The 143,780-nt window shown below is 42.8% G+C and overlaps 10 protein-coding genes across 18 annotated transcripts; 4 read left to right on the forward strand and 6 right to left on the reverse strand.

The window, feature by feature from the left end:
• Positions 1 to 4,019: 4,019 nt before the first annotated feature.
• Positions 4,020 to 15,930, reverse strand: ddx49 (DEAD (Asp-Glu-Ala-Asp) box polypeptide 49). Its single transcript, XM_080769757.1, has 13 exons — positions 15,685 to 15,930; positions 14,629 to 14,752; positions 14,046 to 14,131; positions 13,680 to 13,801; positions 12,271 to 12,458; positions 10,672 to 10,812; positions 10,364 to 10,439; positions 9,405 to 9,481; positions 7,992 to 8,089; positions 6,290 to 6,364; positions 5,157 to 5,245; positions 4,742 to 4,813; positions 4,020 to 4,307 (listed from the first exon to the last, which is right to left on the reverse strand). The coding sequence occupies exons 1-13, from the start codon at positions 15,797 to 15,799 to the stop codon at positions 4,041 to 4,043; spliced, it is 1,530 nt and encodes a 509-aa protein (XP_080625883.1). The 5' UTR covers positions 15,800 to 15,930; the 3' UTR covers positions 4,020 to 4,040.
• Positions 15,931 to 17,928: 1,998 nt separating this feature from the next.
• On the reverse strand, positions 17,929 to 40,904 carry LOC308319344 (mitochondrial import receptor subunit TOM70-like). Its single transcript, XM_080769375.1, has 12 exons — positions 40,571 to 40,904; positions 34,144 to 34,317; positions 32,468 to 32,594; positions 31,392 to 31,501; positions 30,226 to 30,380; positions 28,250 to 28,457; positions 27,004 to 27,138; positions 25,757 to 25,864; positions 23,277 to 23,393; positions 22,665 to 22,762; positions 21,549 to 21,671; positions 17,929 to 21,223 (listed from the first exon to the last, which is right to left on the reverse strand). The coding sequence occupies exons 1-12, from the start codon at positions 40,826 to 40,828 to the stop codon at positions 21,070 to 21,072; spliced, it is 1,767 nt and encodes a 588-aa protein (XP_080625501.1). The 5' UTR covers positions 40,829 to 40,904; the 3' UTR covers positions 17,929 to 21,069.
• Positions 40,905 to 47,590: 6,686 nt separating this feature from the next.
• On the forward strand, positions 47,591 to 49,252 carry LOC308319586 (glutamyl-tRNA(Gln) amidotransferase subunit B, mitochondrial-like; the record flags this gene model as incomplete). Its single annotated transcript, XM_080769688.1, has 1 exon — positions 47,591 to 49,252. The coding sequence occupies one exon, from the start codon at positions 47,591 to 47,593 to the stop codon at positions 49,250 to 49,252; it is 1,662 nt and encodes a 553-aa protein (XP_080625814.1).
• A 989-nt stretch (positions 49,253 to 50,241) lies between these two features.
• On the forward strand, positions 50,242 to 51,318 carry LOC308319587 (GMP reductase 1-like; the record flags this gene model as incomplete). The annotated part of the gene is made up of 1 exon (XM_080769689.1): positions 50,242 to 51,318. One exon carries the CDS (start codon positions 50,242 to 50,244, stop codon positions 51,316 to 51,318), a length of 1,077 nt encoding a protein of 358 aa, XP_080625815.1.
• A 3,958-nt stretch (positions 51,319 to 55,276) lies between these two features.
• Positions 55,277 to 60,242, reverse strand: LOC308319901 (chymotrypsinogen 2-like). The gene is made up of 7 exons (XM_080770131.1): positions 60,094 to 60,242; positions 59,756 to 59,859; positions 58,609 to 58,688; positions 58,137 to 58,215; positions 56,405 to 56,585; positions 56,167 to 56,300; positions 55,277 to 55,452 (listed from the first exon to the last, which is right to left on the reverse strand). The coding sequence occupies exons 1-7, from the start codon at positions 60,143 to 60,145 to the stop codon at positions 55,291 to 55,293; spliced, it is 792 nt and encodes a 263-aa protein (XP_080626257.1). The 5' UTR covers positions 60,146 to 60,242; the 3' UTR covers positions 55,277 to 55,290.
• A 6,296-nt stretch (positions 60,243 to 66,538) lies between these two features.
• Positions 66,539 to 103,428, reverse strand: LOC308320034 (nucleotide sugar transporter SLC35D2-like). 2 transcript variants are annotated; one of them, XR_013964514.1, is made up of 13 exons: positions 103,178 to 103,428; positions 102,703 to 102,736; positions 102,421 to 102,507; positions 102,223 to 102,290; positions 101,394 to 101,465; positions 100,847 to 100,915; positions 99,652 to 99,754; positions 95,618 to 95,710; positions 78,519 to 78,586; positions 76,704 to 76,782; positions 73,600 to 73,682; positions 69,753 to 70,063; positions 66,539 to 69,720 (listed from the first exon to the last, which is right to left on the reverse strand). XR_013964514.1 is itself a non-coding variant. In XM_080770334.1 (12 exons), the coding sequence occupies exons 1-12, from the start codon at positions 103,279 to 103,281 to the stop codon at positions 69,958 to 69,960; spliced, it is 966 nt and encodes a 321-aa protein (XP_080626460.1). In that variant the 5' UTR covers positions 103,282 to 103,428; the 3' UTR covers positions 66,539 to 69,957. The 2 variants fall into 2 exon arrangements, 1 of the variants encoding a protein (XP_080626460.1); XM_080770334.1 differs by having other exon boundaries at positions 66,539 to 70,063.
• A 6,376-nt stretch (positions 103,429 to 109,804) lies between these two features.
• aqp12 (aquaporin 12) lies at positions 109,805 to 116,904 on the forward strand. 8 transcript variants are annotated; one of them, XM_080769884.1, is made up of 9 exons: positions 109,805 to 109,930; positions 111,281 to 111,313; positions 111,347 to 111,610; positions 111,975 to 112,114; positions 113,201 to 113,268; positions 113,625 to 113,811; positions 114,888 to 114,946; positions 115,887 to 116,003; positions 116,474 to 116,904. In XM_080769884.1, the coding sequence occupies exons 1-9, from the start codon at positions 109,844 to 109,846 to the stop codon at positions 116,599 to 116,601; spliced, it is 1,083 nt and encodes a 360-aa protein (XP_080626010.1). In that variant the 5' UTR covers positions 109,805 to 109,843; the 3' UTR covers positions 116,602 to 116,904. The 8 variants fall into 8 exon arrangements, with proteins under 8 accessions (XP_080626010.1, XP_080626006.1, XP_080626007.1 ...); XM_080769881.1 differs by lacking the exon at positions 111,281 to 111,313 and adding an exon at positions 111,248 to 111,280 and having other exon boundaries at positions 109,818 to 109,930; positions 111,314 to 111,610; XM_080769883.1 differs by lacking the exon at positions 111,281 to 111,313 and adding an exon at positions 111,248 to 111,280 and having other exon boundaries at positions 109,818 to 109,930.
• A 242-nt stretch (positions 116,905 to 117,146) lies between these two features.
• On the reverse strand, positions 117,147 to 121,311 carry rpp21 (ribonuclease P subunit p21). The gene is made up of 5 exons (XM_080769888.1): positions 121,193 to 121,311; positions 120,376 to 120,476; positions 119,537 to 119,619; positions 118,434 to 118,691; positions 117,147 to 118,185 (listed from the first exon to the last, which is right to left on the reverse strand). The coding sequence occupies exons 1-5, from the start codon at positions 121,247 to 121,249 to the stop codon at positions 118,109 to 118,111; spliced, it is 576 nt and encodes a 191-aa protein (XP_080626014.1). The 5' UTR covers positions 121,250 to 121,311; the 3' UTR covers positions 117,147 to 118,108.
• A 2,861-nt stretch (positions 121,312 to 124,172) lies between these two features.
• On the reverse strand, positions 124,173 to 133,043 carry LOC308320605 (transmembrane protein 205). Its single transcript, XM_080771152.1, has 4 exons — positions 132,931 to 133,043; positions 127,634 to 127,898; positions 127,138 to 127,301; positions 124,173 to 126,789 (listed from the first exon to the last, which is right to left on the reverse strand). Exons 2-4 carry the CDS (start codon positions 127,731 to 127,733, stop codon positions 126,487 to 126,489), a joined length of 567 nt encoding a protein of 188 aa, XP_080627278.1. The 5' UTR covers positions 127,734 to 127,898; positions 132,931 to 133,043; the 3' UTR covers positions 124,173 to 126,486.
• A 1,162-nt stretch (positions 133,044 to 134,205) lies between these two features.
• LOC308319441 (nuclear factor 7, ovary-like) lies at positions 134,206 to 135,852 on the forward strand (the record flags this gene model as incomplete). Its single annotated transcript, XM_080769533.1, has 1 exon — positions 134,206 to 135,852. The coding sequence occupies one exon, from the start codon at positions 134,206 to 134,208 to the stop codon at positions 135,850 to 135,852; it is 1,647 nt and encodes a 548-aa protein (XP_080625659.1).
• Positions 135,853 to 143,780: the final 7,928 nt, after the last annotated feature.

Raw genomic sequence — 143,780 nt, forward strand, 5'->3', positions numbered from 1 at the left:
TATAATCTGCCTTGTGCAACCATTTATTTTATGAAGACAGCCCTAGTTTCTACTACAGCCACATGTAATCCAGGTACATACCATGTGGGGCCTTCCGTCGCTCGGTTGAAGATGGCCGGTATTAATAGAGCCGCGTAGGTTGTATGGCACAATACGTCCCGAGCACCGTACGCCTCGTAATCTCAGGGAGCGTTCGTTGACACCGTTATTCGTTTCAGCCCAGCCGAGTAGACACTCTATTACCAATACCAGCCATCTCCTGATGACTGCAGCCAAGGTCACCGCATGACACCAAGGTCACATGATCAACCTGTAAGACACAAACATACACCAACATTACTCTTTATCCAGATTTTATACATTGTAGAAAATATGTCTTTAGGAAATTCTTGCATTTTTCTTTTGCAACGAGATCTTATTTTAATGATGTTTGGGAGACAAAAAACACTTTCCTGGGGTTTTTATGCGTTTAGATATTTTAGTATTTCAAAGAGTCCATGATGTCATGGACACTGGGCTCACTTCCTTCCTGGACTGTTGTCTCAGCAAGACAGCCCTCCCCTATCCACAAGGAGGAGCAGTGGACCAAAGCATTGTGGGAATTGTAGTTCAGGAAGGAAGTGAGCCCGGTGTCCATGACATCATGGAGTCCATAGACACTTTGAAATACTAAAATAACTAAAAACACATAAAAACCCCAGGAAAGTGTTTGTCTCAAAAATCATTCAAATAAGATCTGGCTGCAAAAGGGGTGAAGTGGCCCTTTAAAGTTGCTCTGTATGGTAGAAATTGGCATGTAGATCTGCTACTTTTGTATGCATGTGTACGTTTGTAGGCCTACATTTGAGTTTTCCATCCAGCAGAGACATTTAGTTTAATCTTATGAATGTGTCTGAGCCAGTTACAACTTGTGTTACCATGATGTACTAAAGTAAAAGGGTATGGCATCAAAATGCACTAACAAAATGCCAAATGTAGCTCATTATGCAGATATGTCCCATTTCAAATGTTTGAAAGAAAACAAATCTGAAAATAGCAGATCTACAATCTCACAATGCATTGCATCACAATGCATTGTGAGCTTGTAGATAAGCTACTTTCAAATTTCAAAATGTGGTTGTAGCCATAGTGGTAAATAACTGCAATGTAGCTAGGCTGTTTATTTTAATAATCCAAATCGACAAAGTAACTAGCAGTTAAAAGTTTCCAAATAATTGTAGTGTAGTATAAAAGTAGCCTACAACATATTTTCCACAGTAGCCCAACTTCAATAAAATGTAGTGATTAACTTCCCACTGGTTTAGTTTAGCTTGTTTGCTTCTCAAAAAGGACCAACTAATTCCTCATAATGTTGTCCATTTAGTGTCACAATAAACAACCAACAGTCCTTCTAACAACTCTAATGTTTACACAATAGAGTTAATGCCATGGTGGCTAAAAACCTTACCTTGCCGCAGCTACGCCCCAAACACACTGCCACTGCACCGCATGCGTCCATTTTAAACCTAGAGTATCCGGATCTGTTGAAACACGTCATTGGAAAGTCCATCGGTCATTGGTTGGTTGGTTCCGTCAGAGTGAATGGATCTCATCCGCTGCAGCTGTGTGTGGATTTACAAGCAGCACGCACACACACACACACACACACACACACACACACACACCGGCGAGTGGAAGTAGGCAGCCTGCATGCACTCACAAACGTGTTATATTAAATTAAATTAACATCATGAATGTTGTGTTCTTATATCCTTACTGAATTGAATCATATACATAAGATTGTCTTTCTGGTTTCTTTATTATCATGACCGCTCCTGTCGACTTGCCGGTCTCAATCATAACATCCTGTTACATCACCTTTGGTGTCCCTATACATTTATGTTACCTGTCGTTACCTGCTTGCTTCCTAGTCATGTGACTTCAGTAACCAATACACGACAATGAATATAAATTATAAACGGTTTATTGATTAAAGAACCCTGAAAGAAGAGATATATAAACATAGCCTACTCTGTTGTAAAGTATAGGAAGTAAAACAAGTATAGGAAGTATACATGAATAGATAAATAGACAGACAGACAGACAGACAGATCTAGAATGGTTTGGACATACAGCAAATTAATGATACATGTGATTGTTCTTTATAGCAATTTTATGTTTAATGCATTTTTATTTTATTTATTCATTCATAATTATTTGAATAAATTGTCACCTTTTACTTTGAAATGATTTGTAGTTTTTGAGCATTTTAACTTAAACGCCCAATGCATATATTTTGCCAATGGCAATAGCACAAACTTCGTCACGCTACTAGTCCTATACATACTTACACCTATAGAAATATGTTCATCTTACGGTGGACTGCATGTTTGCCTGAAAACGAATCTCTGAAATGTTCCATAGATTTAGAAATATTGTAGTGCTTTAACATTTGAGGATTTACAATGGGGGTCATCCCAGTCATGCTTGCAAAATATATGTAAATAATTCAAATAAAATATACACAATATACAAAACATGGGGTCAGTTTCCTTCAGCCCATGAAGGCCTCGGAGTGATTTTCGTCTTTTTTTTTCAAATCCTCAAAAATGATAAAAAAAACGTCATGCATAGTATGCCGTCTGAGGCCATGGGCTGTTTATCTCTAGACGTTTGAATGCTTATGAACCACAATGGAAACAAGTCTCTGGCTCTTCATCATTATTTATTTTGCTTTCCTTTCCGTATACACAGCGAGCACAGTGGCTCACTCATAGTGTCCCAAAATCATGAAAAAATGACATGACCTGCTTTAATTACTTCAGTCTAAATTAGTAGCTCAATGCTCAACACACGTATAATTAAAGGCATTTGAAATGAAATAAAATTTTAATTTTCAGGATTCCAATTCGGATATAGCAAATTCGTGTCGCGCTGCGACACGTTTTGAGCTTGTAGATCGGCTATTTTTGCTACGACAGTAATATATGGCCCTAGGGAGTGAGTGTGGAATTGTCAAAGTTGCTCACCCCTGCTATAGTATGCCGTCCGAAACCATGGACCAATATATTATGTAGTTTTTTCGTGATTTTCATCTCTCTTTCAAATCCTCAAAAATCAAAAAAGACGAAAATCACCATATTGAAAATCACTTATCGTCTGAGTGATTTTTGTATTTTTTTCAAATCCTCAGAAATGATGGAAAAACGGCGTGCTATAGTATGCCGTCCGATGTGCTATAGCCCAAATAAAAAATAAAAAAATAATTATTATTATTGTGACAAAGGGAACTTTCTGCAAAAGGGCAGGTGCTCAAGAACCAGATGAAGGTAGGATATGCACATCTGCTGGACCCAACGATAATCAAGTGAAGAAAAAAAGCCAGCACAAACGGCTTAAAGAAATAGCAGATGTACAAGCTCACATCTTGTACATCTATATTTGAAATTTGAAAAAAGTTTGAGAACTGATTTAGAAGGCATTTGTAGATAGAATCAGCATCAGGTCTGAATGGGTTAAAAATAAAAAGACAGGAGAGCAGTCGTGTGACGAGTCTGACGACATTCATTTTAGAACCAGAAAGGGGAGTCATGTTGGAAGTATACGTTCCGAGTTTGTTTAACCTCCTGAGCAGCACCGAGGCAGTGGATCAGGGGTAGCGTGGCCTGTAGATCGGACGGATGGGAACCGTGAGGTTCCCAGTTCGATTTCGAGTCCATCCCCCAAAGTTGGTGTCCTCGAGCAAGATGCTGAACCTTTAATTGCTCCCGATGTGCAGGTTGGTGACTTGCATGAGAGTGTTTTTCTTTGTGGGTTTTTTTTTATTCTTTTATAAATAAATGCCCTGCCTATCATACTACAGTGTCATGCAAAAGCATAAAAAGTAGCAGATCCACAAGGTCGAAACGCAGTGTGAAGCGATGCATTTTGAACTTGTGTATCTGCTACTTTTAGAGTTTGAATCCTGAAAAGTAACAGTGTTGGAAATCATGAGGTTTCCACCGACGGACAATGTTACACAGCACGGCTTGCAAAGTTCCTGTATTAGAAAAGGATTTATTTTAGATTTTTTCTGCAGAGGTTTCTGGTTGCTTTCGTCTGGCTGTTTCTGCCGATGTTGTTGGTTCTACTTGTTTCTTGGGTGCAGTTCTCTTCTTGTTGGATTCGTCATGTTTTTCGTTCCCGTCTGTCTTGTCAGGGTGTTTCCCACAGTGCTGTTCCTGCTCCTGCTGCCTCTTCATGTCCTCCCGGATCTTGTTCTTGAACCGTTTCTTGTGTCTCCTGATCTTGTCCATCTCTGCTTTCCTCTTTGCCTCCAGGTCAGGATCCTGGAAAGAGAGCAGACCAGACCAACCCACCATCAATGCCCCTGCACTGTATACGTAGCAGAACAAAGATCGATCACTTAAAGAAGCACTATGAAACTTTTAACTATATAGTAGTGCTACACAAAGAATCGAAAAAAGATCAAGATCTAGATTCAGACACCTATGCAATCTCATGTTGTGACGAATCGTGCAGCACTAGTTGGCTGTCCAATTAATTTTAGTTTGGGTTTTTTTTTATAAATATTTTCATGGAAAAAATGAGAATCAGGATCTCAATTCTTGTGGAGGAAAATCGAGATACACATTTGAGCAAGAATCTTAAAACCCTTTTTTTCTCAGAATTGAGGAAAAAAAAGGGTTTTAAGAACGTCGATGTTAGGGCTGATTCTATTATCAATTATTTGATATTCATTGCAATACATAATTAGTTTTACCTTGCCCTCCATGATCATCTGTTTCCTCTTGTTAGTCTCCTTCTTCTCGTCAAAGTCTGTCGACTCCAGTTTCTGTCAAACCGTTCACACAGTGGAACATAGAAAAGCATTACGATACGATCATGAATGAACATCTAACTATCGGTACCTACTAGGAAATGGAATACAGACTATTTGTGTTGTGCGATGCGATGCAGGGCAGATTTAAGATGTTACAGTCAAACCCACAAAAGGCCTTTTAGATGAAGAACAGCAGCATATAGGTTTAGAATGATAACACCTAAACAACATTACATTTTCAGTCATAAGATTATATTTGAGCTTTATTCCATGTAAACTTTAAAGGTGTGTGTGTGTGTGTGTGTGTGTGTGTGTGTACAGAACGTATGAACAGAAAGACAGAAGCTTTGCGTACAATCTCACAGCGTCTCCTGGTGATGTTGACCTGGGTCAGGATGCTGAGTACTTCCTTCTCCTCCATAGGGAACTCCTTCAGCTTGGTCTCTGCACAAAGCATGAGCATATTGCTGTTGAAACCGCTTATCGCCATATTTTGTTTTACTTTTTCCATAAATCACTACTACTTGATCACGCGTCTCACACAAAAGCATCAAAAGTAGTGGATGCACAAGCTCAAAAAGGTGTCTCACATAGGTTGGTGGACCAATAGGACGCTAGTTTGAATCACTATGGGTGTAAGCACACCTAGGGTTCCATGCGCGGACAAAAGTGGCTCGTAGCCGACGTCTCTTCCAGGTTTTTAGACCGCTGGTGGGTGGAAACGGAGCTCCACCAACGCGGCAAAATGCTGCGTCGGTTAAATTCCCAGAAAAGTTCGCCCCCTGTGGCATTCTGCCACGTGGGTGGAGCTTCATTTCCATCCACCAGCGCTCTAAAAACCAGGAAGAGACACCGGCCACGAGCGGCTTTTGGCCACGCATGGAAGCTCAGGTGTGCCTGTGCTGGCTGCCTTGAAAAGCTTGAGTACTGTCAGCCTAGGCCGGGACTAACAAAGTCCCAAGTCAGTCTGAATGTGCTCTGAGCCATTCCAATGAATGGTAAACAGCACCACCTTTTGGACAATTAATGCCATTTACCCTCAGCCATCAGCTTAAAACATACTCAAACTGTATGACCTAATTACACATCCCAGATTCCCAGTAGCAGTTTACATTCTAAGCTATAAAGCAAATAATGGTACTAATGATGACCACCTCATCTACTGAAATAGTCATTCCTATTGTTCAGTAACATTGAAGACATCATCATACACTTAAAAAAATAAATACCAGCCACAATAAATGGGAAGAGCGTTTGGAAATTTAATTACTTTTGCAATATCAGTCTTTGTAACATAACAATCCTTACAATATTGAGAAGACCATCTGTGAGATATTTTTGGCAAGATTAGGTGCACTGTAGATCGAAAAATAACGCAACGTACAGTGCAACCCTGGTGCATTTTACGAAGTATGAAGTGATATTGATCAATTCCAAAGATCATATCAAAGTATGCCCCCACTTTGACAAACCCTGGTTTGGACTTACGGGTCTGCTCCTCAATGGACTGGACCAGGTGGATGTCATACTGAGTCACCAAGGTGATGGACACTCCATTCCTTCCTAGACAACAAGCACAGCACATGCTAAGACTTGTGATATATCCTTGCAGTCTTCACAAATCACACCAGTGTTAACCCATTTTGACCTGAGATCAGATTCAAAAAATGTCTTCTGACAGTTTTCTGAAAAAGCTATGTTTTATGTCGTTCTTCGATTTTGCAAAAATATCAGACCTACAGGCTATGAGCTCGTGGATCTGCTATTTTTCCTTAAATATATTTTTTATCCCACGATTTTGTAACCCATTTTTCACCCCCGTGTCAATTATCTAATGTGATCCTGGGCTCTACCCACCCTCCGCCAACCTAGTCCCCATATATGGGGCCGGGGACAAGGGGAGAGCAACGGACTTGAACTCATGCTTCCTTCATGCTTGAGTGTCCAAGTTGCTCCTTTGCACCTGACAGGGGGGAGTTTCCCTGGTTGGATGTAGCGAGTGGAAGGAACACGTTATTCCAACCAGTTCCTTTCCCCTCCATCAGGCGCCCCGGCTGGCCAGGGGGAGGCAGTTTAGTGACCAGGATTACTGCATGTTTTTGTGAGGGTACCTACCCTAGGGGACACTATTTTTCAATAGCTAAAGCATAACATAATGCTAACACCAAAAGGGGTTCCCGACCAAAATGGGTTTTAAAGTGCATCATACGTCTTCATTCCATCTTCCACCAAATCTCATGACCAGCAATTGTTTTTGTTAGACAATCTGTGATTTGTGAAACTGAGTGTTTCCAAAAACAATTAGCACAACATGTAGAATTATGATGTTTTGTTCAGATTCTTCGGAACCTAAATGATATTCTTCATTCCCAGTTGAAGAAATCGCAGATCGAGGCTTTAACCTTTGATTTGATTAAATATCCGAAGAGGCTTCTGATCATTCTATAGCCATGTTGACCAATTCGAACACTCTTAAATGGAATCTATTGCTCGTTTGAACACTTCGATAACTCTTTAACCCATTCTGACCGAGAACCCATTTTGGTGTTAGCATCATGTTATGCTTTAGCTATTGAAAAATAGCAGATCTACAAGCTCATAGCGCGCCACCGAGTGGCGCGCTATGAGCTTGTAGGTCTGCTATTTTTGAAAAATCCAAGAACGACTGACATTTTTTTAATCTGATCTCAGGTCAGAATGGGTTCATCAGACCAGTGTGTGTCCAGTGGAAACCTCGTATGAATCTGATCTCAGGTCAGAATGGGTTAAAAAATAGCCTATCTACAAGCTCACGCGTTGTGAGCTTGTACATAACCTATTGTGAGCTTGTAGATAGGCTATTTTTGGGGTGACTTGAATGGAACACTTCTGTAATATCCAAATAACTGAAATTATTTGTGGTGACTGAGAACATTAATTCATGCAATGGGGTCTTGCAGGGATCGAACAAAGGACACTGTGTGTGTGGTGTGGTGTGGTGTGGTGTGGTGTGTGTGTGTGTGTGTGTGTGTGTGTGTGTGTGTGTGTGTTGTGGTGTGGTGTGGTGTGGTGTGGTGTGGTGTGGTGTGGTGTGGTGTGGTGTGGTGTGTGTGTGTGTGTGTGTGTGTGTGTGGTGTGGTGTGGTGTGGTGTGTGTGTGTGTGTGTGTGTGTGTGTGGTGTGGTGTGGTGTGCGTGTGGAGCTGATGTTACCAGCTCTGGCCGTTCGCCCCACTCTGTGGATGTAGTTCTTGGGCAGTCCCGGGGTGTTGTGGTTGATGACCACCTGGACAGTAGGGATGTCCAGACCCCTGGGGATGTGAACACACAACAACCACAGTCAGAGAACACCTTTAACCCATTTAGGCCTGACCTCGAAATTAAAAAATATATATATTTTCACGATTAAAAAAAAAATAGCAGACTTACAAGCTCGTAGCGCGCAGCTTGTAGATCTGCTATTTTCCAATAGCTAAATTATAACATAATGTTGTGTGGTTTGGTGTTTAAAACACCAAAAGGGGTTCCCGCCCCAAAATGGGTCAACCCCTTAAAAGGGCATCATGAAACCCTGAGCAGGATTTGTACTTTGTTTTCATGTTTGGGTGAGATACTTTTTTTTTTTATCGCTACTAGTATAGATCAGTGGTTCCCAAACTTTTCCATGTCAAGGACCCCCCATATTGACACTCATTATCCCACGGAGAGTAGAAAATATATGCCAAGGAAGCCCCACAAGTTAGGATCTTTACGGCTCCGGCAGTGATTTTGACAGATTTTCATTTCAAGGACCCCCAGGTTGGACCTGAAGGAGTCTACGGATCTCTGGGACCCCAATGTATATTCAATCAATTAAGCAATAAGCCACGAGAGGTCTCAGGTTACCGGGTATTTTACACTGGCTGGGGGCGTAGGCAGTCCCGAGGCGCAGCCGAGGGGCTTCTACCCCGCAGCCAGTGTAAAATACCCGGTAAGCTGGGGCCTCGAGTGGCTTATTGCTTTTCTAAAACGGTTACAAACATTATAGCAATATTAACCTAATAAAACTATTACATTCACAAAAGTATCTACGCTTTGCGCCACCAGAGCGAGCAAGCCAGAGCCACAACACTTCCTTGTTTTGCTCCGCAAGTAGCTATATGTGACGGGAGAATAGCGCTTGATGTATTTACGGGGCTGCCTGGAGCCACACATTCACAGTCATATGAGCCGGGCGGTGCTTAGACGCCCGCACGGCATGTGTTTGTAAGGCAATGAAGCGCTCCCCTTCCCCAGTTCAGCTACAAGGCTGCAGTTTGATACAAAGTGATTGAAGGAGTGGGTTATCGGTGAAATTTACACCGGTCACGTGACGGTAACCAGCCAATCAGAATGAAGTATTGGGACTACCCGTTTTAGAAAGTTAATTTAACTCCGAGTGTAGATATTATTGTATGTCTTTATGAATTGAATACACAGGCCCACAATGGAAGCAACGCCTCATGGCTTTCTGTGTTATCTTTTAAGCACCATTTGTATAATTGTACCACTGTGTCTCTTTGCAAACTGTTAAAAGTATTCAATCAATCAATTAATCTCATGTCTGTATCATACGAAGTGCAGCTCGCAGACGAGGAACACGATTACCTCGCCGCCACGTCCGTGGCAACCAGGATCTTGTAGACGCTGGACTTGAACATGGAGAGGTTGGCGAAGCGTTGTTTCTGTGAAGAAAAGGCGACGAATGAGGCAAGCTGTGATTTACTGTGCAGAGTAGACCCTATCATCACCTGACTTAATCCTCTTTAGTGCAGATAGGGGGGTTATTGTTTTGTGCCACCGCACACATTTAAATCACACTCTTTATCTTTAGTGCAGATAGGGGGGTTATTGTTTTGTGCCACCGCACACATTTAAATCACACTCTTTTCAGAAAGCAAATGGGATTTCTCTCTCTCAAGAGAGTTGTTATTGGCTCAGAGGGTTTTTATATTATATTATATTATATTATATTATATTATATTTCCTTATTCTTATCCTGCTCCATTCATAAGATTGAGTAATCCTGGTCTCTAAACTGCCTCCCTGATGGAGGGGTAAGGAACTGGTTGGAATAACGCCTTCCTTCCACGCGCTACGTCCAACCAGGGAAACTCCCCCCTGTCAGGTGCAAAGGAGCAACTTGGACACTCGGGCATGAAGGAAGCATGAGTTCAAGTCCGTTGCTCTCCCCATGTCCCCCATATATGGGGACTAGGTTGGTGGAGGGTGTGTAGAGCCCAGGATCAGATAATTAAATATAAATAGATAAATAATAAATTAGATAATTGACAAAGGGGTGAGAAATGGGTTACAAAATCGTGGGATAAAAATTAATATACGGTGGATAAGATTGAGTGCAGAAAGATCAGGGTTCAGTGCGTTGCTGAAGTACACAGGGACCTTTCATGACATTTCAGTTAAGAATGTCTATAAACGAAGCACAGCTTGATTGTTACTCTCATTTTTGGGGCTGCCACTATAATTTTTTTGCCGATTATTCTATCGATGGCAGACCGTTTCAAATGGGTCAGTTTGATGAAGTGTTTGAGTCCCACATCAATCACCTGTTTCATCATGGAGTGTAAGGAGATGGTAGGGAAGTTGAATTCGCGCAGCATCATGGTGAGGATCTGGCAATTTCTGGAAGAAGAAGTGAGGGGCACCTGGTTATGTTTGTTTAAAGTGCTCTAAACAAACATTTAAAAAGTCCATAGACTTTGGATGCCACATGACATAATTCCAAAAGACAGACGTTGAGAGCGGCTAGCCCCCCTCAAAAAAAGCGTATTATTATTATTTAAAGCCATATTAAGCCATATTATGATATTTAAATATCACAGCAAACATAAGTGCTGTGCGACTGTTGTCTTACTTGCAGGTGTTGGTGAAGATGAGGATGGACCAGTCGTAGTGCTGGTCAGTGAAGTTCTGGACGAGGTGGACCAGGTAGGCGTCCTTCACCCTCTCCGGGGTCAGCAGGTAGCGCTGGTCCAGTTCCTCCACCGTACGGGTCCTGACGTCGCAACAGAAAATATGTTTATTCCTCGTGGTGGCATGACGTGACGAATCATTGGCCACGTTTACATGGGCAGTTAAATCCCCTTTTCATTCCCAATAGAAGTTCAATCCTATTACACGTTGTCATGTAAACACCTACAAAAACTTAAATCCGAATGAAAATGCTCGATGCGATGATTGCGATCTAAAAACCATTCCGATGTCACTGGCTGGATTATTCCAATGTTCAATGCGATTGAAAGAAAATTGGACTCATGTATACACTGCTTCGGATGTAAGTTCATTCTGGTCTTTCTGAGCATGCTCCAAGGCGCTCATATCCAAGGCGCGCCAAGGAGTTTGCACATAGAGCGCGTTATTTCGTGCATTTTGCAGATCCGAAATCCACAAAAAAACGTGGAGCAGCAGCAGATGATGATACCCCTGATCTGTGTGTTTGTGTGTGTCAGTGTGTGTGTGTTCAATGGTGTCTCTCTCTCTCAAAAATAACGAGCGACACGATACAATAATAATCAGTGTGTTGCGTGCCCTGGCCGTGCTGTAGATAATAAAGTACAAATAAAAACGAGATGATCACCTTCCCAGCGTAGAAGGGGAGCCGCAGCGGGTGGGGAAAAAAAGACGGTAAACATACTGTATATGCCCGCCCCTATCCAACCAGCAGCCTCAAAGCTACTGCGGACTGAAATGATGGGATTTCAAAGTATCGTCTTTCGTCTGTAATGTTTGTATTGTTGAGACAGTCACAATGAATGAACTGCCTATATTTTATGTGTCCAACACGTGAATTAACATGTATCATGTCTTATATCACTTCTCCATATAAACACTCATTCGGAATGCCCATTTCCCATGGAAACTCGCAGCAAAAAACATTACTTCCGAAGTATTTTATTCAGAAGTATTTATTCGTAATGATCACCCTTCATATAAACGCGGCCATTCATTCATAGATGTTCAGTTCAGACCATTGGTTCTCATACTCCTATTTTAGAGCCGATTCAGTTCGAGTCGGTTCTGTAGAGCCTACAATGTGACGTCATTTGAGGTTCAGGGGGGCGGGTACTAGGGCATTAAGCAACTAGTCAACTAATTTACTAGTTGACTAGTAAATCCACTAGTCGACCTTGTTGGTACTAGTTGACTAGTTGATAAGAAAAAAAAGAAGTACATTTTCTTCCCGATTTTGTAGGCCACACGATCAGGTAGATTATAGTTATGTAAAAAATAGGAAATAAATATGTGTACATTGGCGACTATAATAGGTAGTTAAACAACTAGTCGACTAGTAAACTAGGCAACTAGTCAACTAGTAAAAATGACTAGAAGTGAATGCCCTAGAGGGAACCGACCTAAAGTCGGCTCTTCAGTGCTACTGAAAGTATGAATGAGTATGAATCGGCCCTTAGGGGGGAGCCTCCCTTTGAGAGCGGGGGCTCAGACTCAGACTCACTCAGACTTGGCCTCATAGAAGAAGGGCTGGTTGAGGGCGACGCTCTGCAGCTCCTGCAGCGTGTCGTTGAGCGTGGCGCTGAACAGCAGCGTCTGGCGCTTCTTGGGCACGAAGCTGATGATGGTCTCCAGGTCTTTAGTGAAGTCCTCACAGCCCTGCTCTAACAGCCGGTCAGCCTCGTCCAGGATCTGACACACACACACACACACACACACACACACACACGTATTACTAATATACTTATAATTAAATATTTTATCATTTTTACCATTTAGGCCTGAAAAAATATATTCTAAATCCATTTTTCTGAAATAAATATTTTCATGATTTTTCAAAAATAGCTAAATTATAAATTAATGTTTAAAACACCAAAAGGGGTTCCCGCCCAGAATGGGTTAACACTAACCCTGAAGCCCGAGTTATACGTTGGGTGCCAGTAGTAACGCACACCAAAAATCAAGCTTGCATGTCACCATCACAAGTTTAAATCAGTCCTAACTCTAATTCCTACCCCTAAATAAGTAAATATATGGTCTCCTTGAGCCAGGTAACCCGTTGATGCCTGAGGCCGAATCTGGGAAGGCCTTCTAGGGCCTGACCTAAGGTTTCTGAAAACCTTCAAATTCATTTTTTTAATAGTTATGTTGCTACTGTACATGTATAGCATGTATACATGTATAGCATGTATACATGCAGAGATTAAAATAGGCTGCATTTTGCATCCCAAAACGCAGTTTATAGTTAAGGGACGCAATAAAACAACGACCTCTGCATCCACGGGATGCACTACTGTACTGTTTTTTATTCTAGTTTATTTTGCTAGCTTTAGTTATAATAATCATTTTTTTTCTTCTGTTTTCTACATGCATATAACCACATTATAACCAAAATGAAATGAGAGTTAAATGTTGCAATTTGTAAAAATGGCAAAATATGACTCCTAACGTCGTTGAAGTGGGACTCATAAAATGTCCCTGGGACTTCATCTAAAAGACCATCCCTGCATCCCGGGACTCATTACATTGAAAACCTATTTACATCACTGTACATGTATAGCATGTATATACATGTATAGCCCGAAACAGGAACAGCAGGTTGAAACGAAGTGGTTGATGAATAAACCAAGTTGTAGATTAACCCATTCTGAACGGGAACCCATTTTGGCGTTAGCATCATGTTATGCTTTAGCTATTGAAAAATAGCAGATCTACAAGCTCATAGCGCGCCACCGAGTGGCGCGCTACGAGCTTGTAGGTCTGCTATTTTTTGAAAAATCGAAGAACGACTGACATTTTTTAGAATCTGATCTCAGGTCAGAATGGGTTAATCAGACCAGTGTGTGTCCAGTGGAAACCTCGTATGAATCTGATCTCAGGTCAGAGTGGGTTAAGAAGGAGAAGAAGACAGACCAGGAACTGCAGTCTGCTCATGCTGAAGGTGTTGGAGCTGCGGATGTGATCGGCCAGCCTCCCTGGAGTCGCCACCACCACATGAGGCTTCTTTGACAGCTCCAAGGCCTGCGTGATGATGTCTGTTTGGAGACACAGTGGACTTAAGAGCACAGAAGGGAATACAAACATTTGTCATACATAAAAATACAGTACTCACACAAAGATAGATATAATGGGCGTGTCAAAACATTGTGTTTAATCACAAACAAACAAAAAGTGTTTTACAGGAAAATTCAATGTATTTGAATTACCCATTTTGCCTGCTCCCAGTGGCAGAATACAAACAGAATGTGCATAATATATATGATATGATTGAAACGTTACCCATTCCACCGACCACGATGCAGTCTCGCAGACCCAGAGGTTTCCCCAGGACTCGGAACTGTTCAGCGATCTGGTACGCCAGTTCCCTGTCAAACAAACGCCATGTTTACAAGCGTCGACAATGTGTAAGATTAATACACGTAAACATCTCATCGTTTATAACACAGCCATGTTGCCTACATAGGCTTTACATTTCAGAAATATGTTTTTTGTACCACTACATACTACAGTGGTGAAATGTATGTATACATTCTATTGAATACAGATCAGCATACTGTATGTCAGACATAGGACTTAATATCTTCATTATCAGTAACAGTAACAAGACATTGAGCACTGTTCTGTCTCATTATACCCAATTCTCATAATAAAAATAAGACAAAATAGCAGATATACAAGCTCATAGTGCGGCACAAAGTGACACTCTGTGAGCTTATAGATGTGCTACTTTTTGTTTTAATCGTGAGCCTATCATAATCTACAAGCTTATATTGTGGCCCCAAAGTGACGCGCTGTGAGCTTGTAGATCTGCTACTCCCCACATTGAGATCCAATGCTGTAGAGATGAACAGACACCACCAACCTGGTAGGCGTCAGCACCAGACAGTAGATACCGTACGGGTCTTCAGATAGTTTCTGTAGAACCGGCAGGACAAAAGCTGCCGTCTTTCCACTGCCTGTCTTAGCACAGCCCAGACAGTCCCGACCTGCACAAGACAAACACAACACAACTGTGATGAACTATACTGTCACTAGCAGAACTATGTTATTAAATGGAACAATATCAATCAACTTAATTTGTCTTCTAGACTCAGGGTCCATTAAAACATACAATATAGAACACTATACATAGTACAAAAAGCAAAGATCGGAACAAGCGGGTAAACTAAGCGCAGCATCAACTCTAGTCTAACAAATAATAACAATGCAGTCGCAGTGCCTCAAAGAAACTAGCATCTGTCAAAGTACAGCATCTTGCAATGGGTCTGGTCCACAGGTTTTGATACACCAGGCACCTGACCAAGATACCCATGTACCTAAATACTTCCTTGTTATCCTTAATGTCAATGAAATCCACACCACCAGCGGGAGTTCAACAAACCATGTGCAACCCAGATTCGGCACAAACAAGGGACTAAATTAATTTCGCTCCTATGCCACAAAAATGTGGAACGCCCTACCAACTGTCATTAAGACATGTGAATCCCTTGACTCCTTGTTTTTCCCCTCGCTGTATGTTGTTTCCCCCTTTTTACCTCCTTTATGATGATTTCCTGTTTTTGTATATTGTACGTGTATAATAGTGTACGTCTCTAAATGGTGTCCACTCACAGTTAACAGTTTTTGTATTTGAGTTGTGCTTGAAATGTAGGCCCTACTGTAATTCTGCAAACTGTTAATAAATACTTCAATCAATGTCTAAACTGTAAACATCTAAAATGTGCTGTAGCCCTGAAACATGACTGTCACGATCGTACGAACGTCATGCGAACCAAGAACCATGGAATTGTATACATTATACATAAATATCAATGTAATTTAAACACTTACCTAGTGTAAGTGTCATAACGTTTAAAGAAATTTACATTAGGTAGTCAGTCAGTCATTCAGTAAGTTAGTATATTTAAATGTAATTTACCTTGGAGGATGGGAGGCAGACAGTTCTCCTGCACAGGAGATGGCTTAGAGATCCCCAGTTGTTTACATTGTTGGATGAGCCAATCGGAGAGGCCCAGGGACTTGAAATCGCCCATTCTGTTATCTTCTGGATCCGCTAGTTATTAAATAACCTTATAATGTTTGTTTCATATGCAAGAGAAAACTAATAAACATAGAAATACGCTGCTATCTCAAGTTGTAAGAAGTACACATCCTTCCTCGTGTCGAATGCTTCGTCGCTGAGTTATGACGTCGGGGGGGGGGGGGGGGGGGGCTATCCGAGGTTGAGCCGTCTGTGATTGGTCCATTTTCCAGTTTGGGGGCAGTCGTCCTTAAAGGCCAAGGCTACAATGTTAGTAAAAAAAAAGTAAACTTTAGTCAATAAACTTTAGTTAATAAAGTTTATATTTATTATAGGCTACTTACGGTGGGCGTACTAAAATCGTTTTATTTTATTTTTCAAAACTGATGTTTCTCACTTACCGGTAATTCTAACTCAAGAGGATTTAGATGAGATCATGCCTTTGGTGCCTTTTAATTTCTCATAATTTATGGAAAATGTATATTGGGAATATTACGTCCCGTTTAGCCCTTGCCCAATCCTAGTGTATCGTTGCCAAAAACTTCACTAGTTATATTGTATTAAAGTTAAAGGACGACTTCCACCATCTTCATATACTTGGTCCTCACTGATGCTCATAACATGGTACCATTTTTGTCTACTCAGTCCGTCTCTCAGATGGCTGTGGACATGTTCAGAAAACTGCCTACCAGGGACATCAATGCTAATAGAAACAGGTTTTCTATTCCTGAAAGTTGTCATGCTATAATGGAAGCCATTGTTCTTAATACAAAAAATAACTCTTGTAAAATAAAGAAATCTGTCTAACGATGATGAAAATGGTACCATTATATTAGTGAGGACCAATTATATGAAGATAGGTTGAAAATGGGTGAAATCGATATACTCTACCATCCATTTATATTAACATACTCTACCATTACCTTACAGATAGTTACATTTTAACATACTTCCATACAGATGTAATAGTTATATTGCATTAACATACTCTACCATGCAGATTGGTTAAAACATCACTTTATTCATTAAAATAAGTTTTGTATGTCAGCTTAAGTGCAGCAAAGTACAGTCAGTTTGGAGACTTCAAATTAAAATGAATTGAGATACATTCCTTATCCTTTGTCACCTCCCAGTGGACATTTATAGCAAGTGGCAGCACGGTTCCTCAAAATTATGAAGACCTTCAAAAGGTGTGAAGAGGTAGCCACAGTTTCACGTTGTGTGCATATACAGTAGCTCAACAAGGGAAGAGTTTTTTTCCCCAGGAACTATAACTTTATTACGATTTTTGTTTGGTCATGATACATCTCTCGGGATAAAGAATGTTAGCGTTTCTGGACATAGTATAGTAAAAGAAATATAAATATTTGTTGTTCAGATGTTGTCTAATGAACGAGTGGTGGAAATGGTTTAGATTCACAGAGTCAGCTGGAAAACTGCCAGGGCCGATGACTGAAGCATAATTTTTATGCCGCTGCGTGATGGCATCGCTTTACAAAAACAACTGATCTACAAGCCACGGGTTATCTTGCTGGTCGTTTTTTTTGCAAGTGGATGAAGCTGCGCATTCCAGTTGCACCCAATTTCTTAAGACTCATTCTTAGACAAAAATGGCATGGGAATCATAACTTAAGGAATTTTATATCAATTACACACCCTATGCAGCCTTGAATTCACGGAGATCTTTTAGTTTTTGTCGCATTCCTCAGCCAATAATCTGATGACCGGCTTTCATGTCCATCTTTTTAGATGGTCAACTTCTTGAGATGACAGACCTGAAATTGTTATAGACGACCGACCCCTGGTCATACTCGTCGTATGCTAGGTCAGGCAGCTCTGTGTGGCATCAGCTTGTTCCACGAGTGTTGTTCCATGCATAAACATAGCGTTTTCTTTCCACAAAACACAGCTATACTGAAAATGCCAATCTGAGAAGACAAGACTAAAAGTCCCTCCATGACAATAATGGTCACAATCTATTTTTCATTCACCGTGGTGGGTGGGGTTCAATAAGGTTAGCGAAAGACAAAGCCAAGAGAAAGACTCATACGTGATAACGTGCATTATAACAAAAAAAAATACAAAAGAAAAACAACCGATTATTGACTTAGAAACACAACAAAAATTCAATGAATTCAAGGCTTCGTGGTGTTTGTAATATTCCTTTAAGGATGGTGCCAAGTTACCAACAATAAGGCATTTGCTGCAAGAAAAAAATAAACCAAAAGGGTCCCAAAGGTTTGTATTTAACTAGCTTCCAGGACGACTACCGTGTATAAAGAGATGCATCTGAACACTGTGTGAAACAACAAAAGAAAATATTAAAATAGAAAAACTATGGAATTTTCCTTGAATTGAGTGTGCTAGAAAATAATAAGTGCTAAATGACCAAACGTTGACACTAGAGGCAAGTGGATAAAGGGAAAACCAACCAATCCAACTAAAAACACTGAAATGTGAAAGGTTATGTCAATTGTTTGTCATGGAAAAGTTTGCATTTATAGGTAGGGGGGGGGGTTCTAATGTTCAGAATTTGACGTTGGTACAAGCATTGCATTACCATTATTAATTTAAAGAGAAATATCACATGCTGTACAGAATATATAAAAACAAAAAACAAACAGGCAATCCCCAAATAAAAAAGACAACACTTACAGAACCTTATCTCCGTGTGTACCCTTATCCCATCATCCCATGTGATCGATTCCAGCATTACACCAAACACTGACAATTATACACAATTTTAGATCATTTCAATCTTGCGATTTCCACCCTTGCAACCCCACATGACACGCCATTTCTACTTAGCTGCGCGCCAGTATCTTGTAAAGAAAGTAGCCGATCTACAAGCTTAAAGCTGTGTTTGAGTTTGCATTATGGTCCATTTGGTTTTTTTACACAACACCAGCACGCAACTACGTTTGAACAGGGGTGGGACAGTGGTTCTCAAAGTGGGGTCCAGGGACCCTCAGGGTTCCCCGAGGGGGTTCCAAATGAAACCCCCTCATTTTGGATAAAAACACTTGAGTGTACAAGTGGAACCAAATGGAGACCAAGTGAACGATCGAACGAACGAAAGAGCCTGAGGAACAAGAACAAGCCACAATGTCATGCCAGCCAAAAAGGGGGAAAAACTCCCCATCCATAGATAGACCCGCTCACAAGACCAGCCCACAGAAAGACCCAGTCCGTCAGGTTGTACGGTCGCGTTCGTCCACTGATTTTAACAAGCTCAAGTACGCTGCGTTGAAGCAACACCACCATCGTTAAAAGATACACAGTGGGCCCTTTTCCGCCCGGGTTGAACTTGTTCAACCCAATGTTTTTGAAAATCCACCTACATTTTTATCCATTATGAATTGGTTCAGATCCCTAAAAGTTGGTTTGGAACTGGAACCAAAAACCAATACAACTTCTTGCCCTAAGTCGGCGTGTCACTATTCAGGTTGGAAGATGCAGATTACAGATTACATAAACAAATAAAGAATGGAACCAGTTGTAGAACCAAAGTTCTTTTGGTGGAAAAAAGAGACTGTAGTATTCTTTCAAAGGGTTCGGAGGTTGGCCAGTGGTTCCATTTGTACACTCGTTATACTTTCAGAGTCATGATGAGGGTCCGGGAAATCTTCACGTTTTGAGAACCGCTGCTTTTAGAACCAAGGACTGTCTAAAGAGGACGAGACGCGAAGACCGTACGGGCGACGCCATGTTGCTCCATGGAAGGAAAGAAACATGCGCAGTTGAGACCAGGAAGTTGTACACGCACAAATTTGGGCATGTACAACTTCCTGGGTCTCAACTGCGCATGTTTCTTTCCTTCCATGGAAACATGGCGTCGCCCGTACGGTCTTCGCGTCTCGTCCTCTTTAGACGGTCCTCGTTTAGAACAAGGAAGTGGGCTGAAGGACAAAAGCACTTGTTGAGAACAAAATCAACATAAATTAAACAAGTGAACAGTCCATTAGAACTATAGGGCGCTCTCACAGCATGTACTGGAGACAGACAAAATGTCAAAAAAGCATCAGTAGCCAACAACGGGCCGACCAGACCGAGCACATTCTCAGCTCTCTTCGTAGTTATGCATATTATTCATTTGAAAATCACTAGTGAACAGATGGCTATAATATTATATGACCATTCATGTATATATACGTTTTCCTTTCTAAATTATATACACGGGACAGACTGGATTCTTTTGACAGACACTGATCCGGGGCTACATGAGAGTCAAAGGTGTTGCAAGTGATACGTTTCTGGTTAAAACAAAGATTTGTTCTTTTTTTCCCCCGCCTCCATGTTAAATCTGTATATTATATCATTTACTCTAGTCTACATAATTGCCCTAGTGTTTGTTCAGTAACACAGCGGTGTTACTGAACAAACAGTAATTCCAGCTCTTTAATAAACAGAAAATACTTTTTCATTTACAATATCATACTTGAAGTTAACTAGAAAAAAAAAGGGGGCACACAAGATTGGAGTTGAAACACTGAAATGAAATGCTCTCACCCGATTGAATCAAGTTTGTATCCTGATCTGAAAAATGTATTTTCGGTTTCCGAAAGAGCTGGAGAGACAGGGAGACCCCCTTGTTGATGTACAGGGAGACCCCCTTGTTGATGTACAGGGAGACCCCCTTGTTGATGTACAGGGAGACCCCCTTGTTGATGTACAGGGAGACCCCCTTGTTGATGTACAAACACTCAAAAGCAATGATGTGGACATTTTTGTCTACTACCAGAATATAGAGCCATTTTAACACGCTTTTCAACAAGAAAATATATCACTTATACCACCTTTAAAAACGTAAAGGGGCGGTGGGGGTCAAATTAAACGCCAGCGGGGGCCAGTTGGGTAAAACCGTATCGTCCCCTGAGGGATCCACCAACCAGAGGCTTGGACCGTGGCCTTTGGTGGCTCCTCCCCCTCTCCGGTGGCCAACCAACCACTGCACTGTGACGTAAACACGGCTCATACTCGGCGAGCACGTTTTCTTCACATACATTATTATTTTATTTTTTTTTGCTTTTCTTATCCGGTTCTCGTTTTCATACAAAAACAACACAATAACGGTTTAAGTTGCAGTTTCAACACAACTCAGGCTCAGCAGTGGGGAGGAGAAGTTAAACCTAGATTTATACTCGGCTGGGCGCCGGCGACATGGGGTGGGAAAAATAAGCCGATCTACAAGCTCCCGCCACGTTGCATCGCAAAGCTCTGCGAGTTTGTAGATCGCCTTATTTTTTCCCCCTGTTCGACACCGGTGCGCTACCCAGTACACATTTACAGTGTTGGTGGCTTGAGGCCGTACTTCTTGGCTACTTCTGTTTGGGCGTAGGCAGCGTCGCACAGCGAGTATAAGTGGGCCATTTCCATCTCCGATTTGGCAAGGTTGATGGCCTTGTTGAACATGTCTATAGCCTTGTCCAGGTTTCCCCTGGAAGGGAGGAGAAGAAAAAAGACCGTCACAGGTCACACAGTCATGGGACGATGCGTTTGATGAGCAAAAAGGCTTTGCTCAGATTTCTCTTCAGTAACCGACTGTACCACCAGTGTTATTTTGCAAGTGATCTAGATCTGATGTGTGTGTGTTCATTATCGATAAAATATGAAAATCTTAAGTCTTTTAGGGTTAGTGTTATTGCCACTACTTGTATTTGCCTGTATCTCCTTCTCTCACTCCTTCTTGCTTGGCTACTTACCATGTATGTGATTTCTTGCCCTTATGTTTTTGCGGTGAAGAGTGTTAGTGTTCAACTCACCTCTGAACCTCAATGGTTCCCATTGTTTCGTAGGCAAAGTCACATTTGTTATCGATCTCGATAGCCTTGCTGATCAGCTCCAGACCAAGGTCAAGGTCCTGCTTCCACTGAAGCTGCAACAAACTGAACACACAGAGTACTGATCAATCTCAATCAAACTGAACACAAACAGTACTGATCACTGATCAATCACATCTTATCTTGGATTAGATCAGTGGTGGTCAACTTAACGATGGAGAGGGCCACTATAGTTCCACACTCACTCCAGAGGGCCACTATAGTTCCACACTCACTACAGAGGGCCACTATAGTTCCACACTCACTCCAGAGGGCCACTATAGTTCCACACTCACTCCAGAGGGCCACTATAGTTCCACACTCACTCCAGAGGGCCACTATAGTTCCACACTCACTCCAGAGGGCCACTATAGTTCCACACTCACTCCAGAGGGCCACTATAGTTCCACACTCACTCCAGAGGGCCACTATAGTTCCACACTCACTCCAGATTGAGAAGGCAACATTGTATATTAGCGTCGTAGCAAAAATAGCCGATCTAAAAGCTCAGCTTGCAGATCTGATATTTGTCATTATTTGAATTGAAATCTTGAATGATTGATGATCTTCAAATGCCTTTAATTAAGTAATTAAAGCGGGTCATGTTTGGAACTGTAACAGCTGAAATCAATAATATATTGATTCAACGTCTGATACTAATCTGAGGGCCACATTAACCCATTTTGGGCAGGAATCCCATTTGGTGTTTTAAGCATTATGTTATACTTTAGCTATTGAATTTTTTTTTATCGTGAAAATGTGGTACAAATCTTTGAATATATATTCCCTGGAACAACATATTTTCAGATGGGGGTCGGAGGCCAATTACATATAATCTTTGGGGGTCCTCGACATGAAAATGTTTGAGAACGACGTTGCGAGTACTTTGCTTAATGCTTTTGTACCAATACTTTTGTACTTTTGTACTCAAATAAATTAATAATTCGAAAGGTGTGAGTGAGGCCTTAGCATTTCTATATAGCAGTATAGTACCTTTACTTAAGTAACAAAATGCGAGTATTTTTTCCCCCACCAGTCTGTCACGCAACATTCTCCTACCCCTTGTGGACGTATGTGGTAGCGTTGTCTGGCTCCAGGTCGATGCACTTGTCGTACATCTCATCTGCTTTTCCAAACTGTTGCTGATCAGTCAGGGCCTGGAACACAAGGAGGCACGCTGAACATGCTGCCACGAGGCCAGTGCCTTTCAACAGCCACAGCTACTCAAAAAGCAAGCTACTTCGATCCAAGTTGCAATAATGTCCCCTCAGCTTTTCTCAGCCCATTCATGAAACAAAAAAAGTCTAATCTGATTGTATTAAATTAAATGACGATAAACTCAAATGCTTCTCGAAACATTCCAGGAAATAGAGAAAGGATATAACATTCTGAACGGGAACCCATTTTGGTGTTAAGCATCATGTTATGCTTTAGCTATTGAAAAATAGCAGATCTACAAGCTCATAGCGCGCCACCGAGTGGCGCGCTACAAGCTTGCAGGTCTGCTATTTTTGAAAAATCGAAGAACGACTGACATTTTTTAGAATCTGATCTCAGGTCAGAATGGGTTAATCAGACCAGTGTGTGTCCTATAGTGGAAACCTCGTATGAATCTGATCTCAGGTCAGAATGGGTTAAGGTTGCAACAACGTAGCGGTCGGCGAGGTGTACCTGAGCGTACAGCGCGTATCCCTCTGCACACTTGGGAAACCTTCGGATGACGTCCTCAAAGGCGTCCATGGCCGTCTGTACTTGGTTCGGGTTGTTTCCAGTGTACGCCTGTCTGTACTGGAACACACAAAGAGCAACACACGTACGCAAGATTTTACAGACCGTTGACAGTTGATTTTATCGACAGGAATGTATTTTGGGGGCGGGCCTTGATGGCGTCGTGATCTGAAAATAGCAGATCTACAACCTCACAACAACACTACTTTCAGACTTCAACGAAACATAAAATGACTTGTCTTTTAGTTCTACTGGATATCTTATACTAGTCGCTCCATAACATTTTAGTCTAGTTTTTAGTTGACAAAATTGTTAATATATGTAATGTTAGTTTTAGTCACCATAGCTTATTTTTAATTTAATTTTCATCAGTGAAGAAAGGTAGTAAACAATCATCCCCAATACCGTTATTAGGGATGATTGTTTTGTATGTGTAACACCACCCTGTGAGGGTTGGCAGTTATTCGTGCTTAAACGTTGTGTGACGTAGTATGTGTTATATGTATCTGCTCATTCGGGCAGAGCATCAATCATGTAGATTAGAACAAATATTAAACAAAGAACAGTCCATTACAGAGCAATGGTGGCATGAAACTCTTTTCTTTAGCTATGTTTTGTTTATGAGGATAACTATATGAGTTTTAACCCATTCTGAACGGTAACCCATTTTGGTGTTGGCATCATGTCGTGCTTTAGCTATTGAAAAATAGCAGATCTACAAGCTCATAGCGCGCCACCGAGTGGCGCGCTACGAGCTTGTAGGTCTGCTATTTTTGAAAAAAATCGAAGAACGACTGACATTTTTAGAATCTGATCTCAGGTCAGAATGGGTTGATCAGACCAGTGGGTGTCCAGTGGAAACCTCGTATGAATCTGATCTCAGGTCAGAATGGGTTAAGAAGAAGCTGAAGTGGTTTTTGTTCACTCAAGAGATGTGAAGGAGATGAATATGAGCTATATATCCCATTATAATGTATATTTACTTTATTATCAATGTTGAAGATTGATTGTACTGTGGAGCTAGCTATCAAATGTAGTAGACGGATCATGAGTTGTGTTGTATTGGATGAATGTTGTATGTAAATGTATGTAATAATAGTATGGAAGAAATGATGATTATTGATGATGTTGTTTAAGACCCCAGGAAGAATAGCTGCTGTGACTCAAAGTAAGCTAATGGGGATCTAATAAATCAATCTAAATCAATCGGAGGCAGGGCTCCAGACTAACTTTTTCACAGGTAGCACTGGTGCCACCTACCTTTTCAGTTGGTAGCGCCACCACAAATTAGGTAGCACCAACTTTCTTTGTATTAATACATGACCTTATCACCAAGGCTAGCAAAGGTTTTCTTGGCTGAAGCATAAATGCCTTATATTAAGCACATATATGGAATATTTCTCACTCACACTTTCTATAGGACATTATTATAATTAATGAACCTATAGTGCATCTTTCCATATCGTTATTATCATTTGGGCTATATGAAACAGAAATGAGACACACCCCTTAACTTCTGCATGGGCATGTTCAACCTAATGGCCAATAAGGATATTTAACACTGAGTGAGGCCCACTCTTCCTGCACCCTTTTGCAATGTGAAATGCCACTGAATTCATAATCCTTGCCCACTTTGCTCCTGTCTTTTCTTTTTATGGAATGAACATGTGAAAGCTGATGTGCTTTTATTGTGAAGGGGAAAGTTTCTAAACGTCTCAGGCTGCATATCTCCATGTGCTGAAACTCACGTGTGGTGGACACAACGCGTTGTGAGCTTGTAAATCTGCTATTTTCAGCATGCAACACCACGTCGTACGACGAAGAATATACAGTACCAGGTTTCACGTGGGAGATGTATTTTGTTCGAGGCGATCATGTATGTAGCCTGCACACAGCGCTACTCGACGCAAAATAACAAGCTATTGGAAGCTATTTTTCAACAACAAGTTTACCGTGTTTGGGGTCGGGGACGAGGTGCAGTCCCTCATATGTTCTGTGTCTGCTGTCTCCGTGGATTCAGCGACAGCAATGCACAGCATCATCATCCCAGTTGTAAAATGTGTGCTAAGTGTGCGCTCCAGGGAAACTTATGTACAGAATACCGATGATGCTAAAATCTTTGTTTCGTTTTTTTTCGGGGTTGAGAGAGAGGTAGCGAGAAAGAGAGAGAGGAGGCGAGACTCAACGGGATGAGGGAGAATATAGTAATATTCTATTATCGCGCTAACTCCCGTGCTTCATGGTTGAGGCTGGGAGTGAAAGCAATAAGTAGCACCGGTGCGACCTCGTTCAAATTTAACTCGCACATTAAGAAATTAAGTAGCATATGCGACTTAATAGGTCGCACGCTGGAGCCCTGATCGGAGGACATGACCACGTTAAGCAACAGATCATAACAAATGAACGTTCAGTCGCTGACTTACGAGGGCGAAGCACTTCTGAGCCTGGGCCAGAGCCGAGTCGGGTCTGAGAAGGATGCACTCGTCAAAGTCTCCCACCGCCTCGTCCACCTGGTCCAGAAGGATCTTCAGCTGAGGAACCGAGGAGGAGCACATGCAGCGTCAAGAGTCGGATTCTTGCACTACAGGAACAATATTTCACAAACAATCTTTGGGTTGTGCGCCCTTTTTTATTTTTTCTGTTTCCTATTTTTTTTTTCCCCCCCAAAAAAATATGATTTCTAAACATTTCCAAAAATGTAACTAAACTTGTGTTTTGTTTTTCTTCTCAGGACTTTTCAAACATTTTACAAAAGAAAAAGATAAAACATTCCAAAAGTTCACAGACAGAACAACTTTTCTAAGAAATAGTGACAATAGAGCCGATCTACAACGCTTTTTGTTGCCAAGCATTGTTAGCATTGTTAGCTTGTAGAGCTGCTATTTTCACTACAAAAATAAGGCCTAGGTGATTCATTCATAATTGTTTTCTTTGGGTCCCGGGGAGACACCGAATGTACCTTTTGGATCTCAAGCTCAAACAGTTTGACACACACACGCTTTCAGACATCTGAACCACCTAAGCCCGGCCTATACACTTCTCAAAAATAGCCAATCTACAAGATCACAATGTGTGGCGATGGATTAAGAAACCAGAGAAAGGGTATTGTATCTTTTCTGTAGAGTTTGGTATTGTAGTGTTAGTCTTGTTTAGTTTCATTTGTTGTCTAATTGTATGATTCTTGTATTTACATTTTCATGCATGTCACTTTGGGTTATCTGAAAAAAAGCAATAAACTTTAAAAAAAAAGATATAATCACACCATCACACCCGTGTGAAGTGAGGGGCGTTCTTATCATCATAACGTCATCTCATTCTGGCCAATCACAATTTGCGTCCTCACTTTTGTCTTCAATGTTTGTGTTTACACAGACCCTCAAAGCTGGACATAGGAGGGCCTAACACCCCTCAAAAAAAAGAAAAAGAAAATAAATCAGGGAAAAGGGGACTTTGGGAACCACTGAACTAGACTAGTCCATCCCCTTCCAGTGAGGTCAGAATCTACTGTACCCGTCCCCGGTGATGGTCAGAATCTACTGTACCCGTCCCCGGTGATGGTCAGAATCTACTGTACCCGTCCCCGGTGATGGTCAGAATCTACTGTACCCGTCCCCGGTGATGGTCAGAATCTACTGTACCCGTCCCCGGTGATGGTCAGAATCTACTGTACCTGTCCCCGGTGATGGTAGACGTCTGCGTTACGCGTGTCGATCTCCGCCGCCATGTTGAAGTCCTGCGTGGAGTGCATGGGCTGCTGCTGCTGCATGTACATGCTGCCTCGCTTGATCAGCGCGTTGGCGCGGAGCTGCCCGGGCACAGGAGAGGAACCGTTAAGACCCGTCACACAGGGCACAGGAGAGGAACCGTTAAGACCCGTCACACAGGGCACAGGAGAGGAACCGTTAAGACCCGTCACACAGGGCACAGGAGAGGAACCATTAAGACCCGTCACACAGGGCACAGGAGAGGAACCATTAAGACCCGTCACACCAGTGTTGTTTTCGTCGACTAAAACTAAGACAAAAAATGTTCGTCGACTACCTATTTTCACTGACAAAAACAAATGGAAACTAAATAAAAACTAAGCTACGATGACTAAAACTAAGACTACATTTACTGACAATTTCGTCGACAAATAAAAACTAGACAAAAATGTTAGGAAGGGACTAGTGGACAAGAGATCCAGTAAAAAGTTTTCAGACTAAACTAAAATAGAAATTTGCTGCCAAAAACAACACTGCGTCACACGGGGCACAGGAGAGGAACCGTTAAGACCCGTCACAATTACTACATGATCCAGCCGTTGATGCCAATTATTTGAGATAAATAATCTGCACTTTGGCTATCAGTGTGTGATCTTTTGTCTTTCTAAGACTTAACTCTTTAGATGTCTCTGCCGTGAGCTTGCACCACTACTAAGACTGGTGTGCGTTTAGCATCCTCCTGCACAGGATTATTTGAGATAGTCACAATTTCTTTCTGCATAATCGTCAGAATTGTTTCCGTTCCTCCGTTGAAAAAGTGTAAAGAAATGAAAGCCATTAAGACCCGGTTCTAAAAATGCCGTCTAAATCCTAACCGTTTTCTGAAAGATCTTTTTCATGTCAAGAAAACAATCGAATTGCATTTGGCCGCTGACCTCCATCTCAAAAATACTGAGTTGTTAAAAATGTTAATTGTTTTTTCAAAAGTAGCTTTGCTTCATTCACCGTAAAAGGAATGTTATACAAACAATAATTCTCCTTGCATTCGAGACATTCAATCACAGGCTGAATAAACTGTAGAAATAACACTTTCTTGGGTGGGGGGGCAGGACCTTGATGCTGGCTATTGGCTAATAACTGGGGCCAGTACCTTGACGTTGGCTAATAACTGGGTCCAGTACCTTGACGTTGGCTAATAACTGGGTCCAGTACCTTGACGTTGGCGTCCTGCATGTTGATGACTCGGTCCAGGTCAGGCTGGGCGCCCAAGGCGTTTCCGATCAGCAGGTAGAAGGTGGCTCTGAGCAGCAGGGCCTCAGCAGTGTATCTGCCTTCGGACTCCACCTCCTTGGTGCATTCACTGATGATCTTATCGTAGTTCTCCTCCTCCATGTACTGCTTGGCCTTTAGGTAGCCCGAGCTGCACACAAGCACCGTACAAAAGAAACAAAAACTGATTTAACCCATTTTGGCCAGACCTCAAAATTAAAAAGAAATCTTCTAAATTTTTCCAGTTTTCTGAAATAAATATTTTCACAATTTTTCCAAAATAGCAGACCTACAAGCTCGTAGCACGCCACTCGGTGGCGTGATATGAGCTTGTAGATCTGCTATTTTTCAATAGCTAAATTATAACAATGTTTAAAACACCAAAATGGATTAAGACTGTTTGATGAAGAGCTGCATGATGAATGTATACTTTATAGCACTGAGCTAAAGACACAAGCACCATCCAAGAGAAACAATACTCATCAAGACAGTTGATGGAAAGCTGCATTTATGATGCGTTTATATTGAAAATAGCATATGGAGTTAACCCATTCTGACCTGAGATCAGATTCATGCGAGGTTTTCACTGGACACACACTGGTCTGATTAACCCATTCTGACCTGGGATCAGATTCTAAAAATGTCAGTCGTTCTTCGGTTTTTCAAAAATAGCAGACCTACAAGCTCGTAGCGCGCCACTCGGTGGCGCGCTATGAGCTTGTAGATCTGCTATTTTTCAATAGCTAAAGCATAACATGATGCGAACACCAAAACGGGTTCCCGGTCAGAATGGGTTAAAGTAATAGCTGCATTTATAGCATAAGCTCCCAATCATTATTGATGTCCGAATGAATGGCCATTTTATGAATATTCTCAGCACTGTTCGTGCACCAGTCCTCTACAATTGTAAGGGGAAACGGTGAGGAATGCTCACAGAGATACAGTATATACGTCAGAGCTAAACCAGGCTTTTGAAAGCGTGTGTGTGTGCATATACAGTACACACAAATGCACACATGCACTTTTCAAATTGCGAATTACGCACACGTGCTTGGTGTTGTAGCTCGACCGGTATGGTATAATGAAACGCTCACAGCGTTATTAAATTATATTAAATTACAATAAACTTGAAGTGAACTCGTGCTGACAAGCTGCGGTTTCGATCCCCAGCAACGTCAAAAGCAATGTCATCATAAATGTGCAAATGATGTGGCAATTCATAATATCTCTGCCAGAGTGATAGCACACAAAATGTGTTGCATAAGCACATATAGGCAACTCGATTGTATTGTATACTTAAGGGAAAGGGAGATTTTGATGTGCTTTGATGAGCACACAGGGGAGCTCTTAGGAAGGGGATAAGTGTCTTGCTCAGACACACAGACTGGGTGAACCAGCTACCTTGTTTAAATGTTTGTGGCTTTTGCCTTTATTTTTATATATTTTATGGAGGGACAGACAAGACTCTTACTACGACTGAGAGTGCGGACTTTATTCTCTTTCTATATGTTCTCTTTGAATCTGCACCCAGCTCACACCTGACCCTTTAAAATACTGTCTTTTCCCCTCGAAGCCACCTGAAGAGGACTCAGTTTAAAAGACGCTACAACAACTTAGATACGTCAACATATTGATGCCATCGTCATTCAATCCCTGCCAACTCAGAATATTTCACCAAAATAGCTCCCACTGTCTTTTTCAGTGCATACTCATAGGCGAAAGATTCTTCTTTCAAACTGAACTTCGTCCGTTATCAACTCTACACCAAACCTCTTTGATGAAAATAGCAGATCTGTCTAAAGTTCTCCACAGAACACGGACGCTATGGTTCAAGTGGATGATGTCAAAACATGCATCCTATGACAGAGATCCGAGGACCCCCTGTTGAAGACCCCTAGAGGCGCTGGAGGTTTCCTGACCTTGCGGTGACCTCCTCCTCCGCCGCCTCCCCTTCGTTGTCCTTATCCTCGTCTTTCTTCTCTCCTTCCTGCAGCGGCTGACTGATGATGTCATCGGTGAAGGAGCTGAAGTAGGACTTGATGAACTGAGGGGAGGGCATCAGCGGCTCGCGGTTCTGGAGAGGATATGAGAGAAAAAGAAGTAAGCTGGCGAGAACTTTCAACAACATGACAATTAACACACCGATCAGACGGTGGCCTTGTGGTTAGAGTGTCCGCCTAGAAATTGCGAGGTCAGGGTTCGATCTCCGACCGGGTCATACCAAAGACTGTAAAAATGGGACCCAATGCCTCCCTGCTTTATTGGCACTCAGCATCAATGGGTTGGATTGGGGGGGTCACGGGCTAGGCACGGCTGCATTTCATCGCTCCTTGGCTGCGGCTCACCGCTCCAAGAGATGGGTCAAATGCGGAGCACAAATTTCACTGCGTTTAACGTGTGTGACAAATCGTACAACTTTGACTGCCGTCTTTTGAGGTTTTATATTGATTCAGTTTGAGATCGCTCGATACTACCGTCTCCGTATACTAGCGTCTCCGTGTCTAGGAGTTAAATCAGAAGTGGTTGGTCTGTCTCAGATTCTATTCCCAGATTCAGATTCTAATAAAAACAAGCTTTATTTATGGCCGATTCCGGTCGTGTCGCTGATCGCGGTAAAAATATTAAATAAATCACGCCTCTGGTGGTCCGCAATCCTCCCGCGATAGGATTGCTTATACGTGAACTTCCAGTTAAGGCCAGGGGTTATTTTTGCTCCTTGAATAAGGCACCTCACTTTAAAATACAGCTGAGACTGAAACAATCGTGGCAGGCAATTACCTGAGGCTGATTCTACAACTGCCTTCTAAGTCAGTCGTCGTTCTTTAATTCAGAGTAGCCAATTACCCTTGCTCTCCTTTTCTCTCCAATTTAGTCGTTAGGCCAATTAATTCCACGCCCACACAAATGTCGGTAACCGGCCTACTCACTCCCTTGCCAGATTAGATTGTCTGAGGGGGCTCGGCCTCAAACAATCAATGTTGAGGTTAGGCTCTAAACGTCACATCCGTATGGTGGTAAATACATTTTTACAAATTGCATGATCCAGTGTACGGACTCCGTTTTTACTTGGACGTTTACGTCGTACCTTGTATTTGTCTTTGGCCTTCTCCTTCCCCAGCAGCTTGAGCACTTTGTCTGCTAGCAGCATGCTCTGCTGGTTCTGAAAGGCCTCCAGAATGCACACGGCTGTGACGTCTGCAGCAGGGACACAACAAGACAAGCATTCCTTATATTCTGGTACGAAAGATCGCCACTCCCCCCCCGGACCCTCGCCCCCTTGGGGCTGAGGCCTCGTCTGCTGGGAGGTAGAAAGATCCCCACTCCCCCCCGGACCCTCGCCCCCTTGGGGCTGAGGCCTCGTCTGCTGGGAGGTAGTTCAACAGTTTTAACTTTTTACACAACTTGTTTTCATCCACTTTCAAGTTTCAATCCAGCATGCCAAATTTGGGCATTATCATCATTTTGTAAAAAATAGTTAAAATGCTCTCAGAAATATCTACAAGCTTGAATATTTTTGCTTTTCGGCTAACGATATATATACATTATGTCATGTGTGTGTCTCATCTGTGATCCGTCGACAGATTTCACTGGATTTCTTTTCTTTGAAGTGCCCATGGGTCTGTTCCAAGTGATGCAGCAGCTTTGATGGTGTCATAGATTTGTTTAGATCCGCAGACAGTTTGTAGCTCAGAATAATTATTTACCGTGCAAAAAGTGTCATTTCAGTTCATGGGTGCAGACGTTTGATTTTTCTCATTACTTTGTTCTGCACCAGCGACTACGGGGTGTGCACTGTGCACAACTTTTCTCTTTGAAAGTCATAGATTTGTTTGACAGCCCCTATCTGCGATATGTAAATTACCGGTAAATGTTCTACATATCTACGAATCTAATAAAAATTTTGGCCCTGGTACCCTTTGGAGGGGAGACATTTTCCTCGTCCTCACAACACCGATAAGCATATACTTACAACCTAAAATTTTGATTCCATTGGAAATATTTACATTTTCTTTACTTTTCAATCAATAGTCATATAAACGGTAAACAATACTTTGTTCAGGGGGGGGGGGCACACAGAAACGCCGAACTGCCAAGTTTTGGAGCCATGGGGGTCCCGGGACCCCCTCATGAAGAGCCAAAATGTAGATTTTTAAAAACTACCTTCCAGACATTCCTTCTTGTTGTCCAGCCTCTCCAGGGCCTTGGCTCTCCTGAACAGAGCCTTGACGTAGCGAGGGTTCAGCCCCACGGCCTGGGAGCAGTCCTGCACAACCTCCGCCCACTTCATCTGAAATCACACAATATTGCACAACGTCAGCACACATTAAACACACACGTCTGTGAGTGTGCTGAATTTAGGTATGCACAGTGCACACATCCCTACATGGATATATGATCCGACTGTATACATTTCATCCATAATACATTACATGTATGTTGCATTCTAAATTGGACACTTTCTACAAAATCTGGGATCCTTATTTAGATCATATTGGACCCAAGTTGTGTGCCTGCCTATGACAACTGTGTTGTACTATTTTATATGCATTCTATTCCTTCCTTAATGAGTCTATCGATAGTCCTTTGTTGTCATTATTGCTCATTGTTCTTGCCATGTCTTATAGACGAATCCAGGAACGGGTCTCATGGTCGCTTACGTATTTCCTGTAGGCGGACTCCACGTAGCTGCGGGGTTTAAACCCTCACCAGGCGCATCTCTTCCACTACAGTGAACGGCAGAGTGAGTGATGTTAGTCTGCCTCAAACGTTACTCTTTTACCTGCTTTTTTACTAACACTAACATTACAAAGATGCCCAGAACATCGAGATGAACCTGTGTAGTTTATGGCTGCTCCAACAGTAGTGGCAACATAAAAAATAAAAAAACGGAACATCAAAATATCCACTGCGGTGGCTGAGACCAGAACCATTGAGTAATGGTTGAGACAAAGCAGTGAAAGGTGCTGAAAGATACATAACGCCAGGCTGCTGTACTTATACCTCATACTTTAAATGTTTAGTATGAGGTATAAAAAACCATTACTCAATGGTTCTGATCTCAGCCACCGCGGTGGATATTTTGACATTCCGTTTTTTTTGCCACTACTGTTGGAGCAGCCATAAACTACACAGGTTCATCTCGATGTTCTGGGCATCTTTTTGTTTGTTGTTAGTGTTAGTAAAAAAGCAGGTAAAAGAGTAACGTTTGAGGCAGACTAACATCAGTCACTCTGCCGTTCACTGTAGTGGAAGAGATGCGCCTGGTGAGGGTTTAAACGCCACAGCTACGTGGAGTCCACCTACAGGAAATACGTAAGTTGCGACCATGAGACCCGTTCCTGGATTCGTCTATACAATAGTGTTGTGCCTGAGCTGTTTTTCTTTTCTTGTCCGTTATGTTCTTGTTGTGTTTGTGTTTATTAATTTAGTTAAAAACTAATAAATATACTAATAGGGTTAGGGAAAATAATAATTTTAATAATAATAATTGTATTAATATTTCATATTATTTTCCAAAGTTCACAATTATTTGGGAGACAATTAATAGTCATCTTAACCCATTCTGACCGGGAACCCACTTTGGTGCTTAGCATCACGTTATGCTTTAGCTATTGAAAAACAGCAGATCTACAAGCTCATAGCGCGCCACCGAGTGGCGCGCTACGAGCTTGTAGGTCTGCTATTTTTGAAAAATCGAAGGACGACTTGACATTTTTAGAATCTGATCTCAGGTCAGAATGGGTTCATCAGACCAGTGTGTGTCCAGTGGAAACCTCGTATGAATCTGATCTCAGGTCAGGATGGGTTAAACTCGTGTCAGCTCTAACTGTACTTACCAGCTGTTCATAGGCAGCGGCTCTGTTCTGGTAGAAGGTAGACAGGTCAGACTTCTGCTCTGTGGGGCAGAGGGCGATGGCCTCCGTGTAGCACTGGATGGCCTGCTCGTACTTGCCGGCCTTGAAGTACTTGTTGCCCTTGTTCTTCGCCGCCTGGGCCCGGTCCAATGGACTCTGAAGAAGAAATGGTAACGTTTTTTTAGATTAAATGGCATTGTTCCATCCTGCAAGAGAGCTCAGTTGTTCTCAAACACGTTCATGTGTCAAGGACCCCAAATTGTATGTATTTGACTAACCCCCCCCCCTTCCCGTCTGAAAGGATTTGGTTGCAGAAGAGATGATTTTTGTGTTACATTTATTCAAATTCTCCCAATTGCTTTAAAAAATAGTCAAGATAAATTAGGGTCAAACTGGTGGTTAAACTGACTGTGATGTATATATTAAAGGAGGACTGACACGCCCCTCGGGAGCTAATAACTGCTATCAAACAATGCTATCATGATTCTGACGTCAGAGTGGCGAGGGGCTTTCCCCAACGACTTCTATGCGGGCTCGCCGGGCTTGGTGGCCGTGGTAGCATAGCAACTTATGCTACTATTTTGGTGTCACATTTAGCTTGAATACTGGGTGAAAGTCTCGTTCAAAAAATTATTTTTTCGCAACATTGTTCAGGTGAACTGTGTGTTTATGCTTGTTCATTGTAATAATCAATATCGCTATGATTATTTTATTTATCGCCGCGTCGCTCCGCATGACAACATACAGTCTAGCCCGTCTCAGATGCAGGCTGCACACACACGGGGGGACGGACGGACGGACGTATAGTCTCTGGTCAGGTCCCCGCATTGAACTGGGCATGTGTGTACGCACACACACACACACACACAACTTTTAGCCGTGGCTATAGTGAAAGAGGCCCGAGGCAGATTCCGTGCCATTGCATGTGTGTGTACATGTGTGTGTGTGTGTGTGTGTGTGTGTGTGTGTGTGTGTGTGTGTGTGTGTGTGTGTACACACACATGCCCAGTCCCCCGTAGAGGCTCATGATCTCGTCCGCAAGACTATGCCTCGGCATAGCGATATTTATTATTACAATGAATACAAACATAAACACACTATAGTTCACTTGAACAATGTTGTGGTAACTAACTACGGTATTACAGAGTGAGAACGAGGGTGTACATGTCAGCCTGCGGCTGAGAGGGGAAAAGAACAGTAGTCGCGCTGCGGGGCTGCTCTCACAGCACAACAGCAGACCGTCCGTAGTCGCGACTGTCGCGCTGCGGGGCTGAGAGGTCTCAGAGCGGGCAGACAGGGGTGTTGGCGACCGGGGGAACATGGGACTCGCGTCCAAAATGTGCGCTTGTGCTGCAGTTCCCCTAAAAAACCCCACGCCAACCTCAATTGCATTCAAACTAAGCATTTCTGGCGAAAAAATAATTTTTTTCAATTACATTTATAGCCAATATGACGCTAAATGTACCGTCAAAAACGCTAGCCTGACCTATAGCCACTTGTTGCTAGCGCCGTAGCCCCGTTTCAAACTGTTTCAAACTGTTTTCAGTCAGACCACGTGATGTGCTGTACCACCCATATTAATTTCGGGGCGTGTCAGCGGACCTTTAAATTAATACATTTAGCTGGGGACCCCCTTCAACGATCGCTGCAGGGGGGGTCCACGAAACCCACTTTTGAGAACCACTGTTTTAATGGCCTGAGAAGCAAAGCAGGTTAGCCACATCTCTGCTAAACTGTGGAGCATTTGGCTAGACAACAAATAGGCTTAACGAACACACAGGATTTAAGGCCACTAAGTCAGAAAGCCCAAGTCCTTATGTCCACATACAATACTGATACTACTACTAAACATAATTCCTGTATCAGCGTTAAACAACAACACTCGTCGACTTGACACCTTTAGCTCTCTAGTACAAGGAAAACGGTTATTTCAGCCAGGGCACATGCCTGAGCCAAGATAGACAAGTTAGACAACACATGATATCATTCATTATGTCAGTAGCACTCTCCTCAAAAGCAGATTCATGGTTCTTAAAGTGAGAACCAGGGGGTTACTGAAGCCCAACACACACCGGCTCCGTCCGACGCGGCGCGTTGCCACGCGGCGCCGCCTGGAAAATAGAACTGGTTCTATCGGCGCGTCAGGCGAGGCGTCAGCGCGCGTCGGACGCCGCCGGTGTGCGATAGGTTAATTGAAAATAATGGAGGCGGCTGTTTTGACGCGCGGCGGTCGCAGACGGTGTGTGATGGGCTGTTGTTACTTGAGGGGTAACTTCCAAATGGACCGCACGGATTTGTAACTCTGAGAGTGTACAACAAATGGAACCTTGTATGTAATTAAAGTAAGCTTTACTGAGCAATGTGTCCCATAGGGGCAGGAGCCTATCTCCCGTTTCTGTAGCGTGAGGCGGCTTGTACAAGTACACCCCCCTGGACATGATGTACATTACAAGAACATCCCTGGACATGATGTACAAGTACAGTACACCGCCTGGACATTGCGGACGCCAGTAATGTTACCCCAATCCAAACCTTGATAATGATGCCGAGTGCCAAGGGGGTCCCCTTGTTTATAGCCTTAACCCATTTAGGCCTGAGATCACATTCTAAAAATGTCTGTTTGAAAATGACCGTTTTCTGAAAAAGCTATGTTTCTATGTCAGTCGTTCTTCGATTTCTGAAAAATAGCAGATCTACAAGTAGCGCGGCACTCAGCTATGAGCTTGTAGATCTGCTATTTTTCAATAGCTAAAGCATAACATGATGCCAACACCAAAAGGGGTTCCCGCCCAGAATGGGTTAAGGTATGACCCGGGCGGGGAATAGAACCTCACAAACTCAGAGCGGACACTAACCACAAAGCCACTGAACTGATTACATCCGTTTTTTAGCTCAGGCTAAAAAGCTAAGCAAATAGAAATCGGTAGAATTCCTAATTCCCACAGTGTGTGCCGTCTAATTGATGCGTTTAGTGTCCTCAGGGGGGAAAGACGGCTGGGTGGAAAGGCATGAGAAACGCTGCTACTTCCAACTGGCAAGGTTTTAGGGGTAAAACAGTTGATCTATAATTTTATAACAATTAATAATCTTATCTCTCTTTCGGGCATGTCAGTATAGGGTAATAAATAATAGCCTACTAGTACCTACATGCTGACAATGCGTATGTGATCTTGTAGATAAGGCTGTATTCACTTATTTAAAATTACTGTAAGAAAACAATAGTAGTGTCAGCCTATTCACCTGAACTTGAGCTGTACAAAAAGAAGGAAAAAAAGAATCTCCGGACTCTGGACTCTCGCAGACAAACCGTTATAAATGTAATAATTAGACAGCTGCCCGCCCAGCTTTCAGCATGGTGACAGTTTCACCCCCCCTTCGGTTAAACACCTGGCTACTCTTCAAGAATGTGATCAAATGGCACAGTGGCCAACAACTATGTGAGAGGTAATCTTATAAACCTGTTCAAAAAGTAGTTGGAACTAGTTAGAATGAGCCTAAACGGTACACAAGCTGCCCTCACCACCGACATCCATCCACACAGACAGTATAGAATATCATTAAATATCATAAATTACACAGAGCCACTTCCCTGACAGAATTGACAGACTCATGTTGTTTGTTTGTTTGTGTTTTACTTTTTATTGAAGGAGGAAAAACACTCTCTTGGCGTGAGCCAGGGATGATTGGTTTTATGTCCCGACTTCTGTACTCTTATTATTATCATAAATTCACAAAACCTTCAAAAAAGGTACAATCTAGAATTCAACACAACAATTCATGTGCATGTTAGACGTAGCAGGCTAGCAGCACAGAAATATACCAAACGATTCACAGGACAGGTCTGGTCAACTCGAGAACAGTCAAAGTAATTGATTTAAAAAATATATATTGATACTTTTTATAAAATAAGTACTATATTTCCCTATGTTTTTAGGGGAAGATTGGATTAATGTAAAAAAATATTATCCATTAGCGCCGCGTCCTAAATTAGTCATTACATTAACCGGAAGCAAAGTTCAACTCTCGGCTGAGTCATACTAAAGACTACAAGAATTGTCACCCTGTTCGGCACTCAGGGACAAGGGGACGCCCTTGTACGGGACTATCTTTCCAGGGTGTTTCGCCCAGGGATCGGATCGGACCCTACTAATACTAATATGCCTATCTCTAGTCTAACCCCCCCCCCCTCAAAACACGACCATCCGGAGCGAAACGTAAGCCCCTGAAAAGAGTGAATCAGGTGGGTCCTTGGCTTGTACAGCACATTAAGCTGCATCACACTGGCTACAGGAAACAGGAGATAGCCTCCTGACCCATTGACCCCACGGCTCAGGAACATGGTTCTCTCAAGGCTACTGAACTTTAACCAGTGGCTGCTGGCTGGTTGAAAATGACTGTGGCCTTGGCCTTCACAGCTGAAGGATGGAACATTTAACCCATCTCTGTCTCTCTGTTGCCATTTCAGTGGTTTTCATGTCAAGGACCCCCAACATGATATGTATAATTTGGACAAGACAAGATGTCTCTCGTCTTCACTGAAATAGGCCACATCCTACAAAATCCAGTTGCTTTATACATTTGTAACTATCTGTGACCCTTGGGGGTCCATTTGGTTACATTTCACTGTCTTATTTAAATGTACCATTCAGGATTATGCTGTGTGTGTGATCCTCAGTTAATAAATATGACCAGCAACAATCATATTTGGAGTTTTGGACACTCATCTTACAGCACATTCATTCATTGTGACAATTTGTGACGAGATCTAGTCCGCTATCCCTCATGACATGTCACTTATGTCATGTCTGTAATTTTATCAAATGGAGGTCCCTACTCCCTAGCCTAGTACCCTACCTTGTGGACTACTGGTCTATATGACCATAGGCTGCCTAAAAATGCATATCAAGTTGGGTGTCCATGAAATGAAAGAGCTTGAGAATTAATCACTTTACTAAGCTATAAGCTATACTGGAAGCCCGAACTACACTTTAAAATCAGTGTTTAGAGCACATTTGGTTCCATGTGTATGGTTTCAGTTACAGACCCATCATGGTGTAATGCTTAATTGGGTCGTCCACTCACAGTTAACAGTCTCTGTATTGAGTTTGTGCTTGAAATGTACTGTAATTCTACAAACTGTTAATAAATATTTCAATCAATCAATGGTCCATTTGGACCCATGGTACTAGTCTCCAAGTCCAAACCTGACGTTGGGACCCTGCAGTGATCATCTACATTCAGAATCATCATGATATAGTCCATAGTATTGTATTTGTAATGTATGTCCAGTATATTACTCAACACCACTCAGTTCACTTCTTACAAATATTCCACCATCCACGCCCCCCTCTAGCTTTAGCTCAGCTAACACTGATTAGCAGAACCATTCATAGCCCCACATAAGGCTAAGGCATGGCTAAAGCAAAGAAAAACATGTTTCACTTTGACACGTTCTCCAAAACGTCAAGAGTGAAACGCGTGGTTACAATTCAACCAAACTCCGTCCAAACACGGCATTTAGACCAACAATTAAACAAACTGTGCTTTGCTTCGTTGGAAAAGGTCGACATCTTGAACATACGCCTATACAGCTAACTGGCTAGCGTTAGCTACAGTGCTGCTAATCCACCACCACACTGACCACAGACAGTGACCATTAGCCTCGCTAGCCTAGCCTAGCATATCCGCAGCCAGCTAGCAACACACACAGCGGTGTGACAGCTGATGGTGCCCTTGAGCTTTTTACTTTTCATGTGCGACACAAGAAATCACACATTAAAAAAAACATACGTCACTTTCGCAAAATGTTTTAATATGCCAAATTAATCATTTTGACACCCCCCCCCTCCCCCCCTGACGGAGTCCATTTGGTTACATTTTGTACCCTGGCTGGCTGTCAAGAGTTAATTTAAAAATGTGCAGTAGTAATAATGATGATTATTTTGTGTGTCTCAAGTGTGTCTCAATCAATTAATTCATTCCGATTCGATCATTGCTTAGTGTAGTGTTTTTACAGTAACAGGGGTCTCCACTCTCCAGCTCTTTAGTGAACTGAAAATACATGTTCAAATCATCTCGGGATACCATTCTTTTTAAATCCACGATCAGAATATAGAGCTTCAACCTTTTGAATAAAAAAATAAACAATAATATTAATAACAATAATATTATCACTTTTACAGTACATTTAACATAGCAAATAAACAACAAAAAGTGATGTATTGTACATCGTGCAGCATGTCACATGTGGTGGTGGTGTGTTGTTGTTCTCCTTGAAGGAGTTCCAAAGAATAATGGACACATAACTCAATGTGTCAAAGTGACTGTACATAATGTAACCAAATGGACTTCCATGGTGTTGTCCACTCTCTGTCAGCGCTATGGTTATGGGAACTCGTTCCTAACTTACCATGTTGTCCTCTCTGGCCCCCGCGGTTCCATCCTGGCCCTGCACGGGGCTGGCGCTGCCCTCGGGAGTCTTCCTCTCGGCGGCGGCGGTCCCCTTGCCCCCCTCGGACGGCTCCTTGGCCCGGCTGCGGTTCCACAGGTACACGGCGCCGACCCCCAGCACCAGCGGGGCGCCCACCAGCAGCGCTAGCTGCCACCGCGGCAGGCCGCTATCGGCGGACTGCGGTTCCACCGTGACCACCGGCTTGGAAGCAGCCATGATCTGGATCCTGCTGCTTCTCTGACTTCCACAGAATCCACACCGTCTGCTCAGCTGATAGCCTAGCCTCCGTAGCCTCAGCGAGTCAGCCTGCTTCTTCTTCTTCTGGTCTGACGTAGGTCTGACGCTATCCGCCAGTGTTCGTGTTGCCAGGTTTTGTGGAAAAACAAGCAACCAGGTCTATGAAAACAAGCCCAAAACAGAGTCCCCCTACTATTGGAACATGACTGTCAATCTGTCATGAACGAGCGTCATGTGCATGATTTTAGGGTGTGTGAATTGCAGTTAACATATTACATTAAAAATAAGATATCAAGATATAAAAATAAAAACAAATATACATTACATTCCAGACTATGGTCGCCATCTAGTGGTCAATTAAAAAAGTACAAGACATTCTATGCAGCTCTGTCATACATACACTCATCTGTTACAGAATATTTATAGTGTGAATTTGGCGGTGAAGACACAAAGGATTAAAGTATATAAAAGTAAACATTCTATTGTTTTGGTTCCTCACACAAAACAACTGAAATAATAATGATTTAATAGAACAGTTTATTAACAGTTTGCATGGACAAGCACAGGGAAGTACAGTGCTGTGCAATACATGGTCTGTTGTTTCCATATAGATAAGGTGACCACCGCAAATTACAACATGATGTCACGCCACGGTAGTAATTACGCGACTCACCTCTCACCCAAACACATCTCTCTGTTTTTGGTCACCTTATCACCTAAAACTGGAGTATGAATAGGCTTCAGATTACAAAGATAAATTGGGAGTGAGCAGTTCTACCTACAATGGCGTTTGTTCCACATTTTGGGAGCCAGAAGGGAGAAGAGTCTGGGACGTGAAAACATGACGAAAAACTAAAGCTTTGTTTATGAAAGAATGAATGAACAACAACAACAACAACAGTATTCCTCTTTGTACATCTTCATTTATTTACAACCTTTTTATATCTGTGTTTAGCTGCTCTCGAACAGCCATATCTTACACACCTCTGCTGTATCTCCACACATGCCGATACTTATCCCTGCATAGAGAGGCTGTGTGAAGGTGGCGTTTGCCGTTTACTGTATGGCGGAGGGTCGTCGTGTTGTTGGAAACACTGTAAAACGACACGGTACCTGCTCTGTGATCCACGTCCACCCCCACTATCCCCCTACGCCCCAATGTGGAGGAACAATTGTACGCCCAGGACTTGTTGTTTTCTCCAAAGCCTGATAGATCTCCTTCCGCCTTCCTGTTGATGTCTTTATAACTGACCGCTACGCTGACCCATCCACTCCATTGCACTTCGAAGTAACCACGTTGTGTGTGTGTGTGTGTGTGTGTGTGTGTGTGTGTGTGTGTGTGTGTGTGTGTGTGTGTGTGTGTGTGCCGTATGTAGGTGAGGGTGATTCAGCTGGGCCATGGGGTGTGTGTGTGTGTGTGTGTGTGTGTGTGTGTGTGTGTGTGTCTTTCATATCATAGCATCTTTGGGCAGATTGCTATAGTTACAGAATACTTGATAGCTAGTCGTCATGGATACCACTGTGAGTCAGATCACGTTACAGAATGCATGGAACTCCATATAAGGAGCTACCTGACATCATGATAGACTCCATCTTTGGGCATGACCGAAAAACATTATGACATTATGGGCTGTATTTTGCGTGTCTTAAGTACCAGGTCTTGCAGGTACTCAAGTTAGGTAATAAGACCTGGTACTTAAGACACGTAAAATACAGCCCTATGACTCATATAAATTTATCTTACTAAACCTACACCACTAATGAAAATGCACTCACATTTCAAAAAGTCCCATATGTTTCCCGGACGCTCTGGTGGACTTGAAACATGGGTGGTGGACACGGCAGACCCTGGAGAAACTGGAGACGGTCAAAATAGAAAGAAATCAAACCGGTAAAGTCATGACCCGCCGTTGAAGAATCACACAAACAGGCAAGTATATTCAATGGTGAAACATGTTAAAATGAAAACCAATCAGCAGCCTGGATTAATTCCAGCCCAGACCTCTCTCCAGCCCCAAAAGCGATGGTCCAAAGGATGGGTTCGGTATAGCTTTGGTGCATAGCTCTGCAAAGACAGCAAAGGGCATTAGGGCTATGGACCAGAGCTAGGTTCGGTAGGGCCTTAGCGAAGGGCTAATTACATGTTCTGACCGAGATCACCCCACGTGAGACTTGGATTACCCCGGATGATTAGCCTGCATGGGTTCCAGCCTGATTCGCTGCGTTCCACGGATCTGAAAATGTCACTGCAGATCCGCGGAAAGCAGCGAATCAGACTGGAACCCAAATACCATAACACTGCTGCCCTCTCTGGTTCCTATCACCGCACCATGAGACTTGGATTACCACAGAGAACACTGCCACCCCCCAGCTACCCTCTCTGGTTCCTATCACCTCACCATGAGACTTGGATTACCACAGAGAACACTGCCACCCCCCAGCTACCCTCTCTGGTTCCTATCACCTCACCATGAGACTTGGATTACCACAGAGAACACTGCCACCCCCCAGCTACCCTCTCTGGTTCCTATCACCTCACCATGAGACTTGGATTACCACAGAGAACACTGCCACCCTCCAGCTACCCTCTGTGGTTCCTATAACTTCACCCACAACCCCCAGCCCTCTCTCCTGTCTCTCCTAAAACTGGTGACATCCATTGGACCCAAAAACCTGGACCTAGACCAAATTCCTTCTACAATTCTTCTTCTAGCCGCAGACTACAGTCAGACCATATTTTCCCCATAATCTACTGTCTTTCATTACAATCATCATCAATACATCTGATCAACTGTCCGTCTGTCCTTCATTTACCATTATCATTAATGCCTAATCTAAAAGTTGTCTCTCCCACCTTTGATCGAAGTTAGACATATTGTTAGACACCTACAGAATGGATGCCGCCATCTACAGACTAAATGTTTTGTTCCAACGTCAGCTAATCATCCTTACACACACTCATTACAATCTACAAGGGTGTTTTAATATAATATTAACTTATAAACTTAAAATCGCTATCCTCTCTTCACCTACCTGTTGGTGTGGTTTTAAACCCCTCCACTAGATCAATCCTGTCTATCTTCAGAACATTCAGCATGATCTGAGTTTCTCTACCAGGGTAGCTCTGCACGATCAGGTCCACTATGTCTGTCCTCTTGGCGTTCTCCAGTGAGCGGCTTGAGACCTTCAACATTTTTAGGCTCTTGTAGATGCCACTTGAACCTGTCAAACTCATCGTGAAGCAGCTGATCCAGAGTGTCCAACATGCGCTGCTTAAGTGTCCCCCATGGTGGATTCTGTTATACAAACACATGATGTTAACATGTCAGCTTCATTATTTGAATACTTTTGATGTGAAGTGAACCCAATAAGCTGCATGCATCAGGAAACACTTCTCATACCCAATTTCAGATAAAGTTTGTACTCCCACACCCACGTGCAGCTGTCATGTCGCTGTGTCATTTATGCACACAAACCTAAGGTGTACTGTGTGTGTGTGTGTGTGTGTGTGTGTGTGTGTGTGTGTGTGTGTGTGTGTGTGTGTGTGTACTGTAGGGGTGCGTTTGGATAGCGCACTGAGCACACTGCAATAAAAACTCATACGTGAGTGCGCTCCCGGTGCGCATATCCGAACTCACCCATATTTGTTACTGTTAGTCTTTTTGCAGGGCGTTGCAAATAAGCATTGTGCTCAGCTACTACTAAAGGTCACACCACTGCCACGCGCACAAACCTGTGGTACTGACGTGCTGTCCCGTAAATGACCTGCAGGTAACGATTACTAGAAAAAAGTGTGCGCATACACACACACACACACACACAGTTGAAGCTATATTTTAAACACATAAAACACATAAAAGTAGCCTAATTGTTGAGTTTTCCCACAAACCGCACTTTGAGAAGCACTGCAATAGTGCACACGGGTCTTACCTATCAGTTACTCACTGTGGCGATGGTTTCAACCAATCAGTGGTATGCCCTCTCTCTTTGGTTTCAATGGTTGTTCAAACCAATCATGATGCAGAACACTGGGGGATCAGAGAAGATAACAACTGCATCATAATCTTTTCCCACCAATTAGATGTACAGTATACAAGCAAAAGTTGGCCTCCATGGCACTATAACAGGCAAATGTGAAAAAACGGGGGAAGAGGTTAATTCAGCTCTGGCATCCAGGGAGTGTGTGTGTGTTTGGCTGTGATCAAGCCAACAGTGCTGGAGATTAGTTTATCACAGACGGACACACGCGGACGGACGGACGGACGGACAGACAGACAGACAGGGTGCAAAACAATTAACTTCAATGTTCCGAATACATGTTTAAATTGATAGTAAATGTCACTGCTCACTAAAATAGTTCATACCTAGGAAATTCCATTTCGTTGCTGTCGGACAGAACCCTTTCCGACTTTTTCATAATTTAACCCATTCTGAACGGGAACCCATTTTGGTGTTAGCACTATGTTATGCTTTAGCTATTGAAAAATAGCAGACCTACAAGCTCATAGCGCGCCACCGAGTGGCGCGCTATGAGCTTGTAGGTCTGCTATTTTTGAAAAATCGAAGAACGACGGACATTTTTTTAATCTGATCTCAGGTCAGAATGGGTTTAAATCAGACCAGTGTGTGTCCAGTGGAAACCTCGTATGAATCTGATCTCAGGTCAGAATGGGTTAACGCCCTGTCATGCCAAAAGTATCACACAAAAGCATCAAAATGAACAGATCCACGAGCTTGTACTACAGTACTACTACTACTTTTGTTATTTTTGAACCCGACAGAGACAATTACAATAATGGACAAACTACTGTAGAGCCACGCTGTAAACATGGAAACCAGGCCTATAGGCTGATAGCAATGACAGCATGTTGCCGGTTCGAATGCAGATCCCCTGCGTGTCACCCCCCCTCTTTCTCTCCCCAGTCCCCATTCCCTGTCAGACAGATTGATTGCATACAGTAGCCCCCCCATACCTGTCTGACCTTGTCCACATCAACATCCCCACCCGGTCTCTCAGGTCTGCCTCCTCCCTCACCCTGAAAGTCCTCCCAGCCCGTCTGTCCACCATGGGGTCAAGAGCCTTCAGCCGCTTTGCCCCTCACCTCTGGAACTCCCTCCCCCCTGACATCAGAAACATGGACATCACCACTTTCCAAACCCACCTCAAAACCCATCTGTTTAGGCAGGCCTATGACCCTGCATGACCTGTCTGCTGCAAGCTGTGTTTTTGTTCTGCTTTTAACTGTTCTGCTTTTAACTTGTACTGTTTTAACCTGTACGGCGACCTTGAGTGCCTTGAAAGGCGCCTTATAAATAAAATGTATTATTATTATTATTAGTAGGGCCTAAATGGAAACAAGATCGCAAGGACTTTTCTTTTTTGGTGCTGTCCCTTTTGAACTGAGTGTTTGACTGCACTCTGATGCTGTTTTTACATTTATGTTCAATAAACTATTCAATCAATCAAAAGGCTACTGTATCATTCAATAAAGGCAAAAAAATCCCCCCAAAAGTATCTTAAAATAAATAAATAAATGGCAAATGTCAGAGAAAATACGAAATTATACGAAACATATGAAATATGACTCACCATGTCTTCAACCAATGCACGCACGCAGTATAGGCATATACTGTGTGAGGAAATGAGGCAAACTGTAAACATGCATGCAGAACAGATGCAGGCGGCCTCCCATCTCTCTCTCTCTCTCTCTCTCTCACTCCTCTGCAAGTCAGTCAGGCCATTTCCCAGAAATGGGTCCCTGCAAGAAAAAAGCTGTATGTGTGTCAACATCATCGTACCTGGCAGTTATGCGGGAACGCCTACAGAGTAGGCAGCCCATACACCAAACAGAAAGGTCATGCTATCTAATTGTATTAAACAACATTAAACTCAACAACATTGCAGTTGTACAGAAAGCTTGAATTATCCTCTGCAAAGTTTCTGTTTCATGATAAAAATACAGGTATACACAGGACCGTTAAGTGATTTCCATGAACGAGCCATGAACTCCATCATGCTGCTCAGTGTTTTGCCACTCTGTCTAGAATAGATGAAGGGTGCAATAGAATTTTGGCAAATAATTTTTGGCAAATAATTTTGGCAAATAATTTTGGCAAATAATTTTGGCAAATAATTTTGGCAAATTATTTTGGCAAATTATTTTGGCAAATTATTTTGGCATGGTTGAATTGTACAGTATATGTTTAAATGTTCAGATAAATCTATAGTTATTTGTTTATTTTTGGAACACAGTTCTTATATGACTCAATAAGATTTCCCTATGGATGCGTCATATAAGAACTGTGTTCCAAAAATAAACAAATCAGTTACTTATTTTCTTATTTCTCTTTTGTATTTCACAAAGTCTGAGGTCATTATTCACTGACGGGACATGGGACATGTCTCCTTCATTGGACAGAACAGAGAAGAGAGACACATATTTTACATTTGAACGTGGTATAGGAGTCTTAACCCACTGACCAAGCTAAAATTCAACTGTTCAGTCCAAATATCACACGTTTACAAACTAAGAGATATTATTGGTATGTGGCCTATATGGCAAACATGCTATCCCCTTTTCCCCTATTCCATATATCTTTGAGGACTTCAGCACTGATGTCATAGCACTGCTGTAATAGCTGACTGACATCATCACCGGTGTCGAACCACCAACCTGGGCCACACTGGGGTTACAACTATCATAGTGCTGATACAGCTACCATAGTACTGAGTACTGCCACATGGCAGCCTCTTCTCGCATCCTGCTGCTGTGTAACGTCAACAAACAAATAGTGTTTTATCCCAGAACTACGCATAATAAATTACACAGTATTTGTGTCTTCCGGCTGATTGGCACGTCCGTTTCACGATGCAAAAGTCAGCCACAGGTGCAAAGAACAAGTGCTCTCCAGGAGTTGGTTGGTGTGGTGGGGCTGGAGATCCATGCACAGATCCTCTCCAACACAAAACTCTTCTCCGGCTCTCCGGTCCGTTTCATGGCGCCACCAAATTCCATGGTGTCCTTCTTCGATGCGTCGTTGCCCGGCACATTGCCGGTGCTGAACAGGAGATCTGTCGAGGCAGCGGTCATGACGGGACTGGCTCTCAACTGCACCATCAACAGGAAGTCACTGTTCGACAGGAAGCATTACTTCTACGCTGACCTCCCAGCCGGCTACCAGATCACCCAAAGGTGCCGACCCATCGCCGTGGACGGTTTGCTGACCTACAGCCGCCTGGGAGGCGAGAAGAGAAGCCAGGTCGTCACCAAGACCGTACACATCAAGCAAATCCAACTGGAACAGGACAGCGGCAAGAGTCTGCACGACAACCGCCGCTGCCAGACTCTCGTGGACCTCAACAGAGCAGGAGTTGGACTGATGGAGCTGGTGATGGAGCCGGATATGAGCTGCGGCGAGGAGGCTGCAGCCGCCGTCAGAGAGCTGCAGCTCATCCTGCAGGCTCTGGGCACCTGTCAGGGCAACATGTCCGAGGGCCAGCTCCGGGTGGACACCAACGTGTCGGTTCATAGGCCGGGAGAACCTCTGGGTGTCCGGACGGAGGTGAAGAACATCAACAGCGCCCGCTTCCTAGCCAGAGCTATAGACTATGAGATCCGGAGACAGACGGGGATCCTGCTGAGTGGCGGTACTGTTCTGAATGAGACCCAAGCCTTCGACTCCAGATGTGGAAAGACCTTCCCGCTGAGAGACAAGGATGGGCTTCAGGACTACAGGTTCATGCCGGAGCCCAACCTCCCTCCGCTGACGGTGTACGACGACGAGGCGTCCCTGCCCAGCGGAGCGGACCCCAGCCAGGCAGTGCTGGTGGAGTGGCTCCGTGACAGTCTGCCCGAGCTGCCCAGTGTCCAGAGAGACAGGCTGCTGCAGACCTACGGCATCCTGCCCGAACATGGTTTCACCCTGCTAAACGAGGAAGGGCTCGTAGACTACTTCGAGGCGGTTGTCGAGGAGACCAGTAGGGCGCCGAGGAAGGTGGTCGGCTGGGTGACCAAGGAGCTGCTCGGTCTGCTCAAACAGCACCATCTAAAGGTCAGCCAGAGCCGCGTATCTCCCTCCGCGCTGGCGGAGCTTCTGCAACTCCAGGAAACAGGACTCGTCTCTGCCTCTGCTGCCAAGCGCGTTCTTCAGGAGATGTGGAGGTGTCCGGGGAAGACGGCCCACCAGGTGGTGCAGGAGCAGGACCTGGGGATGGTCAGTGACTTTACACGGCTCCACAGCGTCTGTCAGAGGGTGGTGGACTCACACCCCGAGGAGGTCCTGCTCATCAGGAAGGGGAACAAGAAGGTTCTGAACAAGCTGATGGGTCTGGTCCAAAGGGAGACCAAAGGCCTGTTCGACCCGCTTCTGCTGCGCTCCATTCTTGAGGAGAAGACTTCCTGAAGGAGACCACACTGGATCACAGTCGTCAACAAGAGAGAGTTTGGACTGGGTGGACTTTTGTAGAACATTACACTGTAGAATCTCCAGCACTGATTCTCAACCTTTTTAATTACAAGGGACACCCTGTTTGATTAACAAAAACAAAACTGACCTAAAGGAATTCCTGTACATCGGTAGTACACTAGAACTGACCCTTCCTTTCTACAATCACCGTTGTCTGTTAACGCTGTAGTCCCGTAACCAGTCAGACTCCATTCACACTTTTGACGTGGCAAAGAAAAGGCCAAATCATAACAATATAGTCATCGGAAAATCTAAAGGTCAGAGGTCTGTTGACGAATGACTGTGAGCTTCAGTTCCTGAGGGATCCTCACGGCCTTCTACCATATTGCCATGAAGAATGCCAAACTGCAAATATGGCGGAATTTCACGGAAGGGGGTCTATGCCCTTTGGGCTTGACCCCTAAATAGAAAGTACTGTTCCTTAAGAAACAGCGTGGGCTCTAGTAGCTCTATACTACATGGAACCCTCCCTCTGTCTTCCGATTGGTTGGCCCACATGACGTCACAGCCCAGAGGACGAAAGGCCCGGGAATATTATGATGATAATAGTAGCCTAGCTACTCAAGCCCACAATAAGCCCTTGAGGCTTTTTGTCCTTTTAGCTCAAATGTTTGACTGTACCTGTTTACGGTTCCGTCTAATACAATATTCAATCAATCAATACATTATCCCAATAGCATGAGTTAGCATGTGTTATCCTTCTAGCCTAACCTGTGACTGTACTACCTGTACTGCAGTACTGTAATAAAGTATTCAATCAATCATTCAATCAATCAGAACTGATGTCATAATCATGACATCACCTGCTGTCCACCTGTGCCTTTATATCTTAAAGAGCATGTGCAAAATGTTTCTATTAAGTATATAGCGACGGTCAGTCGGTTCAGCCGTTGCTCAGATTGAGTGTCATTTATGTGTTTGTGACAATGCCTCGCATTGAAACGGACATCAAACTGGACTTCAAGGACGTGCTCCTTCGGCCCAAGCGGAGCACGCTAAAGTCTCGCAGCGAGGTGGACCTGGCAAGGAGCTACACCTTCAGGAACTCAAAGGGCAGCTACAGAGGCATCCCCATCATCGCCGCCAACATGGACACCGTGGGAAGCTTCGAGATGGCTCTGGCGCTGCACAGGTTCACCCTCTTCACCGCCGTCCACAAGCACTACTCCGTTGACGACTGGAGGGCGTTCGCAGCGAAACACCCAGAGTGCATACAGACCAGCATAGCGGTCAGCACGGGAACCAGCGACGGGGACTTTGAGAAGCTCTCGGCCATCGTGGCGGCCGTGCCCCAGCTGCAGTACATCTGCGTGGACGTGGCCAACGGCTACTCCGAGCACTTCGTGCAGTTCGTCAAGGACGTCCGTCAAAGGTTCCCGACACACACCATCATGGCGGGGAACGTGGTGACGGGAGAGATGGTGGAGGAGCTGATCCTGTCCGGCGCCGACATCATCAAAGTGGGCATCGGGTCGGGCTCGGTGTGCACCACGCGCAAGAAGACGGGGGTGGGCTACCCGCAGCTCAGCGCCGTGATGGAGTGCGCGGACGCGGCCCACGGCCTGGGCGGCCACATCATCTCCGACGGAGGGTGCACCTGCCCCGGGGACGTGTCTAAGGCTTTCGGCGCCGGGGCCGACTTCGTGATGCTGGGCGGCATGCTGGCCGGCCACCAGGAGTGCGGCGGCGAGGTCGTTGAGAAGGAGAACAGCAGCGGCATGTACAAGCGCTTCTACGGCATGAGCTCCGACACGGCCATGAAGAAGCACGCCGGCGGCGTGGCCGAGTACCGGGCGTCCGAGGGCAAGACGGTGGAGGTGGCGTACAAGGGCCCCGTGGAGGCCACGGTGCGCGACGTGCTGGGCGGCGTGCGCTCCACCTGCACCTACGTGGGCGCAGCCAAGCTGAAGGAGCTGAGCCGCAGGACCACCTTCATCAGGGTCACGCAGCAGCTCAACACCGTGTTCGGTGACGACAACTGGACATATTTGAGGCACATATGACCTTCCTTATAGATCATTATGAATCCTTTCATTGTCAATGGCAAATATGAGACATGTGGGGACAAAAGCTGTGTATATAAGATCTACAAGCTCATAGCGCCACGCTACGTGCTTTTTTTGTTTTTAACTCAAATCTTTGCTTCTGGGTCCCTGGAACAACATAATTTCAGATTGGGTCGGCGGCCAAATACAGATATTTTGGGGGGTCCTTGACATGAAAATGTTTGAGAACGACTGACATGATTCAGGAGCCATTTTTTTCAGGTATAAATCGGTTAGACTCGGTAACGTGTGTCATTTTAGATTTTACGTACATTTTAGATTTTACGTACTTAGATTTTACGTTTCTTAAAAAGAGCATATTTACCAGCTCACAGCAAGCTTGTGTGTCTCCAATATTTTAGGGGCTATACAGCTTTTGTCCCCACATGTCTCAATATTTGCCATTGACAATGAAAGGAGAAATTAGGTCAAATGTCTGCCAAATATGACGTAGATTTGTGGCAACACAAAGCGCCCCTCACCTCACATAGGTGATTTCTTTTAACCATTTTTTAGTCTTTTGCATTTTGTTTGGTCTTCAATATTTTAGAATTTACCTCTGATTTAGAAGGCATTTGTAGAACCGGCCTCAGGTCGGAGCCCACCAGAACCCGTAGTAACCGTAGGATTAAACTAGAACTGCACTCTGTCGAGTGCCTACTTGCGTGTAGAGCAGAGTGCGCAAGTCTGTCAACTGCTATGAACTCTCAAATCTACGCCTCTCTGTCCCTGTAAAACATTGAACTTATATGTACCAATGCCAGGGTATAACTGGCTCTCGATGGTGACGTAATGAAGATATGTTTCAGATTATACATGTATACATGGAGGAATTACCTTTAATCCACCCGACACTGAAGGCCTATATATGAATGCCTATGTATATGTAATTTGCAAGTTGATGAGTAGTATACTGTGGTTACTTAATTGGGTTGTTTTATGCGTATGCCGTAGCTGCATGGGTATAACTGGCTCTCGATGGTGACGTAATGAAGATATGTTTCAGATTATACATGTATACATGGAGGAATTACCTTTAATCCACCCGACACTGAAGGCCTATATATGAATGCCTATGTATATGTAATTTGCAAGTTGATGAGTAGTATACTGTGGTTACTTAATTGGGTTGTTTTATGCGTATGCCGTAGCTGCATGATTTGCTTTACAGAGCAATGGAGAAAACTCAGATTTTTTTTACATCCCAGTTTATAGGCATTTTAGCTCATTTTAGCCACCGTGGACACCATCTTGAAAACGATGCCTTTCTGGTTGTTCGTTTTTCTTAACATTTTAGTATGTTATTTAGCACACCCAATAGTAACAGCATCCATTGAAAATCTATTTGATCAATTATTTTGGTTTACAACCATAGCTATAGGTATTGGTAGGCTATCTAATATTTGAGTCAGCTTTTTGAAAACCTTATACCCATACAACACCACGCCAAAATTAAAAAACTAGTCACCAAAAGCCAAATTGTGGTGATTCTTTACTAGTCCAGTTACAGTATAAAGGAGGCTGCTAGGGCTGTGAATCTTTGGGTGTCCCACAATTCGATTCCGATTCTTGGGGTCACGATTCGATCCAAAAACGATTTTTCAATTCAAACGCATTTGTTTTCCCAGATTCAAAATGATTTTCTATTCAAAATGATTCTCGATTCAATACATATAGGATTTCATCACAATCTACTCCAGTCTTGAACTGAAGTGACTACAGTAACTTGAAAATGACTGAAGACCTGATGTTTACTGTGATTAGGGTAAGCTTACATTTCATATCACATAGGCCTACACCATGTAGTGAAAACTCCTGTAACTTAAAGAAATCTAAAAAAGAATTGATTTTTGGAAATTATGAATCGATTTTGAATCGTTCATAACGGAATCACGATTCTAATTCGAATCTATTTTTTGACACCCCTAGAGGCTGCAGTCAGCCTGCTAGAGTCAAGTTGTATGTATATGTTTTATCTCGTGAATGGCACAAAAATTACCCTGTGGGATTAATAAAGGTATTAAATACACCTGTCCAAAATGTATTTGTCCATAACAAAACGTGACATTGTAATTGGCTAACAATATTAGTGGGAGGGGCTCAGGGGCCTATGTAAGCTACTGCGGCAACCACACTTTGCAATTTTTCATTTTTTCATCAATTGCGACCTTTCTAGTTATTATTATTATTATATTGATGAGATCAGGAATCTCCATATATGGGCAAAAATGGACATGTACAGATACATTATGATATAAATGGACACTGACAGATACATACATATTTGCGGATGTCTAGGGAGTGCTGGAACCTATCCCTCTGACTCCTGGATTCCCCCCTCAGGTCCTCCTCAGTGATTTGCACTCTGGGTCAACCAGCTAATTGTCAACGTAGGGCGTTCTGGTGGAGTGTGATCCCGCCGTCAAGCAGTTCCTCCTGCACCTGGACCGTGGACGAGAAGTGTGTCCTCCTGGGGAAGACGTTCATCATCCAGGAGTCAGGACCAGCTGGACCACACGCACGTCTTCATACTGGCAGAGGTGGTCCCGCTGCTGCAGGACAGAGTTGGACAATAAAATGGATCAGAATTTGTAATGAGCTGAACACTCAGGAGTCAGGACTAGTCAACAATGAATGAATGTTTATTCTGCGTTCTCCCTCCAAATACCCAGCAGTGTATTCGCACAGACAACAGTGCCACCTAGTGGCCTGGAATACCTAAGCATATCATTACAGAATTCATTCCCCATCACTCAAAAATAACAAGCATGACGTTCCAACAGAAGAAATAAATGTTTTAAAGTTTGAGGTCAGACATGCTCATATGAGGGCAGGCAGAAACGCACGCGGCACGCAAGCAAATTGGTTTCGTTCCATTCATACCGCCATGATCTTTCCCATTCACTCACATTTCTAGAATGTGAGAATGTGAATTTCTAGAAATACAGACCATGGATGGGCAAGTGCAATAGTACATACAGTAGTAGTATAATCGCCCATGGTCCCCCCCCCCCCATATTGATGATGAATTTGCACATGAACTTAGAACTCTGTTCCAGCTATTTCATCTTGTGATTGTGTGGTCCCCCTTATTTTATCTACTTATAATTTTATTGGGTATTTTACTATTTTTAATGGTGCATTATAGTGCTCTTACTAATGGATTGAGATGACTTGACTGGACTGGACTATGACGGACTAACAGTTTTATGCCATGAAGCTGCCCCATCAGTGGGTTTTTTTGTGGTCCTTTTTCCCCCTCTCTCTGTTGATACTATGTGTTATGGTTGCACTAAACTAAATTTCATTGTACATGTACAGTATGTCTCATACAGTGACAATGAAGATCTTATCATCTTATCTTCATTAGTTCATTTGACGCCCAATCTAACCGATTGATGCCGAGTGCCAAGCAGGGAGGCATTGGGGGTCGCCCCAATCACAGAAGAAAATGAATGTACTCCACTGTTACTAGTACCTGAAATGACCCATTTCCAGGGTGGGACGTTTGCATACAGATATTTATCCATCCATTCCTCCTCGCGGCATATTTGTCATGCATTGGTTACCATGGTGCTGTGACATCAATGTTGGTTTCATATATTATAATCTTGTTATTTAGATTGTATTATTCTACTGCACATTAAACTTCTGTACATATGTTTATTCTAACATAAAGAAGACCCAAGAACCACAAATCAACCATGAATCCAAGAGTTATTCATTCAAGCAATAAGCGATATGCATTTTATCAAGTTTTCACAATTTGACAAGTACACTCAGGCAACATGTTTGAATTGGTTGTAGTTTTTTTTTTTTATTGTGAATCTGTCTAAAACTGTTACTCTTTTCAGGGATTCACATTCAAAAGCATCAAAAGTATAGCAGATCTACAAGTTTGAGCTTGTAGATGGACAACGCTGACAGGGTTTAGTTGGAGGCGACGGTCTGGTCAATCCAGGAACGCAGCACGGTGACGCGGGCGTACACTCCAGGCGAGTCCACGCTGCAGTATCCACTGCCCCAGGAGACCACACCGACCAGGGTCCAGGCGCCATCCTTCTGGCAGACCAGGGGCCCACCAGAGTCCCCCTGAAACAACAAGCAGTCCAGTCAGATGACTCACCAATACATAGACTGAGACTAATAATAAATTGCTAATAAAGTGTGAATGTTATATTTGATATATACCTGGCGTTCAGGCTCTGCTTATACATTACTCTCGTCTCTGCACAGCACATTAGCAGATGGCATTTTGGGGCGGGAACCCCTTTTGGTGTTGGCATTGTTATGCTTTAGCTATTGAAAAATAGCAGACCTACAAGCTCATAGCGTGCCACCGAGTGGCGCGCTACGAGCTTGTAGGTCTGCTATTTTTGAAAAATCGAACAACGACTGACAATAGAAACATAGCTTTTTCAGAAAACTGTCAGGATGTAGAAGACATTTTTAGAATCTGATCTCAGGTCAAAATGGGTTAAGAGCAGGGACATATACATCTATAACCCCCCCGGGGGGGGGGGGGGGGGGGACAAACAGAATCCTTAATGCCAGCCCACACTATAGGAATCCAATTCAAGTGAGATTCCGTTTTATTAGGGTGATTTGCTGGAAAACGAACGTCCGCGCGGATTGCCGTGTCGTGGCCGTATAAAGGCCCAGGGTGGCGGGGCCACAAAAAGCTGCACATGAGTGTTAACCTCTGGAGATGAGTGTAATCTGCCTGAACTAGCTCGCAGCCAGGCTACGCAGCATTTGTGAATTGTATGTGTTTCGTGTCAAAAGTGTCCTCTTGATGTCACTCACCATGCAGGAAGAGGCCCCCTGGGCTCCGGCGCAGATCATTGAATCAGTGATCTTGCTGCCCCAGTGTCTCTTGCACTCGTCCTTGGAGAGAAGGGGGAGGGCAGCCTGCTGCAGCAGGGCAGGCGTGCCATAGGCTGAGGGAAGAAATGAAGAAATCTCAAAGTGTTAAATGGACAGAACGTCTGTTGTTGGGTCCGTCCGTGTCTGAATGGGTGAATGTGTTGTGCCGGTCCCTTACCCCAGGGGTCGGTCAGGCCCCATCCGGAGGTCACGCACATCATGCCGCCGGGGAAGTCGTCGCGGGCCTCGGCCATGCACACGGGGGACACGTGCGCGCCCATCTTGGCGGGGCTTCTCAGCTTGATCAGCTGGATGTCGTAGCTGTTGCCGTTGGACCCGTAGCGCGAGTGCTTGATGTACTGTCAGAGAAGATTAAGTTACACACAACAGTCAACTGTAGCTGTTAGGAGAGATGTGTGAAAAGAAGTCTTCTTTGTTGAGTAAATGCACGTACGGCTTCAACAATATATTCCAATATGTGAAAAATGGAGGCAAAAAAATTGCCGTAGACATACAAAATGAGTGGACAATAATATTACCAGAAACACATAAAGTGATAGCTCTGAATGACCATAAAAGTCCTGTAACAGAGGTTACGAATGTAATCAAATGGACATGCAGGGTCCTTTTGGTTCCATTTGTGCACAGACTAGTTATGGGGGTCCATTTTGTCTCCCAAGGGAGAAATTTGTCTTGGACCCCAAGGACCCTCCCTGCAGCATACAATACAATACAATACAATACAATACACAATACAAGACAACAAAGGCACACAGTGACGCGTACAACATTAAAGACATTAAAGAACATCACCTCATAACCTTCGACCTCTACCCTGTCTGCCCTCTGCAAGGACTCTGTTAAGGAGTGTGATTGACAGGGGGACAAAGGAATGCTTGTACCTATTATATTTGCACGCATGGACCTCGTACCTCCTATCTGATGGCATTAGCCGATACTCAGGGTATAGTACATGGGAGGGGTCAGACACAATTTTCTTAACCTGTCCAATGGTGGCCTGCTCAAAGATGACCTGGGGGGTGATCGGAGGACATACCCATGATCTTCCATGCCATATGGATGTCTCATGCCATTAGCAGTGGTGGAAATTAACTAACTATTTACTTAAGTACTGTACAATTTTGAGGCATTTGTACTTTACTTGAGTGCTTTTCAACTTACAATACTTTTACTTGTACTCCATTACATCTCAGAGGCAAATATTGTACTTTTACTCCACTACATTTATTTTAAAACTTTAGTTACTAGTTAGTTTGTAGATTTTGATTATTATTAAAACACAGGCATTAACCTCCCCCTAGCTCACAATACGTCACATTGTGAGCTTGTAGATCTGCTATTTTCAAAATATTTTCATAATTGAAAACGTGCAATGGGACATTCTGCATAATGTGTAGTTTTTGTACTACATTTTTATGTCAATACTTTTGTACTATTACTCAAGTATGTTTTGAATTCCTGGCTTTTTGCACACAGTACTTCTATATTGCCGTATTGACACTTTTAATTATAGGCCTAAATAAAAAAATGTACATGTTGTAAGTGTTGTTTTAAAAATATATATAACTTTTATACCGCGATTTTGCAACCTTTTTTTCACCCAGTATCAATTATCTAATGTAATCCTGGACGTTACACTTCCTCTGACAACCTGGGGGGGGGGGCAGCGGACTGACCTCATGCCTCCTTATATGCATGAGGAGTGCAAGCTGCTTCTTTTCACCTGACAGGGGGGGAATTTCCCCGGCCGGACATAGCACGTGGAAGGAACACGTTATTGATTTTTTTTTGATGATTTTAAATTTCTTAACAAAAACGTTATAGGAAAACGATTGAGAACTACTGATTTAGAAGAATCTGCCTCAGTTCTTAATGTGTTAAAAACATACCGTTGACCATTTGATCTTCTGGATGTCCTCAGCGTTGGAGTTGCGGTCGTGTTCGCCCAGGACTATAACGGTATTAGTTCTGACACACACACAAAAAAAGGTTTAAAATGAATTAATGGTCAATTTAAAATTAATTAAAAGGTCAATAACTATCCAATGCCTAATAATACCTAATGATCTTCAGTCAGACTTCTTAGCAGTCACAATGAAAATACTGCAATTGTAATTATATTTCCAACTGGATAGGCTATTAGGCAGCTATTATTACAGACTGTGATTTGGTGAGCCTTGTATGTACCTCTTGAACATTTTAAAATACTATAATTTTCTTAGGTCTCACTTTTGGAAATGCATGGGTATGGTTCTGTAGTACTGTGTGTAGAGTGTAGACAATACTGGTATAATGTACAGAACCCAAACGTGCTGTCAGTATCATCAGTGAACAGCAGAGGGCGCTGTTGGACTACTGTACCTGACAGTGCAGTGGGCAGCAGTCACCACCCAGTTTTCGTTGATCAGGGAACCGCCGCAGGAGTGGAAGCCGGTGTCATCCTGCATTCACATTGTATTTATTAGCAACCAACAACCGTAGGAGTTAATTTACATACCGTCACCTTAATGCTAATATAATGGCCTCTGTGTCATTTATTTTCTTTTCGGAAAACGAATGAATGAACCAAAACAATATTTCTTAATCATTTCACCTAAACAGTTTATAACAAATTACAATATATGACTATTGACATACAAATAGTCTGTCAGTTATGTAACAGAAGAGGATTAAATGACTTAGGCCAATTTGTGTTTTAAGGCCAAACTATTTCAGGCCAATTCTTTTTTGCCTAATTACATTGTCCTGAATGATATGACAGACAGACAGACAGACAGACAGACAGACATTTAAATCCTGAATATCTTTTCTATTTATTTTTTCACTATTTTTAAATTGGAATCCTGAAAAGTATTCTTTATTTAATTTCAAATGCATTTAGTTAGTAGTAATATTCTGAATTTAAATGCAAATACAGTGGACATAAAAAAGGACTTCTATAGTCATTCAGCTACTAATATAGACTGAAGTAATTGAAGCAGGTTATGTTATGTTTGCATATTTGGAATTGGAAAACAGCTGAATAAATAAATAAATAAATACTATATCAATATTCATGAGGGCCACATTAAGTGAAGGTGGGGGCCGCATGCATGTGGCCCCCGGGCTGCCACTTGCCCATGTATTTCTGAGGGAAACTTCACTTTTACTTGACGGTATAGTAGTAGTAGTAGTTAAATTCAACATACACTGATGACAGTCACAGTGCTCTCAAACTCTCAATCTATATGTAATCTAAAAGGTTTAATCTGCAACACAATTTCATCTCTCTCTCAGCTATAAAGGGGTCCCGGCTTCATCTCTCTCTCAGCTAAGGGGTCCCGGCTTCATCTCTCTCTCAGCTATAAAGGGGTCCCGGCTTCATCTCTCTCTCAGCTAAGGGGTCCCTGCTTCATCTCTCTCTCAGCTATAAAGGGGTCTCTGCTTCATCTCTCTCTCAGCTAAGAGGTCCTTGGCCTGACAAACACTGAAGACCCCTGTCTTGTAAATGAATGTAAAGGAGGCTCACCTGCATGGAGATCTGCCAGGGCCAGGAGTGTGGCACGGCCTCCTCACCGTTCACAATACGGGAGTATCCAGAGACCACTGGACTGATGGCTGGAGAGCCACAGCCTGGTGGAGAGATAAAATTACAAGTTTAGAAACTTTATGCAGAACAACCAGTCAATCAAATAAAATAAATCAATTGAAGCGGAAGCAATCCCGGTGAAAAATGTTCTGGAGCATTCCATTTGAATTGACCGGCAGGTAAACAATCATTATAGTAATAATAATAATAATACAACATACAATTTATATATAGTCAAAGTCGCTAAACACACCAAAAAAAAGCAGTTATATATTTACCGTAGGCAGCGCCAACAAAGGCAAGGCAGGAGAGAATCCACAAGAAGGCCATGGTTGGTTTATAGCTTGACTCTAGCAGGCTGACTGCAGCCTCCTTTATACTGGATCATATCATTCCATCTTATCTTCCTGGTGGGAGTTTGAACAGCTTGCCTTGCATGTCCTTAGTTGATCCTGCAGAGTGCACAAACTCTGTCCTTCATCGCACGTGAATAAAATATTTCGGCATATGAACACAACATATTAGATGCTATGAAGCAATTCAATTGTAATGTGACATCAATTGCAATTCAACCCATTTATAGAACTGAATTTCTACATTTCCGAAATTTCTGAAAAACGTATGTTGCTATATCAGTTGCGCTCAAAACCTTTTCATGTCATATGTATATGTTGTAACTTGTTCCATGGACCCCCGGAAGCAAAGCATTAAGTAAAAAATGTTCAGTTTAAAAGCGGTTATTACAATTCAAAGATTTGCGCACATTTTCAAGATTTCTTAAAAATTGTAGATCTACAAGCTCATAGCGTATATCATCATCATGCTATAATTCAGCGAATGTCTGAATGTCTGTCTGAATGTCACTGACAGCGCGTTATCTCATCATTGACTGCACGAATCACTCCCACTTTTCACACAGGCATTGACCATATGAATATGGAGGTCTTAACAGAGCCCTTTTTTCGATTTGACACATTAATGATTAATAATGAATTTATTAGTGAATAAAAACAGCCGTTTACCCCCGTTTATCCGTCTGTGGTCTATCTCCGACCGAGCCACACTATTAGCACACATCTCTCCATGCCAAAAAAAACCTGCACGCTCCCAGAAACCAGCTAGGCTACTTTTTACAGACGCAACTGTCATATTTACTGTACAAATATTGTTTTTACATCACCACACGATGGGCAATGCGCCCGGGCACAGTACCCCCCACGGCCACAAGAGGGGGGCAAATATCTCACAACGGGTAAGGAAGGGCTAGTAAGTATAAAGAACCAATGTGCTGTATAGCTATAACATCTAAAATGACAGATTATTTCCTGGTTTTAATGGACATAGCCTATAAGGTTTTCTTCATTGCCTGAAAAATATATATTGAAGTGACGAACACACACACACACACACACACACACGGTGTGGAAATGTGAGGAAAGTCAAAAGTGTCAGTCATAGTCATGTCCTGCATGTACAGTACTGTATGTGCATGTACAGTACTGTATGTCAATAAGTTCACTGGGTTGAGTGGGTTCAGTTAGTTGACTCCAGGGCCTCCATTTTCGTCACCGCTAAACCCCTTCACCCTAAACTTCTTTGCCTTTTTTATTTTTTTACAATTTAGCAAAACATTTTGGAATACCGGTAGTTAAAATGGCCAGTCTACAAGCTCACAATGTGTAGATTGGCTAGTTGAACTATAAAAAAATGTTTTTCAAAATAGTAAAAAAAAAAAAGCAAAGAAGTTTAGGGATAAGGGGTTTAGTGGTGACGAAAATGGAGCCCCAGGTCTGCCTGTAACATTGGAACCTGGATTATGAGGAGGGTCTGGACTCTTACGAAAAATAGCAGATCTACAAGCTCATAGCGCGCCACCGAGTGGCGCGCTATGAGCTTGTATAGGTCTGCTATTTTTGAAAAAACGAAGGACTGACATAGAAACATATAGCTTTTTCAGAAAACTGTCAGGATGTAGAAGACATTTATAGAATCTGATCTCAGGTCAAAATGGGTTAATCATGTGGAGACCGGAGTTCATCTGTACTCTTTCACTGGCTGCACATTGGCTGCACCTTCACCAAGAAACTATGAAGAACAGGTCACAATGTTTACACCGCCCACAAAAGGCTCTGGTCAGGCTCTGCCAGTGGACCTAATTTGCCTAAGTACCCACACCTGTAAAATTCCCAGGCTCACGCGAAACATAGAACTTTCTTTGCCTGAGCCATTAGGAACAGGAAAACAATATGTCCACGTCCAGTACACACACATACATATACACACACACACACACACACACACACACACGCACACACAAACGCACAATAGGCTGTGGGGCAACACCACAGCTGTGCACAGGCTGGCGATTGTTCCCGCGTTAGTGTCGTGAGTTGACCAATCAAATGGTGCGGGCTGTGAAGACACCCTCGTGTGGAGCACATAAAAAGGACAGACAGCAACAACCCTTCTAGAACCCAAACTGTCTACGGAGGCACGGACAGTCGGACACAGAGACCACCTCGCAGAGACCACCTCACAGAGACCGCCTCACAGAGACCACCTCGCAGAGACCACCTCGCAGAGACCACCTCACATACTGCTGCTGATTGCTCAACTCCTGTGCTTGCTAGTTGCTGGGCCTCATAGGCACTATAGGCAATATAGTGTTAAACGTATTATATGGTTTTAAGGGCCCCAGTTTGACATACATTAGCCTGCAGGCCCTATTTAACTCTGATATACTCTCTGACCCAATGGTCGGACTGGAACGGACCTGTATTGGACTGAATGATTACTATGTGGAGGGCGGATGGACGTGGTCCGATGGGTCTAATGTGAGCTACACCATGTGGCATATAGTGGTGAGCCAAATGGTGGTACAAATGAAAACTGTGTGCTAACTTACAGTGAACCTCAGTGGTGCGACTATACCCGTGTTCTCATACATTTCCGTCTGTGTGTGTACTTTGTACATTAACATGTCCATGTTGAGTGGAATGTCTGATTTAACGGGAGCCTACCCTATGTTCCCCAGGTTCTATGTTCCCCAGGTTCTATGTTCCCCAGGTTCTATGTTCCCCACCATGCAAAAAAGGTTCTTTGTTCCCCACTTAGGAATAAACCTAAACCAGAAACCTGACCTCGTAATGTTAGTAATTCTAGTAAGACTAAACGTATTTTAGCAACTTAGTCTTAGCGTTACTTTTTAGGAGCAAATCAGTCTTTGAACAATCCATTGAACTTTAGGCCTTCCTAGGCTACTTAAACTATCTAGTCTTAGCCAACTAAAAATTAGCACTGGCATAAAATAAACTAAAACATAATTGCTCAGACTCTTCAACAAAGATGGCAAAAACAAAGATGCTTTGTTCTGTACTTATACATACAATTGTATGGTACAAAACACTGGAGTCCTTAAACCCTAAGGTAAGTGAGGAACATAGAACCTGGGGAACATAGGGATGACCCTGAATTAACCACTGACTTGTACCGATAGTCTCCACAATAAAAGTAATCCATGCCGTTTACTGGTGCCATCATTTCAGAGTGTTTCCATTCTCATGAATCACATTCAGAGACATTCATTACAATAAACTATAATAGCTACGTGGACATGAAGTATAATTAGTTAATTAATTATTGTTGGAGCCAAATTGCCTAACCTTTTCATTTCCTTTTGTTTATTTAAATTAATGCTGTGAAATTGCTAATTAATGACGTCATGTCAATCATGTGTCTGTCAGAGGGTGGGTGGTTATATGGAACCCAGGCTATAGGTACAATGGCCTGTAAATAATCATTGTAAATTGTTCATTCAAATTGTCTAGCATTCAAAACCAGCTACATTGCAAGTACTCTGAAAGCCTATGCGTGTGACATCATCATCAAACCCAGAAGTTATGCGGAGCCGGGAACGCCTACTGAGTGGCCAAAAACGACTTTCTGGCCTTGACAGCCCATACATCCAATATGATTGCATTAAATGACGTTAAACAATGTTAAACTCACTTTGCCACTCGATTTGACATTCACTTTATGCATGTGCATACCATCTATTGTAAGATCTTAAGTTATATACATGTATATTGATGATATAACTTGTATCCCTGTATATTTGGGAGTTTAGGACTAGTTTACCAAGATGGACTATTTCCTCTCCTGACAAAACTGCTCAATTTTGGAAAATGTAAAGTTTGAGGCAGGGCAGATTTCAGCTGTTCAAACACCTTTAGCCAACGTAATGAAAGATATTCAGTGAGAATGGCAAATTACATCACACAGTATAAGTTCTGTTCTGCTTTTCCACTAATTTGAATATCTACTGTAGCATTTTAAAATGATTTTTCAGTCAAAGACCCAAGACATTTCCAGACATGAAGAGGCCACAAGATGGCACTGTAGGCCTACTTCACGTTTGTCTAAATATTATTAGGGCATAGCAGTAGGCGCGGTTTTCTGGTTCCACTGAAAAATCGGCCATTCATTTTCCCCATAGAGATTTACTAAACTATTTACATAAATTATTTTAAGCCTAGAATCAAGCCATCCATTATCCTGGGGAATCATGCACATAAAACCTTTGATTCTGTGAAAAGATAAAAAAAAAAAAAAAGCTAAACAAAGGGTATTTATTAAATGGAATTTATCATATAATTAAATACTCAATAATTTCTATTCACAGAGTAAAAGGTGTTATGGTCAAGATTCACTAGGATCCTGGATGGCTTGAAACTAGGCTTAAAATAATTTTTAAATCTATATGGGAAAAATGAATGGGCGATCTTTTCAGTGGAACCAGAAAATAATTGTGAACCATATAAGTTTGACATTTGTCTTTCTCAACTTTGTTGGGACGTAACAAACCACAGGAACAGGGGAGTCCTGTGGTGGTACAGTATGTGTTCCCATGATGAAATGACTACATGCTCCGACTGGATGGAATTCCTCCCCGGTGAGGAATGTGGACCTTCCCCTCCCCCCCCACCCTATGTCATCTGGCTGTAGGACACCGACTGTAAATCGTGTACAAAAGTACCAGTGGTGGAAAGTAACTAAGTACTTTTACTTAAGTACAGATTTGAGGTATTTGTACTTTTTTCCAATTTCCAATACTTTCACTCCACTACATCTCAAAGCCAAAATTTGTACTTTTACTTCACTACAATTATTTGAAAACTTTAGTTTACTAGTTACTTTGCGGGAGATTTTAATTTCGTTTAGCAAACATATACATTAACCACTTCAAACCTATACATACATTTCGGCCATTTGAAAATAACCAATCTACAAGCTCACAATGCGTTGCATTGTGAGCTTGTTGATCTGCTATTCTGTACCGAGTACTTCTTTCACCACTGAAAATGACCAAATGGACCCGTAATGGTTCCTTTTGAACACTCAAACTTTGTGTTTCTTGTCAAAAGGGGCTTTATACTCATTCATGTCAATTTTAATTTCTCTTTAATTTCACTCATTTTTGCTAGACTTTTTTTGTTTTTGTAAATAAGCCCAATAAGCTCAACGAAAAGGAAAAGTGGGGAGACCAAAACAGACCTGGAGAAGATCAGTGGAGAGTGAGGCAAAGTCGACCGGATTGTCGTGGGCCCAGCTGAAGAAAACTGCTCAAAACAGAGTCCGATGGCGGGGTGCGATTGCGGCCCTATGCTCCACGAGGAGCCTACAGGAATAAGTCAAGTAAGTCAATAAACCCAATATCTATGGGGGAAATAAAAACATAGAATATTCAACGATAGAGGACTAACGGAACAAAAAATAAACATTACGAACTAATCTAAACTAGGTTTTTCCCTGAGTGAGTTTCCTTGAAAAAGTAAAGCAGTCCGCCCTCCCGCACACTGTTCTGGAGCTCTCAGGTTGAGTTTCCTTGCTCTATGTAATGTTTTTCCTGGTGCAGTAGTAAAATAATAATAATAATAATTCTACTGGTGCAAAGAAGACAAATATGTATAGCTGTTCCTTTAGTTTAAGGCACAGTTGAGCCCTTGACAAGTGAGGAAATAAACAGGCCAGGGTCAACTGTATCCCTGGCAGATGACTGCAGACATTAAAGTTCATTACAGAAGAGTCCTGCACAGCACTGCATTCTGTACAAAAATATTATAAATATAGATAAGAATTGACAGAAGAAATATTCAGCGACATAATGCCAGCCTGAGAACCCAACAAATGTACTCAATGTGACTATTTACCTTATTGTTTGTTGACTATAATATAGCATATTATTCACTATATAGTACTTGTATAGTAGAGTACAGTATTTGTTGACTAAAATCAGAGCCCAAGTAAACACAATGTTTACTTTGCTCATTCCGACTTGGCACTGGTCGGTCAGTCTGCTAAATGTTTAAACTGTATGTAAATGTAATTGATCTTTTATTCATTCCGACACAGACAACAGAGGGTGTGGATGAAGTGATCCAGCCAAGCACCTCATCTTGTTGGGTGAAAGGAAACATTGTACCCATTATGTCCAAAACTATGTTGAGTTTCAGGAAATGGGGGAGATGTGTTCCAATGAAGTTCTTGATAATGATTTTCATTGGTTAAATATTTATAAAAAAAAACGCTTGACATTGTCGTTTGAGCTTGTACATCAGCCTTTTAGCTACTTTTGTAGGACACTGTCATATCATATGACAAAGGCAGGCATTGAGTTACACAAACGAAACGGACAAAAAACGATGATAACAGCAGTTGTTTTTTTGAGGTATCGTCTTTCTTTTAATGTAAAAAATAAAAAGTTCTGCTCAGGTCTCATGGTTACCCTGTCTCCCATGGTTCACCTTGTTAAAGACAGCTCAGCATCATCACTTCGCAAAATTCAAAACATTTTTATACAATATGAATACCAGTTTAAAAAAAAAAGAAAAACAATAAATACAAAAGATAAATGCGAACCCATCAGACAACTTGAGGGATGCACATTATAATGGCATATAAAAATTTAGAAAAATGTCAAGTCATGTCTGACTACTTAGAAGTAACGGTTTTGAAAACTGTAACACTTAAAAAATACAAAATAAAGCATTCTAAAATAGACATCTTGTGACCATTACAATAAATCCTCCAGCATCTCTATACAATGTAAGCGGAGATCAGAGGCTCAGCTTACACTAGTCGTAATACCATCACTACCGTGAAAACAGTTCAAAGTGCAACAATATTACTATATTTTAATTTTATATAAAATAAAATAAAAGAGGTCTCCCTATACCAGCGGTTCTCAACCTGTGGCCCTGGGGCCACCCGGTGGGCCCTCGAGGATATCGCAATGGGCACTCAAATAATTGCAGAAACACTACGATTTTTATGCCAATATGATATTAACATTTATATATATTAAATAAAGTAAAATCTAGTAGTTCGTAGTTTGTTCTTTAAATCCTTGTAAAGTGAATTTTTCATTGCGATACCGCGATAACTGAAAAAAGTATACAACATTTGCTCCATTGATCCAAGCCCGGAAAACACAAACGATCGACCAATCATTGAAATAAACATACACGTGGTCCACCGATACGACCTCTTAAACACTTGGACCGCCATGATGAATTAAAGAATGCTTACTATATGTATTTTCTCCTTTAACAACACCGTTTTCTCTTATCCTCTTTTCAATGGGGTGCAGATGTTTATCCGACATACCAAAAATCCAACAGTCATTAGTCCGACAACACCATCACTCCCGACATGCGTTGCCGGTTACAAATCACCCGTGCTGCGGGTTACAAATCACCCAGAGTGCGGTTAAGGTTAAGTTAGTGTTTGGGATGGGTGTCGGACTCTTGGTATGTCAGAACACATGCCTGCACCCCTTTTCAATATACAGTAGCAAATTACTGAAAACTCAAATCTCTTACAAAGATCCTGCATTCTTTTTTTGTGGCTATTTTTTGCATTGACACATTAAAAAGATGTTTAAATCAGTTTACATTGTCACCAAAATTGTTTCATGCCTAGCCTCGAACGCTTTGAGATTTACCAAGTGGGGCCCATAACCCAGAAAAGGTTGGGAACAGCTTCCTTAGATGAATAATAAAAACATAATGTTAACGTTAACACAGCCCGTGAAAGACATCCTGTTAATACTGAGGGGAACACAATGTAAACAGCTTATTATTAGATACCGTACGTACGTCATGATGTTTCACACCATCATTGCCCTCTCGATGCACAGAGTACAGACGTCTTCTGAGATGGGGGGGGGGGGGGGGTTAAAACCCCGCCTTCGACAGAATCACCAGACTCCTGAATTGCCTCAATACTATATATTTTCGAATGGCCGTGGCTAGCGATTCAGGCGCTGGAGTGCGGCTATCTGGCATATCATTATTACACAACGTATCCACACGTAGATCGGTTATTCGTCAAATGGCAAAGGATGTAGGGCTTGAGTACCGGTAGTTTGAGGGAGAGTTCGATTTTTGTTTGGCTAATGGCTACTAGTATTAAAGCTGCAATCTATAACGTTCATGTTTTAATCGGGGATTCTAACCCTCCCAGTATAGTTATTTCTGAAGTGATAACTCTTCTACCAGTAGGTCGCCTACCCGGCCACAGTATCTAAATGTCTCAGTAGCAGAGCAGGCAGACCAAGTACAACCACCACAGTTGTGTTATGTTATATTAACATACTGGTTAAAATAATGTTTAATTATTAACGGTATCTATTGCAGCTTTAAATCCTCAGCTTTGGGGAAGATCTGGTTGCTTTTGAGAGGTGCTACTTGACACTGACATCCAGGAATTGAGATGAACATGTTGTTCGACGTACCTCCAAACTGCATGCAGAGAAAGTGGGTTAGTAAATAATTATAGTCAAATTCCCCCAAAAACCGAACTATCCCGTAACCATTTTCAGCTTGGCGTTCCCTATATCGGAATATAGTGAAAACAAAAAAATAATGTACGTCAAAAATGACCGAAAAGAAAATAATGAATAGGGCTTGGTTAAAGCCACAATCCTCAATTAAAACTGGCAGCCCACAATCCCGCCTACTTTGGTTGTTTGAAGGAATACGTTATGGTATGTAAGAAGTTTTAAACGCAGAGACACAGAGGGAGTGAACAGAGTACAGACGGTAACCACTGGGGTCGGAGCGTCGTATATACCGTATATACTACTGTAAAAGGCAGTTATGATCCATGTAAACAGCAAACTGGGTAGGCAATACTGTATAGAAAAAAATGGAAGGATTGTGCCTTTAAATTATTATCAGTTCTTGACAGTTAACAATAACAATCAACATATACTCACAGCATAAAAACACTGGAGAAAAGAAGAACGGTTGACACATTCCAGCTGATAGTTCCTGATCGATGCCAGGAAGGATCTGTTCATTCCGTTAGTTCCTGATCCATGCCAGGAAGGATCTGTTCATTCCGTTAGTTCCTGATCCATGCCAGGAAGGATCTGTTCATTCCGTTAGTTCCTGATCCATGCCAGGAAGGATCTGTTCATTCTGTTAGTTCCTGATCCATGCCAGGAAGGATCTGTTCATTCCGATAGTTCCAACATTCAGTCGATCAGTTAGCTGGTTGGAGAGACAGCATTCCTCTTCACACTGCAGTAATACGGAATATGACATTTCTCCCTTCTTTCCAACTCTCTCAATCGTACAGTAACTCCAAATATAAAAAGGAAAAAAAAGAAAATCTAGAAAAAAAGACCGTAACATCTTCGTTCCAGACCGAAGACTTTTGCCTGGTTTGTACCTGCGCTTCGCGCCGCGTTTCCATTTGTGGATCTGCTACTTTTGAATTTGAATCCTGAACAGTAAGCGTTTGGACGTATGAGGTTTCCCCCGACAGACGATATACTCTGTAGCATGTCTGCGTCGCTTGTCGACAATAACCCGAGGAGTGTAGAGTAGTATTCCGTTGACCTTGAGAAGTGTAGCGTAGTTTATCCATTGACCTTGAGGAGTGTAGCGTAGTTTATCCGTTGACCTTGAGTGTACAGTAGTTTTCCGTTGACCCCTGAGAGCCCCCCCCCCAAAAAGCTCAATAAATAGAAAAAACGTACCAAAAATAGAATGCTCTCTTCGTTCCGTCAGCATTTCAAAATAAAAATCCCCATAAAAAGGTTAAAATAAACGTTTCCCCGTGTCCAGTGTCTCGTGTCATACGACGATCTTGCCCTTAATGTCCAGTTTGGCGACCTCGCTGGCTTTGATGTTCTGCTCCTCCGTGAAGGTGATGTACGAATACACCAGACTGCCCGCGATGCTGGAACCACACAACACATACAATGAGCCCTACTTGATCACACTACAAAGCATCAAAAGAAGCAGATCCACAAGCTCGCCACGCGGTGCGACGCAACGACGTTGTGAGCTTGTAGATCTGCTACTTTTTCTTTTATCCTGACAAGGAGGAACATACTAATGAGTATAACCCATTCTGACCTGAGATCAGATTCATACGAGGTTTCCACTGGACACACACTGGTCTGATTAACCCATTCTGACCTGAGATCAGATTCTAAAAATGTCAGTCGCTCTTCGATTTTTCAAAAATAGCAGACGTACAAGCTCGTAGCGCGCCACTCGGTGGCGCGCTATGAGCTTGTAGATCTGCTATTTTTCAATAGCTAAAGCATAACATGATACTAACACCAAAAGGGGTTCCCGTTCAGAATGGGATAAAGAACCACTCTGTGCAGTGGTTCCTTCTCTTCCACCTGCAGTGATGTAAATAGGTTTTCAATGTAATGAGTCCCGGGATGCAGGGATGGTCTTTTAGACGAGTCCCACTTCAACGACGTTAGGAGTCATATTTTGTCATTTTTACAAATTGCAGCATTTAACTCCCATTTCATTTTATATGGTTATAATGTGGTAGAAAACAGAAGAAGAAACGATTATTACAACTAAAGCTAGCAAAATAAACTAGAATAAAAAAACAGTACAGTTAGTGCATCCCGTGGATGCAGAGGTCGTCGTTTTATTGCGTCCCTTAACTATAAACTGCATTTTGGGATGCAAAATGCACTCTATTTTAATCTCTGCACCTGGGCCTTTATCATTTCTCAGTGTATCTGTCAGTGTTAGTTTCCCTGCCAGGTTTGTGTTGGATTCCTTAACCGGTTGGTTTCCTGTGGTGCTAAACCCTACGCTTTGCATTTAGTGTGTCTTGAACGACAAGTCAAGTCAAGCACCTAGCTGCTCTGTTGCCAACTGTTATAATAATCATGAGTTGCCCATGTCTGTGTACTTGAACTAGAGACACAGTGTACTTGATGTATTGTGTACTGCCTGAACTGTAGCATACTTTATAGATATGGTAAAGAAATGGTAAATGGTGCATTTATATAGCGCCTTTATCCAAGGCGCTTTACATAGATTGTGCATTACATTCACCCATTCACACACACACACATTCATACACCGATTGCGGTGGAAGCCATGCAAGGCACCAACCAGCACATCGGGAGCAATTTGGGGTTCAGTGTCTTGCCCAAGGACACTTTGACATGTAGACAGGAGGAGCCGGGATTCGAACCGCCGACCCATGGATCATTGGACGACCTGCTCTACCTCCTGAGCCACAGTCGTCGATATAGGCTACGAGAGACATCTCAGCGGCAGCAAGGTCAGCCTTGCTGGAGTAGGCACATATCTTGTTGTCACGTCATTATGATCCAGCACTATATATGTTCCTGTTTGTGTAATAAACTTTGTGAACCTTTAGCGTGATACTGTCTCGTGGCGCGTTATTGTTCTCCCGGGCCCGCCACCGTATACCGAAGGAATACTTAAACCGGATTATCACACTACCCGTCTGTCAGAACCACACACCACCCAGCCTGCACACACTACCCGTCTGTCAGAACCACACACCACCCAGCCTGCACACACTACCTGTCTGTCAGAACCACACACCACCCAGCCTGCACACACTACCTGTCTGTCAGAACCACACACCACCCAGCCTGCACACACTACCTGTCTGTCAGAACCACACACCACCCAGCCTGCACACACTACCTGTCTGTCAGAACCACACACCACCCAGCCTGCACACACTACCCGTCTGTCAGAACCACACACCACCCAGCCTGCACACACTACCTGTCTGTCAGAACCACACACCACCCAGCCTGCACACACTACCTGTCTGTCAGAACCACACACCACCCAGCCTGCACACACTACCTGTCTGTCAGAACCACACACCACCCAGCCTGCACACACTACCTGTCTGTCAGAACCACACACCACCCAGCCTGCACACACTACCTGTCTGTCAGAACCACACACCACCCAGCCTGCACACACTACCTGTCTGAACCACACACCACCCAGCCTGCACACACTACCTGTCTGTCAGAACCACACACCACCCAGCCTGCACACACTACCTGTCTGTCAGAACCACACACCACCCAGCCTGCACACACTACCTGTCTGTCAGAACCACACACCACCCAGCCTGCACACACTACCCGTCTGTCAGAACCACACACCACCCAGCCTGCACACACTACCCGTCTGTCAGAACCACACACCACCCAGCCTGCACACACTACCTGTCTGTCAGAACCACACACCACCCAGCCTGCACACACTACCTGTCTGTCAGAACCACACACCACCCAGCCTGCACACACTACCCGTCTGTCAGAACCACACACCACCCAGCCTGCACACACTACCTGCCTGTCAGAACCAGACGAGGGTCCAGTAATTAGATTTCACAGCACCAACTACCAGTGGTGAAAAGTAACTAAGTACATTTACTGTAAGTACTGTAAGACTTTGAGGAGCTTTTACTTTACTTGAGTTTCCAATGTTCAATTACTTCTACTCCACTGCATCTCTAAAGCATTTTTACACATTTGGAAACTTGTGAAATGGGACTTTCTGCAAAATTATGAAAGTAAAAGTTTACTTTCAGTATATTTAAGATTTTGAATGTGAATACTACACGTTAAACACCAGATTTATTATTATTATTTATTTGGAATTGGTACGCGAGTACTTCTACCACCAATGCCAACTCCATGGTTGCATTAGTCAGTTCCCAGGCATGCGTGCAGATTTGTGTGTGTGTGTGTGTGTGTGTGTGTGTGTGTGTGTGTGTGTGTGTGTGTGTGTGTGTGTGTGTGTGTGTGTGTGTGTGTGTGTGTGTGTGTGTGTGTGTGTGTGTGTGTGTGTGTGTGTGTGTGTGTCTCTCTCTCTCCCTCCCCTTTTCAAGTTACCCCAAGCTAAAACAAGGCTTCTTAGTCATCTGCTTGGTTTAGATAAGGGCAATCAAAATACTATCTTTAAAAGGACATTATCAACGTCACCATGTCATTGTCTATTGTCTATTATATAAACACATCAGGGTGAACATGTCACAACCCAGATTGCACTCATCAAACTGGCCCCGAGTTCCAAACAAGACCCAGCAAGACTGGAGCTGCTAAGTGTGATGTGTCAGAGTGAGGCCTTTTTACTTTCACCAGAGCAAACTAGATATACAACCACAATTAATGAAGCCCATAATACTGCTGGTGTTAGTACCGATGGTTTAATATCCTACCAGGAGTCAGGACCTCTAGTACTGCTGGTTTTAGCTCCTACCAGGACCTCTAGTACTGCTGGTTTTAGCTCCTACCAGGACCTCTAGTACTGCTGGTGCTAGTTAACTGTCGTCCTGGTCATCATTGGCCAAAGCGATCTAATCATAAACACTAATATAAAAACGTCTATCGAAAAAGAGCATAAAGCCAAACACCCACAATGTCACGTTATTTGCATTGCAAAGCGCTTCCATACCTGATGTTCAAACCTATGAAGTTTGTCCATGAAAAGATGTAGTCTCCACTGAACACCATCCCGATGTAGGTCACCAGGATATTCTATAGAGAAGCACAACAGAGTAAAACACCTTTCTCTACAAGAATGCATATGAACATAGCTGATAGATATTCGATAGAAACACACAACAGCATAAAACACTTTTCTTTTAGCTTAGTCATAGCTGGAGAAAAGCTTTATTGTCGCTATTATTTCACGGCTAGAAGTTATGGGCTCCATGGCCAAAAGGATATTTTTTTTATCTGGGGGTCCTTGACATTAAAATATCTGTGGACTGGTCAAAAGTAAATGCAATGTCCAGTCTAAAGAAAAGTAAAAAGCATGGGGGTCTAGGCAAAACGAGACGAACACCGTCCCCAGGATGCTAAAATATGACAGAATATTTTATATGAACAGAAATCCTCCCTGGGAACACATTTGGGACAATGGTTTTCATTCATATTTTGAGACAACTGTCATGCAATGACAAACTGTCATTGCAATGACAAGCGACAGGCTATAATAAGTCATGTTCAATGGAAGCCAGCAACAGGAAGCTACAAACGGACAGCATCATGACAGACAGATCCTACAAATCAAAAATGGAACTGGCATCAACTTTCCTCAGCGCTCCATTGTCGCAGTGAAGCTTCACTCAATTAGTATACTCAATTAGTAATATAGTATTTTTGACAGCCATTACCAGTAAATGATGGACATGGTTATAACACTAGACAGGCACTAAGCTGTCACTGTACCATACCTCTACTACCCAGAACTAATGCACTTAACCCATTACGATTCTACAAATACCTTCTAAATCAGTAGTTTAGGAACGTTAAACTTTTTGAAATGCTCAAAAAATAGCGTCTCTACAAGCTCACGCGCTGTGAGCTTGAATATCTGCTATTCTTTAATAGCCAACACACAAATCTAAAATGACAGATGCTTTCCTGGATTTAATGGATTAAGAAAACAGTATACAGAGCCATTGCATACAGGAATGTGCTCCCCCACATTCGACTGACAATATAATAACATTGGTTTAAAAAAAATAAACTTAAGTAAGCAATAATAAGAAAGGAAATTAAAATTGGATTAGGTTATTAACTTGTTAGTATTGTTATTTTCAGACGGGTTTTTTTGTATTCTTATAATACATTTTGTTCTCAAATGTTTTTTTCACTAACATTGACCATGCTGAGCTGCATTTTATGATTTCTATTGTGATGTGTTTTTGCCAGGACTCCAGTAGGAAGAATAGTCTCCACTATGGTGTGGAGTCTACACTGTAGACTAATGGGTCTAATGACTTAACAATAAAACAATCATGTTTTGTTTCTTCATCTCCAATCCCCTTCGCTCTCTCTCTCTCTCTCTCTCTCTCTCTCTCTCTCTCTCTCTCTCTCTCTCTCCCTCTCTCTCCACGCAGTTCCTTCCTGCTGGTCTGTTAACCATTTCCATGTGTCTATTTAGTATTTACCCCTTTTCATTTGGTTTGAGCAACACTTAAACGGTGACTTTGTAGCGGACTCACTATGTGACAAGATTTTATAGCTTAGTCACTGCTGTGTGTCCACTCAGCATCAGAGTGGAATAGCACCGTCACTGGCAAACTGATACACAAACGTCTGAATCTGGTCTGTGTGAAAACCAGGAAATGCCATCTCATAAAAGTTGCATTGCAGCAGTGGTGGACAAGTACTCAAATAGTTAAAGTTAAAGTAAAAGTATCAATACTGCAATGCAGGAATACTCTGTCCGGATAATTTAAATTTACTTACTAGTAAAAATACAAAAGTATTGCCATCAAAACATATTTAAAGTACAAAAAGTATTATGCACAATATCCTGTCTAAAATGTGTAAAAGTCTTTTGAAACAAGCTCACACATTGTGAGCTTGTAGATGTGTTTAATAATGTATGTTTTGTAATAATAATTCCAATCTACCAAAAAATTGTAACTAAACTAAATTGTAGTGGAGTAAAAATTACAATATTTGCCTCTGAGATGTAGTTGTATTTCCTAATGTAACATGCGAGGTAGTCATGTTCTCATTGGTGTGAAGATTATAAAGCTTTACAATTTAGGCATTTAGCAGCTTTGCAAGTTCAACCCATTTTGGGCGGGAACCCCTTTTGGTGTTAGCATTATGTTATGCTTTAGCTATTGAAAAATAGCAAGCTCATTACGAACTTGTAGATCTGCTATTTTTGAAAAATAAAAGGACGACTGACATAGAAACATAGCTTTTTCAGAAAACTGTAGAAGACATTTTTAGAATCTGATCTCGGGTCAAAATTACAATATTTGCCACTGAGATGTAGTTCCTAATGTAACATTCACATTGGTGAAGATTATAAAGCTTTGCAAGTTTAGAGACATGACGAAAACATCACATTCAGAAATGTGCCGCTTTCATCCCTCACCCCCCCCCCCCCCAGCTACAGCTGAAGAGTTGTGTAAATGCTACAAGGTCAAGAGTGGGCTCCATTTACAGAACAAATCTGGACTGAAATGAAATGGCACATGGAAGATTGCCAGTGGATTTATGGCTTTGGGTGCCAGTGGAAAAGGGCCTGTGTGTGAGAGTTACTGCTGAATCTCGTTACTGTCGGGGCAGAAACCTTGTATCTCCATGTTTCAAGTCGTTATTTTCTCTTTTAGGTAGAAGTGTCAAGGAAAAGTAATGAAATAGAAGTGGTTTAATCTGGGTTTTTAGTACTTTTTATTAATATTAACCCATTCTGACCTGAGATCAGATTAAGAAAATGTCTTCTACATCCTGACAGTTTTCTGATGTAGCTATGTTTCTATGTCAGTCGTTCTTCGATCTTCAAAAATAGCAGACCTGATCTGCTATTTTTCCAATAGCTAAAACATAACGTAATGCAAAAAGGGGTTCCCGCCCCCAAAAGGGGTTAATATTAAACCAATGAAAAGTAGTAACAAGAGCTTGCGACTAAATACCAGATCCCAGAGGAACCCATGTAAATATGTAGATATTTCGTAATTTGTTTTCCTTGTTTGATCTTCTTTTTGTTTGACAACATTGATACACACAAAACGCTGTGCGTCTTACCTTGATGCAGCCAACAATGGTGGTGGTCAGTGCCGAGTTGTACTGCGTACAGAGCACGGTGGAATACATCAACACAAATCTGGAAAAAACAAAAACAAAAATAAAACCACCACCAATTATTATTATTCTTTTGTTCTTTTTTCACCTAAACGTCATCAGTGATGTTCATTGCAATGCCATTTCAATGCCATTGGTCATGATATTTGCGATTTTGAATTTTTTTTTAACCTAAGACTTTTGACCTTTACCCTAATAAAAGTAGGTACAATAATTGTAATATATGTTTTTTTGTGATCATTAGAATGTCTAGAACATGTTTTATTCATTATTGTGAAAGATATCCCCCAAATGTAAATTATCAATTTATTATATTATTATAAAATTATTATATAATTATAAATTTCTCATCAAACTTTATTTTGTTATTTTTTTTAACATATTTTTTAGTCTTAGTCCTAGTAGTACAAAGTAGTAGTAAGGTTGAAATCTATTTTTTGCAAGTAGAAATTAATGCGGGTCTTAGAGGGTTAAAACTGTTTAGTAGCCATAAACGTCAAGACGTCTAATTGCCAATTAAGTACTGGATGCCACGGGTGTCAAAGAAGTCTTCCCTTGGGAATTCATTTTTTATATTCTTAAAAAATATATATATATATTTTCATCCATATTTTGAAAATTCCTCTAATCTGGTGTACAGGTGATGACATGCACATTACATGCATAATAGAATTACAAATTCTTTCTCTCTTTATAATGGGAGAATTGGCACTCAAAGCCTAAACTGGTGACCACCAGGTGGCGCTGAAACACAGACTGCCATGGACGGAGATGTCCGTCATCTGGTGTTTTCAGTGACCACGCTAGAGGGCGCTATTCGCCATCCTATGAATGAGTAAAAAGGATTTATAAAAAAACGCTTCCAGATTGTGTTTTTGGTGAAAACAAGTCATATTGAACTGCCCATAACTAAAGAACGGAATGTCGCGGTAACATTCCGTTACAATGTTGTTGTATTTTCGGCGGAAAGAAGAGAGACGTCATTCCAAAGTGACATGGAAATATGACTGTTCATTTCATCCAGATGTTTTCACCCAGATGACATGAACGGAAAAACAATGCTTATGCAAAAATCATCATGTCATCATTATTATTTGACAGGTCAACATTATGGCTGTGATGAAAAACGCCCCCCCCCCCCCCCCCTTCCAACATAATCCCTCAACCCATAAATCTGCATAGGATCTTAATTAGAAAGAAATACTCTGTAATGATAATGATAATTATTAGTTAAGCGTAGAAGTACACCACAGACCGTGATTTAATGCTGCGTCCGCCCCAGCAAGTCGGCCACATGCGCAGACAGTCGGCCACATGCGCAGACAGACCTATTGCTGATTACTCCAGAAATGTCTAAACAGCATGTCGTGTTTTTTTGTCGTCATACCAGAAACCAAGTCGCGATGCTGGTGATAATTTTGGTGACGTTGTTTCGTCACTGCGGTGACCGCAGATGTTTGCTAGAGTGCAGAGTGATCGTTCGTTGTGGGGCAATTCACAGAGCCCCTCCCCACCCCCCGCATATTGCAGAATTTAAACTAGGAACTGCCATAGTGAATTAATGCATGCAAACGGTCGTGAAACTGTAAACAAGGAGGCCATTTAAGCCACAGTCTCGTAGTTAGTTTGTTTCTAAACACTGAGGACTTTGATTGGGGTCCCAGAGATAAACATTTTCTCTGTGGCCTAATGCCAAATTAAACTGAGGGTCCCTTAAAAGGTTGAGATCCCTGCTCACACACACACACTGTGTCTCACCCCATGATGCAGGAGAGGATGAACTGGGTGAGGAAGATCATATCTCCCCAGCCTTCATAGTCTATCGCCTGGGGAGGAAATTCAACATACAAGGGTTAGCAACAAGGTTATAACAAGTTACTTTCAATGGATAACAAACTGACACTAAAAATTTAAAAGATTAGCTGACTTCAATGTTTTTATAATTTAGGCATTTAGTAGACCTTACTCGAGAGCGACTTAAAGGACCTATAACATAAAATTCAACTTTTTCAATTTATTTTGTGTTTTTGGGGCTCCCATGTGCGTTTTCTCTCCCCACAAATAACCAATTTTGAACAATCAGGCTTTCATATCATACAGGTGCTTTAATGGAAATTGCTCTCAGGAACAGCTCAACTGATTTTGGTCTCATCGTGATGTCATCAATGTCACCCTACTTTGTATATTTACTCCTCAGTTTCAAATTTGCATTTCCACTTTGTTTACAATGTCCACCATTGTTGATTTTCCAAGCTGGCATGGAATGGAAACCAATCTGGTTATAATGACTCAAATATTAAATATTCTGCATATCTGCACCCCCACCACCTCAGGACATTGTGGTATTGCAGCTAAAACTGCTTTCAAAGTCCAGAAAGAAATGACAAGGCCTGGTTATATCAGAGTGGTGATTGAGGCTCAAACCATTAGAAATAACTTTGATGGACATAGACAATATGATATTAAATATTAAAAGCCGTTTTAAAATGCATGTTATTTGCACTTTAAAATAAGCAAGAACAACCCAAGGTAACACAACAAATGCATAGAAATAGTCATCTACTGTAGGATATATACTATATACTATGACATCAACAGTAGAATATCTGTAAATTGACACTATAAACACTATAGAATGTTAATGGCCTGGCATATGTCTACAGATAACAACCTGCTATCTAAATGAAATATTTTAGCCTTTGCATAAGCCTGCACAGTCGTCGAGGCTAGGGCAAGTATTTTCTTTGAGTGTTCGCCGCCACCAGAACGGAAGAAGCTAAATCCACGGCACAGTGAGTGCCCTATAGGCCAGCTGTAGGCAATCAATGCTGCGCTTAACGTGACACCGCAGCTATGACTGCGCCCAGCCAGGGCAGCCTGAGTGGATCGGGCGGCTATAAGGGGAGCTGGATAGCTTGAGTGGTTTGCGAGTTAGCATCTTGACTGTAAGCTTAATGAGGCTTGCAGGCTGGGGCTGTGCTTGTGGTTATTATTTAGCTGTAAACTGCTGCTCGCAGCATAATGGCAGCTTTGTGCCTTCCACTGGCAAGCAGCCTTCCTCTCCTGGAGTCTGGAACGCTACAGGGACCCTGCCCAATCCACACACTGCTTACACACAGCTCGCACCCAGCACACACACCCAGCAAGCACACACACACACCCAGCAAGCACACACACACACACACCCCCACACACACACACACACACACACACACACACACACACCCAGCAAGCACGCACACACACAGCAAGCACGCACACACCCAGCAAGCACACACACACACCTTGTTTTTACGCATTTTAATTTAGGGAGGATGATGTTTCCAATTATTATTATCCAATATTATACTAAGTAAAGGTTTTTACGACAGCATTAATAATAATTGATGGTCATAAAATCTTTACTTGTTTTAAAGTGCAATACAATTTGGCCGATATATCGACCTTTATTTATTTTTTATATTTTTAAGATATTTTTGGGAGGGTTTTTTGCCTTCATTGACAGATGTACAGTAGGTAGACAGGAAACGGAGAGAGAGATGGGGACACACAGATGTACAGTAGGTAGACAGGAAACGGAGAGAGAGATGGGGACACACAGATGTACAGTAGGTAGACAGGAAACGGAGAGAGAGATGGGGACACACAGATGTACAGTAGGTAGACAGGAAACGGGGAGAGAGATGGGGACACGCAGCAAAGATCATCTGGATCGGGACTCCAACCGGCTACACACGGTCATGTCTTTTCAACCTGCTGACTCCGTTTTAGGCATTTCATTATCGATGAAAAGTTAAGACAAAAAGTATCAAACTTGTTTTGCTCATATAAGTTCTCAGACAAACTTTAATCAAATCAAAGGTTTGCCCTTTATATCAGTAAACCACTATTCTAAACAGGAATGCAGTGTAATTACATCATGTTATGTACCGAAGGCTAGTTCATGTCCGTGTCCGTGTCCGTGTGTGTGTGTGTGTGTGTGTGTGTGTGTGCGTGTGCGTGTGCGTGTCTGCGCACTTTGTATCTCGTCAATGTTTTCTTCTACCACATTCTATCTACCACCTGAAGCCAAAGACTATTTAGTGTGGTTGCCCTAAAGGGGCAACCAGACTCTTGTATCTCTAACACTTTATTCTCTCCACTACTGGAGTAAGACAAAGTTTGGCGCCCTACAACAACAAGAAGTTTTGACTGTACGCACTTGAGCCATATGTCAAATTGACCGGAAAAATCGGGAATCGAGCGCTTGTACTGTGCGAAGAGAAATGTTGTATATTTTATTTGATATGAATTTATTAGTGAATTAAATTTTCCCATTGACATGAATGGGGAAATGCAAAAAAACACATTCAAGTATTTTTCCCTCTGAGACTGTAAGCATTATAGTTACATAACTTTCAGGGATATTTCCTAATTATCACTAAAATTAATTAAAAATATAATTTTTTAGGTCGGCCTCATGGTGGCGCTATAACATCCCACTTTACCTTTTGGCTCATAACTCTTGAACCGTAGGTCGTAAAATCACAATTATTTTTACCCTGGATTCCTTGGGTCATGACGCATCTCCCCATATAGGCCACGCCCTTTTCCGCCATGATGGATTTTCCGCCATTTTGAATTTTGTCCAAAACACACTTTTTGCTTTTCCCACTACAGATTTTGTCCAAATGTCACAGAAATCGGCACACGTGACCTCTGGACCAACACGATTAAAAATCCAACTTCAGAATTTAGATAGTGCGTATCGTTCGGCCGTAACCGTCGTCCGAAGTCAGTAGGAGGGGCCTATATCACGAAAAACGCCATAAATCACGAACGGAACGTCCAATCCATCCGGAATTCGAATCGCATGTCCGGGGTGGTTCATTCGACCGAGTTCCGAAAGCAATTCCATTTTCATCCACAGGGGGCGCCGCAAACGCGATATATGTAACCGTCTGTCGGGAAAACATGAATTTCGGGGGTCACATCCCCTCAGAATTACTTACACGCGACCTGAGACGTGACTCGAAACCGTAGCAGGCCGGCGAGATCAGCGGGAGGGGTATACATGCAAGCCGCCGCGGCAACCACACTCTGCAATTTTTCAAAATTGCGACCTTTCTAGTTATTATTCTCTCCACTACTGGAGTAAGACAAAGTTGTAAGACAAAGTTTGGCGCCCTACAACAACAAGAAGTTTTGACTGTACGCACTTCAGCCATATGTCAAATTGACCGGAAAAATCGGGAATCGAGCGCTTGTACTGTGCGAAGAGAAATGTTGTATATTTTATTTGATATGAATTTATTAGTGAATTAAATTTCCCCATTGACATGAATGGGGAAATGCAAAAAAACACATTCAAGTATTTTTCCCTCTGAGACTGTAAGCACTATAGTTACAAAACTTTCAGGGATATTTCCTAATTATCACTAAAATTAATTAAAAATATATTTTTTTAGGTCGGCCTCATGGTGGCGCTATAACAGCCCACTTCACCTTTTGGCTCATAACTCTTGAACCGTAGGTCGTAAAATCAAAAATAATTTTACCCTGGATTCCTTGGGTCATGACGCATCTCCCCATATAGGCCACGCCCTTTTCCGCCATGATGGATTTTCCGCCATTTTGAATTTTGTCCAAAACACACTTTTTGCTTTTCCCACTACGGATTTTGTCCAAATGTCACAGAAATCGGCACACGTGACCTCTGGACCCACACGATTAAAAAACCGACTTCGGAATTTAGATAGTGTGTATCGTTCGGCCGTAACCGTCGTCCGAAGTCAGTAGGAGGGGCCTATATCACGAAAAACACCATAAATCACGAACGGAACGTCCAATCCATCCGGAATTCGAATCGCACGTCCGGGGTGGTTCGTTCGACCGAGTTCCGAAAGCAATTCCATTTTCATCCACAGGGGGCGCCGCAAACGCGATATATGTAACCGTCTGTCGGGAAAACATGAATTTCGGGGGTCACATCCCCTCAGAATTACTTACACGCGACCTGAGACGTGACTCGAAACCGTAGCAGGCCGGCGAGATCAGCGGGAGGGGTATACATGTAAGCCGCCGCGGCAACCACACTCTGCAATTTTTCAAAATTGCGACCTTTCTAGTTAGTGTGGTTGCCCTAAAGGGGCAACCAGACTCTTGTATCTCTAACACTTTATTCTCTCCACTACTGGAGTAAGACAAAGTTTGGCGCCCTACAACAACAAGAAGTTTTGACTGTACGCACTTGAGCCATATGTCAAATTGACCGGAAAAATCGGGAATCGAGCGCTTGTACTGTGCGAAGACAAATGTTGTATATTTTATTTGATATGAATTTATTAGTGAATTAAATTTCCCCATTGACATGAATGGGGAAATGCAAAAAAACACATTCAAGTATTTTTCCCTCTGAGACTGTAAGCACTATAGTTACAAAACTTTCAGGGATATTTCCTAATTATCACTAAAATTAATTAAAAATATATTTTTTTAGGTCGGCCTCATGGTGGCGCTATAACATCCCACTTTACCTTTTGGCTCATAACTCTTGAACCGTAGGTCGTAAAATCAAAATTATTTTTCCCCTGGATTCCTTGGGTCATGACGCATCTCCCTATATAGGCCACGCCCTTTTCCGCCATGATGGATTTTCCGCCATTTTGAATTTTGTCCAAAACACACTTTTTGCTTTTCCCACTACAGATTTTGTCCAAATGTCACAGAAATCGGCACACGTGACCTCTGGACCCACACGATTAAAAAAACAACTTCAGAATTTAGATAATGCGTATCGTTCGGCCGTAACCGTCGTCCGAAGTCAGTAGGAGGGGCCTATATCACGAAAAACGCCATAAATCACGAACGGGACGTCCAATCCATCCGGAATTCGAATCGCACGTCCGGGGTGGTTCGTTCGACCGAGTTCCGAAAGCAATTCCATTTTCATCCACAGGGGGCGCCGCAAACGCGATATATGTAACCGTCTGTCGGGAAAACATGAATTTCGGGGGTCACATCCCCTCAGAATTACTTACACGCGACCTGAGACGTGACTCGAAACCGTAGCAGGCCGGCGAGATCAGCGGGAGGGGTATATATGTAAGCCGCCGCGGCAACCACACTCTGCAATTTTTCAAAATTGCGACCTTTCTAGTTAGTGTGGTTGCCCTAAAGGGGCAACCAGACTCTTGTATCTCTAACACTTTATTATTCACGGTTATTCTCTCCACTACTGGAGTAAGACAAAGTTTGGCGCCCTACAACAACAAGAAGTTTTGACTGTACGCACTTGAGCCAGATGTCAAATTGACCGGAAAAATCGGGAATCGACCGCTTGTACTTTGCTAAGAGAAATGTTGGATATTTTATTTGATATGAATTTATTAGTGATTTAAATTTCCCCATTGACATGAATGGGGAAATGCACAAAAACACATTCAAGTATTTTTCCCTCTGAGACTGTAAGCACTATAGTTACAAATCTTTCAGGGATATTTCCTAATTATCACTAAAATTAATTAAAAATATTAATTTTTAGGTCGGCCTCATGGTGGCGCTATAACATCCCACTTTACCTTTTGGCTCATAACTCTTGAACCGTAGGTCGTCAAATCAAAATTATTTTTACCCTGGATTCCTTGGGTCATGACGCATCTCCCCATATAGGCCACGCCCTTTTCCGCCATGATGGATTTTCCGCCATTTTGAATTTTGTCCAAAACACACTTTTCGCTTTTCCCACTACAGATTTTGTCCAAATGTCACAGAAATCGGCACACGTGATCTCTGGACCCACCCGATTAAAAAACCGACTTCGGAATTTCGGTAGTGCGTGTCGTTCGGCCGTAACCGTCGACCGAAGTTAGTAGGAGGGGCCTATATCACGAAAAATGCCATAAATCACGAACGGAACGTCCAATCCATCCAAATTTTGAATCGCATGTCCGGGGTTGTTCGTTCGACCAAGTTCCAAAAGCAATTCCATTTTCATCCATAGGGGGCGCCGCAAACGCGATAAATGTAACCAGGAGGGGCCTATATCACGAAAAACGCCATAAATCACGAACGGAATGTCCAATCCATCCGAAATTTGAATCGCACGTCCGGGGTGGTTCGTTCGACCGAGTTCCGAAAGCAATTCCATTTTCATCCACAGGGGGCGCCGCAAACGCGATAAATGTAACCGTCTGTCGGGAAAACATGAATTTCGGTGGTCAAATCCCCTCCGAATTACTTACACGCGACCTGAGGCGTGACTCGAAACCGTAACAGGCCGGCGACGTCAGCGGGAGGGGTATATATGTGAGCCGCCGCGGCAACCACACTCTGCAATTTTTCAAAATTGCGACCTTTCTAGTTAGTGTGGTTGCCCTAAAGGGGCAACCAGACTCTTGTATCTCTAACACTTTATTATTATTATTCACTCCACTACTGGAGTAAGACAAAGTTTGGCGCCCTACAACAACAAGAAGTTTTGACTGTACGCACTTGAGCCATATGTCAAATTGACCGGAAAAATCGGGAATCGACCGCTTGTACTTTGCTAAGAGAAATGTTGTATATTTTATTTGATATGAATTTATTAGTGATTTAAATTTCCCCATTGACATGAATGGGGAAATGCAAAAAAACACATTCAAGTATTTTTCCCTCTGAGACTGTAAGCACTATAGTTACAAAACTTTCAGGGATATTTCCTAATTATCACTAAAATTAATTAAAAATATTATTTTTTAGGTCGGCCTCATGGTGGCGCTATAACATCCCACTTTACCTTTTGGCTCATAACTCTTGAACCGTAGGTCGTAAAATCAAAATTATTTTTACCCTGGATTCCTTGGGTCATGACGCATCTCCCCATATAGGCCACGCCCTTTTCCGCCATGATGGATTTTCCGCCATTTTGAATTTTGTCCAAAACACACTTTTCGCTTTTCCCACTACAGATTTTGTCCAAATGTCACAGAAATCGGCACACGTGATCTCTGGACCCATCCGATTAAAAAACCAACTTCGGAATTTCGGTAGTGCGTGTCGTTCGGCCGTAACCGTCGTCCGAAGTTAGTAGGAGGGGCCTATATCACGAAAAACGCCATAATTCACGAACGGAATGTCCAATCCATCTGAAATTCGAATCGCACGTCCGGGGTGGTTCGTTCGACCGAGTTCCAAAAGCAAATCCATTTTGATCCACAGGGGGCGCCGCAAACGCGATAAATGTAACTGTCTGTCGGGAAAACATGAATTTCGGGGGTCGAATCCCCTCCGAATTACTTACACGCGACCTGAGACGTGACTCGAAACCGTAGCAGGCCGGCGATGTCAGCGGGAGGGGTATACATGTAAGCCGCCGCGGCAACCACACTCTGCAATTTTTCAAAATTGCGACCTTTCTAGTTATTATTCACTCCACTACTGGAGTAAGACAAAGTTTGGCGCCCTACAACAACAAGAAGTTTTGACTGTACGCACTTGAGCCATATGTCAAATTGACCGGAAAAATCGGGAATCGACCGCTTGTACTTTGCTAAGAGAAATGTTGTATATTTTATTTGATATGAATTTATTAGTGATTTAAATTTCCCCATTGACATGAATGGGGAAATGCAAAAAAACACATTCAAGTATTTTTCCCTCTGAGACTGTAAGCACTATAGTTACAAAACTTTCAGGGATATTTCCTAATTATCACTAAAATTAATTAAAAATATTATTTTTTAGGTCGGCCTCATGGTGGCGCTATAACATCCCACTTTACCTTTTGGCTCATAACTCTTGAACCGTAGGTCGTAAAATCAAAATTATTTTTACCCTGGATTCCTTGGGTCATGACGCATCTCCCCATATAGGCCACGCCCTTTTCCGCCATGATGGATTTTCCGCCATTTTGAATTTTGTCCAAAACACACTTTTCGCTTTTCCCACTACAGATTTTGTCCAAATGTCACAGAAATCGGCACACGTGACCTCTGGACCCATCCGATTAAAAAACCGACTTCAGAATTTCGGTAGTGCGTGTCGTTCGGCCGTAACCGTCGACCGAAGTCAGTAGGAGGGGCCTATATCACGAAAAACGCCATAAATAACGAACGGAACGTCCGATCCGTCCGAAATTCGAATCGCACGTCCTGGGTGGTTCGTTCGACCGAGTTCCGAAAGCAATTCCATTTTCATCCACAGGGGGCGCCGCAAACGCGATAAATGTAACCGTCTGTCGCGAAAACATGAATTTCGGGGGTCAAATCCCCTCCGAATTACTTACCCGCCATCTGAGGCGTGACTCGAAACCGTAACAGGCCGGCGAGATCAGCGGGAGGGGTATACATGTAAGCCGCCGCGGCAACCACACTCTGCAATTTTTCAAAATTGCGACCTTTCTAGTTATTATTCACTCCACTACTGGAGTAAGACAAAGTTTGGCGCCCTACAACAACAAGAAGTTTTGACTGTACGCACTTGAGCCATATGTCAAATTGACCGGAAAAATCGGGAATCGACCGCTTGTACTTTGCTAAGAGAAATGTTGTATATTTTATTTGATATGAATTTATTAGTGAATTAAATTTCCCCATTGACATGAATGGGGAAATGCAAAAAAACACATTCAAGTATTTTTCCCTCTGAGACTGTAAGGACTATAGTTACAAAACTTTCAGGGATATTTCCTAATTATCACTAAAATTAATTAAAAATATTATTTTTTAGGTCGGCCTCATGGTGGCGCTATAACATCCCACTTTACCTTTTGGCTCATAACTCTTGAACCGTAGGTCGTAAAATCACAAATATTTTTACCCTGGATTCCTTGGGTCATGACGCATCTCCCCATATAGGCCACGCCCTTTTCCGCCATGATGGATTTTCCGCCATTTTGAATTTTGTCCAAAACACACTTTTTGCTTTTCCCCCTACAGATTTTGTCCAAATGTCACAGAAATCGGCACACGTGACCTCTGGACCCATCCGATTAAAAAAACGACTTCAGAATTTCGGTAGTGCGTATCGTTCGGCCGTAACCGTCGACCGAAGTCAGTAGGAGGGGCCTATATCACGAAAAACGCCATAAATCACGAACGGAATGTCCAATCCATCCGAAATTTGAATCGCACGTCCGGGGTGGTTCGTTCGACCGAGTTGCGAAAGCAATTCCATTTTCATCCACAGGGGGCGCCGCAAACGCGATAAATGTAACCGTCTGTCGGGAAAACATGAATTTCGGGGGTCGAATCCCCTCCGAATTACCTACACGCGACCTGAGACGTGACTCGAAACCGTAGCAGACCGGCGATATCAGCGGGAGGGGTATATATGCGAGCCGCCGCGGCAACCACACTCTGCAATTTTTCAAAATTGCGACCTTTCTAGTTATTATTCTCTCCACTACTGGAGTAAGACAAAGTTGTAAGACAAAGTTTGGCGCCCTACAACAACAAGAAGTTTTGACTGTACGCACTTGAGCCATATGTCAAATTGACCGGAAAAATCGGGAATCGAGCGCTTGTACTGTGCGAAGAGAAATGTTGTATATTTGATTTGATATGAATTTATTAGTGAATTAAATTTCCCCATTGACATGAATGGGGAAATGCAAAAAAACACATTCAAGTATTTTTCCCTCTGAGACTTTAAGGACTATAGTTACAAAACTTTCAGGGATATTTCCTAATTATCACTAAAATTAATTAAAAATATAATTTTTTAGGTCGGCCTCATGGTGGCGCTATAACATCCCACTTTACCTTTTGGCTCATAACTCTTGAACCGTAGGTCGTAAAATCACAAATATGTTTACCCTGGATTCCTTGGGTCATGACGCATCTCCCCATATAGGCCACGCCCTTTTCCGCCATGATGGATTTTCCGCCATTTTGAATTTTGTCCAAAACACACTTTTTGCTTTTCCCCCTACAGATTTTGTCCAAATGTCACAGAAATCGGCACACGTGACCTCTGGACCCATCCGATTAAAAAAACAACTTCAGAATTTCGGTAGTGCGTATCGTTCGGCCGTAACCGTCGACCGAAGTCAGTAGGAGGGGCCTATATCACGAAAAACGCCATAAATCACGAACGGCATGTCCAATCCATCCGAAATTTGAATCGCACGTCCGGGGTGGTTCGTTCGACCGAGTTGCGAAAGCAATTCCATTTTCATCCACAGGGGGCGCCGCAAACGCGAAAAATGTAACCGTCTGTCGGGAAAACATGAATTTCGGGGGTCGAATCCCCTCCGAATTACTTACACGCGACCTGAGACGTGACTCGAAACTGTAGCAGGCCGGCGATATCAGCGGGAGGGGTATATATGTAAGCCGCCGCGGCAACCACACTCTGCAATTTTTCAAAATTGCGACCTTTCTAGTTAGTGTGGTTGCCCTAAAGGGGCAACCAGACTCTTGTATCTCTAACACTTTATTCTCTCCACTACTGGAGTAAGACAAAGTTTGGCGCCCTACAACAACAAGAAGTTTTGACTGTACGCACTTGAGCCATATGTCAAATTGACCGGAAAAATCGGGAATCGAGCGCTTGTACTGTGCGAAGACAAATGTTGTATATTTTATTTGATATGAATTTATTAGTGAATTAAATTTCCCCATTGACATGAATGGGGAAATGCAAAAAAACACATTCAAGTATTTTTCCCTCTGAGACTGTAAGCACTATAGTTACAAAACTTTCAGGGATATTTCCTAATTATCACTAAAATTAATTAAAAATATATTTTTTTAGGTCGGCCTCATGGTGGCGCTATAACATCCCACTTTACCTTTTGGCTCATAACTCTTGAACCGTAGGTCGTAAAATCAAAATTATTTTTCCCCTGGATTCCTTGGGTCATGACGCATCTCCCTATATAGGCCACGCCCTTTTCCGCCATGATGGATTTTCCGCCATTTTGAATTTTGTCCAAAACACACTTTTTGCTTTTCCCACTACAGATTTTGTCCAAATGTCACAGAAATCGGCACACGTGACCTCTGGACCCACACGATTAAAAAAAAAACTTCAGAATTTAGATAATGCGTATCGTTCGGCCGTAACCGTCGTCCGAAGTCAGTAGGAGGGGCCTATATCACGAAAAACGCCATAAATCACGAACGGGACGTCCAATCCATCCGGAATTCGAATCGCACGTCCGGGGTGGTTCGTTCGACCGAGTTCCGAAAGCAATTCCATTTTCATCCACAGGGGGCGCCGCAAACGCGATATATGTAACCGTCTGTCGGGAAAACATGAATTTCGGGGGTCACATCCCCTCAGAATTACTTACACGCGACCTGAGACGTGACTCGAAACCGTAGCAGGCCGGCGAGATCAGCGGGAGGGGTATATATGTAAGCCGCCGCGGCAACCACACTCTGCAATTTTTCAAAATTGCGACCTTTCTAGTTAGTGTGGTTGCCCTAAAGGGGCAACCAGACTCTTGTATCTCTAACACTTTATTCTCTCCACTACTGGAGTAAGACAAAGTTTGGCGCCCTACAACAACAAGAAGTTTTGACTGTACGCACTTGAGCCATATGTCAAATTGACCGGAAAAATCGGGAATCGAGCGCTTGTACTGTGCGAAGACAAATGTTGTATATTTTATTTGATATGAATTTATTAGTGAATTAAATTTCCCCATTGACATGAATGGGGAAATGCAAAAAAACACATTCAAGTATTTTTCCCTCTGAGACTGTAAGCACTATAGTTACAAAACTTTCAGGGATATTTCCTAATTATCACTAAAATTAATTAAAAATATATTTTTTTAGGTCGGCCTCATGGTGGCGCTATAACAGCCCACTTTACCTTTTGGCTCATAACTCTTGAACCGTAGGTCGTAAAATCAAAAATAATTTTACCCTGGATTCCTTGGGTCATGACGCATCTCCCTATATAGGCCACGCCCTTTTCCGCCATGATGGATTTTCCGCCATTTTGAATTTTGTCCAAAACACACTTTTTGCTTTCCCCACTACAGATTTTGTCCAAATGTCACAGAAATCGGCACACGTGACCTCTGGACCCACCCGATTAAAAAAACAACTTCAGAATTTCGGTAGTGCGGATCGTTCGGCCGTAACCGTCGTCCGAAGTTAGTAGGAGGGGCCTATATCACGAAAAACGCCATAAATCACGCACGGAATGTCCAATCCATCCGAAATTTGAATCGCATGTCCGGGGTGGTTCGTTCGACCGAGTTCCGAAAGCAATTCCATTTTCATCCACAGGGGGCGCCGCAAACGCGATAAATGTAACCGCCTGTCGGGAAAACATGCATTTCGGGGGTCAAATCCCCTCCGAATTACTTACACGCGACCTGAGGCGTGACTCGAAACCGTAACAGGCCGGCGAGATCAGCGGGAGGGGTATATATGTAAGCCGCCGCGGCAACCACACTCTGCAATTTTTCAAAATTGCGACCTTTCTAGTTATTCTCTCCACTACTGGAGTAAGACAAAGTTGTAAGACAAAGTTTGGCGCCCTACAACAACAAGAAGTTTTGACTGTACGCACTTGAGCCATATGTCAAATTGACCGGAAAAATCGGGAATCGAGCGCTTGTACTGTGCGAAGAGAAATGTTGTATATTTTATTTGATATGAATTTATTAGTGAATTAAATTTCCCCATTGACATGAATGGGGAAATGCAAAAAAACACATTCAAGTATTTTTCCCTCTGAGACTGTAAGCACTATAGTTACAAAACTTTCAGGGATATTTCCTAATTATCACTAAAATTAATTAAAAATATAATTTTTTAGGTCGGCCTCATGGTGGCGCTATAACAGCCCACTTTACCTTTTGGCTCATAACTCTTGAACCGTAGGTCGTAAAATCAAAAATAATTTTACCCTGGATTCCTTGGGTCATGACGCATCTCCCCATATAGGCCACGCCCTTTTCCGCCATGATGGATTTTCCGCCATTTTGAATTTTGTCCAAAACACACTTTTTGCTTTCCCCACTACAGATTTTGTCCAAATGTCACAGAAATCGGCACACGTGACCTCTGGACCCACCCGATTAAAAAAACAACTTCAGAATTTCGGTAGTGCGGATCGTTCGGCCGTAACCGTCGTCCGAAGTCAGTAGGAGGGGCCTATATCACGAAAAACGCCATAAATCACGAACGGAACGTCCAATCCATCCGAAATTCGAATCGCACGTCCGGGGTGGTTCGTTCGACCGAGTTGCGAAAGCAATTCCATTTTCATCCACAGGGGGCGCCGCAAACGCGATAAATTTAACCGTCTGTCGGGAAAACATGAATTTCGGGGGTCGAATCCCCTCCGAATTACTTACACGCGACCTGAGACGTGACTCGAAACCGTAGCAGGCCGGCAATATCAGCGGGAGGGGTATACATGCAAGCCGCCGCGGCAACCACACTCTGCAATTTTTCAAAATTGCGACCTTTCTAGTTATTATTCTCTCCACTACTGGAGTAAGACAAAGTTGTAAGACAAAGTTTGGCGCCCTACAACAACAAGAAGTTTTGACTGTACGCACTTCAGCCATATGTCAAATTGACCGGAAAAATCGGGAATCGAGCGCTTGTACTGTGCGAAGAGAAATGTTGTATATTTTATTTGATATGAATTTATTAGTGAATTAAATTTCCCCATTGACATGAATGGGGAAATGCAAAAAAACACATTCAAGTATTTTTCCCTCTGAGACTGTAAGCACTATAGTTACAAAACTTTCAGGGATATTTCCTAATTATCACTAAAATTAATTAAAAATATATTTTTTTAGGTCGGCCTCATGGTGGCGCTATAACAGCCCACTTTACCTTTTGGCTCATAACTCTTGAACCGTAGGTCGTAAAATCAAAAATAATTTTACCCTGGATTCCTTGGGTCATGACGCATCTCCCCATATAGGCCACGCCCTTTTCCGCCATGATGGATTTTCCGCCATTTTGAATTTTGTCCAAAACACACTTTTTGCTTTCCCCACTACAGATTTTGTCCAAATGTCACAGAAATCGGCACACGTGACCTCTGGACCCACCCGATTAAAAAAACAACTTCAGAATTTCGGTAGTGCGGATCGTTCGGCCGTAACCGTCGTCCGAAGTTAGTAGGAGGGGCCTATATCACGAAAAACGCCATAAATCACGCACGGAATGTCCAATCCATCCGAAATTTGAATCGCACGTCCGGGGTGGTTCGTTCGACCGAGTTCCGAAAGCAATTCCATTTTCATCCACAGGGGGCGCCGCAAACGCGATAAATGTAACCAGGAGGGGCCTATATCACGAAAAACGCCATAAATCACGAACGGAATGTCCAATCCATCCGAAATTTGAATCGCACGTCCGGGGTGGTTCGTTCGACCGAGTTCCGAAAGCAATTCCATTTTCATCCACAGGGGGCGCCGCAAACGCGATAAATGTCACCGTCTGTCGGGAAAACATGAATTTCGGGGGTCAAATCCCCTCCGAATTACTTACACGCGACCTGAGGCGTGACTCGAAACCGTAACAGGCCGGCGACGTCAGCGGGAGGGGTATATATGTAAGCCGCCGCGGCAACCACACTCTGCAATTTTTCAAAATTGCGACCTTTCTAGTTAGTGTGGTTGCCCTAAAGGGGCAACCAGACTCTTGTATCTCTAACACTTTATTCTCTCCACTACTGGAGTAAGACAAAGTTTGGCGCCCTACAACAACAAGAAGTTTTGACTGTACGCACTTGAGCCATATGTCAAATTGACCGGAAAAATCGGGAATCGAGCGCTTGTACTGTGCGAAGACAAATGTTGTATATTTTATTTGATATGAATTTATTAGTGAATTAAATTTCCCCATTGACATGAATGGGGAAATGCAAAAAAACACATTCAAGTATTTTTCCCTCTGAGACTGTAAGCACTATAGTTACAAAACTTTCAGGGATATTTCCTAATTATCACTAAAATTAATTAAAAATATATTTTTTTAGGTCGGCCTCATGGTGGCGCTATAACAGCCCACTTTACCTTTTGGCTCATAACTCTTGAACCGTAGGTCGTAAAATCAAAAATAATTTTACCCTGGATTCCTTGGGTCATGACGCATCTCCCTATATAGGCCACGCCCTTTTCCGCCATGATGGATTTTCCGCCATTTTGAATTTTGTCCAAAACACACTTTTTGCTTTCCCCACTACAGATTTTGTCCAAATGTCACAGAAATCGGCACACGTGACCTCTGGACCCACCCGATTAAAAAAACAACTTCAGAATTTCGGTAGTGCGGATCGTTCGGCCGTAACCGTCGTCCGAAGTTAGTAGGAGGGGCCTATATCACGAAAAACGCCATAAATCACGCACGGAATGTCCAATCCATCCGAAATTTGAATCGCATGTCCGGGGTGGTTCGTTCGACCGAGTTCCGAAAGCAATTCCATTTTCATCCACAGGGGGCGCCGCAAACGCGATAAATGTAACCGCCTGTCGGGAAAACATGCATTTCGGGGGTCAAATCCCCTCCGAATTACTTACACGCGACCTGAGGCGTGACTCGAAACCGTAACAGGCCGGCGAGATCAGCGGGAGGGGTATATATGTAAGCCGCCGCGGCAACCACACTCTGCAATTTTTCAAAATTGCGACCTTTCTAGTTAGTGTGGTTGCCCTAAAGGGGCAACCAGACTCTTGTATCTCTAACACTTTATTCTCTCCACTACTGGAGTAAGACAAAGTTTGGCGCCCTACAACAACAAGAAGTTTTGACTGTACGCACTTGAGCCATATGTCAAATTGACCGGAAAAATCGGGAATCGAGCGCTTGTACTGTGCGAAGACAAATGTTGTATATTTTATTTGATATGAATTTATTAGTGAATTAAATTTCCCCATTGACATGAATGGGGAAATGCAAAAAAACACATTCAAGTATTTTTCCCTCTGAGACTGTAAGCACTATAGTTACAAAACTTTCAGGGATATTTCCTAATTATCACTAAAATTAATTAAAAATATATTTTTTTAGGTCGGCCTCATGGTGGCGCTATAACAGCCCACTTTACCTTTTGGCTCATAACTCTTGAACCGTAGGTCGTAAAATCAAAAATAATTTTACCCTGGATTCCTTGGGTCATGACGCATCTCCCTATATAGGCCACGCCCTTTTCCGCCATGATGGATTTTCCGCCATTTTGAATTTTGTCCAAAACACACTTTTTGCTTTCCCCACTACAGATTTTGTCCAAATGTCACAGAAATCGGCACACGTGACCTCTGGACCCACCCGATTAAAAAAACAACTTCAGAATTTCGGTAGTGCGGATCGTTCGGCCGTAACCGTCGTCCGAAGTTAGTAGGAGGGGCCTATATCACGAAAAACGCCATAAATCACGCACGGAATGTCCAATCCATCCGAAATTTGAATCGCATGTCCGGGGTGGTTCGTTCGACCGAGTTCCGAAAGCAATTCCATTTTCATCCACAGGGGGCGCCGCAAACGCGATAAATGTAACCGCCTGTCGGGAAAACATGCATTTCGGGGGTCGAATCCCCTCCGAATTACTTACACGCGACCTGAGGCGTGACTCGAAACCGTAACAGGCCGGCGAGATCAGCGGGAGGGGTATATATGTAAGCCGCCGCGGCAACCACACTCTGCAATTTTTCAAAATTGCGACCTTTCTAGTTTCCACATGTTCTCTATTGTCCCATAAGAGGAACTGGTGAGGTTTCTCTATTGTCCCATAAGAGGAACTGGTGAGGTTTCTCTATTGTCCCATAAGAGGAACTGGTGAGGTTTCTCTATTGTCCCATAAGAGGAACTGGTGAGGTTTCTCTATTGTCCCATAAGAGGAACTGGTGAGGTTTCTCAGTGACTGTGCTGTGAAACAGAGGACCTACAGGAGCTGATAGCTGAGCTTACCTTCTGCATGTCCCCCGTCAGGTGAGCCAACAGCACCGTAGGAACGATCATAAATAATGCGTTATAATACAGCAAACCATACTTCCCCAGCTCCTGAGAGAGAGACATAGCGATAGAGAGAGAGAGAGGCAGACATAACAGGGTTCAATTGTCACTCATGGAGTTACAAGCAGTGAAATAAAAAACAGAAGAAATCAATTTAAAGAAATATCACAAATCACATGGGTAGGGGGTTGAAGGCAGCTTTGTAAAAATGAGTCTTAAGGAGTGATTTAAAACGCGGCACAGACTCGGCAAGCCTGATCTCCAGGGGCAGGGCATTCCAGAGAGACGGTGCACGGATAGCGAATGCCCGGTCGCCTACAGTTTTTTTGCAGCCTGATTTTATTGAGAGAAGGGCCGTGCTGGATGAACGTAGGTCGCGAGCTGGCTCGTAGGGGTCGAGTAGGTAAGAAATGTAAGATGGAGCAAGTCCAGATCTAGCTTTGAAAGTGAATAAAAGTATTTTAAAATGGATTCTGTATGAGACAGGCAGCCAATGTAAATGCTGGTGGGATATCGCTGTTGGGTAGATACCTTCCATCTACGTATTCCAACTTTGTGTTTTTTCCCCCCCTCGTAATTCGTAAAAAATCAACACCCTACTTGATCATATTACAGCATTACACAAAAGCATCAAAAGTAGCAGATCTGCAAGCACGAAACGACACATTCTGAGCTTGTATAGCAAGCTACTTTTGATGGTAGAGACTACTATTTGGTTTCATTTGAGACCTTGATATGAAAAGGGTTGAAAACCACTGAAGTAGGGCGTTAATTTACCAAAATACACAAAAAGGTTTCTGCCCGACATATAATACATTAGTGCAAGTAAAAGTTTCAGCAAAAAAAAAAAGAAGGTATTTACAGACTGAAGGCAGAGGGGAGAGAGAGAGAGAGAGAGAGAGAGAGAGAGAGAGAGAGAGAGAGAGAGAGGGGCAGCATGCAGCGAGATAAATAAATAAATCAAATGAGGGGAGGGGGTTGGTGAACAGAGAGGGTTATTCATTTCACCAGGAGTCTCCTCTGGACTGACGCATACCTTTACACTGTCAAATCTCCAGTGTTCCTTTAACTCTGACAGTGTGCAAGTGGAACCAAATGGACCCTTCATGCAGTCTGCATACCAGTGACGGATCCATGTGGTCACAAATGGATAAATGAACACTGAGGATTTTTAAACTGTGCACTAGCACTACGCAGCATGGAGAAATGTCATGCATGCGTGTCTAACACACACAGAGACCTCCTTGATGTCACCCGTCCGTCTGTCTGGCTGGCACGCACGCACACACACAGACCTCCTTGATGTCACCCATCCGTCTGGCTGGCACACGCGCACACACACACACGCACGAAAGCGTTTCTAAAAGTGTCCCTGCGTGGCTCCAGCTCGGCTCCATAGTGCAAAGCGCTAAAAACAGCAGCGAGAGAGAGACCGACCCCCCGCTTACGTAATGCCAATTGCCAACCACTTTTCTTTTTAAACCACTGGCTGCTTGCCCTGGGGAGCTAATTTAATCTAGCACTGTCACGATTACTTAAATTTAAGTTTGACAATACAAAATAAGTGCGATTAACGATTTAATAGAGGGTATTGCGCATGCTTAAAGTGAGTTTAACATTGTTTAATGTCGTTTAATGCAATCAGATAGGACTTTCTGTTTGGATGTACAGGCTGCCGAGGCCAGAAAGTAGTTTTTTTCCACTCAGTAGGCATTCCTGCATAACTTCCGGGTTTGATGATGATGTCACACGCATACCCTCTATTGCATTTCATTGAATCTTGACCTTCCAAGTCAAAGGTCATGTCAAACCAGAAACAGGATCATGTCAAAGGTCGTGTCTCATTTAGACACAGTATCTAAACGTGCCTAAGACGCATGTTAAATGACCAGATTTCTCCATATAAATAAATCCATCATTTCAGGAGCAAGAGCCTCAAAATGTCTCCTAAATCTAGTCAACAAGGCCTGCAGTAGGATATGCAATGGAAAGATGTGCATGACATTATTTCAATAGAGGGTATGTGCAGCCATGAAGTGAGGGACAATTTTGGCTAAGTGAGTTTAATGTCGTTTAATGCAATCAGATAGGACTTTTCTGTTTGGATGTATGGGCCGTCAAGGCCAGAAAGTAGTTTTCTGCCATTCAGTAGGCCAGGGGTGCCCACACTTGTCTTTTTGTGGTGCAACCACTCAACAAAGAAAACAAGGAACAGCAATGTCCGTGTTAACCTATGAGACTATGTGTGTGACTGTGAGACTATGAGTAGAAGTAGTGGCAAAAGTGGTGCTGTTGTGCCAGAGAGAGATAGTGCTGCACTGTTGCCTGCTAATGAGAGAGAAGGGGGAGAGGGGAGTTGCACCACTCAGTTCACACGGGATCAACAAGATCTACCCACCAAAAAAAGGTATTATCCCTTGATGAAAATGTACTAGCGGCGCATTTGGGATGGGAATGGATGGAATTGGTAGGGGGTTTTATATGTAACGTCATAATGCAACTGACGTCTATGCTCAACACTCTTGAAAACAAAGGATTGCATTGTGGGTGTGAGCTGACAGGCTCTTTTTTATGTCAATCAATCAAGTCACCTTAATTCCAAGGGGCAGATGCCAAAAAAATATATTTTTAATTATGTATATTTTTAGGGGCATGTCATGTGATCTACCTGCACAGCCTGTGATCTACTAGTTAGGTAAAGTTAGCTTAAGTTGTGGCAAATCTGCAAAGAAAATGCTTAGCACTAGCTTTCTTCACAGATGTGTTCATAAAGGTGTCTACTATCAGTTTCCCTTGGGACAGCTGCTGAAAGTTGGGGTACCATTATCAACCAATATAAGGCAAACAATTCCATTAGGTCCATTCCACATGTGGCATGTCAAACTAGGGGGTTTTCATGATGCTGAATCCATTCCAAGCATTAGTTTTGCACGAAAAACACTCCTTGGGCTAAATTCAGCCATAGCCAATAGTAGATAGACACCTTCATGAACACATCTGTGAAGAAAGCTAGTGGTAAGCATTTCTTTTCCAGATTTACCATAACTTAATCCAACTTTTGGGGCAGCCCTGCAGTAGGCGCTCCCGCATAACTTCCGGGTATGATGATGATGTCATCAATGTATTGAATAAAAATACAGGGAAATGTTAGAAACTTAATCAACTTTAACGTAATTATGTTTTCCATGAGCATTTCATCATCTTACTAGTTTATTCTATAGTATGCAGTGTCACTGAGCAGTATGGGTTGAGAGTTTTCTTTCTCTTTTTGTATTTTTTCTTTCCTCTTTTTTTTGTTTTCTATAAAATAAAAATGTATTTCATATCATAATGTTTGTGTAACAATTTATAATCTGTTCTCAATAAAAAACCTATTTGACAAAAAAAAAACTTTAACGTAATTATTACTTATCACCGGTCCGGACAGTATACATATAGTAGCAGTTAATAAACAGACAAATAAATGAATGAATACACTCTAACATGCAGAATCCGAAACAGGCAGAGCTGTGATTCTGAATTCCTGGCTTGTTGAACTTGGGCTTTAGAAGTCAAGTTAGTCGTCACTACCTCCAGATTTGCGGCTGTGTGTATCGCTCACTTTATTTTAGGTAAGTAGTCATATATGCAATATGCATGCAGGTACAGAGGCCTGAGGCATTGAGGACAAAGCAGCAGCATACTCCAATAGTAGCTTTATCTATGCTATCTATGCTTATCTTATCTATCTAAAAGCAGGCACTTAAAACATGATCAAAGACATACACAACAGTCAAAGACAAACACAGGTTCGCTGCTAAAACAACGAACAGGTCCTGAACTAAATAAATAAATAACTCAAGTCACAAAATACACTCTGAGCTCATTCCATCAACGACAGTTTAGGTTCCATAAAAGAAAATATTCACCCGCAGTAGGGCTCAATGTCAGACGTACAGACGTACCTCCCATGCCAGACAATAGCATCATTCATCCATCCAGCCACATACCTTAGAGTCCAATTTCTGTTTGACATAGGCCCCGTTGGCCGCGGTTAGCACGTCGTTGAGGAGAATGAACACGTAGCCTTCCAGGTCGAAGGAGAGATCGGCGCTGTGATGAGCCGAGATGAGAAAACAGAAACGTTAAGGTCAGTCGAGGTCGGCCCCCCGAAGGTCACGGAACGATGCATGTTAAGTAAGTGATAGTGGTTCAAATGGATCTCGCCTTTGGGGGCATGTCACTTCAAACGCAGCATGCTTTTAATTACTGTGTAGTTACCTGTACAATTACCACTACAGTTAACCACTTAAACCCCCTATATACTTAGTTGAATGGAGTCCCCCAAGGGCTCTGTACTAGGTCCCCTTCTGTTTTCAGCTCTACACACTAAATATGTCCTGCGAAAATAGCTGGCTATAATGTTCGCCCCCAGAATACAGCACACTAGCTAGCAGTGTGCTAGCTAACAGAAGACGTACTGACTTGTTTACTTAAGTAAAAGTATCAATACCACTATGTAGAAATACTCTGTTATAAGTCTGGTGCTTCAAAATATACTTAAAATACCAAAAGTAAAAGTACTCATGTGTATGTCCCTTTGCACAAGTTTGTCATGTATAAAGATATTAAGAAGTTAAGTTCGCAACGCGTTGTTACATAAGATCGGCTATTTTCAAATAGTCAAAGTTTAAATAGGGGGCTGAAGTGGTTAATGTGTGTTTTATAATAATCTAAATATGCAAAGTAACTCGTTTTCAAACAGTGGAGTTAAAGTACAATATTTGTCTGACATCTATTGGAGTAGAAGTAAAAGTATATATATATAAAAAAGAAAAAAACACCTCAAAATTTTACTTAACCCATTCAACCCATTTTGGGCGGGAACCCCTTTTCGTGTTTTAACTATTATACTTTAGCTATTGAAAAATATATTTTGTATTTTCTTTTATGAATATTTTACGTTTTTCAGAAAACTTCAGGATTTAGAATCGGCCTCGGGTCCAAATGAGCCAAGTACAGTACTTGAGTTGAGTACATGTAGTACTTAGTTACTTTCCATCATTGAGAATAGGGCATGCTGGGGTTCATGTCCCGTAGTTAACAGAGGACATACATCAATTACAGCCCTTTGTAGTGTGGTGGGACCTTCAGGTTTTGGTTTACGGCTGTGGCACCTGTTCCGCTTACAACAAGGACGCTTACCTGGCAGCCACGAACGCCCCCAGGATCATTGTAAACACTGTCAGCTGCACGGGCCGGGAAAACTTCTTTCTGGTGGATTCCAAGAGAGAAGCAAAGCAATAAAAAAATCAATTTGACAGGCCATGACGCCGACAATAAAACATATAGCAACGAGAGAGAGAGAGTGGGGGAAGGCTTAGCGTATAGTGAATCACCAGGGTCCCCCGCTAAGAAGTGGCCACAATATGATGCAGGGATTAAAGTTTTGTTCCCAGTGTGATTTGTGAGACAGCGTGAAAGGAGTCGCACAGTCGCTAGCTGCACCATTTCCTAAACAATGAACACAATACCAATTACGATGTTTATTTGCAGATTCAGGCTCTAACCTTTTGCTTTTATGAAATATCCGAGAGGAAGACGGAAGACGCCTCTGAACATTGCAATCTATTGCTAGTTTGACCCATTTTAATCCTCTTCAACCTCAGATAAAATGACTGAAAAGTCAGTCACGGCGACTGACAACTTTAATCCATTAGCTGCAAATTGATGCAGTATAGTGAATGCTTACTTCAGTAGGAATCCCTCGGCCATCAGGGTGAATAAAATGGAGAACCGTCTTAGAACGGTGAACATGGGAAGGCTAAGGAAGGGGGGGGGAAGAAGACATGAGTTTACTTTCAACAGCACATCATCACGCTTAATTCAAAGTAAACAGTAGACACATTTTTAACCACTTTAAGCTCTACTTTATACTTTAGTTAGATGTTGTCACGTAGCTAAAATAGCCGATCAACAAAGCTCACAAGTCGCAGGCTTTGTAGATCGGCTATTTATTTAAAAATAAAAACTTTTAACCTAAGGCATGCCCAAAATAGAGTCACCAGTTTCAAAGTGTTTATACATCAGAAGTATAGCAAGCACACAATGAATATCCTTTTCACGTGTTTTATTTAACTCCATCTCGAATGGAAAGACACGTCATTCAACGGACACGTTTTGTTTTGACCCAATAGGCCTTCCTCAGCGTTGAGGAAGTTTCATTCATTGTGTGCAGGCTACTTCTTCATTCTTATTGCACTATTGAGCCGTGCACCTAAAATACTATTCATTTGTTGTGACTGGACAGCTCCTGGGTTTTTTCTGCAGACATGTTTTCTTAAAGGACAAGCTGAACTATAAGACAGGCTTTAACCAAAACCATAGCCGTCAGGCCTAGTGGAGACGGCACCTAGGCTAGTAGGCTTGTATACAAGCAACCACATATCATAAATGTATTATACAAGTACAATAAGTGATGGTTAATAACAAAGGTTAGATATATAAACAACCCTAATAACAACATAGTAATAATTCTTCTGCACTGCCCACCCAGTCATCAGCATTTTTGCTCAACTTACTTGAGCCGTTTGGTTCCAAACAGGCCAGTGATCTGATTCCCCACGTAGAGCAGAGGTAGAGGAAACGTCTGTAATGAACGAAGAACAATAATTCATTCATCGTTTTTGCAACGAGCTGCGACATAGCATTTGGTGGCCCACCACGATCGGATCAAAAACCAAGACATGATGTGATAAGTAAATAAAGTTATTTCTCACCTTCCGAGGGATGCTCTCATCAAAGTCTGGGAAAGTGATCACCCTCGAAGCCTTGCCCACCCACAGCACGACCACCGTGGCCAACATCTACACACACAGACAGACACACACTGAACTTGAAAATAATGATGCGACGCAGCAATGCAATGTCTGAATGAGAACAGCTCCTCTGTGCAACAATGAATGATACAATGAGAGGGGTGTGCCGTCATTGAATGCATGCATGCAGCAACAACCGCTGCATAATATGATAAATATTAATACAATCTCATAACTTTTTACCTGTCCAATGCCGACACATATTGAAGATGGGAATCTGCAGGCAGTAAAGGACACAGCAGTGTGAAATTAAAAACACGTTTTGTTGGAAGTTAAAACAATAGAAAATAAAGAGTTCAGTCCTGCACACAAACTAATAATAAACACACAACTATCTAAACGTATAAAATATCTCTTTATAATTGTATTCTACACACCAGGTTTAAACACAACTACTCGGGCCTAATAATAAGACTTTGTGACAAACTTGCAGCCAAAGCTTAGAAGATAACATAGTAACTGTAGTGTACACAAAGTACGACCTAAAAAGAACTGGTCAACAGGCTTGTAGACCTGTTCTTTTTAGGCAACAATAAGCGACACAGACCGGGACACGGGGACAGAGCTTTAAAAAGTTACTGTTTAAGTTAGCTGGGGGTTAGCCTCGACTAGAAGAAGAGCCGGTGTTTTGGGTTTTTTGTTGTCGTTTGTTATTTACCCGTAGTTAGTGAGGACACTCTTGTTGACCACGACGATGAGGAAGGAGCTGATGCCATAGAATCCTGCGGCGAACAGCTTGCGGAAGACCGGGTCGGCCATCATTCATTTGGTTTCATCCCTCGGTGTGTGTGTGTGTGTGTGTGTGTGTGTGTGTGTGTGTGTGTGAGTGTGACCCGTCCTCATTCATGTGGATGTGCTGTTCTCTCTGCTGCTGCTGCTGCTGCCATCACTGATCTGTGTGACTGACTGACTGGACCGCTACAATGTAGCAGCCTGGCCTGCATGTAGCCGCTACTACATGCAGGCAAGGCAGGCAGCAGGGTTGCCAGATTGTGTGGGAGAAATAAGCAACCGCGGGTCTGTGGAAACAAGCACAAAAGAAGAGACATACCTGTACACATGAGCACTGGCTGATTCATGCATTGGTTATTTTCAAACAAACAAAACAAAACAAAATCTTGGGGAGAATAGTGTAAACTGTAAACTTTGAAATATATTTTTAAACATTTTGGGAGGGCCCCTGCTGGCACAAATTACTTATGTTTTAGCGGCAGGGGTCCTTTAAATGAAAATGGTTTGACTGAGAACCACTGGTATAAACGACATTAGGAAACAATAAGGCCAAATAAGCAAAGTACACTTTAGAAACAACTAGCCCAAACAAGCAACTAACTACACTTTAGAAACAATTAAGTTAAGTAAAACGCGAGTTTAGTTAACTTTGGAGAAAAGTTAACTTTGGAGAAAAGCAAGCCCAAAGTCGCTTACAATAAGCAGACATGGCAACATTGGTAGAGAGCAAGCACCGGGTATATACTTTTACCTTTATTTAGATTTATGTATGACACGTTCCGTTATTTTAGCCTTGGATCAAGACTATCATAAATACCGGTAGGTAGATGTGTAGCCTATTTGATTGAGTCCGACTGAGACTTTCGTATTCATAGCTATGCAAAAATACAAATGTCAGAATCAATCAAATACCCAAAGGTCTCCGAAATAAATAATAACCTAAACCAAAATGAAATAGAGAAAAAATATATATTTATTTTTTATTTTGAGGAGATGCATAGGGGGCGGGCAGTTGGGACCCATCATGATTATACAATAATCGCAAGTGGTTGAGGTAAGAGTTTGAGGTTAAACTTACCCTATGCCTGGGAATGCTTGCGTTTCACAACTTCCGCCAGAAGTGAAGAGTTTAAATCCCATAGCCCGGTGGGACGGTCACGGTCTGGATTGGTTGTTAAGCAACAAGACATCAAATTTATCAACACAGCAATGACAGCATTGCCCAAAAATAAAAATGTGTAATAATAATAATACAAATCCTAGCAGTGTGGGCTGGCGTGGCGATATTTAGCCTACTGTAGTTTATTACAGAGGACGAGATCGTTTTGAGTTTTCCTTATAGTTGGGTCATGTTTGAAGAGAGATGATGAGTTTAGGCTTTAGCAGAACTAAGAGCTGTGCTGCTTTTACGTTAGACCAAATCAATTATTATTAGCTTTGTGAGGTTAACTCAAATTTGTTATAATTTATCAATAAAAATATGTTTACAAAGTCAATGGTTTTGACTGTATAAAAAAAGATTAGAAACTCATAGGGCGGTTGCCTGGCAACCGACTAGCAAATCACAGCAACACCTCTCAAACATTTTCATGGACCCATAGATATCAGTATCAACCCCTATCTGAAAATAATTTTGTGCCAGGAACACCTAACCATACTAATCTCACTACGAGAATATTATGCCTGCAGGGGCAATTAGCATGGCAAAGGCGGATAAGTATTTCTACGTGAGGCAAGGAACAGTGGAACACCCATACAAGATTACCGTTGTTAAAATACTTCAAATGTTTTTTTTTAACATTAGCAGATCTACAAGCTCAGACAACACAGCATTATACAACACATAGCTTGTAAATCAGATTTTCAAATCAAATACCCAATAGGCTTAAGTGGTTAAACTTTTGCTGGGAGTCTGGAACCCCACTTTGAGATAAGTGGGGTTTTAGACCTTACCATAAATGCCTCGACTTGAATCAGGTACCAACTTGTTCGCACGCACCCCCCACACACACACACACACACACACACAATTGATTCCCAACTGGTGTGAAGAATCCTCGAAATTTTTTGCAATGGATTTGCTTCAAAACAGCAACATGCAATTGAGATTTATTACAAAAAACACACACGTCTTATTGGTAAGCAAGCGCTATATATCATCATCATGATCACATAATGGACTTTGTGTTTACACTATGTAAACATCTACAGAGGCATGCACAATTTTTCCATTCCTCTGACTAGATTATGGTGAAAGCACATTCTCCTCTGCAGTGATAATGCCTTGTTGTGGCTCTAGTACTACTTCGGGAAACGTGGTTGTTTTGCGGGAGTCGTCATCGGTGTCCGTTAATTGCTCCAGAGACCACAGAATGTGACTGGGATTCCTGGCAGAGGGAGGAGGGGGGTCTAACAGAGCTGCAGGCGACTAGTGTATAGCCAATGTATGAATGAATGAACCATTGTAAAGCGCTTTGAGCACTTGGAAAAGCGCTATAAAAATGCAATTCATTATTATTATTATTATAGCTTGAAACAGGGAAATGAAAAAGAGAATGTGGACATTTGCTGCCCATTCTGGCAGAGAAGAGAAGCTAGAGGCTGTTGACCCCATGCACTCTAAGGCCAGTTCTTTCCAATGAAGGAAGGAAGTCCTTTTTATTGATCTGAATGGGGCTCTGCTCTCTGATCTTTGTGGCGTGCAGAGGAGGTGTGGGCATGTCTCCTGTCGGTCCCATGGCAGAGCAGTGGGCTGTAGCGTTCTTGTGGCTCCGTTTCAGTTTGGGCTATAGTCTCCTCTGGGACATGCAGGCCGGACCACCCTGGAGGAGTCAGAACCCATGCATTTGTACAGTCCACTGTTAGGGTGAATAAGCGCTGACAGTCGAGGGAAGGCTCGACTCGAGGCCTCCAGGAGTTCCTGACGTATTGGACTGTCAAATATTTGTCTCCACCAGGCCAAAGGCATGGGGAGAGTAAGTTTTGCACTCCGTCCGTGTGTGTGTCCCCGTCCGTCTGACTGTGTACAGTTAATCTCCGGCACCGTTGGCCCGGTCGATGCCAAACTCTGCACACACACTCACTGGATGCCAACAACGAACCTCTGCCCCAATTGTTCCACAAAGGCCTGTTATAGCGCCACCATGTGGAAGAAATGCCACAACAACATTTTCCCCCCGAGGGGCACTTTTTCTAGTTAGCTATCATTTCATGATTGTAAATGTAATTGTATATTTACATTCCATTTACTCCACACCCTCCACTGTTGTTGGTAGCCAGACGACGAGTCACTCCTTTGATAAGGAGATATAATAGGGGTCCACAGCCACACCCCACCTGACACCTCCTTTGTGTAAAGTCCTGCTGAGAAACAAATGAGATATAAAGTGACTGAAAGACACATGTGGGGGTCTGGGGGAGCTTTTAAAGGAGATGGGCTGACTGAAAGGACATGCCAGGCTGAAGTCTTGTTAGGGGAATATGCTGTTTGCTTGTTCGATACTCTAAACTAAACTTGGACTTGTGCGTTCATCTTCCCGAACGGACAATATTATATTATTTCCAAAACAGTACTACTGGCATGGGGGACAGAGAAGCTCGGGAATGTCAGTGGCTTCTCGTGGGACAGGGAGGGGGACTTTGGCGACACACTCCTCCCGGGCCTCAGCCGAGAGAACCCTGGTGCTCGCCATGTGGCTCCCATGTGGGGGTGGAGGCTTTGCAGGCTTGGCATGCAAGCCTGCGACGCCTCCACCCACGTCGGAGCCTGATCCAGCCTCGCCTCGTCTCGTCTCTGTCGCTCCGTCCCCTCATGGTGTCTGGACCATGTTAATGGAGCCGTGACAAGTATGATGGCAGACAGGACAGTCCTGCTGGCAGTTCGCCCCTCTAGTGGCGAAAAATAAAACTTCTGGGAACTCAGATCATGCTGGCAGTGGCTGGCAGGGAATGGAAGCCAGAGGTTCGCGCTCGTCAGTGCTGGGAAAAAAAAGTACTTGCGTGTATTACTAAAGTAAAAGTATCAATACTTCAATGTAGAAATACTCTGTAAAAGTAAAAGGCCGGAGTTGTACAAAATGTACTTGAGTAAAAGTACAAAAGTATTGGTATCAAAATGTATTTAAAGGACCAAAAGTAGAAAGTCCTATACTCATTATGAAGAATGTCCCAGTTTCACAAGTTTTCAAATGTATAAAATGCATACAAATCTTTGGGAAATAGATGTAGTACTATTTTCATTTGGCAGAAATTAAATAACAATAAAAATCACACACGTGTGAACTGAGTGGTGCAATCCCCCCCCCCCCCCCCCCTCTCTCTCTCTCATTAGAGACACAGCACTACCCCTCTCTCTGTTTCTGGCGCCCCCTACTGGTATAAATAAGTCACATACTCGTGCTCATCCAGGTACACAAACGGGTACACAAACGGGTACATACACGGACATTGCTGGTTGTAGGAGTGGTTGCACCACTCAAAAAAAAGTTAGTAACTAAAGTATAAAATAATGAAGTACTCATCTCTTGGAGTACACATGGAGTAGTAAAAGTACCTCCTGTACCTAGATACTTTACGAGTTTACGCCACTGGCGCTCGTGTTCATCGCTCTCCTAATTCACTGGGTATGTCTCGCGGGCGGTCTGTGGCGGTCCATGGGGACACGCAACCATTACACAGAGTTGTAATTGCATGCAGTGCAGTCTACCCAAGTGATGCAACACAGCACTGTGTAGCCAGCACCAATCTGAAGGCATTATTTCCAAACCACAAGCAGCTGTCATTTTTTTATTGGACACTTCTGAATCAGGCCACAAAACCTTAAGGAGACCCCCAGAACCCTGCTGTTGTAATGGAAACAGTGCCAATGAAGGGAGCTCAAATTAAAGGTTAACTTTGTTAAAATAGGTGTTAAATAGCTCTATATTCACATGGTTATTATTGCTATAGAGTGTTTGTTCAGTAACAGGGACCTCCCCGTCTCTCCAGCTCTTTAATAAACATACATTGTTTATTACATAATTGGAATGTGGATACATTGGAAGTGACGAAGAAAAATAATCATAATATTTCTCCATTGATCCGGCTTGGATCAATGGAACCAACGTAGTATACTACTCTAACCACTTCAACTCAGACTTTACTTTAGTAAACAGACAGACCTGAGTTCTACTTGGACTGCGTTTTGAGCTTGTAGATCGGCTAGTTTTGTGTTCCTCCCAGAATGAGGGGGGGGGTCCAAGTTGTTAATTATTTCTAGGCCCTCTTGGAATATCCTCACAGCCTAGTGGCCCACAGGTTGAGAATCGCTGATGTAAGCGATTAACCAGCTGCAAATCCCTCACCATCTCTATATGATACACTGTATGTGATTTCATAATAGAGACGGTGATGGATTTGCAGCTGGTTATTAATGTTGATGTGATGACATACTGTACTGCATATCATACAGTATGTCATTGTTAGGGACTGGCTGGTTGCCACACACACGTGCAGCATATTCCTCAGCTGGTGCTGCTGGTGTACCACCCTGCCCCACTGACGCAGAGAGACGCGCACACACACACACGCACGTTGGATCTCATTAACAAGTTAAAGATTGCCACAGTTTTTGTATTTTTCCAGTTTTTCATGAGACACCCTGGAGTCGTTTTTTATGTGCAATGATGTATTCCCTTTGTATTTAGGGTTTCTTTCTGGAGGCTGAACTCTTGACAGTAAGAAAAACAGTAATATAGTGACATCACATTATCAGCCCCTCCCCTAACCCCTCCCCCTTTATCATACAACTACAGCTGTGGGTGCAGCTTCAGTTCAGGTGGATCACCACCCAGCACCACCCACCAGGCAAACCAGGCATACTTAATGAACTGGTGGGCATGCCCACATAAAAACAACATTTTAACACATACTGTACACTTTTTTTAAAAAACATTCTTCCTCCTTATATAACAATAAGACCTGATGATCATGTTTTATGGTGGAAAAAAATCATGGCACTCCATCTTTAAGAGAACACCTTATGCAAATAATCCTGTAGTAACCTCTGGAAACATATTTCAAATGTAAAATGTGTTGAAAGTGATTTTCTTTTGCACTGCACTTCTATTTTATTTTTTTATTTCATTTGTATCACTATTTTCTATTATGAGTTAGTGTTTGTAATTGTAAGTACTGCCTTTGTTAATTGTTTGTCGGTGTTGGACCTGCAGGAAGACTAGCTTTTGTCATGGCAAAAGCTAATGGGGATCCTAATAAACAATAAACAACAATAAAGCATGCGCGCTTAATTTCTTTTCACACACTGATGGCAGAGGAAACAAGTGTAAAATCTGCTATTACGACGCCGTCAAGACCCGCCAAAATTCATTTTAGCCGACAAAATTAACTGCAGATTGAATAAAATCGTAACAATATTTACTAAACTAAATAAAGATCAAAATCAACACTGATCGAGTCGGGGTGGCAGTCAGGTGTCCAGCCCCGCCTATATCTAACCCCGCCCCCATTCCAGCATGCTGGCGTCCTGCAGGGGTTACCAGGTGAGGCGAGGAAAGAAACCATTTTGTCCGACGTGATTTCTGTCGCTTCCAAGATGTCGTTCGTGGATATCGTCAATGGACTGCTCGAGGAGATGCGCCTCGAAGAAGCCAACAATCCAAGACCAAGACCCAAGTCTGAGGTATTAAACACTCGTCGCTTGTCAATGAAGCAACTGCGGTTTCTTCGCCCCCCCTCGAGGGACCAGTAAAAGTTATGTCATGTTTTTTTTTATCTCCTTGCCATTGGACGTGACTTGTCAACCCGACTGACCGGCTTTGCTTGTGAAAACAGTGGCGGAGAGCGTCAAAGTAAAACGAGTTCTGAAATGCTTTGAGAAAGCAGTGTGGCCCTCGCATTGACGCTCACATACGATACGCGTGGTTGGGGGCATTTTCATGTAGGATTTTTGAGGGACCTAAATTGGAATTAAAAACTTTTACTCTATTGTTTAAAAACCCATTTAGTCCTGACCTCGAAAAAAAAAAAGAATCTTCTAAATCCTCCAGTTTTCTGAAATAAATATTGTCACGATTTTTCAAAAATAGCAGACCTACAAACTTGTAGATCTAATATTTTTCAATAGCTAAATTATATCTTAATGTTCAAAACAAAAGGGGTTCCCTCCCAGAATGGGTTAATAATGTGTCACATCTGTATGGTAGATACAATAAAAAATGACTGTATTTATATTTTAGATCGTGTCAAAGGTCATGTCTCACCTAGACAGGACCCGACACGAATTTGGACCCGATGGACCCGACGTTGGTACAGTGACGTTTGCTGGGTGTTTGACCGTGATTTTATACATGTGTGTTGCAGTGTCTTTATTTCTTCTTTTTTTGTGAACCCATTAAAACCGGGAAAGCATCTGTCATTTTAGTTTTTTGCGTTGGCTATTAAAATAAAAAAAGTACAACATGCTATTTTGGAAAAGAATATATATCTTGAAAGTGTGAGAACTACTGATTTAGAAGGAATTTGTAGAATCAGCGTTAACATGAAAGTGGTTATAACTTTACTCTACACTGATCATTGCTCTCCCCTGCATGCTTACGTCACATTTGACAAGATATGCAGAATACAGTAATGACCTAAGTAAGTACACAACGTGTGTGTGTGTGTGTGTGTGTGTGTGTGTGTGTGTGTGTGTGTGTGTGTGTGTGCATGCGTGACCCCTTACTACACCACTGCCTGCATGTAGCCCCCCTCCACCCTGCCCGGCAACAACAACCAAGGCCAATTATCTGACCTGACCTTGAAAAGAGAGAGCCAGTCAGTGTGTATTTTGGCAGGTGCTGTGGGACAGAAAAGCGTGGCATTTTCCCCCTGATAAGACGTGTCTCTGTCGGCCATACGCCACGTTGTCAGACCCAGAGTAGAGAGAGAGAGAGAGAGAGAGAGTTTACACACTCATTCATTCAGTCGTTTCTACCTTGTCTTTTCCCAACGAACGAAGGTGAAGCGATCATCTTCTTCCCAAGGAACGAAGGTTAAGCCATCATCCTCTTCCCAACAAACGAAGGTGAAGCCATCATCCTCCTCCCAACCTACGAAGGTTAAGCCATCATCCTCTTCCCAACCGACGAAGGTTAAGCCATCATCCTCTTCCCAACCGACTAAGGTGAAGCCATCATCATCCTCCTCCTCTCCTGACCCCGTGGACAAGTACGTCATGGCTGGCCTCAACGCGTCCATCGGGTACTTCCTGAGCGCGCTGGCGGTGGGGCTCTCGGTCAGAGCGCTGCAGAGGAAATGGCCTCGCCTGGGCTTCCTCTCCGAGCTGTCCGGGTCGCTGGTGCTGGCGGCGTGCTGGCTGGAGGTTTGAGTGATTTGATACTTTATTAGACAGAAATGTAAAAAAACAGCAACAGAAATAAATAATATACAACAACAATAAAATAACAAAATCATCAATGTAGAGTGGAAGAAAAAAGAAGGTGGTTGTAAAGAGGGTGGTTGTAAGGGAGAAGTGATCATTAAGGTGGACGTTCAGGCCCCTTTTAAAGGATGCCAGTGATCTGCATTTGTTTTGAGGGAAGGGGTCAGGGCATTACACACGTGGGTGGCAGTGCTGTAGAAGGAGAATTTAGCCATGTTTGTTTTTAGGTGCAGACCATCGTGGAGGTGGGCCGGGGGTCTGGGCCCTGACGTTACCGTCACCATGCTGTTATGTTTGTTTTTAGGTGCAGACCATCGTGGAGGTGGGCCAGTGGGCCGGGGGTCTGGGCCCTGACGTTACCGTCACCATGCTGTTCCTGGTGCTGCTGAGCCATGGCGTTGTCTGTGGCGGGGGGGCGGGGAACCCCGGCATGACCCTGCTCAGGTTTTTACCTTCTTTATGTTCAGTTGTTCTCAGAGTGGTCTGACGCCTCATAGGTTCATAGGCTCAGGATTTGTAGTGTTATTACACTGGCCCGGTCAGTCACGAGTATAGAAACCCCGCAGGGGTCCTTGAAGGGGTTCCAAATTATTGATAGTTGGAATTGGAAACCAAATGGACCCTTATGTAACTCTGACAGTGTGCAAATGTAATTCAAATTATTTTTTGCACACTGTCAGAGTTACATTATAGCATTTTTAGATTTTTAGACATTATTAGATTTTACAGTGCAGATTGGGGTATCTGAGATTTAGATAAGTATCAGCTGGAGGTCCTTGAAATGAAAAGGTCGTGTTATTATACCGCTGTAGTACTGTACCTCATGTACTGCACCTGCATGTCATCTTATTAAACCTGTCTAACCTCATGTACATGTAGCCAACACACAGCTCACCTCATACAGTATGTCTAACCTCATGTACATGTAGCCAACACACAGCTCACCTCATACAGTGTGTCTAACCTCATGTACATGTAGCCAACACACAGCTCACCTCATACAGTATGTCTAACCTCATGTACATGTAGCCAACACACAGCTCACCTCATACAGTGTGTCTAACCTCATGTACATGTAGCCAACACACAGCTCACCTCATACAGTGTGTCTAACCTCATGTACATGTAGCCAACACACAGCTCACCTCATACAGTATGTCTAACCTCATGTACATGTAGCCAACACACAGCTCACCTCATACTGTATGTCTAACCTCATGTACATGTAGCCAACACACAGCTCACTTCATACTGTATGTCTAACCTCATGTACAGTACATGTAGCCAACACACAGTCACACAGCTCACCTCATATGTCTAACCTCATGTACATACGTACCTGCTAGTTTTTATGCTATGCTATGTATAAATGTACATATCAATTCTTCTTTTGATCCCTTGCTCTCCCCCTCTCTGGACTCTACTCGCCTCGCCCCCCACCCCCCTGAAAACTCTGAATGTTGGAGCATGCACAGAATAGACTTTAACTCAATTCTTCACACCTGTAAACTTGTTGGTTGTGATTTTAAGGTTCCTGTCTATGGATGAGGGAGCCACGCTGCCCTACACCGTGCTGGCCCTGGCTCTGCAGTTCCTAGGTACGGCAAAAAGTACTATCCACCAGTGGTGGGAAAAGTACTCATCATTTTTACTTAAGAAAAAAATGTTTTTTAGTTGCCACTAAAAGTAGAGATATAAAAACATGTTTCCACTCACAAAGGAGTCGTCATCAGGACAGGTACAGTATATAACTACTCGAGTAACTAAAGTACAAAGGTATAATGTATTATTGGTATCAAAATGTACTTAAAGTACCAAAAGAATGTCCCATTTCACAAGTTTTCTAATGTATAAAATGTTAAAAAAATGAATAGCGGGGGGGCGGGGCTTTGGCTCCGGTTCGGCCTCTATCCTGTTATTACTCTATGGTTCCATCCCCTGTTCCGTCCCGTAGGGGCCCACGTGGGCCTGCTGGCCGCGGGGTACTACTGGCGCATGGAGCTGACCGACATGCACCTGATCAAGAACCTGATGTCCAGCTCCTGCAGCTCGTCTCTGCTGGTGACCCCGACGCAGGGCTTCTTCACCGAGTTCATCTGTGCTCTGGTCTTCTACCTGGTCCACCTGAGTCTGAGGCGCAGGTATATGTGACATCAGAGTCATCTAGTGAGAGAGTGGCGACACGCTTTGTTTGATCTGCCTATAGAGCGTCGCAGTCCCTTTTCATGACGACGCCAGGCCCAGGAAATGATTCTTAATGCATTTTTCCCCATAGACATTTCAAAGGGTATTTATTTAAAGACGGTTCCGCCGCGGACAAAGCCAACTCGAGTCGTGACAACTCATGACAACAAACACAATATTTTGGACCAAACAAATAATTATAAAGAAGAAAAACAGCAAAAGAAGTGTTGTAACCTGCCGTTTTTTTCCTTCTTTCTAATTATTTGTTCGGCCCAAAAAATTGTGTTTGTTGTCATGATTTGTCACAACAAGAGTTGGCTTTGTCCGCGGCGTAAACGTCTTTAAATAAATACTATGAGGAAAATGAACGGAGAATCATTTCCTGGGCGCTGGTAGGGGGCGGGACTGCGACACTCTATTCTATAGGCTATAGTTCCAAACATTGCTCCTACTGTATGGCTGGAACTATCCCATTGAGATAGAATGAGCACTTCCACATTCCATTGTTACAATGGGAGTCAACGCTAGTGTCGCAACTCTCTTATTAGATTACTCTGAGTCTGTGTGACATCATGTAGATCAGTGGTTTTCAGCCCTTTTCACATCAAGGCCCATTATTTAATTCTGCATTTGAGCCACGATTGAACCGCCATTTGACGAGATTAAGCCTCGCTGATCCAAAACTAAAGAATATGTTGTTGTTGATGGAAAAGATTTTGTCCACAATTCCATGCTGTATTGATGTTGGTACCATAGGAGAGATAACAGGCAAATGTCGCTCAAAATAAAAAAACTTCTACATTCTCTAATTGTGTAGCGTAAAAATAAAACCAAATATGGTTTCATTTTACACTCTCAAGAGTGATCTATAGGTTTAGGGTTAAATCTATGAGGGTCCATTTGGTTACCAACTCTCTATCGCGGAGACCACCTGGAACCCCCTGAAGGACCACTGGTCGTGACCTCCACAATATAACACAAAATATAAACCTGTGATGTGACAATAAAGTTGATTCTGGTTGTGGTTCTGCAGGTCAGCTCTGATCCAGGTGCCTGTGGCTGCTGTCCTTCTCACCTTCATGTCCCATTCTGGTGAGTCCTAAACTAGCAAAAAAAAAACCTTGTTGTTCAGAAATGGCGGAAATAGCCTGTCTAGATGGTTTAAATCTTGAACACAAAATAAGCTGTAAAGAATAACTTTTACTATGTACCTGCTGCAATGCAGTGCTGAATTGATTGTACAATTATAAGTAGCAGTGACGTAGAGTCTGTGGGGGCCAGGGGGCCTTGGCCCCCCATGAGGAATTGGACCTGAATATATATATATATATATATATATGAGACAAAAAAGGGACTCCTGCACATCCAAAAAGACCAATAGGAGGTGCAAGTCTAGTTGCAAGGTGCAAGACTTATTTTCTAGCACGACGCGTCTCGCCTGACGAAGCTTACGGCGAACCGCGTCGTGCTAAAAAATAAGTTTGATGCAGTTAAGTTGTCCGTCTCTGTTCCCTGGAGTGTGCAGTCCCTTCCTTGGAAGGTTTTTCTCTTTTTTGATATATATATATATATATATATATATATATATATATATATTCGCCTCGGTTCGTCCCGTTTGTTGTACCGCACCAGGTCGCGCCGCACCCGTTCGCGCAATTCTCGTCTTGCCTTGACTTTGTATGTAATCGCGCCGCTCTAACCATCCAAGTCTGGCAGCGGGGGCGGGCCCCCATGACGATTATAAAAACATTTCGTCTCTGATAAGCAGCCATACAATTTAGGCATATAGCAGACGCTATATGCCAAACTTTTATCCAAAGCGCTTGACATAGATTGTGCATTACATTCACCCATTCACACACCAATGGGGGGGGGAAATCATGCAAGGCACAAACCTGCACATCGGGAGCAATTAGGGGTTCAGAGTCTTGCTCAAGGACACTTCGACACCAACTCTGGGGGAGCCTGAGCCACTGTAATGAAGCACTGAATGATTAACAAGGTAATGTCCCTGTCCTGTTGTGTCTTGCAGCCAGTAGATATACATCAGCGTACATAAACCCTGCCCTGGCGTACGCCATGACCTTCCAGTGTTCCGGCAACACCTTGGCCCAGTACGCACTGGTCTACTGGCTCGGACCTCTGACTGGTAACGTGCATCACCCATCATGACCATTTACTTCATGGGGATTCGTAATTTCATTCCGTTTTTTGGTATTAAACATTGGCACATATTTATAAAGACAATACATTTCTGTTCAACTCTTAGCCTTTGTAAACACAAATTGCACAGGGTACACTATTACAAACAATTTAAACCACCACAGCTAATCTATAAAGATCTTGTGCCAGACAAATTGTGAAAAACACTTTTTCAAAGTAAAATAAATAAATAAAATGGATTGAATCATTTTGAATTCTTCTTGAGAATTTCTGTTCTGGATTCCCACCTCAAAATCGTATCTTTTGGGGGTAGCAGTCCGCAGGCGAATACACATCAATTTAGAATAAAAGGTTTGAACACCACTGTTATGAAGGACATATCCGCGTGACCTGTAGCAACTGTTAAGCGTTAATAGGTATAATTCCCACTGGTAAAGAGTATTTCTTTCCTTCCAGGAATGACCGTGGCACTATTCTTGTATATGGGTCACATTCCAAGGCTCTTTATGAAGAACCTGCTTTATTCTCAGAAGACACGCTTCAGAGTGCCAAAGGCAGAGCAAGGAGACAAGAAGAAAAAGTGAAAACGCTTCGTCCGACATATTTTGATTCATGTTTTTATTTCACCCACTAGATAATAAACGTTTACAACAAATAAACTAAAGGAATTCATGTTTTTCTTTTTTAGGGACATTGTGTGGGTTAATCCATTTTGGTGTTTTAAAGCATTATGCTATACTTTAGCTATTGAAAAATAACAGATCTACAAGCTCATAGTGCGCCACTCGGTGCCACCGAGTGGCGCGCAACGAGCTTGTAGGTCTGCTATTTTTTTTAAATCGTGAAAATGTGCCTCGAATCTTTGAATATATATTATTACAGAGTGAACATTTTAACTCAAATCTTTGCTTCTGGGGAGGCACAACATATTTTCAGATGGGGGCGGAGGCATATTACATATCATTTTTGGGGTCCTTGACATGAAATATTGGGCGGATGAAGTCTGGCGGCGCTAAGCTAATATTGAGAATGAGAACCACTGATACAGAAACATAAGGTTTTTATTTTATTTTTTAGTTATTCCATAAATCAATGCCATTGAAATTTTAATATTTTTTTTTCATTTCCTGAAATGTTTCTTCAATAATGTTCAATGGGAGAGAAAAAAGTGTTTGTTTGTTGAGCTTTATTTAGTAACTCATATAATTTCACTCGGTAAACAAAAATGAACATTTTAGTGTGGTTCTACTGATATACTGTATAGAAACATACGTTTTTCCAGAAAACAGTTTTGGAAGACATTTTTAGAATCAGCCTCAGGTCTCACAGTGTTAAAGCCTGTTCACACCAAGCATGAGAACCATAATTATGTGAGCGTCCACACAGACCATCGCTACGTTCTCACAGTGGCACAAGCATTTTGGGAGGCAGGCCACAACCACCACACACTTCCCCCATGTGACAGTGGACAATTAGTGAGGCAAAGAATGGGGGTAAAAAAAAGTAACAACAACTAAAAAGCCTAAGCAAGTTAACTTCTTGGGGGATCTCATCTGTTAAGCAGTAGAATCAGGCAAATGAAACATTGGCCAAATCGTCAATAACATATCTGTAATGGTCCAATTGGGTCCCACCTTGACAACCACTGAGCTACACGTTGTTATATTCATCTGCAGACTGTATGACTGTCATAAATAAATTGTGCCGTAATTTTTTCCCCACCCTAAAACATGATCATCAGGTTTTTTACAAAAAGTGTACAGTATTTGTGACATGTCCACCAGTTCGTTAAATATGCGTGGTGGGTGGTGATCCACCTGAACTGGAGCCGCACCCACAGCTGTGGTTGTATGATAAAGGGGGAGGGGATGATGTTGTGATGTCACTATATCACAGTTTTTCCATTCGCACGTTTGACTGTCAAGGTTTCAGCCTCCAGGAAGAAACCATGAATACAAAGTGAATACCTGTACATCATTGCACATAACCACACAAAGGGGTCTAATGAACTACTGTCACCTCATAAACACAGCACTCCATCCATCCATGAAGTACTGTCCCCTCATAAACATGGCACTCCATCTTTTACTGCTAGCTCCCAGAAGGCTCAGCAGAGCTTTGTTGTGAGACCAGGGTGTTCTTCCTCTTGGCTTGTGCTTTACCAGAGCCTGGGGGGGGGGAGACACAATGACACGTTAGGACCAAACTAATAACTGATCAGAAAAAATGTATACCGGTAAATACAAATAATCAAGAATCAACTTCATTGTCACATCACTGGTTTACAGGTGTAAGCAATGGATTTGCAGTTCAACAAAAACTAATTTATATGACGGAGGACAATTTCACGATAAATGTAAGTATCGGCAAGACAATTATTGCCATCACGATAATAACGATAGTTGTCATTTCTCACCTGACGGTGTGGGGGTCTCGTGCTGGCCCTCGGGTCGCTGTGAGGGGTTCTGGCTCTCCTGCTGGCCCTCGGGTCGCTGTGTGGGGTTCTGGCTCTCCTGCTGGGCCCCCTCGGGTCGCTGTGTGGGGTTCTGGCTCTCCTGCTGGGCCTCGGGTCGATCCACCCACAGCACATGTTCTGGATCGTTTAACAGCTTCTTGCTGTGGCCACAGCTCAGACACCTCGACACGGTGAAGCCAGTCTTTGTGCCTTTCTTCCCTTGTGGGACAATGAAAAAAACAGTCGTCTAAAAAGGCTAAATCTAAACTAGTTACCCCATCGTCATCAACATTAGCCAAAAGACTAAGAAGGAATTACCCCTTCGCTAAATCCCACCTCAAAAAGCGATTGTCCAATGCCAATCCACATAGTTTAGCAACTGTTGCTATGCAGGTCAAGCTATCGCCAGCTCATAGCTGTCAATGCTATTTTGCATGGCTGTGTTGTTGAACATATAAACGGCTTAACGCCGAGAAAGTTACATGACTGACCCACCCAGGTGATGGCAATAATATTAATGACCGTAGTCTTACCGTACAACATGAAAACTCCTGCCCGGGTGGTCGTTAAAAGTTGATTTCTCCCCCTTTTATTTCCTCGTATTTATTGTTTATTTAAATAATGTCATGCTAATTTGTCCAGTGCATATTCTACTGGTTGTCTAGATTTAGAAGACATTTTGATGCTTTTGCTACTGAAATGATCGATTTATATGGAGAAATCCCGTCATTTATATGTCTCAGCCAGACCTACCAGACAGGCGCTGCCGTTTTCTGCTGTCTGGGCGTGTCTTTTCCGGGTTTTTAGGTGGTGGTCGATGGAAATTAAGCTCCACCCACGCGGCTGACTGCCGTGGGGGCAAGCGTTTCCGGGAATCTGGCCGTCGCGGCATTCAGCCCCGTGGGTGGAGATTCTTTTCCATCCACCAGCTGTCTAAAAACCCGGAAAAGATACTGGCCGACAGCAGAACACGGCACCGTCTCCTCGCTGCAAACGTGCCTATTGGACAAGGACGTGTTGGGGAGGGACTTAGCAAAGGGCTAATTACGTTTATTATGACTTACTTTTCTGTCTTGTCGTGGCAGTTACACCCGGCACAAGCAACGAGCAGCACTTCTTGCACAAGGTTCTCTTCACCGAAGGGTCTCTGATGAGAAACACAGGAAAAACACGTGGGTTTAAAGGAGGATGCGACTCTAGGCTCATTTTGTAGTTTTGCTTTCATGTTCAGGTTAAAAACTACAGCTTACATAGACTACATAGACCGACTTTATATTACACCACTCTGTACCTAAACAAATTCATAACGGGTGTGTGTTAGATTTCGTTGTGCCCGGCAATGTGCAATCACTGACAATACTGCCGACTACCATTTAATGCTTGCACGCGTTGACTCTTGTGCAGGCTTGCAGCTGTGTTGTTCACTACCCACTGAGCAATAGCCGGCTATTAGACGTGCGTCTAAAAATGGGATACAAAACTGCTGGAAATCCTGTAGCAATAATAGACAACTATTACCTTCATCACTAGATTTAGTATATCGTCTCTGTCGGGTGGAAACCTTATATGTCCAACACTTACTTTTTCTGAATTCTAATTCAAAAGTAGCAGATCTACAAGCTCAAAACACGTCAATTTGCAGCGCTCTGCGCTTCAAGCTTGCAGGTCTGCTACTTTTTATGCTCTTGTGAGCCACAGGCGGATTCGTGTCTGGCCACTGTGAGGCTAAGGCAGTTCCTGGGACAAACAATATTATATATATTTATATATATTTAGATACATCTCCAAATACTTAATTATGGGTCAACAAGAACAACACAGCTGCAATTAAAACATGTTACTTGCTGTCGTCCTCATCCATAATAAAAACCAATCGAACACACAGAACAATCAATGGACTTACTGTCTGAGCACCAGACGTCTTGCGATCTTCTTCTGGGTGAAACAGTAGAACCGGGCCAGCTCCACGTTGTCAGGGTTCTGAGCCAGAACGCAGTGGGCAGCCTGCAGCAGGCAGTGTTGATTTGTCACAGGAAGTTTTGATTTAGTTTACTCAATACGTCTTTTGAACACAATTGTGTTAAGTTTTAGTCATATTTTAGTCACCTGAACATGTCCAGTTTTAGTCGACTAAATATCCGAAGATTTCAGGACCAGAGCTAACAGTTCCTCTACTAGAATATTATTTTGGCAGCCAGGCCTTGATGATCCATCAAAATATACCAAATACTAATTAGTACCTGATATTTTCAAACATTTTAGTATTTTAAAATACTAAAATGTTTGAAAATATCAGGTTTACAAGCTCACAAAAAAATAGGGCTAAAGTGGTTAATGTGTGTTTCATAATATATAGACTAAAGTAATTCAGAGAGGCTAAGCCGCTAAGGGCTCGGTATCAGTCAGTTTTCAAGTAATTGTAGGCCTATAGTGGAGTAAAAACTACAGAGAGTGGAACAGGAAGTATTAAGTATTCAAAATAAAACACTTCAGTAAAGTAAAAGTACCTCAACACCGTACTAATACATGTACTTAGTTACTTTACACCACTGAAAACAGAAGTATATTCATATCAAGACAGATTGCATACGTTTCGATCTATCAAACATTAACATACATTTATACTTGACGAAGCTGAGCGCCCACAGAGCTTATAGATCGGCGCTTTCTAACCACTGACCAGCGACGCGCATTGCTGGATGAATACATGAATTAATTACCTGATAGAGATAGTTTAGTCTCTGATATGCCTCTTTATCTTTCACGGGCGCCGCCATCTTTGTTTTACAAAAGATAAACAAAAGAGAGGAAACCGGAGGTGAATTCAACTCACATCCGCTTCCCGTAGAGTAGATCCCATAGCTGGGGAGGAGTGGCTTGATGCGTTGTCAAGGCAACAAGGCTAATAAATATATCTATTAATTAACACAAGTTTTAAATTGTTACATGCATAGGCTATAGTAATTTGGTAAGAATAACGTTTAACAACAACCTCCTCTTATAATGAGTATTTTTGGAATCAAAATGCTGTCATGATGACATAATTTCATCATTTGAACATCATTCTTTAAACGTTACGTATACGAATAAAGCACGAGCCAAGTATAAATTCAACATTGCACAAAGAAGTTAATATCAGTTTTCTCTCTGCACAATTAGCCACACAACTTCCAAGTCAGCAGACGCATCAAACACTCACTCAGCAGGCTCAGCTCACTGACTCTAATTCAATGACTTAAAGTTATGATTATGAATATAATGAAATGTAAATGTGTCTTATAAACCCATGGGGGTTGGGCACTTTGTGTGCAGAACACGAAAATAAAAGAATCAATCAAAAAATCAATCAATCATAGCAAAAAGAGTTGAAAGTGAACAGCGCCAAGTTGTCCAGTTGAAAATGAACTACGCCGACACGCCATCCATACGACGTTGATACGCCGACCTCTCTCTGGACGGCGTATCAACGGCGTATCAACGTCCGCTCACGCCGTCGGACAGTTTTTGACTATTTTTGTGTTTTCAGACAGTTGAAAGTGACCTGAAAATGAACTACGCCGACACGCCGTGCACACGACGTGGAGACGCCGTCTCTCTCTTGGACAGCGTAGTAACGGCGTTTGGACGGCCGCTCACGCCGGAAATGTAAGAGATTTCCTCAGTGATAGAATGAATAAGTTTACAGCTATAGGCCTATCTTTAATGGATTTAACAGATGGAATGAATTATTACAACTAGGCCTAGTCTTTAGTGGATTTATTTGATAGCGATGGAATTAATAATTATAACTAAATGTCTTTAGTAAAGAAGTCAAATGTAAATAAACATTTATATTAAAATAGCTTAAAACGTGACAAATGTATTTGTCTGTGCTTGGTGACTTTAGGTTTGGTTCTTCGTCAGGTCTGGCTCTTTAGTTCACTGGTAACGTATATATGCAATATATACAACACTGTATGTATATATATGGACAAAAAAGTTTGGGAAACACTGACCTAGTGTATCTATCTCTATTTTATTCCGAGGATCTCCAGATTGATTTGCATGCTTTATCCATAAAAAAATGATTATTATCGCATCTTTGATGTATATACAAACTCTAACCTAAACCTACAGATCACAAAGATTTTTTTCAAACGCTTAAGGTGTGATGGAATGAATCTGTAAGGGTTCATTGATTCCATTTGTACACTCAGAGTTAGACCTTTTACAGACATGTAACTCCTCCAAGACGATTATCTAGTATAGTGTGCAAGTTGTCATTTGGGCCTAAAGGTGGCACTATTGGACAGGCTATGCTATGGTGTCACCAAAATCAGTAGAGTTTAAAACTTTTAAACCCTATCATAGTGGATAATATTTAAATAAACAGAGTTGGAATCACTTTTATATGCGCCGTTGGCATATAATTATCTCAGCAAAAAATGATGTCAATAAAGAAATATGTATGATTAATTAAATAATATCTTTAACACCCAAAATCCATATGTGATCAACTCATATCTCTCTCTTGGGTGTGGAGCATCAATTCGATTGATTGGATTCTTTATTGTCCAGAAATGGAAACAGCACGAGGTACAGTCAGTCAATAAGTCGAAAAGGATAACACCACAATGAGACATATTGTGAACTTGTAGATCTGCTATTTTCACTTCTCCTCAGACATTTTTCTTTTTTCTAAATTAACGATTCTTTCTGAAATTCCTTTGAATTTGTTTTTAATTGGGGGGGAGGGGGGGATTAAATAAGGCACACGTTACAACCAGAATCCAGCCCTCTATACCCATCACAAAACAGTAACAGTACAGACCACCCATACACAAGGATCACAATCAAAGGGGGTGCAAGTGATGTTTTAGTTAAAAACGTCAAACCTATATTCTATTGTGTTTGTTCGGTATGGGTTTACTGTACTCTACCACAACTTTTTAGTAAGCAAGCAAGATTCGGGATCCAATATTCCAATCAGGAGAGAGAACCCCACAAAGACCATTTTTACCAGTTCCAATTTTGTCTGCTTTTTTTGTTCATCACACCGAATTGCACGTTCTTTTTCTTTATGGAGTTGTCCTTCATGATTGGATACAATGTTTCCCCCCCAACCTGAAAATGTATTGTCTGTTTACCAACGAGCTGGAGAGACGGAGAGACCCTTTTTAACCCATTTTGACCTGAGATCAGATTCTATAAATGTCTTCTGAATCCTGACAGTTTTCTGAAAAAGCTATGTTTCTATGTCAGTCGTTCTTCGATTTTTCTAAAATAGCAGACCTACAAGCTTGTAGATCTGCTATTTTTCAATAGCTAAAGCATAACATAATGCTTACACCAAAAGGGGTTCCCGCCCAGAATGGGTTTTAACTGAACAAACACTCTCCCCCACCCACCCCTTTTCCCCCCTCACTGTATACGTTTCTTTTCCCTTTTTACCTCCTTTATGATGAATTCCTGTTCTGTTCTTTGACTATAATAGAAGTGTCTATTTGTATGTCTCTAAATGTTTCGATGAATTGAACAAGGTGGACCCTCTTGTAAACAAGTGTAATGCTTAACTGGGTCGTCCACTCACAGTTAACGGTCTTTGTATTGAGTTTGTGCTTGAAATGTACTGTAATTCTGCAAAATGTTAATATTTCAATCAATCAATCAATAGCAATGATCACTATCATAATATACAACTATAAAGATAGTGTGGTTGCCTGACTCCACATAGCAAACCACACTATTATAGGCAAAAAGAGTTTCACCGAGTTGTCACCTTATACTGTCCAATTAGATGAGGGCAAAGCGCACAAAAGCCTGGGAAGAGTTCTGAATCGCTGGCCAATTGGGGGGGGGGGGGGGGATAGTTATTGCACGATTTTAACATACAGTATTTAAACTATTTGCAGTGCGATAACAACAGTCTGCTTGCCTATAGGCAACCACACTAACTAGTAACTACCTAACACGTACGATAACAAAAACATATCATACCACTTTTAACTACAGTATATCGAAGTTGGAGAACGACTTTTGACAGAACTGCCGTACAGATTTAATGTAAATCCTTTAGGTTTAGTTACACAAACCAACACGTTCCGTTTTCAATATACAGTATCATGATATCACCAGTAGCTATTTAACAAAAATATATAACTGCTCATAAAAACTAAAAGCAACAGCATTATAAAACATTACATTACATTAAGAACAGTCTTGCATAGCCAAACAATCAGAGATCTCTGCCTACTGATGCGTCTGTTGTTGACCACTGAAATGGGCGGAAACTATTCGGGAATCCAAAAAAGAAAAGAAGAAAAAAAAGACAGCATCACAGAACCAGCTCAAAGACTTTAGGACGGTCCGTCATATTGAGGACCAATACTCACACCTCCTCCCATCTCTTTAAAAAAAATCTTTCTTACAGTTTATTATTATTACCTTGTTGCTGCATTGTCTGAAAGTAGCTGAACAAAAAGGTACTCTTATGTACCTGTACACAAGATGTAACATTATGTAACATCCTCCGGAGGCTCAATATTTTTTTAGCTTTGATAACTTTAACATTTTCAAACAGGTTGGGGTCATATACAAGACCCTACATGGTCTGTGCCCACCCCCCCTAAGTGAATTAATTAAACGAATGAACGGATGAAAATTAGCAATTGTGCTATATCCGGTGTATTTACGTCCATGTGACGTCCATTAATATGCATTGTCCTGTCCAAATAAAAATAAATAAGTAAAAAGCTCTCAACCTTCAGGACTTCAGTTTGTGGTTGCTGGTTTTCTCCACTGTCCTTCCCCATGCGCCACTGTTTCCCAAAAAGTGCTGTATTTATTATTACATTATTGTTTACAATGGTAACACCAGTGGATATCTCTGATCATTTGGCTATATCCCAGACTAGGTTGAAGATAACACCTCGTATTCCAGGTTCGCAACTATAGCTAAGAGTATCACAACATGTCAAACAGGACTAACTGGAACTTAAGTTGGAGTGTTGGAGGTTTGGAGTTCCAGCAAGCTGACTGAAACTGGACGGAGCAGCATTCACACATTCAGTGGAAAAAGCACCATGCATTGTTTGTGATGCGAAAACCACAATGCACTTTCTTAAACCACAATCTCTAAAGACCAGAATGAGCTTTCTAAAACCAAAAATGTGCTTTCTAAAACCATAAATAATCAGGCTGCATTCCTAAGGCCTTGATGGTGGTCGTAGTTCAGTCCACAGCATTAGGGATAGGAGGACGTTTTTAAAGCTATGGTTGTCGTAAGGTCTTCCTGTGGCGTCAACGTGTATCTTCAGATAACAATAAACCAACAAAGAGTTACTGAAGGCTACTGTTCACATTTCCCCCTACACAAGAATAAGGATTATATCTCAAATTTTGAAATAAATAATAGTGACCGCTAAAAACCGGTGCGGACGGACGTTGAGAGAAGTAGAGAAACAGCCAATCAGAAGCGAGCTGTGATGTGAAAACAGAACAAAGCGTAACACCACGAAGTTCCGCGAGGGGCGAAAAGCGACTTTTCGCTTTTCGTTTCTGAGGTGAAAGACTCCGTTTGGAGTGGAGTGGACGGGTTGAGCTGGTGTGCGTAATTCAGTGGTTCTCACTCAAAGTCGGGTTTCCTGGGATCCCCAGCGGTCCTTGAGGCGGTTCGGCTTGGATCCCTGAGGGTCCATTTGGTTCCATTTGGACACTCTTGGAGTTGGACACCCAAGGGTCCATTTGATTCCTAACCATCAATAAATTACCTGGGTTTTCATGGAACAAAAATGGATCGTTACATTATAAAACTGCATTTGTTTCGGTGAGTTTCGGGGCTCTCCCAGAGTTAGTGTCCAGGCGTTGACTCTGAGTCTGAACCCCTAATTGCTCCCGATGAGCAGGTTGATGCCTTGCATGGTTTCCTCCGCCATCGGTGTATGTGTGTGTGTGTGTGTGTGTGTCTGTGTGCGTGTAATGCACAATCTATGCAAAGCGCCTTGGATAAAGGTGCTATAGAAATGCACCATTTCCCCTACAGCGTGACGAGGTTCTCGGCGGTGTAACAGAGGCTGTAGAAGTTGCAGGCGATGCAGCCCAGGTTGCACAGCGAGGACAGCAGCCGGTAGAGCCACAGGCGGCCGCTCAGATGCTTGTACTTGCTGTCCGTGTCTGCAAGCTTGGCGTACGCCTCGCGGTTGGACCCTAACCCGATGTCCTGGCCCAGGCCGCACGCCTGCTCGATCAGGTGCATGTCCGCCATGATCTCCGAGGTCATCTGACCGAACCACTGGGCGTTGACGGCCGACACCGTCACCGACACGAAGAAGATGAAGATCTGGGGAACGGCGAGAGCAGAGAAAACGTTTCAGAGTTTTTGTGTGTGGGACAAATTCATGGACAATTCATTCCTTCAAACCTTTATTTATTCTCGAATGACATTGAGGTCACCCTCATTTGCAGTGTCGTCGAGATACAACATAATACAACATTTCAAAGCAATAAACAAAAACAGAACAGCAACGTTTCCACATCGCCACTTAAAAAAAAAGGACTTAAAAAGTGTAAATGATCAAAAACATCAGCAATTAGATTAGATTATATTTGTTTTTCTTTTATTATTGTTGTTCTATATTGTTTGTCTCTTATTTAGTTCTGTAGATTTTTGACACGGTACGTAGCGTACCTGGAAGGCCTCGCGTTCGTCCAGCAGGTCACTGGGGTGGTACACGGCATAGATGGCCAGGTTGAGGAAGGCGCAGGCGGAGCCCAGGTGGAGGTAGAAGGGCACCAGGCGGCTCTGGATGAAGCCGTACGTGTGTCTGTTCAGGTGGCTGTTCATCACGAAGCCTGCATGCGGGGGCAGAGCAAGCGTTGTAACATTATTACCGCAGCGCTGGGTCTCGTTTTAGCCTGCCGGTGACTGAATGCTAATAGCTAGGATGTTAAATTGTGTGTGGCGTGTGTTATCGCTTGGTCTACAAGCTCACAATGATGCGTTGTGATGTGTTGCGAGCTTATAGACTGCCTATTTTATGAAGGAATTCATCAAAATGTTGCCACGCTATGCGTTGTGACTCTGTGAGTCAACAAACGTTCTCCCCAGAATTTTGGAATCTAGGTTTTTCCAAGTGGTTTGACTTTTGACATATTACAGGTGGTGACAAAGTGTGCGTACAAACCCGATATGAAGGTGACCCAGATCTGCATGCCCCAGTAGGTGGAGAGCAACAGCAGGTGCAGCAGCTTGGCCGTGAAGTTGGGGTCCCGGTCGACGGCCATGATGCTTTCCTGCTCACGGTTTCCTCCTCCTCAGTCCTCAGTACTCAGGACTCCACAGAGTCGCGTTGCACCCCGAAACAACCGTGCCGCCCGCCTCTCTCTCTCTCTCGGCACGATGTCTGACTTCTATTCTCTTCTGGAGCGTTATTCTCCACTTCAGAGAGTCTGGGAACGCAGACACAATCACACATCCAACATTACATACGTTTTGGAGTGGGTCACATATTACTGATGGAAAAACTGCTGCCTAAAATGCTGGTATTGGTATCGGCGAGAATGACGGTCTATGCCATTCCCATACCACTTAGTTTTATTGTTTTGTTTTGTTTATTTACTTATAGCTGCACTTTAACAATTATTAACGGGATTTTTATTTAGCACAGAATGTGATGATTTGATTGGCTGATGTATGATAAGAGCGCTGTTGTGCCAGAAACAGAGAGAGAGATAGTGCTGCACTAATGAGAGAGAGAGAGAGAGAGAGAGAGAGAGAGAGAGAGAGGAGGGGGGGGGGGGGGGGGGGAGTTGCACCACTCAGTTCACACGGGTGTGATTTTTAATAATAATCCACTGTTGGCGTTGACATGTTATGAGCAACTTTCTGAGTCTAAACTCTTTGCAGAGGTGATGTTGACATTGTGTTGGAGTTTGGAAGCGCTCATTTTAAATCACTCAACAACGTCGTGCAGATGCACATACTGTATGCATGAATTTCAAAACAGGTTTAATGCAGTCAGACAGGACTTTTCTGTTGTCAATGTGAAGGTGTTGCAACGTAGAGATTACAAAGATGCAATACCAACAAAACCTTTAAGTTCAATGGGTTTATATATATATGAGGGGGTCGTGTCTGAAAATGAATATGAAATATTTAAATGTTGAATCAAGCAACTTTAAAACTGACTAGATGTTAAAGTGAACCCAGCAGTGTTTTAAATACCCCTTTAAAAGCATACATGGTTAAAAAGCCTTATTTTATACCGTAATAATTACAATTACCCTGTAATTAACTTAAAAAAAGATATTTATTTTAGAAATAATTAATATTTTACTCAAGGGGGACAACGATGTGCGTCGCTCCCAAGTTGATGTTATTTGTCCACGTGTGCTTCAGCCCTATGGAATATATGCCATGTGCTAATACAAACTTTATTTAAAATATTGTTTTGATGCCCGCCCAATTGGTCAGCTGACTGCGTGCCGCATCGGCGAATGACGTGTGGGACTTGCACACACGTCTCTAGTGTATAGTATGCGCCTTTGAGCACGGCATGAACCCCCTCGAGTATGTCTGACTGAAATAACTCCGCAAGCTACGTCTCATTGTATGCATTCCTTACATTCCATAGGGCTAGAGCACACGTGCACAAATGACAACATCAACTTGCAACGGGCATTCGTAAAAGATGAACTATTTCTAAAACAAATATTTACGGTGTTTTTTGAGGGGCGCTAGCCCCTCCAACGTCTGTTCTTTTTAAATTACGTCATATGGCAGCCAAGTCTAGTGAGTGACGTCTATGGACTTTTTCGCGACCATAGGTTGCAGATTACTATGAAAACCTGAAAAACCAGTCAGTCAGTCAGTCAGTCCGCCCGTCCGTCACACCTCGTGACATGCCGTCTCCATATATGAAGATCACGACACTGACCACATCAAACCGACAAACCCTGGATAGCCATGCATGGAAAAAACAGGATAATCTTTTTCTCATTTTTACTCGTTTACTGCCTTAGGCTTAGGCTAGCACCTCAGCCCTTTCCTGTTTTGTCTACAAACAAAGACAGGATCGTAGTAAGTCATGATGGAGGCGCAGGTAGCGACATCACAAGCAGGCTCAGCGAGGCCAGAAACACCTTACAGAGGCTTAACAACGTCTGGAAGTCGGCCCAGTACAGCACCAACATCAAACTTAGACTGTACCAGAGCTGTGTCCTCCTGTCTACCCTGCTATACGGTTCTGAATGTTGGAGAACGACAGAAAATGATATACACAAACTGTCAACCTTCCACACCAAAAGCTTAAGGAAAATCCAGCGAATATTCTGGCCCAAAACCATCTCCAACCAACACCTTCTTGATATGTGTAAACAAGAAAACATGGATACCGTCCTTATGAGAAGGCGGTGGAAATGGATTGGGCATGTAATACGTAGAGAACAAGGCAACATCACCAAAACTGCACTTCACTGGACACCAGAGGGCAAACGCAAAAGAGGCCGACCCAAGAACACCTGGCGTATAGGACAGTGGAGGGAGAGTTGAAGACCCTGCATCACACCTGGGGATCGATAAAGACGCTGCAGGCCCAGGACAGACTGAAGTGGAGATCCTTTGTTGCTGCCCTACATGCCAGCCGGCATAAAGGGCAGTAAGTAAGTAAAGACAGGATCCTAGACCTAGATCTGCATATATGGAGCCAGCCAGGATCTCTACATCTGACCTCAAACCCTTAGATCTCCATATATGGAACTGACCTGTTCTGACATTCCATATGTTGACCCTAATCCTCAACCCTATTAATGCAGCCGCGCCCGGTAGCCGGTTTCAGCGGAACCTTGCCCTTTAGGGTGAGTGGGCGCCCCTCACCACGCCCCAAGTGAGGGGCGCGGCTGCAGCTCACCGCTCCTTGGCTGCGGCTCACCGCTCCAAGAGATGGGTCAAATGCGGATTACAAATTTCACTGCGGTAACTAACGTGTGTGACAAATCGTATAGTTACTTTTGACTTGTATGTTAAAAGTGGTGTTGCTCTGTGGCTCCTGCTCTCTCACATTGGAGAATGTAACACCTGTGGCTGTCAACACGTCAGCCATCAGTAATGAGCGAGTGTACAGTTAACTGTGTTTGGCGACAGACACGCCTCGAAGGTTCAACAGGAAACAATGGAACACTTTTCAGGTTAGTGGGGCAGAGGTCAGGGTCTTCCTGAGCAGGTCAGACAGAAACCAAATAGCCCCCAATGGTACACTCTCACTCTCTTGTCTTATTAACCCAGCTGTGACACATTATTAGATCTCAGCTAAAAATAGGTTTTTGGGGAAAAAAATAGCAGATCTACAAGCTCATAGGCAGCGCGTCACTTCGTGTCGCACTACAAAACTGAAACTGTGTGTGCAAATCTGAATATATATTATTTTAAAGGGATTTTTCTTTTTTTCTTTTTGTTTTGTTTTCTTGTTTTTTTCCCCCTTCTGTTTGCTTTGTTGTATTATTCTACCTATGAAAGCCATTTATTTGTTAGAAGGGTAGGCACTATAAGATTAGGCTTCAGCCTACACCTTTTTGGTCAATGTTTATTTTGCAAAAAAAAAAAAGCAGGCACTGTATTGGTTTGTTATAATGACCAAAATAAATAAACTCTCTCACATCGTTTTTCAGAAAACTGTTTAGAAGACATTTGTGGACTCGGCCTCAAGAGTTAAACTAAACGCTGCCATAAAACGTTAATGTTCTGCAGTATAGCGGGTATGCGCATGACATCATCATCATACCAGGAAGTTATGCAAGAACGCCCACCGAGTGGCAAAACACTTCTTCTTTCTGGCCTTGACAGCCCGTACATCCAAACAGAAACGTCTTATATATGCTTGCATTAAACAACGTTAAACTCACTTTGCCTCTCGCTTTGCATATATACCATCTATTCTAACCCGGGTCTCTCTCACACGAGAGAGAGAGAGAGCAGATTTCTACCGGCCATCAAAGAGGCAAATCAGGCAATCCCTGCCTGGCCATGGGAGAGATGAGCGCCAGGCAGTACTACTCTCGACACCGGGGTCTAAATAATGTCTCAATAGAAGAGTAGAGAGGACACCTCCAACAAACTGTAGTTATATAGTATTGACATACTCTACCATACAGACTGGTTAAAATGAGAGATGTCCCGATACTGTATCGGTCCTTATTTGTCATATCGGTATCTGTAAATATGCCAGTCTAACCACAGATCCGACACAGGGGTAAGGGGTTGACACTATGGCAGGTAAATACAATGTTGGGGCATGTGGAGTTTGCTTTGGAGTTGCCCCAAATTGCAAGTGCACATGTGAGGAGTCTGCTATAAACAGTAAACACAACACGAGATATACAGTATAGCTAGGTAGCTATAAACACAACATGAGATCATGACACTGGTATCGGTATTCAGTATCGGCTAACACAGAAATCGAGGTATCGGGATCGGATCGGAAGTGAAAAAAGTGTATCGGGACATCCCTAGTTAAAATCACATCTTATTCATACTGGGATTGCAGCTATTACACTCAGCAATCATGTCATTGGTATTCACTCGGCAATCATGTCATTGGTATTCACTCGGCAATCATGCCATTGGTATTCATGCGTTTAAATTATTCTGCTTTTATTTATTTTTATCGCTTATACTGCAATCATGTCAATTGTAGGCTAATTCTACATAATCATGCGTACTAACTTTGTCGGCTAATTGTCAATGTTTATTATTGTGTTATAAATACAAGTAGAGGCCTGACATTTGCTTCTTGCCTCCTCCTGGCAAATTTCCCTCCTATATTTTGTGTGCTGTTTTTACTAGTATTGTTGTTGTTTTTTAAATGTGTGCAAAAGAAATCAAATCAAACACGCAGAACCCTTTTCACAGTGTAGCCTACTGTACTGACCTTAACTCAATGACACACCCACAGCCATAATGAAAGACAAGGTGTTAACTCTTGTGTGTCTGCAGTACTGCAGAAGATTAATATTGCTCACTTCACTCAAACACAACCCATATGGTTCAAAGTCACCTTCACCTGACCAACTTCTGAAGTGTTTTATAATACCCTGGTGGTTATAATATGCACGCAGTGCAACAGTTACGTAAACGGAATAAAATAGAGTTGATTATGATTGCATTTCATGTAGGCTAATATCGATTTGAGGGGAAATATAATCCTTCATAATAATAGATCGGCTTTCCCCCCGATATAATCGGCTATAATCGCTGAGGAAATAATCGATCAATAATATTTCCTCAGCTGTAATGCTAACATTGTAGCAACGTGCAAAAAGAGAATATACATTATACAGTCTGCTGATCATGTCATATGGATCGTAAAGACACAAAAGGTGATGTGTTTAAACTTTAAAGACAGATATCTGCACATGATCTGCATGCACTAAAGTTGTAAATGATCATCAGGATATAATGATAAAGGTGCATTAAACGCCAACCTACCTTCCTTCACCCCAGCCAGCCGCTGTTGCTGTAAAGAAACACCACTACTGTTCTGTTGTTGTCTGTTGTGTTGTCTAGTAAACTTTCGTCTGTCACTATATACTTTAACGGTGCTACTTCCTGGCCTGCACCTTCCCGTTGAACTCTGGGAATCTGAGTCCAACGAACGTGGGCGTGTAGTATCTTAGAGTAACTCTAGACCTGAACCCTCATTGACTTTAGTGACGTCAGCTGTAAGCGTTTAGGCTGCAAGGGCTGCACCCTAAGGACAGCACTTTGAAGATGAGTCCGCCATTCATGACACTTTGCATCACTTTATAAAAACTGTTCACAGTCAGTGCCTACATGCTTGGCCTATTTATACATGTCTATCATGTCTATTTTAGTATTTAAGCTGATCGTTTTATTATTAGTTTCATAAATACACTGTGTGATAGGGGTTGTAATATTCATATATAATAATATCATTATAAATTGTATTTCCATATTCTTTTAGTTTGCTCATTAGTCCTTTCTCATCATGTTTCCCTTATTATTATTATTATTGTTATTAAATATATAGCCTATATCCTTCCATTCCGTCTCCCTTTGAGAACAGTGAGAAAGCACTATTGTGTTTGTTGACATTCTTCTTGACCGTGATACATAACTCATTTGCATACTTAAATGATTGACGTTCGGTTCGGAGGATCCCCCTCATTCCCCTGGTAACGCTATGAACTGTGGGTCATTTATTTGCCAAAGTCAGCATCGATGCTGACTTTGGCAAAGGGCACATAAAGGAGCGGGGCTGAGCCCTCACTGGCTTATTTCAAATGGGACATCTCCCTCAAGCCGGCTGGTTGGCTCCCAGTGTGTCAAGTTTGCTTGCCTTTAGTTCCGGGGTGTCTGATGCAGTGCCCTGCCATTTCCAGCCTCATTAATCGTTGCAATATAGCCCGATCAGAGTACTTGGAAGCCAGTCTGATGTCATTGAACTCATGAAACATATTATGGGCAATACTGACGTCATATTGGTCAAGACAGGTCGGCTTAAGAGTGGCCCTCACCGAGGCAGTATTTAGAGTTACCGTTTATAAATAATAGAACAGGTTGAAACTCAAAACCTGTAAACTTAACATTCTACTGTAGTCACATTAGTTACCATGGACAACCTGCACTGGGCCAGTTCCCAGTAGGGTTTTTTCAAATTATTACAATCCTTATCAGAGTAATAGCTATTAAGCTGCAGGTACCATTCAGGAAATATACATTTCTTTCACCTTTGTAGAAATGATGATTTCTGCCAGCAGTCTCCTGTCTGAAGACCAGTTCCTGTGTTCTATCTGTCTGGATGTGTTCACTGATCCAATAGCCATTCCGTGTGGACACAACTACTGTAAAACCTGTATCACGCAGTACTGGGACAGTAATGATGTGTGTCGGTGTCCACTGTGTAAAACAACGTTTTATACAAGGCTGGAATTCTCTGTTAATAAAATTCTGTCTGAGTTGACTGAACAGTTCAGGAAGTGTCATGCGTTGAAAAGTACTTACAACACAAGCCAAGAAGCACCTGTTAAAGCAGATGGAGTCTACTGTGACTTCTGTGTTGAAACCAAGCTCAATGCTGTGAAGTCCTGCCTGGTGTGTCTGACCTCCTACTGTGAGACTCACCTGGAGCCTCATCAGAGAGTCTCTGCGTTTAAACGACACAAACTAATCGACCCTGTGAAGAACCTGGAAGACATTATGTGTAAGAAACACGACAGACCTCTGGAGCTGTTCTGTAAGACTGACCACATGTGTGTTTGTCAGTTCTGCACAGAGTCAGACCACAGGTTACATCACATTGTATCTCTGAAAGATGAATATGAAGAAAAGAAGTTTGAGCTGGGAAAGACAAAGGCTGAAGTTCAGCAGATGATCCAAGAGAGACAACTGAAGATTCAGAAGGTGGAACACTCAATAGAGCTTGGAAAGAAAGATGCAGACAGACAGAGTTCACACAGTGTGCAAGTCTTCGCTTCTCTGATCAGCTGCATTGAGAGAAGCCAGGCTGAGCTCACTGGTGTGATTGAAGAGAAGCAGAAAACAACAGAGGAACAGGCCGAAGGAATCGTGAAAGAACTGGAACAGGAGATCACAGAGTTGAAGAAGACAAGCTCTGAGCTGAAGCAGCTCTTACACACCGAAGACTACCTCCACCTCCTCCAGAACTTCAGGTCCGTCAACACCCCTCCACCCACCAAGGACTGGACAAAGGTCAATGTCAATCAGTCTTCATACGGGGAGACTGTGAGGACAGCTGTGGCTCAGCTGGAGAAGACACTCGGTCAAGAGATAGAGAAGCTGCGTGACGCTGACACAGAGCTAAGTAGGATCCAACAATATGCGGTGGATGTAACTCTGGACCCCGACACGGCACACTGCAAACTCACCCTGTATGGTGATGGAAGACAAGTGAGCGTTGGCGACACGAAGAAACTCAGAGACAGCGCAGAGAGATTCTCTGCATTTCTTTCGGTCTTAGGACAACAAAGCTGTTCCTCTGGAAGGTTTTACTACGAGGTCAAGGTCAAAGGGAAGACTGACTGGGATTTAGGAGTGGCCAGTGAGTCCATCAACAGGAAGGGAACAATCACACTGAACCCTAGCAATGGTTACTGGACAATAGTGTTGAGGAGAGGAAATGAGTACAAGGCTGCTGCTGGCCCTTCTGTCCTCCTCTCTGTAAGAGAGAAGCTCCAGAAAGTGGGAGTGTTTGTGGATTATGAGGAGGGTCTGGTCTCCTTCTATAATGTGGAGACCAGAGTTAATATCTACTCTTTCACTGGCTGCACCTTCACTGAGAAACTCTATCCATTCTTCAGTCCTGGTGTTAATAATGATGGCAAAAACTCTGCCGCTCTGATCATCTCTCCTGTCAATCACATAGACTAGTCTAATTATCCACTTTACATGAAAATTGGTTTGGCCTCGCCAAGCCAAGAGGCTGGACTATCAGGGCCGCGGGAAGATATTTACAGCAAAATGCACTTTGCATGCATTTTCACACAGAAAAGTGGCTTTTACTTTCCCTCTCCACACGCAAGTTATATATGAACAGTTGAACACACTGACACAGGCAACTAACCAGGATAAAGCGCTGATACTGTGATCACTGATAGAGCATATTTATTAGGCCAGAAATTTGTTTTGATTAAAATTATTATTATTTTCCCCCTCCTATCCGAGGGGGGGGGGGGGGGGCTGTGCCTGGGGGGAGGGGGTGCTCCAGCCCCCCCCATCCCTCAGCCATGAAGACTATGTTCTCGCCCCCTGTCCATGTGTCTGGCATTGCAGTGGCCAGTGGCCATGATAACATGCACCAAAAACAGGGACACCCTGTTGAGGATTCACATGAGTACTTGTAGGCCATTTGTGAAACTTCATAATTCTGGGCAAGACTGAAGTCAAGTATGTCCATATTTGGACAGGACTGATGTCATATATTGATGTATTCAAGGTAGTTGAGCTAAAAGCGGAGCACATGGAATGCCAGGGCTAGTATAGAGAGAGACATATTGAGCAAGCCAGTGGGCCAATTGAGACACGTTATATAAAGGTATAGTATTCTGCTCACGGTCACACCAATTACCATTCCTGGATCGTGGTCAACCCTTTTAAAGTTGTTTTTAGACAATTATACTAATCCAGATCGTAGAAATGGCGTCTGCCAGCAGTCTCCTGTCTGAAGACCAGTTCCTGTGTTCCATCTGTCTGGACGTGTTCACTGATCCAATCACCACTCCGTGTGGACACAACTACTGCAGAACTTGTATCACACATTACTGGGACACTAGCGATGTGTGTCAGTGTCCACTATGTACTAAAACCTTCATGTGGAGACCAGAAGTCTGTGTGAATACTTTCATTTCTGAGATGGCCGATCAGTTCAGGAAGACGCAGCAGTGGAGCAGAAATTCCAACACAAACCTGCACGAGCCTGCTCAACTGGAAGACATCTCCCGTGATGCCGGTGCCACGCACAAGGCCCTGAAGTCCTGCCCGGGATGTTTTGAGGACTGGGAGAATAAAACGGTCGAGGAACTCACGCTCGAGGACATCATGGACCTCACGGCCCGCATGGACAATCATCGGCATGAGCATCACCGGCCGGAGAAGACGGGTAGACGTGCACTAACCCAAGCTTTCCCATCACCCGGACCGGAACCGGAGCCTGCACGGTGGTCATGTTCAGCCGGAGTCGTCCCAGAGCAAAGGAGGCGTAGACGTATGTCGAGTCGAAGCTGCTTCAATTGCGGCAAGAAGGGCCATTTCGTCGCCGCCTGTCCCGTACAGACAACAGACAAATGCTGCATATCAGCAGGAGGCATACTGACGAGCAACATCTCTGCTTTAAATCAAAAGATGGTCAGGTTGTCGTGGAGGTCCCAGAGCGTTCAGGTCCGTGCCGTCATATCGACAGGATCAGAGACCAACTTCATAGACAGCGCACTTGTTGACCAACTGGCCATACCCACCGAGCCGTTGAGCAAAGCTATCGAGGTCAGCGGCCATCTGCCCCACATAGGCAGGATAGAGTCCCTCACTGTCCCCGTCTCCCTACTGTTTAACGGCAACCACACGGAGTGGCTGAGACTGCCTGTCCTTAGCCCCTTTAAGGCCCCCATAGTGGTGTTAGGACAGCCCTGGCTGAAGGCCCATGTGACCCTGCTAGACGGGGCCACCACGGACATCATACAGTGGAACCCCCAGTGTTTCTCAAAGTGTTTCCGTATGCTCCCCCACTGCCAGAAGAACCCCGCGGACCAAGAACAACACCCGGGCACCCGACGGGTACCGGGAGGTCCACGCAGGGCCCAGACGGCAAGGAAGATGCGCTGGATTTGAAGCCCATAAGGAAGTGCTTTATTAGGACTGCAGTTCTCATTAATGGCCTATAGGTTTATGCTTGCATTCAGCCGCTAGTTTAAAGTCTTTCAATTTCCTGCCATGATATGTTTTTTTTGTAATTGCTGTTACAATAGGGGGATGCTGCTAGGAAAAAAGTGGGTCGGTAACCTCCTCTGAACCTCTCCCAGGATTGCCTCGCCACCATGCCCGCCTCGCCCATGCATGCCATGTTTACATTACTGTTCCAGCTCCAGACAGTCTCTAGCACTGCAGGCTCCTCCCCCATCCTGACACACAGCCGGTGTCAGGCAGCCCAGCCTTACAGTCTTTACTCGTTTACAGCCCAGCCTTCCAGTCTTTACTGACTTTGCCGACCTCCCGGTCTCTCTTACGGCAGCCTGTGTTCCAACGGTATTCTGTTTTCCTGCATGACCTCCCAGGGTCATTTGCCTGACGTGGCCCCTTCAACGTCTGCGACGCTCTATTTTTTTGGACAAAGACACGTAAAGCCAAACGGTGGTGACATTTGAATGGTTTATTAAAACACCGTCCATTACTTCACTTCCAGAGTCTTGTCTCAGACAGAGTGAGGGTCACACAGTGGACATTAAGAAGGACAAGAACTGAAAAAAAGGAACATGTCGCGCGTGGACAAAGTGACACGTCATCGGTGAGAGCACAGAGGAGGACATAGCAGCTCACTCCCACCGCCATGCCGTCAGCGTCGACAAGAAACCTTGTAGGCCTTCTCCATATTTCAACTGTTCATGATATTTTGTTTTTGTTTTGTTTTTCTCTCATAATTAACACCTTTAGACTTTCAAAGTATTGAAAATGTCCAATCTACAAGTTCACATGTATGGTGTCGCACTGCGACGTTTTGTGAGCTGGTGAGTTTGGCGATTTTTCGCTATTTTCGAAACTTTCAAAGTGAGTGAAAGTGGTTAAGAGTGTCTGTGGGGTTTTTTTATAAATATTGAACCAATGGAAAGTATTAACAAGAGATTGTGACTAAACAATTGGATCATTGGATCCATCTGAACTTTTACATTTTTTTTAATATCGTCTCTGTCGGGTGGAAACCTCATTATGTCCGAAACGGACTTTTCAGAATTCAAATACCAAAAATCCCAAATAGCAAAAATGCCGTAAGTAGCAGCTCAGCAAGCTTATGATACGCGTCACTTCGCCCCATATATGGAGCCTGTGGATCTTCTGTTGTTGATGCTTTAGTGTGACGCTGTAGTAGGATTTAATTTACGAATAAACACAAAAAGCTAAAATATGGATAAGAGGTTTCTGCCCGATATAGCAACGATATTTTCAGAAAAGTAGTTTACAAGGTTTCTGTCCGACAACAGTATCCACGCGTCAGAAGATCATTAATTGGCAGGAACAGAGTAGAAAACCCCCCCCCCAACACTATTCAGAAAAAAAAGGTAGTGAATTTCTTCTTTAAAAAAAAAACTTTTTAAAGCTAAATACTGTAGTGGTAACTTTTTTTTAAATGTTTAAATTCTGTTTTCGACGTATATCTTTTTCACGTTTTAATTTTTTTTCAGTCTTGAAAAGAGTGAGGACCCCTCTGCATGCTGATTGGTTGATTTGCCGGGGCCGATACATACTGTAACATCACTGGATTCTATTCTATCTACAACCGTCTCAGATCAACACACACGCAGTCACGCAGTCACGCACACATCACATACTGCTTTTCAGTCATAACAAATAACCTTCTGACTATCTCAGTCATCTGTTTCGCTAAGTTATTTTAGGATTGCTATATAATAGATTGACATTTTCCTAGACACCGGTAGTCAGTGGGTGGAAAACATCACTCATTCTGTCCAGCTGTCCCCATGAGAGTTCTGTGTTTTTATTAGGGATGCACCGATTTATCGACCGATATTTGCCGTTATCGATCGGTATCGGGAAATGAAGCCGATGGCAGTAGTCGATATTCTTCTGTTGTTGAAGAACATACATTTTGTGCTGGTTATGTTGGTGTGTTGGTTATCTGCACCTACCAATCTGTAGATTCTTATTCGGTATTTGAACGCATTCGTTTCCCTGGCACGAAAGGGGTGAATAAATAAACTAACACCAAATAAACTAATACCGGTATCAGTGTCGGACTATATTGTTATTTTATACCGATATCAATATCCATACCAACTTCCCAGAGGGAAGTCTGGAGCGCTCTGGTGGAGCTGTTGCCCCCGCGACCCGACTACGGATAAGCGGTTGAAGATGGATGGATGGAATTTGTATCGGCCAAGAGTTTCCATATCGGTGCATCCCTAATTCTTATTCTAATATTAGCCTACAGGGTGTGGGATGGAACAGTCTGGGTGATTTCAAATTCTCAGCCCATTCATGTGAAAGGCTCCAGAACATGGGTGACATTGCACTGACAGACCATATATATATATATATATATATATATATATATATATATATAGTGTATATCATCGCCGTCAGGCAGGAACCTTATATCACCCATATTTCATCATCTTCTCTTTTTATAGATGAATTTTACAATGGTAACGTTTTCGAAAAGGTTACCATGATGGTAAGGTTGCATTTGCGAGCAGCAAATACTGGTTGGTGTGCAGATTGTTTTATTCTTTCTTGTACACTTTTTTTGTTCCAGATGTCGGATGTCTTTTAGCCGCTCATCAGCTTCTCTCTCATTTATATAAATATCCAATGGATAGTAGTAACAAGAGCTCGTGACTAGGGCTGTCAACATAACTGAGTTATGAGTCAATTAATCTGTGAAGTAGTCATCGCTCTGGTATCTGATGGTTGATAGATCCAAGGGGAAAAAAAGTTACATAAATAAACGTTAAATTCCCACAACAATATACAGAAAAACATGGGACATATTTTGGACATAGTTCGAATGGTGATTAATCTGATTAAAAAATTGTAATCGTTTGACAGCCCTACTCGTGACTAAACAATAAAACCACATTGGATCCGTTGGCACATAGGTTTATATTTTCAATTTCTTTGAAACGTTTAACCGTTTTGGACGTACAAGGTTTCTGCCAGACAGACAGCGACGCTATATGAATTATACAGTAGTTTAGAAGTGGTTGGCTGCTGCAAACAGACATTGGGATTTGCCAATGAAACAAAGTGAACAGATTGTTAAAAAAATAAATAAAATAATAATAATAATAAGCGCAGCACAGCACAGAAAAAATGTGGAATTGTTTCCCCAAAAAACATGTGAACATTCTTTTTTTTTAAAAGCCCAGTTAGGTCAGTTTAGTCAGGGCTTTCAGTCTCTGTTGGGGTCCTCAAAGCACCCTCAGGGTTCCTTGATGGGGTTCCAAATGGACCCTTAAGAGTCTTTAACTCTGAGAGCGGACAAATGGACCCTTATAAGTCTGTAACTCTGAGAGCGGACAAATGGACCCTTATAAGTCTGTAACTCTGAGAGCGGACAAGTGGACCCTTATAAGTCTGTAACTCTGAGAGCGGACAAATGGACCCTTATAAGTCTGTAACTCTGAGAGCGGACAAGTGGAACCAAATGGTCCCCCGACGGTTCCATTTGGTTCCATTTGTCCACTCTCTCCGAGTTCTGGGAGTCCTTGAAATCCAAAAGGTTTGTGAGGTCCACTTAGCGGTACAAACGTAACTCCTGCGTTCAGGACAGGAACCCGTGAAAAGTTCAGCACACGATGAGTTGAAAATGGAGGCTATATAGACAGCATGGCGACACCTCCATTATCGTGAGTTCAATGTTCACCATCTCAAGACAGAGAGACCCCTCCAAAACTGAGATCTTCTTGTCCTGTCTTCCATTCTCATGTGTGATGAATTTACTCTTATTCCATCTAGTCTGTATATTCTCGTTTTTTTATTTTACATTGTAGTACTGTATACATCGGTGTACATGGTACTATTGTCTATTAAGTGTGTGTGTGTGTGTGTGTGTGTGTGTGAGAGATTTCAACCAAAGTTAAAAATAAACGGAACTAGAAACAACTATGCACTATTAAAAAAAAAAACTCAAAAACGCATCCATTCTGTCCATATTCCACAGACAGACATCCATTCTGTCCATATTCCACAGACAGACATCCATTCTGTCCATATTCCACAGACAGACATCCATTCTGTCCATATTCCACAGACAGACATCCATTCTGTCCATATTCCACAGACAGACATCCATTCTGTCCATATTCCACAGACAGACATCCATTCTGTCCATATTCCACAGACATCCACATTCAGTTTCCTAACACAGTGACACAGACCAAAAGCATATAATATTATGGTACATATACATACACACGCTTCTCCCAGAAGGCATTAAGGAAAATCTGCTTCAAATAAATAAATATAAATTAAATTGTGTAAAAAGTGGAGGGTTATTTTAACACATTAATAACACTATTAAATACAGCACGAAAATAAAGATAAAATTAATAAGACAAACAATAATGGCCGATCTCTGAAAAACAATAATTTACGCGTGGATTCAAGAGATTGGCACGATGGCACTGCCATGACAGACATTTAAGGCCAACGTATGCTTTGAGTGACGACCGCTGTTTTCAGAGCCAAACACTAAAGTGCAACCAAACTTATCAATGATACGTTTGGTTGCACTGGAGTGTTTGGTATCATTTACTTCTACTGGATCTCTTCTCCACTAGAGTCACTGTCGGTATATTTAGTTTTAGTCATCATAGCTTAATTGTCGCCCTGATGAAGACCTTTCATGGTAAATGTTGGCAGTTCCCTTTTAATTAAATAAAGGATATTCCTCCTTTTTTTTTACTGCCTCGTCTTGATCGTCTGTTGTTTTTTTCTATAGCTTAGTTTTTATTTAGTTTTCGTCAATATAGAATTAGTCAACGGAAATGACCAAGCTGGAGACAACGTGGTGCGAGGCGTGCGACGTCCGACGCGCCGCTCGGCCCTCGTCTCCCAGAAAGCATAAATTGACCTTTAAGACTTTGTTGCACGATGGTGTCTCTGACAGGCTTAGAGCTCCTGGTTTCACCCAGCGACACCGTCGCACCACATGAGCTGAGCATGAGGCAGACACTTGTAAACAATGACAGACAGACAGACAGACAGACAGACAGACAGACAGACAGACAGACAGACAGACGGACGCACGGACGGACGGACGGACGGACGGACGGACGGACGGACGGACGGACGGACGCACGGACGGACGGACGGACGCACGGACGGACGGACGGACGGACGGACGTAACAGTGCACGAACATGGCGGGCGTTAAGTTATCAGTTCCTCGCTCGGACATTCGCAATCCATATCAGTCAGAGCAGAAAGGCGCACGGGGGCTAAATGGTGTGTGTGTGTGTGTGTGTGTGTGTGTGCGCGTGTGCGTGTGTGTGTGTTGCAGTTAAGAATAGGGTGGGAGGGGCGTGTGCCGCTCCTACGAGGTCAGAGAGAGAGAGCAATGAGGCCGGTCTCTGATTGGCAGTGCTGCTGTTTCCATGGGAACGGACATGTCCCCCCCCCCATGACAACGTATCACACCAGACCCCCGATCGATAATTCATAAACAATAAAATGGGTGAAAGATGGCTCTCAAGGTGGGGGTCCGAGGGTCCTTGGGGACCCCCTACAGGGGTCTTTGAAATCAAAGGTGCTCGGAAACCCCGGATGGCATGGCATCGTCGAGGGCCCCTTGCAGCCGACGGGAATGCCCATGTGGAGAAGACCCTCTGGTCTCCATCCGTCCACCGTAGCGTCTGTCCATTTGGGTCTGGGGTCCTCCGGAGTGGCGCTCAGTGTGTGCTCAGTGTTGGTGGGTGTTGACAGTTGGCAGGTGGTCAGTCAACTGTATCACCAACTTACTTTAGGCTCGATATAATAGATTGATAAGTCGAGCAAAAAAATGTGCAAGGTTGTGGGTCTTTCTTTCTTCTTTAGTTTTGCCTAATCATGGCTTCGTTGGATGTAGAGTATTGT

The sequence above is a fragment of the Protomyctophum bolini genome (assembly GCF_963924005.1).
Source record: "Protomyctophum bolini genome assembly, chromosome: 8".
NCBI classification, from domain to species: domain Eukaryota; kingdom Metazoa; phylum Chordata; class Actinopteri; order Myctophiformes; family Myctophidae; genus Protomyctophum; species Protomyctophum bolini.

Bases quoted from the DNA above. Each gene is read 5' to 3' on its own strand.
- ddx49 (XM_080769757.1), bottom strand. From the start codon at position 15,799: ATGGGCGATTTCAAGTCCCTGGGCCTCTCCGATTGGCTCATCCAACAA. The intron at 14,132-14,628 runs GTTGGTGGTGTC...TTTGTTTGACAG, and splicing joins CTGGTGCTGACGCCTACCAG to GGAACTGGCGTACCAGATCG. The intron at 4,308-4,741 runs GTAAAACTAATT...CTCTCTTTCCAG, and splicing joins AGATGATCATGGAGGGCAAG to GATCCTGACCTGGAGGCAAA.
- LOC308319344 (XM_080769375.1), bottom strand. From the start codon at position 40,828: ATGGCTGCTTCCAAGCCGGTGGTCACGGTGGAACCGCAGTCCGCCGAT. The intron at 25,865-27,003 runs GTACAGTAGATT...TCGGTTCCTCAG, and splicing joins TCTACCATCACCGGGGACAG to CTGAAGATCCTTCTGGACCA. The intron at 22,763-23,276 runs GTACACCTCGCC...CTTGTGTTCCAG, and splicing joins GATACGCGCTGTACGCTCAG to GCCCTGACTGATCAGCAACA.
- LOC308319901 (XM_080770131.1), bottom strand. From the start codon at position 60,145: ATGGCCTTCTTGTGGATTCTCTCCTGCCTTGCCTTTGTTGGCGCTGCC. The intron at 58,216-58,608 runs GTACAGTAGTCC...TGTGTGTGTCAG, and splicing joins GCTGCCCACTGCACTGTCAG to AACTAATACCGTTATAGTCC. The intron at 56,301-56,404 runs GTAAGGGACCGG...TTCTTCCCTCAG, and splicing joins GGGCCTGACCGACCCCTGGG to CCTATGGCACGCCTGCCCTG.
- LOC308320034 (XM_080770334.1), bottom strand. From the start codon at position 103,281: ATGATGGCCGACCCGGTCTTCCGCAAGCTGTTCGCCGCAGGATTCTAT. The intron at 102,508-102,702 runs GTAAAAAGTTAT...CTGTGTGTGTAG, and splicing joins TATGTGTCGGCATTGGACAG to ATGTTGGCCACGGTGGTCGT. The intron at 70,064-73,599 runs GTATGGAAGCGC...GTGTGGTTCCAG, and splicing joins TTCATAGGTTTGAACATCAG to CATCGCGGGCAGTCTGGTGT.
- aqp12 (XM_080769879.1), top strand. From the start codon at position 109,844: ATGTCGTTCGTGGATATCGTCAATGGACTGCTCGAGGAGATGCGCCTC. The intron at 112,115-113,200 runs GTTTTTACCTTC...TGTGATTTTAAG, and splicing joins CCCGGCATGACCCTGCTCAG to GTTCCTGTCTATGGATGAGG. The intron at 113,812-114,887 runs GTATATGTGACA...GTGGTTCTGCAG, and splicing joins CACCTGAGTCTGAGGCGCAG to GTCAGCTCTGATCCAGGTGC.
- rpp21 (XM_080769888.1), bottom strand. From the start codon at position 121,249: ATGGCGGCGCCCGTGAAAGATAAAGAGGCATATCAGAGACTAAACTAT. The intron at 119,620-120,375 runs GTAAGTCCATTG...GTTTCTCATCAG, and splicing joins AGACGTCTGGTGCTCAGACA to AGACCCTTCGGTGAAGAGAA. The intron at 118,186-118,433 runs GTGAGAAATGAC...CCCCCCCCCCAG, and splicing joins CGAGACCCCCACACCGTCAG to GCTCTGGTAAAGCACAAGCC.
- LOC308320605 (XM_080771152.1), bottom strand. From the start codon at position 127,733: ATGGCCGTCGACCGGGACCCCAACTTCACGGCCAAGCTGCTGCACCTG. The intron at 127,302-127,633 runs GTTTGTACGCAC...CCCCGCATGCAG, and splicing joins CTGGGTCACCTTCATATCGG to GCTTCGTGATGAACAGCCAC. The intron at 126,790-127,137 runs GTACGCTACGTA...GCCGTTCCCCAG, and splicing joins ACGAACGCGAGGCCTTCCAG to ATCTTCATCTTCTTCGTGTC.